General features: G+C 34.3%; 7 protein-coding genes and 2 long non-coding RNA genes across 17 annotated transcripts; 3 read left to right on the forward strand and 6 right to left on the reverse strand.

The window, feature by feature from the left end:
- Window positions 1–9333: 9333 nt before the first annotated feature.
- Window positions 9334–12118, reverse strand: LOC115706759 (UDP-glycosyltransferase 76F1). Its single transcript, XM_061103441.1, has 2 exons — window positions 11450–12118; window positions 9334–10415 (listed from the first exon to the last, which is right to left on the reverse strand). Exons 1-2 carry the CDS (start codon window positions 11949–11951, stop codon window positions 9514–9516), a joined length of 1404 nt encoding a protein of 467 aa, XP_060959424.1. The 5' UTR covers window positions 11952–12118; the 3' UTR covers window positions 9334–9513.
- On the forward strand, window positions 10639–11319 carry LOC133030640 (uncharacterized). The gene is made up of 2 exons (XR_009684214.1): window positions 10639–10778; window positions 11175–11319. It is a non-coding gene; the product is annotated as an uncharacterized LOC133030640 (long non-coding RNA).
- A 26886-nt stretch (window positions 12119–39004) lies between the features above and the next one.
- Window positions 39005–43645, forward strand: LOC133035162 (cell wall protein IFF6-like). The gene is made up of 6 exons (XM_061110994.1): window positions 39005–39096; window positions 39315–39463; window positions 42539–42662; window positions 42837–43038; window positions 43321–43349; window positions 43453–43645. Exons 1-6 carry the CDS (start codon window positions 39005–39007, stop codon window positions 43643–43645), a joined length of 789 nt encoding a protein of 262 aa, XP_060966977.1.
- A 4821-nt stretch (window positions 43646–48466) lies between these two features.
- On the reverse strand, window positions 48467–50572 carry LOC115706801 (7-deoxyloganetic acid glucosyl transferase-like). The gene is made up of 2 exons (XM_030629629.2): window positions 49789–50572; window positions 48467–49717 (listed from the first exon to the last, which is right to left on the reverse strand). The coding sequence occupies exons 1-2, from the start codon at window positions 50321–50323 to the stop codon at window positions 48771–48773; spliced, it is 1482 nt and encodes a 493-aa protein (XP_030485489.2). The 5' UTR covers window positions 50324–50572; the 3' UTR covers window positions 48467–48770.
- A 782-nt stretch (window positions 50573–51354) lies between these two features.
- Window positions 51355–54490, reverse strand: LOC115716963 (uncharacterized). Of its 5 annotated transcripts, none has more exons than XR_009684218.1 (7): window positions 53995–54490; window positions 53837–53926; window positions 53158–53251; window positions 53018–53059; window positions 52848–52904; window positions 52480–52672; window positions 51355–51807 (listed from the first exon to the last, which is right to left on the reverse strand). It is a non-coding gene; the product is annotated as an uncharacterized LOC115716963 (long non-coding RNA). The 5 variants fall into 5 exon arrangements; XR_009684216.1 differs by having other exon boundaries at window positions 53158–53670; XR_009684215.1 differs by lacking the exon at window positions 53837–53926 and having other exon boundaries at window positions 51355–51651; window positions 51741–51807; window positions 53995–54489.
- A 28402-nt stretch (window positions 54491–82892) lies between these two features.
- On the reverse strand, window positions 82893–92913 carry LOC115704205 (7-deoxyloganetic acid glucosyltransferase). Its single transcript, XM_030631422.2, has 2 exons — window positions 92268–92913; window positions 82893–84031 (listed from the first exon to the last, which is right to left on the reverse strand). The coding sequence occupies exons 1-2, from the start codon at window positions 92788–92790 to the stop codon at window positions 83106–83108; spliced, it is 1449 nt and encodes a 482-aa protein (XP_030487282.2). The 5' UTR covers window positions 92791–92913; the 3' UTR covers window positions 82893–83105.
- Window positions 92914–103268: 10355 nt separating this feature from the next.
- Window positions 103269–109731, reverse strand: LOC115720207 (uncharacterized). 5 transcript variants are annotated; one of them, XM_061103477.1, is made up of 6 exons: window positions 109585–109731; window positions 104915–105727; window positions 104259–104783; window positions 103874–104161; window positions 103476–103776; window positions 103269–103405 (listed from the first exon to the last, which is right to left on the reverse strand). In XM_061103477.1, the coding sequence occupies exons 2-5, from the start codon at window positions 104963–104965 to the stop codon at window positions 103564–103566; spliced, it is 1077 nt and encodes a 358-aa protein (XP_060959460.1). In that variant the 5' UTR covers window positions 104966–105727; window positions 109585–109731; the 3' UTR covers window positions 103269–103405; window positions 103476–103563. The 5 variants fall into 5 exon arrangements, with proteins under 5 accessions (XP_060959460.1, XP_060959457.1, XP_060959453.1 ...); XM_061103474.1 differs by lacking the exon at window positions 109585–109731 and adding an exon at window positions 105820–108269; XM_061103470.1 differs by lacking the exons at window positions 103269–103405; window positions 103476–103776; window positions 103874–104161; window positions 104259–104783; window positions 109585–109731 and adding exons at window positions 105820–106504; window positions 106582–108288 and having other exon boundaries at window positions 105270–105727.
- An 8968-nt stretch (window positions 109732–118699) lies between these two features.
- On the forward strand, window positions 118700–119528 carry LOC115702178 (18.1 kDa class I heat shock protein-like). Its single transcript, XM_030629628.2, has one exon. It carries the CDS (start codon window positions 118820–118822, stop codon window positions 119294–119296), a length of 477 nt encoding a protein of 158 aa, XP_030485488.2. The 5' UTR covers window positions 118700–118819; the 3' UTR covers window positions 119297–119528.
- A 2306-nt stretch (window positions 119529–121834) lies between these two features.
- LOC115702183 (uncharacterized) lies at window positions 121835–124724 on the reverse strand. The gene is made up of 3 exons (XM_030629634.2): window positions 124050–124724; window positions 123581–123946; window positions 121835–122668 (listed from the first exon to the last, which is right to left on the reverse strand). Exons 1-3 carry the CDS (start codon window positions 124332–124334, stop codon window positions 122003–122005), a joined length of 1317 nt encoding a protein of 438 aa, XP_030485494.2. The 5' UTR covers window positions 124335–124724; the 3' UTR covers window positions 121835–122002.
- Between the last annotated feature and the right edge of the window lie 19455 nt (window positions 124725–144179).

Below are 144179 nucleotides of genomic sequence, written 5' to 3' on the forward strand. Positions count from 1 at the left end.
AGACCATTATTATAATAAATTATTGACATAGACCGTTATTATTTAGATCTTAGTTAATCTTTATTAACATGCCCTTTTATTTTTGATCAATAAATAGAAGTAGTTACTTATGCATTCTCAAGATATATGTATTAATAAAGGCCAAAAATAAAATCAAAGCAAAATAAAAATTTAATAAGGTGTCGAAGAAAATAATTAATTTGTCTAATTCCATTTGCAGCTAGGGTATGTAATTTTTTACAATATAAAATTTGTTTTATATTGTTCAAGTAAATTTCATAGAATTGTTTAAAGGCACGAATATATAAAATATTGTTTTATATATTGTTAGGAATGTGTCTTCTATAAGTGTGTTTAGCAATGACAGTGACTACAAAATACTGTTAATTTTAGTGACAACTTTTTAGTCACAACATAAATTTTTTGGGACTAAATGTGACTTTTAGTCACAACAAAAAGTTACTTGTGACTAAAACATAGTATTTAGTTACAAGTTGTCAATAATTTAGTTTTAATCACAATAAAAATTATGACTAAAAATACATTTAGTCACAACAAATTGTAATTTTTGTAACTAATACTTTTAGTTATGGACTTTTTAGCCACAACACAATAATGATATTTTATAATTAGCCACAACTCTTTTATCTTTAGTTACAAATTTTGTTGTGACTAAAAATAAAATTTTTTGGAGTGAGTTTATTTATTAATTTAATCTCTTTTTATATTGCTACTATAAAATTGGACTTTAGAGACGGTTTTTAAGGCCTTTCAGCGTCAGTTTTGGCAAAACTCGCTACTGACGTTGTTCCAGGTGATGCTAAAAGGATTAAAAACAATCGACACTATGGAGATCATATGGCGTCGATTATTATGAAAAAACTGTCTCTGAGGGGTTTCCTATAAATTTTTTTCAGCTTCAAAATTTTGTGTTTTAACATTTTTTTTATTTTTATTAAAAATCTAATTTTATTTTTTCATATATATTATTATTTTATTATTAATATAATTAAATTAAGTATAAATTATATATAATAAGTATAAATAAAAATTAAATTAAAAAGTTAAATAAGTACACATTTACATTACTTTAAGTGTTTGTATATAAGTTTTTTTTATTAAACTTTTTTATTTTATAATATGTGTTTGTATTTTTTTAGTATCTTTTTTATAATTTTTTAAAGTTATGTTATGTATAATAATTAGTATATTGAATAATAAATAATGTGTAATATTTTAATTTTTATATAATTTAATATATTTTTGTACATTTAAATTTTATAATATGAGTTTGTATTTTTTTTCTAGTATATTAATATCATTTTTATAATTCTTTAAATTATGTTTTGTATAATAATTAGTATTTTGAATAATAATAATGTGTAATATTTTAATTTGTTGTTTTACTTAAAATAAATTAATAGAATTCTTCTGTTAAGTATACTAAATATAATTTGTAACTAACTAGTAACTAATTTTACTCAAAATTACTAACTATATAATAACCGGTACACGTATCCATGATTTATCTAGAATAAAAATTAACAAAAAATCCTAACAACCAAGTTTACGAGAAACTCATATCAAATAATTTTATCCTATAACTACTGAAATTTTGACAACTTAAGGGCTATAATTTAACATTCCCAAAAATTTAAAGTTATTAATAACAACAAAAAATAATCTAAAACATGTGATGATGACTTAGATTATTTGATCTAATTATCATTGTATTTCCCATTAATATTTTAATTCGAGTTTTATGAGTCAAGTGTTTTCTTGGATAATAGAATAATTTAGGGTTCTAGTTCTAGAAACATAATTATCTTTACTTTAGTTTAAGTTTTATGATACATTATTGGTATGTTTAAATTAATTTTATGTGACATTTTATTCATCCTTAGGTATTCTAAAATATTATTCAATATAATTTGTGAGACTTACGCGTCAAACCCTAACAACCAAGAAAGCATACCTTATACCAAAAATTATGCACTTGACTTCCGATAAAGTCACTTCCGATAAAATTCTAACAACCAAGTTTAAGAGAAACTAAAATCAAATATTATCCTAATTCTACTAAAATTTTTGCAGCATAATGACTATAATTGAACGTTTCTAAAAAATTCAAACATATTAATAACAACAAAACACAATTTAAAATAATATAAAATAATCACAACAACATTTAGCAATATAAAAGTTTACCACCTATCCGACTACAGTACATGTATTCACAGAACCTACTTCACTACGGGTGAATATTTAAGATATTCAAACTCATCTAACATGCATATTATTCCACCCATCGATCCGGCGCAGTACAATATATTGCAGAACCTACTTTACTACAGATAAATATTTAAGATATTCAAACTCTACTAAGCATTCACAATTAATTTGTTAATAAAAGTTAGTAAATGTATACCTCGAGCTATCTAGAAACCAATTAACACCAAATAAGTCGGATCCTTACAAATTGACCTCACAACCTACAACATAAAGAAAAACTATAAAATTACGAATTTCTTTATTTAGCTACTTACTAGTTACATAATTTATGAGTAACTATAGTTACTAACTAGTTACTAATGAGTAACTAGTTAATAATAAAAATACATGAATATGAATAAAATTAGTAACTTGTTAAGTAATTGTAACTAACTATTTACTAGCTACTAAAAAAATAAAAACACATGAATAAAAATAAAAATAGAAAAAAAAATTGATATACAAAATAGAGTTAATTTCTAAACTTTTGTTTCTAAACTAATTTTTTAGAAATTAATTTCTGTACTTTTATTTTAATGCTTCCTTATCTCATTCTCATTCACAATATTTAACAAAACTATTAGTTTAAAATACTCAATATATACATATACAATATATAATATACTCTCCTATATCACATTTCTCATTCACAATATATATACACACAATGCATATTCAATACAACACAAAATACATACATATATACTCTCCTATATCACATTTCTCATTCACAATATATATACACATAATACATATTCAATACAGCACAATACATATTTAATAATATAAAAACCCCTAAAAAAATTAATAATATAAAAAATAAAGCAATGTACATTACTAAAATTAGTAGAAATTAGATTTATATACCTTAATAGAGGTTGAGATACAATATTTTGTGTCAAGATATATATATTTTGATTGTGGTATATAAGTTGGTTAGTGTATATATATATATATATTAGTAATATATATTTTTATTAGGGATATTGACGGCTAAACCACCTGAATTTTACGGTTTAAATTTCGGCGGCTAAACTACCTAAATCCTGGTTCCGTTTTGCTCTGCACACCTCCGTCCAAAAATCACAGTTAAGTGTCACGGTGCGCTGTCCACGTGTACACACTTGTACACGTGGCAAGTTTTTAGTGGTCCACGTAATATTAATTTTAAAAAATAATTATAAATATTTAAAAAAATGAATAAAAAATCAGAATTTTTTTTAATAATTTATGTTTTTAAAAAATATTTAAAAAATAGAAAACAAATTAATATTTTTTTCTTCTTCTTCTTCTTTTTGCCTTTCTTTTTCTTCTTCATCTTTTGTTGCCTTTCTTTTTCTTCTTCATCTTTCTTCTTATGCCTCTTCTTCTTCGTTTTTTTTCCAAAAATCAACTACCAAACGACAAAGGAAGTTGGGGAACATTAATTCATCAACAAGGTACAAGAATCGTGAAAGAGCTGCTCACGGGGACAAATCTGGAGCTTTTAATGTCGTACTTATTTTTACAGATTGGATGTTAATTTATACTTAATTTATCAAAAAGAATAATATGAATATAACATCATGGCATGGAGAAAGATCATGAGATCTCTCTTTCTCTCACAGCTTAATTGATCTTACCTCTCCTTCAAATTTTTCATAGAAGCAGCATTTATTTATCAAATCTCACAGATGGATAGATAGAGAGAGAGAGAGAGAGAGAGAGAGAGAGAGAGAGAGAGAGAGAGAGAGAGAGAGAGAGAGAGAGAGAGAGAGAGAGAGAGAGAGAGAGAGAGAGAGAGAGAGAGAGAGAGAGAGAGAGAGAGAGAGAGAGAGAGAGAGAGAGAGAGAGAGAGAGAGAGTGTAAAGCCCGCTTAGTTAATTTGGAAATTAGCAGTGTTTATGATGGAATTCAGAAATGCATGGTTATGTCATCCAGTAGTTTTCATATTTTGCATTTCCGGTGCCCGGTATTTTGGAACTCGGTGTTTGGCTCAGTAGAAATCACAACTTAGTATGTTAGTAGTTTGGGGCGGTTTATTAGACATTGGGAATGTCGGGAATGGCCGGGAATTTAGAATTTCCCAAAAATACCCCTTTAGTATGATTTATGTGATTTTAGTGTGGAGGGGCAAAATGGTCATTTTGCCCCAATGACTTTTGTCTTTTAGTGACTTGATTAAATTGAAAAATAAATGTTTATTTGATTATTTGTTGGCTGAAATAAGTTGATAAGTGGCTTTTATTTTCATTTCTTCTTTTTACAAAAATAGCACAAGTTAGAAAAAATAGAATTTTCAAAGAAACTCTCTCAAGCTCTCTCTCTCTTTTTCGGCCAAGGCTTGGCTGCAAAGGGCTGGATTTTTCTGTGGTGATTCAAGCTTGGTTTGCAAAAACTCTAGTGATTTCTTGATTGTTGTAGGTGATTTCTAGCTTCTTCTCTTATTTTTCTTAGGAAAAGTTTGATAAATTGATGATGCATGCATGAGTTTGGTTGTTGTTGCTGCTGTATTTTGTGGTTATTTTCTGAGATTAAAAGCATGATTTTTAGTTGTTAATTAAGCTACTTGTGAAGTATGATTCCTAGGTTGAGCATGCTAGAGTTTTATTATGCAAAAGTTTGGTTTTCAACATGAAAATTGTGTAATCTGTTGCTGTATGGTTGTTAATGTTTTTGTTTGTTTTCAGAAGCTTAGTCTTGCATATTTAAGTAGAATTAACCAGGTTTGAATGCATGTTAGAGGGATTTGCTCAAGTTTGAGTTTAGAACTCAAAGCTTGAGCTTTAATGGCAAATTTTGTATCTGTGGTTTCTGGGTTGTTTTTATGCCTTGGAAATGTTCTTTGGGGTATTTAGAGCAGGTCTGGAAGGTTTGGTATGAATTGGGTTTGTTTTGGTTGAGTTAGGAATTTTTGAAAAATTCCTGCGAGGAATCGGAATTCCGGATGAGGGTCCAGTAATTCCCAGAACCGGAATTTCGGTTGGGCAACCGGTCTGCCGGTTGGGGAATTTTCAGAACCCGTGTTTTTCCTCGTTTTTATGTTTTAGGGGGTATTGCCATGCTTTTTATCGATAGGGAAACTTTTAGTTCCTAGTTTAAGTCCCCGGGAAGTGATTTAGCGTGTCACTTATAGTGTTGTGATTTTTATGGTTTAGGAGCCTGTAATCCGCCGCTCAGCTAAAGTTCCAGTCAGGTTGACCGGCACACCTGAATTCGGAATCCAGGTAAGACTAGTATAACAGTATGCATATGTAGATTACATGTTTAGCGTGAGGAAAAATATACATTCTCGTGATTTGTATCCAAGAGTCAATTACAAATTGAAAAATTGGATTGTGGAATTACGAAACATAATTTTAAAAAATTGGGAAGCCTGTTAGATTACATTAGTTATGTATGTTGGCTTCGAACCATCCAACCCTGTCACGTCGGTACAGGCTGGAGTATGACCAGCAGCCGGAGTATGACCGGTTTGACCGATCAGGCTGACACTTGGTTGGTGGTTCCGTACTATTGACGTATCCCGTCGGTACAGGCTGGAGTATGACCAAGCGGCGGAGTATGACCGGTTCGACCGATCGGGAGGATATAGTAACACGTCGGTACGAGTGGAGTATGACCGGCGGCGGAGTATGACCGGTTCGACCGATCAGCCGTTACGTGTCAATAGTACCGTCCCTATGAACGTTCGTAACTCGGTACCATGTTGGACATGGCGGTAGTGGCTCGATGCGTGTTGGACACGGCAGTAGCGGGACTCAGTATCGTGTTGGACACGGCAGTTAGGGTTATGATCAGGGGTATGGGCGTCTGATCATAACCGAGATTATGTATGAGTATTATTATGCTTTTCTTACTGAGTCTGTCGACTCACAGTTCTACGTTTATGTGTAGGTAAAGGCAAGGCTAAAGCTGATGGACCGTGAGCGAGCTTGAGAAGATTGTACATGTCGGGGCGGTTAGGCCTGGAGCGTACAATCATCGGGACAGCGAGGCTGATTTTTGTAACTGGTCGTTAGACGACTTTTATTTTATGTATCAGTTAAGCAGTTAAATCTTTTTGTAAATGATTTTATAATCGGGATCCCGAGTCTTTTTGTAATATTGTTTTATAAGTTTAATTAAAAAGCAAAATTTTAATTAATCACGTTTTTCCATAAACCTCGTTGATTAGCAACGAGCTGCACAGTATGTTTAAAAATCACGTAATACGCCTATGTTAGTTAGGGTGTTACAAAGAGAGAAAGAGAGAGAGAGAGAGAGAGAGAGAGAGAGAGAGAGAGAGAGAGAGAGAGAGAGAGAGAGAGAGAGAGAGAGCAACTTAACTTATTCTTTGTTTTGAGTCTTTTGGTATACACTTTTGCCCCTTCATATCAAATACTCAAAAAGGGAAAAACCCAGAAATTAGATCTGGGTTGACTGAGCTTGAAGCACTCTCCTGTTGACGGTATCGACGTTTGCAGAGGAGAGACGGAGAAGAGAGGACGGTTGGGGTTGGTCGACGTCGCACAAGGGGCACAAGGGGCTCTGTGAGGGCTGAGAGCTCTGTAGGAAAAGAAGAACAAAGAAGAAGAAAAAAAAAAGAAAAAAAAAGTAAAAAAAATAAATAATTTTTTTTTCTGATTTTTTAATTTTTTTTAATATTTATAATTAATTTTTAAATTAATATTACGAGGACCACTAAAAACTTGTCACGTGTACAAGTGTGTACACGTGGACAGTCCACCGTAGCATTTTACAGTGATTTTTGGACGGAGGTGTGCAGAGCAAAACGAAACCAGGGTTTAGGTAGTTTAGCCGCCAAAATTCAATTTTTGTGATTAAGTGTTACAAAGGTTCGGCCGCCAATATCCCCTTTTATTATTAATAGTATATATATATATATATATTTTTTTTTTTTTGTGAATGGTATATGTATTTTTCTGTTATATGGTATATTATTTTTTTAAATAATATTTAAATTCTATTTTCTATTGTACTTTTGTTGACATGATATATAATTTTATTAGTATTCTATATATTTTTATTTTTATTTGTTGTTATTATATATATATATATCGATTGTAACGTATATATGTTTTGTTATATGGTATATAAATTTTATTGTATAGTGTATCATTTTATTTTAGATCATGCATGTTTAATTTTTATGTTATTATATATAAAGGTGATATATAACTTTGTATGTATGATATAATTATTTTATGGTTATATATAATTTTATTAATATGATATATACAATTTTTTATAATAATATTGTATTATTCTAATTTATTTTTTATTGTAGGTATATATATTTTGCTGTATGGTTATATAATTTTTGTTGTCTATAATAAATCAATTATTTAAGATAATATTTAGTTTTTTATTTTATTATATATAAATTTTTTTGTATGTATACATATTTTAATAGTGGCATGTATATAATTTTTTTTTTCATAATATATATTTTTGAGTATTAATTTAATATTGTTATAATTTTTTTGTAGTATATAATTTTATTATTACGGTATATTAATTTTCTGTGATACGATATATAAAATACTGCTGTATATATTTAATGAACTAATATATTTATTCGTTTTTATTACAATATAATAATATACAATACTAACTTAGTTTCTAAATTAGCATTTCAACCCTTTAGCTTTTTTTTTTTATTTTTTTTTATTTTTCTTCCTTTTGCATCGTTTATAAATTGATGCTAATTGTTAGTGTCGATTATAAATCAATGCTAATAGCTCTTTCTATTAAACAGTCACTCAATTTTATTACTGTCGATCACGAAAAAACTGATATTTTGATCAACACGAATGCCCAATTTTTTAGTATTGTCATTGGACCCCCTTTTCCCCTAAACCCACTCCATCTAACCCTGTCTTTTTCCAGCAGTTTCCATCATTCTCCATTAGTGTTCAAACTATTCTTCTTCAATTAATAAAGATTGAATGACAATCTAAACATTTATAAGCCAAAAATTTCATACAATTTCCTTCAACATTTAAAACCTAAATTTCATAATAAACATCAAGTTAAAAATTTCAACCTACAATTACCAATTTAGAAATTCCTCCCTTATAATACATATTGGACAAAAAAAAAATCACAACCTTTGATCTTTCTTAGGGGTATTCGACATAGTACAGATCGTCGTAAAGCCTTTTTCTTCTCACGATCCTATCGTTTCTACTTCACCGAAATATTTTGATTTGGCTTTAGCTGCTGCATTTAGAGAATCACATCATTCAAATGATGCTAATGCAGACATTTTCTTTGTGTTTGCCTTGGGAACAATTTTTCTCTTAAGAGCATCTCCAATGGTAGCATTTTTTGAAGATGCTCTATATCTCCACATCATCCAAAATATAATATTTTATTTTATTTTTCTTTCACATTATTTTTGGCACCTTTACTTTTAAAAATACTTCAATGGTATAATACCTTTTAAAAATATTATAATTATTATTTCACACATTATTATATGTATATAATTTTTTCTTTATTAAACTATTATATATATATTACACTTTTAATTTTTTATTGTATAAAAAAGACATAGCATCAATGCCATGGTGTGGCATTAATGCAAATTTCAAGAATAGCATTCTTTTATCTCTAATGGTATAGTATCTTTATATGTTGCCATATAAGCTTTCCACCTCATAAAACATTCTCCAAAATATTACCATTAGAGATGCTCTAATTGTGCAGAAATTTTGACTAAGCACGTGCGTCCAAACACTCACGCCTATAGGATGGTGCTGCCCCCAATAAGAAGTTTGTACCCCAACAAAAGGAGAGAGATGCTATTTTTATTTAATTAAAGAAAAGTACATTTTATATATTGTGTTGTCAAATATTAAATTTATTTTAAAATATTTTTTGAATAAAAAATAAAAAGTATTAAGACCTAATAATATGTTGACACACATATATCTTATGTAAAAGAATTAATTGACTTAATTACACTTAACAACTAAAATGTACAACTGCAACAAAATTGTAACAAATGTATTATCATCACAATTTTTGTTGCGGTCATGGGTAACAAATCAAAAAGTGAAGGGAGCTTCACCATAATTTACCTTAACAATGTTACACTATCTTGCATATTTTAGGTGGACCTTGAAAAAACACTCCAAAAATCAACAAATATACTTATAAGAAAACAACAAAAGAATTCCAAATCATAGAAAATAATGAAAGGGAAGAGAACATAATTGTCGAAGATCAATATCAACGTATATAAGCAGTTATAAACTAAAGAGGATTCAAATGAGCTAATGAATGAATGTGGTTAACTAAGCTATCTAAATATTTGTAGGAAGTACCACCATGTTTCAAGCAACTTATTGCCATGTCCTTCAGTTTTGATACTCTGCATCTTATCTCCTCTCCTTCTTTCTCCCTCATCAATTTTGTAATCATTCTCTCTATATCTCCTCTTTCCAAAATCCCATTCTCCAACTTAACTCCCACTTTCCATACATGGCTCACATATCTTGAATTCACATTTTGATCAATGAAACTTGGCTTACAGATCATTGGAACCCCTTCACAAATACTCTCCATCGTTGAATTCCACCCACTGTGAGTCCAAAATGCTCCAACGGCCAAGTGAGCCAGCACTTGTTGTTGTGGAGCCCATTTCACTATGTGCCCACGTCCCCTTAAACTCTCTAAAAACCCATTTGGTAATAGTTCGAGCCACTCCGAGCCATGGATCGACCTGGGTCTAACCACCCACAAGAAGGGCAGATTACTATTGGCTAGACCCCAAGCTATCTCCAAGAACTCAGTCTCACTCAATACTGCAACACTCCCAAAGCTCACATAGATGACTGAATTCGGTGGCTGAGTGTTGAGCCATGAGATGGAGCTTTGGTCTTCTACTAAGAAGCTACTTGAAGAATAGGCTAAGTTGTATTTGTGAAATGGGCCGATTGGGAACATTGGAATCGAGAGCTGGTTAGCTATTGAGTCTAGCGCAGACTGTTCAAGCTCTTCAAATGTGTTCCAAATGATCCCTGAGGAGGCCTTAGTCTCACTCACCACTCTACTTATTAGTTCATAGAATTTTTCTGGGTATTGCGTTTCTATCACCGGTAGGTCTTTAACTTTAAGAGGTGGAAATTCTACCACTGGCTCCTCTAGTCGGGAATCTAATATAAGTACACCAAGATCAAACCACAGTTGTCATGCATCACATAAAATGAAGATAAACAGTAAGCAAAGTCATTTTCTCTTATATACGAATAATTTGAAAATATAACTAACATGGTTTCTTTTAGAATTGCAAGAAACAAAAACAAAATACATTGTCAATTTGGAAAATGAACATGCGTTTGCTAAATTAGCTCTCTCTTTGGAAAATAAGCATGTTTGGTAGTCTGGTATTGCTGATTATTATTCTTCATTTTAAATAGGTAGTAGTAGATAGTGAACCTTGTATATAGAGATAATCTTCTCAAGTTCAAGGTAAGATCAACCTAAAAACTCAAATCCTTAAGCCATTAAAATTTAGGGTAATTAGAATTTTTGTCTCCCGAACTTTGACGTGTACCAAATTATGCCCCTGAACTTTTAAGGTCCTTAAAAATGGTTCCTGAATTATTGAGATTGTTGGCTTTAAGGACTTTTATACAATTTTACCCAAAAAAGTCTAACATGGATGAAATTTCAGGGTATATGATTTAGTACATATCAAAGTTCAAGGACATGTTTTGGTAGGTATTAAAATCTAGGAAGTATGGTTTAGTACATAAACAATCACTGAAATAGTAAAATTGAATGAAATTAGACAAAAGTCCTTAAATCTAACAATCTCAATAGTTCAGGAAGAATTTTTTATAGCCATAAAAGTTCATGGGACATGATTTAATACATGTGAAAATTTAGGGGGCAAAAATCTAACATTTAAGTTATACCATATTATATGGGTTGCATTTGATATTCGTATCCCCACTAAATCTAGTCCTCATACCAAACATCCGTAAAACAAAAGGGACCTTGTGAGATGACCTATTTGAAACAAAAATTTGTAATGAAATTTAGAACTGTGACAAAGAAAGAAAACTTTTATTCCTCTAGATTACTCTATATATAATTAATACCAAAAAAATTTGCTATCCTAATTATTTAATTTACAACAACAGCAACAACAAAACTTGTAAAAAAAGTGTAGTAGATGAAGCACCTTGTACTGGGAGATAACCCTTTTGAAGCAAAAGTGGAAACGCAGGAAAAACGTTGAAAGAAGTGGCACTTGTTGTTCTTAGAACGAGCCTGGGCAGCTTAAGGCTGTCAGCCACAGCTCGAGTGAAGTGGAACATGGCATCAGAGATTAAGCAAGCAACGGGCTCATCATCATCCAAAGCATTGGAGGTCAAACACTCCCTAAAGGGTTCAACAGTGGTGATGTTGAGATGGGTAATAATAGAAATGACATCTTTGGTGCCACTTCCGGTGGTGGGCTTGAGCATGTGGTCTGGTAATCCATGGGGGATGGAGTGGAAAGTGAAGTGAGGATGATTAGAGGGGTTGGGGGAGTTGAAGTTGATGTGGATGATTGTGATAGAGAATCCTTTGGAGTGCAAAATAGTGGCCAATTCAAGCATTGGGTTTATATGCCCTTGTGCTGGTAGAGGGAAGAGTACCAATCTCAGCCTTTTTCTTTCTTTTTGTTGTTGTTGTTCCATTATTTCCTTACACAAAACACAACCTTTCTTTCTGCGATGTTTTACCCAGATTGTACTTTATTCCTTCTCTTCTCCTTTATGGTCATAAAGGGGATATTTAATTATTTATTTTTATTGGGAATTTCATATAAAATTAACACGCTCCAATTTGATGACAGATGGGATGAATACAATGGTTGAACATGAAGTCAGACCCTATCTATATGAGTATTGCTATTGAGTACACTAATGCCTAGTAGTTCTACACATGGCGCATTGAGATTCAAGCGATATTCTCTCAAAATTATTACATTAAACTATAGAGAAATGCTAAAGGGTATCAGTGGTGCCTAGCACCCTCCTATGTGTCAATATCGTTATAGGTCCAACTAAGTATCGAGTCTCATTTAATTTAATATAATAGTTTTTAGGGAGTATCGCTAGCCAATCACAACGCGACATGTGGAGAAGGTGCTAGGCACCACTAGTGCCTAATAGCTATGCTCTAGACTATATGAGACATGACACTTAATTAGACCAATAACAATATTAACACATAAGGGGTTCTAGGCACCACTGGTACTTTTTAATATTTCTCTATCATATATATATAAAAAAAAAAATACTAAAAGATACTACTATGGTGCCTAACACTCTCCTCAGTATTATACTTTTATTAGTATAAATAAGTATCAGGCCTTATATAACCTAATAAAATAGTTTTTTTTTAAAAGAATACCACTAATTAATTATAGGACATAACTTATAAAAAGCATTGGGCACTGGTGTACCCAATAACAAAGCTCATAACAAGAAAAAGAATTGTTGTGGGTAAGGAGTAACATCCTATGTCCTATTAGGTGTCATGCAAGTTACAAGTTTTCACAACTTTTCTTTTTGTTATTATTTTGTTACAAATAAATAAATAATATGAACCATACATAATGTCTAGTAAAGTATGGATTAATATATTAGGATATTTTTACCGTGCACTCTCTTAAAAATGATTCACTAATGTATCTACAATAGATGATTTATACAAAAGGGCAGAGAAGTACATCCATGTAGAGGAGACTAACAAAGTCTTGGGAACATATACAAGTGAGTATTTTCTACGAAGTTCGTTAGACCCTTACAAAGTCTGCTAAGTAGGTATGGCAAAAAGATCTATTTATTCGAGTTGGGTCGGTGATCTGATCTGACGGATCATTACTGATCTGAAATATTCGGATACTCATTGAATCTTAGATCAAATTCGCTCTGCCCGCTTTTTTTTTTTTTTTGCAGATCGGATCTGACCCAACCCGTTTTGAATATATATATTTTTTGAAAATCGTTTTCAACATATTTTAAAAATATTATAATTATAATCTCACCTGTACATTTAACATATCTTTCTAAAAACTAACCCCATTTCCTTATTTTTTTAATTTAATATCAATATAAATATATAAAGGAAAGTTAAAAGAGAGGTGATGTGGCATCTTATGTGAATTTTCTTTGCGTTTCTTTTTTTTTTTTTTTCATTTTTTACATGTTTTAATATTTTTATGCTTTTGGTAATATGAGAGTCATGTTAAAAAAAAGTCCCACATGAGGTTAGGTCATGTTAGTGAGAGAGAGGTCTTTATGAATTGGAGAAACAGGGCATTCTCAAAGGCAAACTTGGAAAGAAATTGGGGTTCTGTGAAGAGTGTGTGTATGGCAAGTGCAGTAGAGTGAAATTCACTCCAGGATTATACACAAACAAGGGTAAGTTGGATTATGTGCACTCCGATCTCTGGGGTGCTTCAAGGACTAAGACCATTGGGTGTGCTAGTTATTTCATGAGTATTATTGATGACTACACCAGAAGGGTTTGGGTATTTCTACTCAAGACAAAAGATGAAGCCTTCAAAACTTTTGTTAACTGGAAGAAATTGATAGAACATCAAACTGGTAGGAGGATTATGAAGCTAAGAACAGACAATGGACTAGAGTTTTGCTCAGATCAGTTCACAAAGTTTTGCAAAGACAATGGCATAGCAAGACATAAGACAGTGATCAAAACACCACAACAAAATGGAATAGCAGAAAGAAAGAATAGAACCTTGCTGGAAAGGGTGAGATGTATGCTGAGAGGTGCTGGCCTAGACAAGAAATTTTGGGGAGAAGCTTTGCAAACTGCAAGCTATCTCATAAATAGATGTCCATCAACAACTTTCAAATTTAAAACTCCTCAGGAGTTTTGGACAGGGGAAGTACCAAGGTATGATCATCTGAAAGTTTTTGGCTACACAGCTTTTGCTCACATTAGACAAGATAAATTGGAAACTAGAGCCATCAAATGCTTGTTCTTGGGATATCTTGATGGTGTCAAGGGGTATACACTGTGGTGCTTAGAAGATGGATACAAGAAATATATCATCAGTAGGGATGTGGTGTTTAAGGAGCATGAAATGGCAATGAAAGCTACCAATACTGATACTGATCATGGGAAACAAAGTGTTGAAATTCAAACAGGAAAGGAGGATGTAGAAATTGCAGATCAGGTGGATACACCTGCAGCACACAGTGAGCATAGTTCAGATGAAGAACAAGGACAAGAACAAATACCTTCAGGGCTGCAGGACTATCAACTTGTCAGAGACAGAGTTAGGAGAGATGTGAGACCACCTGAGAGGCTAGGGTATGCTGACTGCATTTCTTTTGCACTTGCAGTAGCTAAAGAAATTGAAAATGGTGAGCCTACTACTTATGTAGAAGTTGTTGCTGGGAAGAATAGAAAGAAATGGCTTGGAGCCATTAATGATGAAATGGGTTCACTTGAGAAAAATAAAACATCGATTAGAGTACCTAAACCTAGAGACCAAAGGATCATAGGCTGCAAATGGATTTTCAAACACAAAGAAGGGATACATGGTGAAGAAGTGAGGTACAAAGCAAGATTGGTTGCTAAGGGGTTGAATCAGAGAGGGGGTATTGACTACAATGATATCTTCTCTCCTGTGGTGAAACAGACTTCTATTAGAATCGTGATGGCAAAGGTAGCAATGTTTGATCTTGAAATGGATCAAATGGATGTAAAGACTGCATTTTTGCATGGGAAACTTGAAGAGAAGATCTACATGGAAGAACCTGAGGGATTCAAAAGAAAGGGGATTGAACAAGTGTGTTTGCTTCAAAAGTGACTATATGGCCTCAAGCAGGCACCAAGACAATGGAACTTAAGGTTCCATAAATTCATGTTGCGAACAGGTTACTCAAGGAGTGAGTATGACCCCTGTGTATACCACAATGGCACACCCATCTGGTTACTACTCTATGTGGATGATATTCTAATCATTGGAAAGGACAGAGGCCATTAACATGCTAAAGGATCAACTAAGCTCTGAATTTGAAATGAAGAACCTTGGTGAAGCTAAAAGAATACTGGGGATAGACATTAAGAGACAAAGACCAGGCTCTGTCATAAGAAGAGTACATTCAGAAGATAATAAACAAGTTTTGCATGAGTGAGGCCAAGACAATCACTACCCCTCTTGCCTCACACTTCAAACTAGCTTCTTTTATTGGGAGCTTAATGTATTGTACGGTCTACACTAGGCCAGATTTGGCCTATGAATTAAGCATGGTGAGCAGATTTATTTCTGATCCAAGGAAGGTACATTGGGATGCAGTGAAGTGGATTTTAAGGTACCTCAAAGGGACAGCAAGAGTACGATTGTTGTACAAGAACAATGCAATGTTTGACACTGAAATGTAGGGTTTGTTGATTCAGATTATGCTGGGAGTATAGACACTAGAAGGTCTATTACAGGGTATGCCTTCACAGTCTTTGGTGGATGCATAAGTTGGAAATCAAATTTGCAAAAGGTGGTAGCTCTATCTACCACAGAGACAAAATATATGGTTGCAACTGAAGCCATTAAGGAGGAAATCTGGTTAAAGGGTTTCTCAGAGGAACTTGGATTCAAAGCAAAAGATATCACAGTGCATTGTGATAATCAAAGTGACATACACTTAATGAAGAATCCAATGTACCATGAAAGGTCTAAACACATAAATATCAAGCTACACTTTATCAGAGAAGTCATTACAAGGAAAGAAATACAAGTCAAGAAGATTGGAACTAAAGAGAATCCTGCAGACATGTTAACTCCGTATGTTCCACAAGCTAAGTTCAGACTTTGTTTGAACTTACTATGCATTCTCACTTGCTAAGAATGTCAAGACCAGAATAGCTACAACCAATTTTGATGGTATTATTTTTGATATATGGCCAAGGTGGATAATTGTTGAAGTGTTGGCCAAATATCAAAGTCCCTAAACTACCCCTACTGTGCATAACAGAATTAACCAATTGTCAATTATGACAGTTGGTAAACGAGCCTTACACACTAGCTCCAACATTACTATTTAAGGCTCAATTGCATTAAACATTGGCGGCTGATCTTAAAAAAAAAATAGATTGAGAGAGAGAGAGAGAGTTGTTTATGAACTAATTTTGCTTAGAGAGAGACAGATGAGTTGCCCTTGAGTTTTGTAATGGAGTGATACATTGTTTGTCATCACTACCACTAGTTTGTTCAGTTGCAGAAATCAAGCTTCTCACGTTATGTAATTGAACTGTTGTAATCTCTCATTGAAGATCAGTTAATAAAGATTCTCTAAGGCCATTATTGTAGTTTTTTTCTGGCCGGAGATATAGGCAAGGTGATTCACTATTACATTGTTCGAACCTCGTTCGTTTTGGTGTTCTTTATAATTGTTTAACGTTCTTGTTGCTGGTTTAAGATTGCTGTCATATTAGTGTTATATATTGAATTAGTTTCATTCATCATTGTCTTGTTTATTTTGTTCTTGCCGAAGTGTTGTTTCACAACAATATAAATATAACTTATAAAAATATTTATCAACAACAAAACTTTTATATAATATAAATATGTTGACTTTTTTAATCTCCACATATTTTATATTTTTTCTATTAACTCATAATATACAGTTTAAAATATAATAATAAATTCATAATTTTTAACTATAATAATAACTTTAAAAAATAAAAATTATAATTAATTCATTTCTTAACATACAATGCATTTATATTTTTTGGCTCTAACTATTCATGTATACACGTAAAAATAATTGAGTTTTCATTAATCTGGTTATTTAAATAATTTTTAAAAGTTAATAAATTTAGATAGTACAATTATTTTTTTTTTAAAAGAATTAGAGGGCAAAATACTTATTTTTTTATACACATTGGGAATAGGAATGGGAATGGGCTGGGGAATGGGAATGGGAATAGGAGTGGGTCGGGGAATGGGAATGGGAATGCAAAGGGAATGGGCCAGGGAATGGGAATAGGGATGGGAATGGGAATGGGATTCGGAATGGGGATGGGAATGGGAATTGGAATGGGAATGGGTCAGGGAAGGGGAATATGAATAGCAATGAGAATGGGAATGGGAATAGAAATTGGAATGGGCTACGGAATGGGAATTGGAATGGGAATGGGAATGGAAATGTGAATGTGAATGGGAATGGGAATAGGAATGTGAATGCAAATGGGACTGGGAACGACACTGGGAATGGGAATCGGAATATGAATGGGAATGGGAATGGGCTGGGGAATGGGAATGGGAACAGGACTGGGTCGGAGAATGGGAATGGGAATGCGAAGGGAATGGAAATGGCAATGGAATTGGGAATGGAGATGGGGATGGGAATGGGAATGGGAATAAGAATGAGAATTGGAATGGGAATGGGAGTGGGAATGCGTCGAGGAATGGGAATGGGAATGGGAATTGGGTTTTGGGGTTTGGGGTTTAAGGTTTGGGGTTTGGGGTTTAGGGTTTGGGGTTTAGGTTTAGTGTTTAGGGTTTATGGTTTAGGGTTGTTGTTGGGTTTGGGGTTTGGGGGTTAGAGGTTAATGTTTAGGGTAGGGGTAGGGTAGGGGTTTGGGATCAAGTTTTCAGGGGTTAGGGTTCTGGGTTCAGGGTTTAGGGTTTAGGGGAATGGGAATGAGAATTGAATAAAATAAAATTTAAAATGCATAAATAAATTGATAAAAATCATAAATTTTTTTATCATGTTACATGATAATTGTTGTTCCTTCCATCATGAAATAGAATATTCATTCCACCAAAATGGTGGAAAAGGCATTGTATTGGGATGACATTCTAATACTTTAAAAAGAAACTAAACAAAAGAATGGAATGAAAATTATTTCTTTTCCATTCCATTTCATTACCTCTAACAAAATGCCACCTAAGGGTCTGTGTTCATGCATTAGGGTTCAGGGTGTTGGGGTTAGGGTTTGGGGTTTGGGTTTTGGCGTTTAGGATTTAGGGTTTAGTGTTTTACGGTTTAAGGGTTTAAGGGTTTAGGGTACAGGGTTCATGGTTCAGGGAATGGGAATAGGAATGAAAATAATATAAAATTTCAAATGCATAAGTTATTGATAAAAATCATTAAATGTTTTCTCATGTTAGTCTAGAATGGTATTTCCTTCTATTACCTTGAAATCTGGCTGGCACTATAGAGGATGACGCATGTTAACCTTAGAGAATACGTATCAACGAATGTAATGGCAGATATTAATTTGTACTATAAGACTTGAATATGAAGATTGGTTTCGTGTTAAATTTTGTTAAAATGGCCCCCTAATTCAAAAATTGAAAATATTCTTCTTTACAGGGTAAATTTCAACAAGTTCTTTCTTTACTCTTACACTGTTTAGTGTTCTGTTAAAATCTCACCATACACATCTCAAAAATTGTGAAATTTTACGAGGAAGAAGCCAAGAATGTTGTGCATCAATTTTCTGATGGACACGTTGCGATATAAAGTAGTTTTCATGCACATAATAATTTTAAACAAAATAGTGAAAATCACACATTTCTGATAGTGGTACCTGTTATAGTGAGATTTCTCTCACCTAGAAACTCGAGACCAGGCTCCTACTTAAAGGACACGTGTATTCAGATTTCCAATGAAAGCTGAAATGTCCGTGAGAGACTTCTCGAAGTTTAGACCTCGCCCAGGATAAAACCAGCGAGATACTGCGAGTACGACCTAAGTCGAACCACGTAACCGTAATTCACATTATGCAGGATAGATCCAACTCGCATGTATCAGGACATATGCGAGTATCCCCTCTATATTTCTGCGAAAGCATAGAGACCAACTCTCTATTTGGTCCCAACGACCCAATAGCCCTGACAAACCGATATAAATTCGCATGTCTAGGTTCTACCAGCTCAACATGCGATGTCTACAAGAGGCGATTACCTAAGGGCACAGACGTTCCAAACGTACTGATGACCCTGCGAGCTCAACAAACGGGACATGAACAGTCAACTCGCAGATGCAGAAGACGCATACGTTGATGGACTTAGTAACTGTCACGCATTTATTAATGTTAACGTTGTTTGGGTTTAATTATTGCAATTCAATATGTAAATAATGGATTAACAATGAATGTGATCCTTATGTAACCGATTGGACACCTACTTTGTATATAAAGGGGTGATCCACCATGAAAATGGCACCTACGAATCCTTTGCTACAGTGGACTAAGCAGATCACAATCTGACTGAACCACTATAATTCTTTGTCTTATTGATATTTTCCAGCCTTGTTGATTGTTCTTGCATTCCCAGTCGAGTACTCGCCATTCTAGGTCGAATACTCGCACTTGTCATTTCCTTGAAAATTCTCCTTTATATTAATTAAATAATACATTTTGGTGTTGCGAAATTCACTCAACAACATTTGGCGCCGTCTGTGGGAATCGACTAAAAGATTTCATTCACTTCAAAGAACACTATTCATCATGGCTGGAAATCACGCTAACGGAGCTAACAACGGGTCCATCAATATTGGAATGATGAGTGTACCACTGCCTGGAGCTGGAGTGCCACCTGTGGACGTCATCAACGGCGGAGTAGGGAGGAGCAATATCAGACCTCTCAACCTATTCCCAGAAACGACAGGCCCTCAAGTCGGGAACACGTCCACACCACCAGCAACCATGCATTTTCCCCCCGTCACTCCGGCGGTAGTATCCGAGGGAATGGTCCAGCTCACCACTGATCAATATGCTACAATTCAGGATCAACTGCGGGCACTACAAGCCGAGGTAGATGGACAGAGTTGAGCTCGATGCCCTCCTCGAGTTCCCGCCATTCGCAACGATAACCCTCAGGTAACAACTTCTAGACGTCATACTAACCGTGTACGCAGGGAACGAAGAACTGACCCTGAAGCTCTGGACTTGAATAACCCGATGTCAAGAGATCAATCGGCAAGGTTTCCTAACCAGAGCGCACAAATTGACGAAGATCCTCAGCGCCGTCATCCTCGCAGTCGTCCATCGAGAGACAACGACGCAGAGTCAGCCTCTTCGTCATCGTATGGACGCACTCCGAGCAGGTATACAAGGTCCGGCTCTGTACAGACACAACAGGGAGGACGTTATCAATTACACCGAGGTGATCTACGTGATCATCTCAACGCAGTTTTCAGGGCACGCTCCCGCGGCCCACATAATACTGAGACACTCCGTGATCCCCAGGCGGGCAATCAGGGTGTCAACGCAGGTAATAACCCGCCTATCGCGCCGATCGCGACTACTGGGATTAATATCCCAGCAAACCTTGCCGCAGTAGTTGCGAGCCCCGCAGTCGCAGCGACTCCAGCCCCTGTGACAGGAGGAATCGACCAAAGCATGCTTCTGCAAGCTTTAAAGATGCTCGAGCAGCAGCGCAAGCCTTTATACAAGCTGCATGGCACCTCGCCTTTTACTGCAGAGGTGCGGCAAGCTCAACTTCCGAAAGGGTTTCGTTTATCCGAATCCCTCAAGTATAAAGGTACTTCTAACCCGATAGACTATTTAGAAAAATTCAATACTATAATGGAAGTAGACCAGGTACCACAACTCGCGAAGTGCCGCATTCTTGCGGCAACACTCGAGGAAAATGCTCATGATTGGTTCACCCAATTACCTGAGGCATCAATATCGACGTGGGAAACCTTCGTCGACTTATTCCTCACGCATTTCCAGGCCACGATGACGTATAGACCACCCTATACGACTTTGGCCAACATCAAACAAGAACCTGGTGAGTCTTTACAAGACTATTTCAAGCGTTTTAACGCAGAAGTAACAAAGGTCGAGAAGGCCCCCGAGTCTTCGCTTGTTTGTATGTTGATAACAGGTATCTTGCCGAGGACCGACTTTTGGAAGGAACTACAAGCTCGAAGGCCAGAGTCCTTGGTAGAATTCTTCGCCATGGCCGAACCTCACAAAAGAATCGAGAACTCTTTGGCGGAGTTAGAGAAGGGGAAAGACAAACGTTGGTCACCCATACCGCGGTCACGATCTCGCAGTCCGCGAGGGAAGAACTCCAGGGGCCGAAGCCCGAGAAGACGTAGCCCGCGCAGACAGCGAAGTCCGAAGCTGGCTAAATCACCCCCAAAGAAGGAGTCCTCGCCAAAAAGGAAGGGAGGACCTCGCTTCGTCAACTATACTGAACTTGCCGTACCTCGAGACCATATCTATGCGATTGAAGAAAGGAACGGAGTCTTCAAGAAGCCGCCCCCCATCAAGGGGAATCGCGACCGGAGGGATCCTAAAGAATTCTGTAAGTACCACAAGGACATTGGTCACACTACTCTAGAATGTTGGGTCTTACAGGATGAGATAGAGGAGCTGATCCAGAGAAGGAAGTTCGACAAGTATAAAAGGAGCGAGGAAAGTCATCCCCAAGCGGATGGCAAAGGAGAAACCCAGAACGCGAGTGGCTCCAGAACACCTCGCAATATCTTAACTATAATCGGAGGACCACACATCGCAGGCGACTCTCGCAAATCACAAGAACGGTATGCCAGAGAAGCCAAGGAGAAGCCGCTTACCAATGTGAATAATCTCAGTGAACGGCCTGAGAAGCTCTTTAAGAAAGAATGCGACGACATCATCTTTATGGAGAGCGATGCGAGATGGGTCCATCACCCGCATTCTGATGCACTAGTAATAGTCGCCAATATTGGTGGGGACAATGTCCATCGAATACTGGTTGACAATGGGAGTTCAGTGAATTTGCTGAATTTCCAAGCCTTCAAGCAAATGGGGTTGCAAGAGAAGGATTTGCGACCTATGACATCAAGCATCTATGGCTTTTCGGGAGATGTTATAGCAATTAAAGGAATGATCAAGCTCCCAATCACTTTGGGAACTGCCCCAGTAACAGCCAAGTCGATGGCCGACTTCGTAGTAATCGACCAATACTCAGCGTATAACGCCGTAATTGGTCGACCAATCCTGAAGGAGATGAAGATCATAACCTCGATCTATCATCTGACGATGAAGTTCCCTACTCCCGCTGGAGTAGGTTCGGTGCGAGGAGTCCAATCCGACTCACGAGAATGTTATAACGCAGCCGTTAAACTCGCAGAAAAAAAGAAGGTAAATGTTATCTACCTTTTGGATGCACCACCGCCTCGCCAGGAGATCCTCAGGATCGAGGAGGTGCCACACGTGGACGAACCAAACTTGGATCCAAGAATCCTCGATCACACCGCTGTAGCCCAAGCCGCGGAAGACACAATCGAGGTACCTATAGATCCTATAGATAATAACAAGGTTTTAAAAATTGGTTCTAAATTAAATATACAGTTGCGAGAACAATTAACGACCTTTCTAAAGCAAAATCTTGATATTTTTGCCTGGAAACATTCAGATATGGTCGGGATATCTCCGCAGGTCATGTGTCATCGCTTGAACATTGACCCCGAAGTGCGAGGTGTCCGACAAAAGCGCCGCAAAATGGACCCCGCGAGGTACCAAGCGCTGAAAGAAAAAGTCGACTGCCTCCTTGCCTGCGGCTTTATACGGGAGTCATTTTACCCCAACTGGTTAGCAAACCCCGTACTTGTGCAAAAGCCTAATGGCTCATGGCGCACATGCGTTGACTTTACGGATCTAAACAAAGCCTGCCCAAAGACAGCTTTCCTCTTCCTAGCATTGACCAGCTTGTCGATGCCACTGCAGGTCACGCGCTTTTGAGCTTCATGGATGCGTACTCGGGATACAATCAAATCCCGATGTATGAACCAGACCAAGAACATACCTCGTTCATTACTGATCGAGGATTATACTGTTACAAAGTAATGCCTTTTGGTTTAATAAACGCAGGTGCGACTTATCAAAGGCTAGTGAATATGATGTTCGCAGATCTCATTGGAAAGACAATGGAGGTATATGTTGACGATATGCTAGTAAAATTGCAACATGCGAAGGATCATATTACCCACTTGCAGGCCATGTTCGACATATTGCGGCGATACAAGATGCGTCTAAATCCGTTGAAATGCGTCTTTGGGGTGGGCTCTGGGAATTTCCTTGGTTTTATGGTAAATCAGCGAGGAATAGAAGCCAATCCTGCGAAGATCAGGGCATTAGTGGAGATGCCATCACCGACCAAGCCAAAGGAGGTTCAAAGCCTAACAGGTAAAGTCGCAGCTTTAAACCGCTTTATATCCAGATCTTCTGATAAGTGTAAGGAGTTTTTTCAGACTTTGAAAGGCAACAAAAGGTTTCATTGGAACGAAAAATGCGAGCAGGCCTTTCAAGCTTTAAAAACGCATTTGGGGCAGCCTCCTCTCTTATCGAAGCCGTTGTCCGGAGAAGTTTTGTCTATCTATTTGGCCGTCTCCGAATATGCGATTAGTTCAGTACTAATACGCGAGGACCAAGGACGCCAATACCTGGTGTATTACGTCAGTAAGTGATTACTAGACGCCGAGACGCGTTATCCTCAAATGGAGAAATTGGCTTTCGCCTTGATAATATCCTCAAGAAAATTGCGACCTTACTTCCAGACTCACAGCATTGAAGTTTTGACAAACTTCCCCTTAAGACAAGTTTTAGCGAAACCAGAAGCATCAGGGAGATTGTTAAAGTGGGCGATGGAGTTGAGTCAGTTCGACATCAAGTATAAACCGAGAACTGCGATCAAGGGGCAAGCCTTGGCAGATTTTATACTTGAATTCCTAAGCACCGAGGTGGCAGTTGTAGAGGATAGAAATGATATTGTCATAACAGGCAAAGAAGCATGGACATTGTACGTCGATGGAGCCTCAAATAACGAAGGTTCTGGCAGTGGGATCTTGTTAATCAGTCCCAATAATTTCAAGGTACACGCTGCTTTACGTTTTGAATTTTCTGCATCTAACAATGAAGCCGAGTATGAGGCTTTAATCGCAGGATTGAAACTGGCCCTCGAGATGAAAGTCGAGTATCTACAGGCTTTTAGCGACTCTCAAATCGTGGTATGCCAGGTGAATGGAGAATACCTAGCAAGAGGCGGAAGATTGGTTAAATACTTAGCCATCGTTCACGAAATAATGCAGAAGTTCAAAAATGTAGTTGTATCTCGAGTACCGCGTGCTCAAAATGCCCACGCAGACGCATTGGCCCGTTTGGCCTCAACTAGAGAAGCCGAATTACTCGATGTGATTCCGGTAGACGTATTGGCTCACCCAACCATAGATCGAGAAGCAATCATGGAGATAGATGGTATTCAGGAGATTACCTGGATAACTCCTATCCTCGCATATCTTGAAAAGGGGCTCCTACCCGATGATAAAGTAGAAGCGAAAAAGTTGCGACAGCGAGCAGCCCGTTATGTGATATATGACCAAAGGTTGTATCGCAGAAGTTTTAGTCAACCGCTTCTCAAATGTATCAGTGGAGAAGACTGCGGTTACATACTTCGTGAAGTACACGAGGGGATTTGTGGCAATCATACCGGAGGTAATTCCCTTGCTTTAAAAATTATGCGGCAAGGGTATTACTGGCCAACCTTGCGACAAGATGCTCTCGCGTTTGCAAAAAGGTGTGATAGATGTCAGCGAATAGCCACTTACACACACCAGCCTTCGAGTAACCTCCATTCTATCACAAGTCTCTGGCCCTTCGCAATATGGGGAATCGATTTAATCGGCGAGTTACCCAAGGGAAAAGGCGGAGTCAAATATGCTGTAGTCGCAGTTGATTACTTCACAAAGTGGGCTGAAGCCAAAGCACTCGCAACCATCACTGCAACAAAATTGCGCGAGTTTGTCTATACCTCCATCATTTGTCGTTTTGGCATTCCGCATAAACTCATTTCAGACAATGGAAAACAGTTTGACTGTAAAGAGACGCGACAGCTATGCGACGATTTGGGGATTAAGAAGGGTTTTTCCGCAATTGCTTACCCGCAGAGTAACAGACAAACTGAAGCCGTTAATAAAATAATCAAACACACCATAAAGGGAAAACTAGAAGATCGCCAAGGGGCTTGGCCAGACGAGTTATCGCAAGTCCTATGGTCTTATAATACGACCCCTCGATCTACAACTGGCGAAACACCCTTCTCACTTTCTTACGGGTGAGAGGCCATGTTGCCAGTTGAAGTTGGGGCAGGTTCCCTACGCAGGGATATTTTCAACATCTCGCAAAACAACGAGAATCAGCTATTCTGCCTTGATCTTTTGGAGGAAAAGCGTGATGAAGCGCACCTAAAAAATGTGGCTTACCAACAGCGAACTGCAAGATACTTTAACTCCAAAGTAAAAGTAAAAGCCCTGCGAGCAGGAGACTTGGTCCTTAGAAGAGTAATGCCAAACACCAAAATCCCGTCGCACGAGGTCTTCGGGGATAATTGGGAAGGACCATACCTCATCGCAGATAAAATTGGTGACGCAACTTATCGACTCGCAACACTCGATGGAACTGCGATTCCACGAGCATGGAATAGCGAGAGCTTGAAATTTTATTATCAATAGTATTCGCATTATTCGATTATGTTCATTCTTGTACTTATACTTAGATATTTTTCATTCAACAGGGAAAAATCCTAAGTATAGGGGGATATATATGCCCGAATGTACTATTGATTGATTATATGAATGAAATTACTTGTTAAATTTTCATAAATTTTACCAGCTTTGTAAATATTCCTACTTATTACACCAAGCTGTAATTGAAGTCGCAAATATATATATAAAAAACGCGAGTACCCGTGTACTGCGTAAATGTTAAAGGATAGCTATCCTCGCGAGGATATAAATTTGTCCAAAACAAAAAGAAAATTTGTCCAAGTACAAAAGCGCGAGTACCCTTGTACCGCATATATAAAAAAAAAAGAGAAGTAAAATTAAAAAACAACATAAATTAGAGGATAACTAAGCATCTGGAGCAGCAGGAGTAGTCTCATCCGGAGCAGTCTCATCCGCAACTTTGCTGATGACCTCGTTCTCGACTTCTTCAGCTTGTGCGCCCTCGACCTCGTCAAGAAGGTTCCCTCCCCCACCTTGAGTCTGAGTAGGCGACATGGCACGAAAAGCCTCAGCCATCTCAGCGGCTTCTGTTCCGAGAAGAGAAAAGTCGAAGTCTGGAACTTTGGAAAGAGTGGTATAGATATAATCAGACACTGCCTGATCATACTGCTTCTTCCCATTCTCTTTCTCAGTCTCCAAATCGCGGGCCATCTCCACAATCGTCGCCTGTGATTTCTTGACTTCCAGCTCTGCCTGTTCCTTCGCCTTGCCGAGTTCTTCGAGCTCCTTCTCCTTGGCCTTGCTGAGTTCCTCGAGCTCTTTCTCCATCCTCGCCACTTCCTGCTTCAGCTTTTTTATGTTCTCCTGAAAATGAGCGTTCTGCCTCTTCAGCGAGTCGGCTTCCTTCGAAGGAGTAGCAGCATCTTTTATGAACAGAGTCATCGACTGCGCGGCCAGTTCAGCAGATCGCGTAACAAGATCCTCATAAGGAATCTTAGCCAAGAACTTCTCTTGCATGGCTAGGAAGTCGCGAGCTCGAACAGGTGGATCAATTACGACCTTTTTCCCCTTGTCCTGTGTGGTCTTGGCCAGCTTCTTGGCAGAGTCTGCGACAAGTGTAGCCATCGCATCGCTCTTCCTCTTTTGGGCGACAACCGGCGAGGTCGTCGTTGTTCCACCCTTCGGTTTGATCTTCAGGACAGGGGCAGACTTCAGAAAAGTTATATCTGCGAACATAAATGAAAGATAAGTATAAGTCAAACCCTACCTGACAGTTTACAACAAGAGATGAATTACCTGAAATTTGTCGAGGAGTTTTCTTAGAAAGACGCTTGTCTATTCTCTCTTGCTGCTTCTCAGATGGTTCTTTGTATACTGGCTCCCTTTGAAGACTTGCGTTCTCAGGAATCAGCTGATGTTCTCGCAACTTCGCAGTTGTACACAGTAATCGCCAGTCGCGATCTTGTACTGGAAGGCTCCCGAGGATTTCAGCTGTCTCCTTGCTAGTCGCGTCAAGGGTCGGTCGAGCTGGTCTATCTGCGATAACAACAAAGAGCGAGTAAGCAAAAGATTTCAAAAGTAATGCAAAAAATGTCTAAGTCAAGAAATACGCGACATTCTAGGTCTGCGATTAAAGTCAGTCCTAATCCCAGGAACCTTAAAGACATAAAACCACTTCGATTTCCAATCCCCCATGTTCGACACCATTCCTTCAACTCCGTTGATTTCAGAAGTCGCCCATTTGCTAAAGCAGTAGAAGCCATTATGAAGACCTACGCTTTTTATGTCGTAGAAATAGCTGAACTCTTCTACTGAGGGAGCCCTATGGACATATTCCATGTACATCGCATAGAAGGCTAGGGCAGTGCGGTAACTGTTTGGAGTTAGCTGAAAGGGCGATACATCATATCGCCTGAGAATAGCTGCGATGAAGGGGTGAAAGGGGACCGATACCCCACACCGAAGAATGGGTATTGAAACTACCACATCCTCTGTGGGAATGATCGCAAGGTTAGTAAATGGAAGGTGCGCTCTCTGAGATGGTTTAGGTCGTTGAAACGCGAGTCGCAACAAATTTAACCTCACAAAGGTAGTGAAGTCTGATTAAAAAATCCTCGAGACTAAATCCTCACACGCGAAGGGCTCGTTCAGCTGGGAATCGTCGACCGAATCTGTCCCACTCCCTTCCGCCTCCTCCTCTTCCCCACCTGACTCGCGAACTGGAGTCGTCCATTCCTCGTCCATCTCCTCGACCTCGATGTCAGGAGCATGCCTCGAATGTATAAGGTAGTCGCGTGCCGACACTGTGGACTCGCTGTCTCGAATATCGATGGTCCCAGGTTCTGCGAGTTCTTGCACCATCTTCTCGATGTCCGCAGAAGACATCGGACCTAGCTCTATTGGAGCGGCCTCCTCTTCGGAAAGCAAAGTGGGGAGAAAACTATCCTCCTCCTGATCAGCTTCGCCGTCGAATGCGCGGCCTCCAGAGCCGAGCTGTTGGCTATCCGATAAATCGCTCATCTGAAAGATAGAAGATCTTTTCAGCGTGATGGAGGTGTGAAAAGCAAAGTAAGTGATCTCACCCGCATTAGATTATAAAGTCGCACTCGACAGAATGGTCAGCCTCCTTGCGAATACTGACCATCCCTTCAATATGCGAGAAGAGATAAAACTATCTTGGGCAAGTAATTCACACATCCTCGGTCAAGCGGTATACCTCCAGAAACAGCTGGGAGTTTCCCAGTGACTCAAGGGGTGTGTGTTTTCGAGCATAACCCTGAAGTTACTGGGAGACCCCCACCGTTCCGAGACTACCTATCAGCCAAAAAGTACGATCATTTGAGTATCATCGCCTATTACAAATGGCTGGGTGTACCTCAGTATCTCAAGGGGCATATAATCACATATATGACCATTAGAATACTGAGATACACCCACCATTTGGAACAGCGATTGATACCCTCGCAACTCAGCCCGCGACATATAAAAATCCTAAAAGATCTAGCTAACACTCAAATGGAAGTAAATCTTGGCAATATGTGAGTATTCAAGCTGTTCATCTGAACACCCGCGAATATTCAAGTTGTTCATCCGAATATCCGCGAGTATTCAAGACGTGAAACAGTGCCTATGAATTGTGTGCGGTTATGTCAGTTTACAGGTCATATTCTATGAATTTACCCAGGTTTACTTACCTAAAACACATAGCCTCATAAACACCCACTAGCATACATTCCTAAAAAAGCCTTTAAATTACCCGAACCCAGAAAGTAAAGCATATTTTCTCCAAACAGAAAACGAAAAAAGTAATGACTTGAAAACTAACCTTTAGTTCTGATTTCTGCGATTGCTCTCGATCACTTCTGAGATTGAGAATGTTGTGGAAAAGTGGTAGAAAATCTGGGAATGGATTTTTTGAAGTGTCTGTAATGGAGGGAAAGAAGAAGTTAAGAGCAAGAGGGAAAAATGGGAGTTTTTGATTCGTATCAAAGTATTTAAATACCCATATCCCTTATTAATTGGGATTGCGACACGTGGCAGCCAGAATGCCTAAGGTCGCCCAATCTAACGGCCAACGATGGCCACGCCTGCACAAAAACTGAGGAGTTTTGTGACGTGGCACCATAAATGTAATAAAAACTAATAATTACAGCCGTCATTTTTCGAAACCCTCGATGGGACAACCAAAAGGTCACCTCCTCGTGACAACCTTTCACCTGTCTCTCGAGTAATAGTTTCCCTCAGTGACCGCTCCTGTCACATCGCGAAACTAGGGGCATGTGTTATAGTGAGATTTCTCTCACCTAGAAACTCGAGACCAGGCTCCTACTTAAAGGACACGTGTATTCAGATTTCTAATGAAAGCTGAAATGTCCGTGAGAGACTTCTCGAAGTTTAGACCTCGCCCAGGATAAAACCAGCGAGATACTGCGAGTACGACCTAAGTCGAACCACGTAACCGTAATTCACATTATGCAGGATAGATCCAACTCGCATGTATCAGGACATATGCGAGTATCCCCTCTATATTTCTGCGAAAGCATAGAGACCAACTCTCTATTTGGTCCCAACGACCCAATAGCCCTGACAAACCGATATAAATTCGCATGTCTAGGTTCTACCAGCTCAACATGCGATGTCTACAAGAGGCGATTACCTAAGGGCGGAGACGTTCCAAACGTACTGATGACCCTGCGAGCTCAACAAACGGGACATGAACAGTCAACTCGCAGATGCAGAAGACGCATACGTTGATGGACTTAGTAACTGTCACGCATTTATTAATGTTAACGTTGTTTGGGTTTAATTATTGCAATTCAATATGTAAATAATGGATTAACAATGAATGTGATCCTTATGTAACCGATTGGACACCTACTTTGTATATAAAGGGGTGATCCACCATGAAAATGGCACCTACGAATCCTTTGCTACAGTGGACTAAGCAGATCACAATCTGACTGAACCACTATAATTCTTTGTCTTATTGATATTTTCCAGCCTTGTTGATTGTTCTTCCATTCCCAGTCGAGTACTCGCCATTCTAGGTCGAATACTCGCACTTGTCATTTCCCTGAAAATTCTCCTTTATATTAATTAAATAATACATTTTGGTGTTGCAAAATTCACTCGAAAACAGTACCCCTTTGTGAAATGTGGCCTGGACCAATTGTAGAATATTGTTTGCCACTAGTGACAAGAATTTGTAATACTAAGACATGAATATGAAGATTGTATTCGAGTTAAATTTTTTTAAAATGGCACCCTAATAAAAAAAATTGAAATTATTCTTCTTTTCAAGGTATATTTTAACAAGTTTTTTTCCATCATCTTACACTTGTTAGTGTTTTGCTAAAATCTCACCCTACACATCTCGAAAAATCGTGAAACTTTTCAAGGACGAAACAAAGACTGTTGTGCATCACTTTTCTATTGCACACTTTGAGATATAAACTAGTTTTCATGCAATGACAATCATTTTAATCGAAATAGTAGTGAAAATCTCATATTTTTTATAGTGGTACCCCTTTGAAATATGACCAGACCCCATCTCAAACTATTTTTTCCCACTAGTCACAATGAATTCTTACTATTAAGACGTGAATATGAAAATTGGATTCGCGTTAAATTTGGTCTAAATGGCCCCTTAATTTTTAATTTAAAATATTCTTCTTTTTAGGGTGAATGTTAACAAGTTTTTTCGTTACTCTTACACTCGTTAGTGTTCTGTTAAAATCTCACCCTACACATCTAAAAAAATCATGAAATTTTAGAAGGATGAAGCCAATACCGTTGTGCATCACTTTTCTATGGGACACGCTGAGAGACAAAGTAGTTTTCATGAACTAACAATCATTTTAATAAAAATAGTGAAAATCTCACATTTTTTATAGTGGTACCCCTTTGTGAAATGTGGCCCAGACCCATCTCGGAATATTTTTTGCCACTAGTCACAATGAATTCGCACTACTAAGTCATGAATATAAAGATTGGATTCGCATTAAATTTTGTTAAAACATCCCCCTAATTAAAAAAATTGAATATATCCTTCATTTAAAAGTATTTCTTTACTCTTGCACTCGCTAGTTTTCTCTTAAAATCTCACCCTACACATCTCAAAAAATAATGAAATTTCACAAGCACAAAGCCAAGACCATAGTGCATCACTTTTATGTTTGTTATATTAAGAGAAAGAGTAATTTTCAGACACTAATTATCATTCCAAATGAAATAGTTAAAATTTTACATTTCTAATAGTGGTACCCCTTTGTGAAATGTGGCCCGAACCCATCTCGAAATATTTTTCCCCACTAGTCGCAAAGAATTTTTACTACTAACACGTGAATATGAAGATTGGGTTAAAGTTAAATTTTGTTAAAATTACTCCTATTTCAAAAATTGAAATATTCTTTTGTTTAAGATAAATTTCAACAAGTTTTTTCCTTCCTCTTACTGTCGTTAGTGTTCTTTCAAAATCTCACCCTAGACATCTTAAAAAATTGTGAAATTTCATACGGACGAAGCCAAGACCGTTGTTAATAACTTTTCTATTGGGGTCTTGGTTTGGGGTTTGGGGGTTTACAATTTGGGGTTTTGGATTCAAGGTTTGAGGGTTTTGGGTTTAGGATTTGGGGTTTGTGGTTTGGGGTTTTTGGGTTTGGGGGTTTGGGGTTAAGTTGTTTTACATTAGGTGTTTGGGGTTTGGGTTTGAGTTTGGGGTTTTGAGTTTGGGGTTTTGGGTTTTTAGGTTCGGGATTTAGGGTTCTGGGGTTTGGGGTTTGTGTTTAGAGTCTTTGGCTTTTTGGTTTTTTGGGTTTGAGGTTTAGGGTTTGGGGTTTTATGACTAGGGTCTAGAGTTTAGGATCTTGGACCTAGTGTTTGGGGTATGAGGTTTTAAGTCTGGGGTTTGGTGTTTGGGTTTTAGGGTATGGGGTTTTAGTGTTTGGGTTTGGGGTTTGGAATTTGGGGTATGGTGTTTTTGTGTTTGGGGTTTTTAGGTTTGCTGTTTTCTGGATTAGGGTTTGGGGTTTAGGGTTTGATGTTTGGGATTTTGAGGTTTTACGGTTTAGGGTTTTGGGGTTTGGGGTTTCGGGTTTGGGATTTGGGTTTTAGGGTTTGGGGTTTGGGGTTTTGCAGTATTGGTGTTTGGGGTTTTGGGGTTTGGGAATCGTTATGGGAATGTGCTGGGGAATGTAAATGGGAATAGGAATGGAAATTGGAATGGGAATGGGCATGGGTCAGGGAATGGGAATGGGGATTGGGAATGGGAATGGGTCAGGGAAAGGGAATGGGAATGAGAATTGAAATGGGAATGGGCCGGGGAATGGGAATGCGAATGGGCCGGGTAATGGAACTGGGAATGGGCTAGGGAATTAGAATGCGAATGGGAATGCGAATGCAAATAGGAAAAGGAATTTGAATGGTAATGGAAATGGGTTGGGGAATGGGAATGGCAATGCTAATTGGAATGGGATTGAGAATGGGGATGGGAATGGGAATTGGAATGGGAATGGGAATGGGAATGGGCCAGGGAATGGGAATGGGAATAAGAATGTGAATAGCAATGAGAATGGGAATGGGAATGGGAATGGGGATATAAATGGAAATGGGCTAGGGAATGAGAATGGGAATGGGAATGGAAAGGTGAATTGGAATGGGAATTGGAATGGGAATAGGAATGCGAATGCAAATGGGAATAGGAATGGGAATGGGCTGGGGAATGAGAATGGGAATAGGAGTGGGTTGGGGAATGGGAATGCAAAGGGAAAGGGAATGGGAATGGGCCAGGGAATGGGAATGGGGATGGGAATGGGAATGGGATTTGGAATGGGGATGGGAATGGGAATTGGAATGGGAATGGGAATGGGAATGGGAATGTGAATAGCAATAAGAATGGGAATGGGAATGGAAATGTGAATGGGAATGGGAATGGGAATAGGAATGCGAATGCAAATGGGAATGGGAATAGGAATATGAATGGGAATGGGAATGGGCTGCGAAATGGAAATGGGAATAGGACTGGGCCGGGGAATGGGAATGGGAATGTGAAGGGAATGGGAATGGGAATGGGAATGGCAATGGGAATGGAGATGGGGATGGGAATGGGAATGGGAATGGGAATAAGAATGGGAATTGGAATTGGAATGGGAGTCGGAATGCGTCGAGGAATGGGAATGGGAATGGGAATGGGAATTGGGTTTTGGGTTTTGGGGTTTGGGGTTTAGGGTTTGGGGTTTGAAGTTTAGGGTTTGCGGTTTAGGTTTAGGGTTTAGGGTTTATTGTTTAGGGTTGCTATTGGGGTTGGGGTTTTGGGGTTAGAGGTTAGAGGTTAGGGTTTGGGGTAGGGGTAGGGTAGGGGTTTGGGATCAGGGGTTCAGGGGTTAGGGTTCTGGGTTCAGGGTTTAGGGTTTAGGGGAATGGGAATGAGAATTGAATAAAATGAAATTTAAAATGCATAAAAAAGTTGATAAAAATCATTAAACTTTTTCTCATGTTACATGATAATTGTTGTTCCTTCCATTATGAAATAGAATATTCATTCCACCAAAATGGTGGAAAGGGCATTCTATTGGGATGACATTCTAATACTTTAAAAAGAAACTAAACAAAAGAATAGAATGAAACTTATTTCTTTTTCATTCCATTTTCTTACCTCTAACAAAATGCCACCTAAGGGTCTGTGTTCAGGCATTAGGGTTCAGGGTGTTGGGGTTAGGATTTGGGGTTTGGGTTTTGGCGTTTAGGATTTAGGGTTTAGTGTTTTGCGGTTTAAGGGTTTGAGGGTTTACGGGTTTAGGGGTTTTTTGTTTAGGGTACAGGGTTCATGGTTCAGGGAATGGGAATTGGAATGAAAATAATATTAAATTTCAAATGCATAAGTTATTGATAAAAATCATTAAATGTTTTCTCATGTTAGTCTGGAATGGTATTTCCTTCTATTATACCTTCAAATTCGGCTGGCACTATAGAGGATGACGCATGTTAACCTTAGAGAATACGTATCAACGAATGTAATGGCAGATATTAATTTTACTCTAAGACTTGAATATGAAGATTGGTTTCGTGTTAAATTTTGTTAAAAATGGCCCCCTAATTCAAAAATTGAAAATATTCTTCTATACAGGGTAAATTTCAACAAGTTCTTTCTTTACTCTTACACTCGTTAGTGTTCTGTTAAAATCTCACCATACACATCTCAAAAATTGTGAAATTTTACGAGGAAGAAGCCAAGAATATTGTGCATCAATTTTCTGATGGACAAGTTGCGATATAAAGTAGTTTTCATGCACTAATAATAATTTTAAACAAAATAGTGAAAATCACACATTTCTTATAGTGGTACCCCTTTGTGAAATGTGGCCCGGACCCATCGTAGAATATTTTTTGCCACTAGTGACAAGAATTTGTACTACTAAGACATGAATATGAACATTGGATTCGAGTTAAATTTTGTTAAAATGGCACCCTAATTAAACAATTGAAATTATTCTTCTTTTCAAGGTATATTATAACAAGTTTTTTCCATCATCTTACACCTGTTAGTGTTCTTCCAAAATCTCACCCTACACATCTCGAAAAATCGTGAAACTTTTCAAGGACGAAACAAAGACTGTTGTGCATCACTTTTCTATTGGACACTTTGAGATATAAACTAGTTTTCATGCACTGACAATCATTTTAATCGAAATAGTAGTGAAAATCTCACATTTTTTATAGTGGTACCCCTTTGAAATATGATCAGACCCCATCTCAAACTATTTTTCCCCACTAGTCACAATGAATTCTTACTATTAAGACGTGAATATGAAAATTTGATTCGCGTTAAATTTGGTTGAAATGGCCCCTTAATTTAAAAATTTAAAATATTCTTCTTTTTAGGGTGAATTTTAACAAGTTTTTTCGTTTCTCTTACACTCGTTAGTGTTCTATTAAAATCTCACCCTACACATCTCAAAAAATCATGAAATTTCACAAGGATGAAGCCAAGACCGTTGTGCATCACTTTTCTATGGTTCACGTTGAGAGACAAAGTTGTTTTCATGAACTAACAATCATTTTTATTAAAATAGTGAAAATCTCACATTTTTTATACTGGTACTCCTTTGTGAAATGTGGCCCAGACCCATCTCGGAATATTTTTCGCCACTAGTCACAATGAATTCACACTACTAAGTCATGAATATAAAGATTGGATTCGCATTAAATTTTGTTAAAATATCCCCCTAATTAAAAAAATTGAATCTATCTTTCTTTTAAAAGTTTTTCTTTACTCTTGGACTCGTTAGTCTTCTCTTAAAATCTCACCCTACACATCTCAAAAAATCATGAAATTTCACAAGCACAAAGCCAAGACCATAGTGCATCACTTTTTTGTTAGTTATATTAAGAGAAAAAGTAGTTTTCAAGCACTAATAATCATTCTAAATGAAATAGTTAAAATTTTACATTTCTAATAGTGGTACCCCTTTGTGAAATGTGGCCCGAACCCATCTCGAAATATTTTTCCCCACTAGTCACAAAGAATTCGTACTACTAACATGTGAATATGAAGATTGGCTTAAAGTTAAATTTTGTTAAAATAACTCCTATTTCAAAAATTGAAATATTGTTTTGTTTAGGATAAATTTCAACAATTTTTTCCTTCCTAGACATCTTAAAAAATTGTGAAATTTCATAGGGACGAAGCCAAGACCGTTGTCAATAACTTTTCTATTAGGGTCTGGGTTTGGGGTTTGGGGTTTGGGGGTTTACAATTTGGGGTTTTATATTCAAGGTTTGGGGGTTTTGGGTTTAGGATTTGGGGTTTTTGGTTTGGGGTTTTTGGGTTTGCGGGTTTGGGGTTAAGTTGTTATACATTAGGTGTTTGGGATTTGGGTTTTCATTTGGTGTTTTGAGTTTTGGGTTTTGGGTTTTTAGATTTGGGATTTAGGGTTTTTTGGGTTTGAGGTTTAGGGTTTGGGGTTTTATGACTAGGGTCTAGAGTTTAGGATCTTGGACCTAGTATTTGGGGTATGAGGTTTTAAGTCTGGGGTTTGGGGTTTGGGTTTTAGGGTATGGGGTTTTAGGGTTTGGGTTTGGGGTTTGGGATTTGGGCTATGGTGTTTTTGTGTTTGGATTTTTTAGGTTTGCTGTTTTTTGGATTAGGGTTTGGGGTTTAAGGTTTGATCTTTGGGATTTTGAGGTTTTACGGTTTAGGTGTTTTGGGGTTTGGGGTTTGGGATTTGCGTTTTAGGGTTTAGGGTTTGAGGTTCTGCAATATTGGCGTTTGGGGTTTTTGGGTTTTGGAATCGTTACAGGAATGGGCTGGGGAATGGAAATGGGAATAGGAATGGAAATTGGAATGGGAATAGGCATGGACATGGGTCAGGGAATGGGAATGGGGATTGGGAATGGGAATAGGAATGGGAATGGGCAAGGGAATGGGAATGGGAATGAGAATGGAAATGGGAATGGGCCGGGGAATGGGAATGGGAATGGGTCGGGGAATGGAAATGGGAATGGGCTAGGGAATTAGAATTGGAATGGGAATGCGAATGCAAATAGGAGAAGGAATGTGAATGGGAATGGGAATGGGAATGGGTTGGGGAATGGGAACGGCAATGCTAATGGGAATGGGATTGAGAATGGTGTTGGGTTTTATGCCTTAAATAAAACTCATTTCAATATAATCTGATTTACTTATTAATAAAGATCAGAAATAACATTTTATGTTGCATGGTTCACATGATTTATTATATGATTATATATATAATGTATGAATTCTTTTTAAGTCCAGAACATATGAATTTGTTAATGATTATAGTGTTGTCAGCACAGTGGAATATAATCTTAATTATATGTTCGAAAGTTTATTCCCTGATTCGTCAATTCACATTAGACTGGCATGGTATAATCAGCGATAGGTATTCTTACACCTTGGATAAGTGTTATGTCCTTTCCAGGGCATTGGCAAAGTTTACCAATATCGGATGTATGGAGTATACATCGGAAGGGACCGATATTGAACTTTGATTAGATATATTAAAATTTACCGTAATATCTATTCAATGCAATATCACCTGTTGATCCTAGATCAAATGATCTTAATCCTGATATGGTTAGGTTCGATCTCAAGAGTATTATACATGTTCTTTGATTTGTTAGTTAAGCCTACTTTTGTCAGGGTGATACGTCCATTTTGGGAACATGATAGTATAATTGAGTGGGAGTGCTAACATAAATATGGAGTCTCTAACTTCTATAGGAATTTAGAAGTGAAACGATGATATCCTTCGAGCTTGGCTAAACAGAGATAAATGGTTGAGATCTCATTTCACTTCGCTGAAATATCATTTATATGGAGCTAAGTGTTTTAAGGATAAAATACATTGAAGGTGTAAGGGTAATTTAGTGCCTATTCAATGTAGATCATCTATTAAAGGGTCATTCATCAAATTAGGATTATAACAAAGGATAACTAATAGCGTATCTATATCGTGGAACATATAGAGCGTTCTATATAACTGAGAGTGCAATTCTAAGTTCTAAGTGTGGATTCAATAAGGAATTAATAAGTTAGGGAATTTACTTGGTAAATTCAGTTCGACTTATTGGAAGCTCGTTTATGTAGGCCCATGGTCCCCATACTAGTTGAGACCATACTGCTTGTAAGACTCAGTTAATTGATTTTAATTAAACAATTATAATTCTAAAGTTAGACTATGTCTACTTTATGAATTTTCACTAAGCAATGGTGAAATTGTAAAGAAAAGAGATTCTAGGTTTATTTATTAATTAAGAGACTTTATATGTCTAAATTAATAAATATATTAAATGACAATATTATTTAATAATTAATTTTTTAGTTATTAAATAATTAGAATTGGCATTTAAATGGTTAAATTGGAAAATTGGAATTTTTGAGAAAATGGGATTGAAAAATGACAAAATGGCAAAATTGCAAAGTGAGGCCCATCATCCTTGTCATGGCCGGCCACTATGCAAGTAATTACCATTTATATTTTCATTATTTTAATGCCATACCATTCTAACCTAAACCTAGATGGCTTTCTATAAACAGAAAGTGATGGCTTCAGGAAACTATGAACTTGCATCTTATTCTTTTTCAGAGAAAACCTGAGCCTCCAAGCCGCCACCCTCTTCTTCTCTTTTCTTATCTTCAATTTCGAAATACCCTAGTGATAGAGTAGTGCCCACACACATAAAGTGGTATCTCAATCATAGTGTGGAAGATTGTGTAGAATCCAATCAACAAGAAGGAGAATCAGCATCGAATAAGGAGAGAAAGAGATCCAGGTTCATATCTTGATCATGTTCTGCTACAGAATGGAATCAAGGGCTAGAGATCTGAATGGAAGGAGTCATTATACTCCACTGCACCCAATGTAAGGTTTCCTAAACTTTATATGTGTTTATTTCATTGTATTAGAATTCATATTAGGATGTTAATGAAACATACATGGTAGTAAATCTAGATCCTGGTAAAATATTTCAAACAGAGGGGGATGGGAATGGGAATTGGAGTGGGAATGGGAATGGGAATGGGCCAGGGAATGGGAATGGGAATGGGAATGTGAATAGCAATTAGAATGGGAACGGGAATGGGAATAGAAATGAGAATGGGCTAGGGAATGGGAATGGGAATGGAAATGTGAATGGGAATGGGAATGGGAATAGGAATAGGAATGGGAACGGGAATAGGAATGGGAATGGGCTGGGGAATGGGAATGGGAATAGGAATGGGTCGGGGAATGGGAATGGGAATGGGAATGGGGATGGGAATGGGAATGGGATTGGGAATGGGGATGGGAATGGGAATTGGAATGGGAATGGGCCAGGTTATGGGAATGGGAATGGGAATGTGAATGGCAATGAGAATGGGAATGGGAATGGGAATAGAAATTGGAATGGGCTAGGGAATGGGAATGGGAATGGGAATAGGAATGGAAATGTGAATGGGAATGGGAATGGGAATGGAAATAGGAATGGGAATAGGAATGCGAATGTAAATGGGAAGGGGAATGGGAATGGGAAAAGGAATAGGAATGGGAATGGGCTGGGGAATGGGAATGGGAATAGGAGTGGGCCGGGGAATGGGAATGGGATTGCGAAGGGAATGGGAATGGCAATGGGAATGGAGATGGGGATGGGAATGGGAATGGGAAAGGGAATGGGAATGGGAATAAGAATGGGAATTGGAATGGGAATGGGAATGGGAGAGAGAATGCGTCGAGGAATAGGAATGGAAATGGGAATTGGGGTTTGGGGTTTGGGGTTTAGGGTTTGGGGTTTAGGTTTAGGGTTTAGGGTTTAGGGTTGTTGTTGGGGTTGGGGTTTGGGGGTTAGATGTTAGGGTTTTGGGTAGGGTTGGGGTAGGGGTAGGGGTAGGGGTAGGGGTTTGAGATCAAGGGTTCAGGGGTTAGGGTTTAGGGTTTAGGGTTTAGAGGAATGGGAATGAGAATTGAATAAAATAAAATTTAAAATGCATAAAAAGGTTGATAAAAATCATTAAATTTTTTCTCATGTTACGTGATAATTGTTGTTCCTTCCATTTCGAAATAGAATATTCATTCCACCAAAATGGTGGAAAGGGCATTCTATTTGGATTACATTCTATGACTTTAAAAAGAAACTAAACAAAAGAATGGAATGAAAATTATTTCTTTTCCATTCCATTTCATTACCTCTAACAAAATGCCACCTAAGGGTCTGTGTTCAGGGTGTTGGGTTTAGGGTTTAGGGTTTGGGGTTTGGGTTTTGGCGTTTAGGATTTAGGGTTTAGTATTTACGGTTTAAGGGTTTGAGGGTTTAGGGGTTTAGGATTTAGGATTTAGGGTTTAGTGTTTTGCGGTTTAAGGGTTTGAGGGTTTAGGGGTTTTGGGTTTAGGGTTTAGGGTTCAGGGTTCAAGGAATGGGAATAGGAATGAAAATAATATAAAATTTTAAATGCATAAATTATTGATAAAAATCATTAAATGTTTTCTCTTGTTAGTCTGGAATGGTATTTCCTTCTATTATACCTGAAATCCGACTGGCACGATAGAGGATGACGCGTGTTAACCTTAGAGAATACGTATCAACGAATGTAATGGCGTATATATATTTACTCTAAGACTTGAATATGAAGATTGGTTTCGCGTTAAATTTTCTTAAAATGGCCCCCTAATTCAAAAATTGAAAATATTCTTCTTTACAGGGTAAATTTCAACAAGTTATTTCTTTACTCTTACACTCGTTAGTGTTCTGTTATAATCTGACCCTACACATCTCAAAAATTGTGAAATTTTACGAGGAAGAAGCCAAGAATGTTGTGCATCAATTTTCTGATGGACACGTTGCGATATAAACTTATTTTCATGCACTAATGATAATTTTAATCAAAAGTGAAAATCACACATTTCAGATAGTGGTACCCCTTTGTGAAATGTGGCCCGGAGCCATCGGAGAATATTTTTCGCCACTACTGACAAGAATTTGTACTACTAAGACATGAATATGAAGATTGGATTCGAGTTAAATTTTGTTAAAATAGCCCCCTAATTAAAAAAATTTAAATTATTCTTCTTTTCAAGGTATATTTTAACAAGTTTTTTCCATCATCTTACACTTGTTAGTGTTCTGCGAAAATCTCACCCTACACATCTCGAAAAATCGTGAAACTTTTCAAGGACAAAACAAAGACTGTTGTGCATCACTTTTCTATTGCACACTTTGAGATATAAACTAGTTTCATGCACTAACAATCATTTTAATCGAAATATTTTTCTCCACTAGTCACAATGAATTCTAACTACTAAGACATGAATATGAAAATTGGATTCGCGTTAAATTTGGTTAAAATGGCCCCTTAATTTAAAAATTTTAAATATTCTTCTTTTTATGGTGAATTTTAACAAGTTTTTTCGTTACTCTTACACTCGTTAGTGTTCTGCTAAAATCTCACCTTACAAATCTCGAAAAATCATATAATTTTACAAGGATGAAGCCAAGACCGTTGTGCATCACTTTTCTATGGGACACGTTGAGAGATAAAGTAGTTTTCATGAACTAACAATCATTTTATTCAAAATAGGGAAAATCTCACATTTTTTATAGTGGTACCCCTTTGTGAAATGTGGCCTAGACCCATCTCGAAATATATTTTGCCACTAGTCACAATGAATTCGTACTGCTAAGTCATGAATATAAAGATTGGATTCGCATTAAATTTTGTTAAAATATCCCCCTAATTAAAAAAAATTGAATATATCCTTCTTTTAAAAGGTTTTCTTTACTCTTGCACTCGTTAGTTTTCTCTTAAAATCTCACCCTACACATCTCAAAAAATCATGAAATTTCACAAGCACGAAGCCAAGACCATAGTGCATCACTTTTCTGTTAGTTATATTAAGAGAAAAAGTAGTTTTCAAGCAGTAATAATCATTCTAAATGAAATAGTTAAAATTTTACATTTCTAATTGTGGTACCCCTTTGTGAAATGTGGCCCAAACCCATCTCGAAATATTTTTCCCCCCTAGTCACAATGAATTCGTACTACTAACACGTGAATATGAAGATTGGTTTAAAGTTAAATTTTGTTAAAATGACTCCTATTTCAAAAATTGAAATATTATTTTGTTTAGGATAAATTTCAACAAGTTTTTTCCTTCCTCTTACAGTCGTTAGTGTTCTTTCAAAATCTCACCCTAGACATCTTAAAAAATTGTGAAATTTCCTAGGGACGAAGCCAAGACCGTTGTCAATAAATTTTCTATTGGGGGTCTGGGTTTGGGGTTTGGGGTTTGAGGTTTTGGATTCAAGGTTTGAGGGATTTGGGTTTAGGATTTGGGGTTTGTGGTTTGGGGTTTTTTGGGTTTAGGGGTTTGGGGTTAAGTTGTTTTACATTAGGTGTTTGGGGTTTGGGTTTGGGTTTGGGGTTTTGAGTTTGGGGTTTTGGGTTTTTATGTTTGGGATTTAGGGTTCTGGGGTTTGGTGTTTAGTGTCTTTGGCTTTTGGGTTTTTTGGGCTTGAGGTTTAGGGTTTGGGGTTTTATGACTAGGGTCTAGAGTTTAGGATCTTGGACCTAGTATTTGGGGTATGAGGTTTTAAGAATGGGGTTTGGTGTTTGGGTTTTAGGGTATGGGGTTTTAGGGTTTGGGTTTGGGGTTTGGGATTTGGGGTATGGTGTTTTTGTGTTTGGGGTCTTAAGGTTTGCTATTTTTTGGATTACGGTTTAGGTTTCGGGTTTGATGTTTGGGATTTTTAGGTTTTACAGTTTAGGGGTTTTGGGGTTTGGGGTTTGGGGTTTGGGATTTGGGTTTTAGGGTTTAGGGTTTCAGGTTCTGCAATATTGGCGTTTGGGGTTTTGGGGTTTGGGAATCATTATGGGAATGGGTTGGGGAATGGAAATGGGAATAGGAATGGAAATTGGAATGGGAATGGGCATGGGTCAGGGAATGGGAATGGGAATGGGGATTGGGAATGGGAATAGGAATGGGAATGGGAATCGGAATGAGAATGGAAATGGGAATGGGTCGGGGAATGGGAATTGGAATAGGTTGGAAATGGAAATGGGAATGGGCTAGGGAATTAGAATGGGAATGGGAATGCGAATGCAAATAGGAAAAGGAATGGGAATGGCAATGCTAATGGGAATGGGATTGAGAATTGGGATGGGAATCAGAATTGGAATGGGAATGGGAATGGGCCAGGGAATGGGAATGGGAATGTGAATAGCAATGAGAATGGGAATTGGAATGGGAATAGAAATGGGAATGGGCTAGGGAATGGGAATGGGAATGGGAATCGGAATGGGAATAGAAATGTGAATGGGAATGGAATGGGAATGGGAATTGGAATGGGAATAGGAATGCGAATGGAAATGGGAATAAGAATGGGAATGGGAATAGGAATGGGAATCGACTGGGGAATGGGAATGGGAATAGGAGTGGGTCGGGGAATGGGAATGCAAAGGGAATGGGAATGGGAATGGGCCAAGGAATGGGAATGGGGATGGGAATGGGAATGGGAATGGGAATGGCAATGGGCCAATGTATGGGAATGGGAATGTGAATAGCAATGAGAATGGGAATGTGAATGGGAATAGAAATTGGAATGGGCTAGGGAATGGGAATGGTAATGGGAATGGGAATGGAAATGTTAATGGGAATGGGAATGGGAATAGGAATGGGAATAGGAATGCGAATGCAAATCGGAATGGGAATGGGAATTGGAATAGGAATGGGAATGGGAATGGGAATATGAGTGGGCTGGGGAATGGGAATGGGAATGTGAAGGGAATGGGAATTGGAATGGCAATGGCAATGGGAATGGAGATGGGGATGGGAATGGGAATGGGAATGGAAATTGGAATGGGAATGGGAGTGGGAATGCATCGAGGAATAGGAATGGGAATTGGAATTGGGGTTTAGGCTTTGGGGTTTAGGGTTTGGGTGTTGGGGTTTAGGTTTAGGGTTTAGGGTTGTTGTTGGGGTTGGGGTTTGGGGGTTAGAGATTAGGGTTTGGGGTAGGGTAGGGGTAGGGGTTTGGGATCAGGGGTTCAGGGGTTCAGGGTTCAGGGTTTAGGGTTTAGGGGAATGAGAATGAGAATTGAATAAAATAAAATTTAAAATGCATAAAAAATTTGATAAAAATCATTAAATTTTTTCTCATGTTACATGATATTTGTTGTTCCTTCCATTTCGAAATAGAATATTCATTCCACCAAAATGGTGGAAAGGGCATTCTATTTGGATTACATTCCAAGACTGTAAAAAGATACTAAACAAAAGAATGGAATGAAAATTATTTCTATCCATTCCATTTCATTAACTTTAATAAAATGCCACCTAAGGGTCTGTGTTCAGGGGTTAGGGTTTAGGGTGTTGGGGTTAGGGTTTGGGGTTCGGGTTTTGGCGTTTAGGATTTAGGGTTTAGTGTTTTACGGTTTAAGGGTTTGAGGGTTTAGGGGTTTAGGGGTTTTGGGTTTAGGGTTCAGTGTTCAGTGTTCAGGGAATGGGAATAGGAATGAAAATAATATAATATTTAAAATGCATAAATTATTGATAAAAAAATCATTAAATGTTTTCTCATGTTAGTCTGGAATGGTATTTTGCTTCTATTATACCTGAAATCCGACTGGCACTGTAAAGGATGACGCGTGTTAACCTTAGATAATACGTATCAACGAATGTAATGGTAGATATTAATTTGTACTCTAAGACTTGAATATGAAGATTGGTTTCGCGTTAAATTTTGTTAAAATGGCCCCTAATTCAAAAATTGAAAATATTCTTCTATACCGGGTAAATTTCAACAAGTTCTTTCTTTACTCTTACACTCGTTAGTGTTCTGTTAAAATCTCACCCTACACATCTCAAAAATTATGAAATTTTACGAGGAAGAAGCCCAGAATGTTGTGCATCAATTTTCTGATGGACACGTTGCGATATAAAAGTAGTTTTCATTCACTAACAATAAGTTTTATCGAAATAGTGAAAATCACACAATTCTGATAATGGTACCCCTTTGTGAAATTATCCCGGACCCATCGTAAAATATTTTTTGCCACTAGTCATAAGAATTTGTACTACTAAGACATGAATATGAAGATTGGGTTCGAGTTAAATTTCGTTAAAATGGCCCCCTAATTAAAAAAAATTGAAATTATTCTTCTTTTATGATTTTTATTGCATTTTTGTCTCTTTAATTTGTTTTGTTTCTTTTTTTTTTCTCTTTGATTTTAATTTCTGATTCTATTTGTTATATTTGATGCATATTGTATGCTTAAATCAACTCTAGTTTTTGAGCAAGCAAATAAAAAATTATATACCAAAATAAAGAATAAAGTTAGAAATTTAGTTATTATATTTATATAAAATTTATATGTTCGAAACTAGTTTTTTAATTTAGTATCGTTTGTAAAAGTTTAGTTATTAGACATTCCCTTTTAATGAAATAATTAGTTTTCTTAATATTGATGAAACTGGTTTTTAAAGTTAGTATCGTTTTTAAAATATTTTTTTTATTATTATCTTGTTGATAAAACTATTTTTTTTTTCTTTTAATAAAATTATTAGTTTTTTTTAATGTTGATGAGACTGATTTTTAAAGTTTGTATTATTTTTAAATTATAATTTTTTAGATTGTTTTATTTTTCAAGATGATGTTGATGAAATTGGTTTTTTTTCTACTTCTTTTAATGAAATAATTAGTTTTTAACCAAAAAACAAAATCAGTAATTTAAATAAAAAAACAGGTTCAATTTCTAAAAAAAAACAGCATCGACAATTGAGATCATTTTTTATTTATTTAGTGTTTTTTTTAAAAAAAAAAAAAAAAGAAAAGAAACACAAATTTAAAGTTTTTTATGGCATTCCTCATGACTTTTTTTCATATTTGTAAGTTTTTCTAAAATATACTAAATTTAATGAAATTAAGTATTTATGCCATATCTATCAAAATTTATCTTCATTTTCTAATATTTTTGTAAATACATGGTCTTTATATTCATTAATTATGGGATTATTTCACAAAAACATAAAAACAACAAAAAAATACAAAAATACGATTTTACAGAATTTTAAATATTTTTACGATTTTTTTATTTTATTTACATAAAATACGGTCTTTTATGTTAAAATCTTGTTTATTTGTTGTTAATTTTTTGTTATCTGTATGTTATTTTTTGTTGTTATTTTGATGTTATTTTCATGTTACTTTTATGTAGTTTTCTTGTTGATTTTATGTTGTTTTCGTGTTATTTTTTGGAAAACCGTTAAAATTTAAAAAAAAACATTCATTGAACGTAAAAATGTATATATTTTACAAAAAATGGTGCCTTATGTAATTATTCCATTAATTAATCACTTTGTGGACTTCTACAGGGAGTTAGGGTTATGGGCTCATTCAAAACAAAAGGCATAGCCTTCATTCATACATTGATAAGGTCTCAAAGAACATTATCCAAGCCCAAAGAATTGATTCAAAATAGGAACGTGGACCATTATCCACTTCTCCTAATGCAATTCTTTCGGCAGTCGAAAAACGCCCAGAAGCCACCACGTGTCCCAACTTTATACCACCTGACCTCTCATCAACCCCTCAATCAAATTAATGCAAAAAGAAAGTGGTCCATGTCTCACCATTTCATCAGTTTTTTTGTGCCATTTATCTCACTAATCACAAGTTTACTATACAATATTTAGAATCAAAATAAATTAATAGAGAAATGTAACGGAATAAATAAAAAATAATCGGAATCAATATTTGTAATATGTTGTTTACTAAAACTTTTTGGAGATGGAATAGTTGTGATTTATCTTGTTTACTTTATTAAGAAAAGTAATCGGAATGCTTAAATTGACTAAATTGCTCTTTTGAGTTAAACTATATTATATGTTAGTTATTTTGTAAGATATATTTCAAATGACAAAATTATCATTATCTATTTAATATTATAAAATAAAATAAAATTAATAAAAATCCGTTACCCTTAATGACATTCCTTACAAAATTGGTGGGAGAAGTTCTCCCTTTCTTTTCTCCCTTATTTAATCAAGTTATCCCTTTTCTAATTTTAATAATGTAAGTAAACAAAAGTAAGGAAATGATTACATTACCATTGATTCTCATTACTTATTAGTAAACATGCCAAAAATGATACACGAAAATACCATATTTGAGGAGCAAATTTGCACTATAAAAAGGAACCAAATACAATGAAAAAAATAATCAGTTTTTTAGAGTAGTAAAATTATACTCTCTTTATTATTTTCTTATTTCTCTCTTAGTTTTACTTATTTTACGAGATAAAAATGAGTGAGCTATTTTAGAAATATTGGTGAGGTTAGAGTGTAGCTATTGTATTTTTTATTCTTAATATTTATATTGATTCTTTTGTGCTTCATTTCCATATCTCATTTATGAAATTGTTCTTCATCTTCTAATCTTTCTTCCGAAGTTAATAGTATCTTTTATATAAGTCCATTCATGATTTTCTTGTGTAAGTTAGGCTATTAATATTTTAGTATATTAATTATATTTTATGTCGTTCATTGCATTCTGCCAATAGTGGTATTTTGTCGATTTATGATATATATATAATATGATATGTTGTCAAGTTAGAGGTGAAATTTAATTTATGCAAGATTAATTAATTAGTGCTTTTATTATATACATCTTCCAGTTGTAATTAATGGCGTAAAATTGCAATTGTGTTTTGAATTAATATCGGTATTAGAATAAGATTTTAATAACTACATTTCTACCTTACCAAACTCTTTATCTGATCAACTTTATCATCTCATCATTTTTATTATTTTTAGTTCATTCACATTTATATTATTTTTTATTTATATTAATTTTTAGGGGTAATTTACCTCCCTGTGGATACGATATAGCCCATTTACTACTGCGGCCGCAGTGTAACTAATTGGACGACATCAGGTAATTTGGTAGCTAAGGAGCTCTTTATGCCTTAGCAACTGACAAAGCAGGGAGCTTATTACGTGAAATGTGCTCTACTGGTAGGAGGTGGAGCAATGTTCTCATTTGGTTAGAGGTGCAATGTGTCAATGTGCTCTACTGGTAGGAGGTGCAATGTGCCAATATGTTCCACTAGTAGGTGGTGCAATGTGCTCCCTTGATAGCACTTCCATATCTAGAATAAAAATTCATGCATAATTATCATAAATTTTTTTGAGGAATAACCCTTGTTTTTCCTTTTGTTAAGAGAGAGGGATGAACAATAATTAACGCCATTAAGAAAAGAAAACAATAATTAACATAAACAATGTTCATCAACCATTATTAAAAAAGAAAAAAATGGAAGGCATACCATAATATAAGTTAAGGAATAGCCATTAAAATGAAGGATTCAATCAATTCTTTTTTGAATCCAATCCAATCCAATCAGTAATTGAATTTGAAAAATCCTCATCCAATCCAATCCAATTAGACCTCAAAATTCAATTCAATCTATTCCAATTACTAATTTGATTAATTTTTTTGATTGAATATCTAATTACACACCTAAATTTTAATATTTAACTTTAAAATATAAAGAAAAATACTAAAAACTAAGCATCACCTTTTATTTAAGTTTGATACTTCATAAATATATTTTCTTTACAAGTGTAATGTAGTCAAAAGTTTTAAATAATGAAAACAATCACATTTCTAAGTTATCAAATAGAACAAAGCATCATGAAAATAAATACACAAAACAACCAAATCTTACAAATTCAACACACTCACACAAAAAAATATAATAAAAATATATCATATTTTTTAATATTTTTTACTATATAAATAATTTTTTAAGATATATAAATGTAATTGCAGTGGATCGATTTTTCATTGGATTTTGATATTAACATCTAATAACCCATCCAATCTAATTAGAATCCAACTTTTAGCATCTAATCCAATGCAATTATAATTGAATATCCAACTTTTTAAAATTGAATTGGATACATTGGGTTAGATTGGATTGGATAATGCCTACCCCTAAATTTAGAATAAAATATCAAATAAAACTAGATACATCAATTAGAGCTAATTAATACTCATTGCCGGTTGCTGGACGGACCTTATGTCCTCTATCAATTGATCCAAATTACAGTAAGATGACCCACCTTCATCTATACTTATTTTTGCCAACCTAGCCATTTCAGCCGTACATCTCTGAAACTCCTCTCTTTTCTCAACCATTAGATCATTCACCATCTTTGCCACAATTTCCCTATCACATTTATGACCCTTCATGTCCATCCCAACTTTCCAAACTTCACCCACGTATCTACTATTTATCGTTTGATCAATAGCATTAGGCCAACAAATCATTGGCACCTCCGCCACAATACTTTCCAAAGTCGAATTCCACCCGCTGTGGGTCAAAAACCCACCCACTGACGGATGAGCCAGCACCTCTTCTTGCGGTGCCCACCCAACCAAACACCCTCTCTCCTTAGTGGCGGCCACCAACTCTGGCGGGATTTCACCGTCTTCTCCGGCCACCATGTCTTGCCGCATCACCCACAAGAACCGCTTGTTGCTATTCACCAGACCGTGCCAAAACTCCATTAGGGTATGTCTCGTCATAACAGTAAGACTTCCAAAGCTGATATAAATGACTGACTTTAAAGGCTGAGAATCAAGCCAAGCAATGCAGCTTCTGTCCTCTTCGAAAATACTTTTCGAAGATCGAGTAGTTGACAGCAACCTTTTGGTTAGTTTATGTTTGAGAAGGGCATGGAGCGGTCCAATGGTGTAGGTTTTGGGGCACTGAGTTCTTATGTGATTGAGTATGGGTCCTTCTAGATCCTCAAATGTGTTGAGTATGAGGGCATGGGCTCGAGCACTCTGTCTTGTTACTTCAACAATTCGATGAAGTTGGGGGTCCTCTACATCTCTAATTTGAGCAAAACTAGGTAGATCTCGACATCTTAGAATGGTTTCCATTCCAGGTACTCTCGTTATGATCCTATCCATATCCTCATCTCCTAATAATATAAAACCGTAAACAACAAAACCAAAAATATTAAAAACGAAAATAATATATTTAACTAAGTACCTCTGATTGGAAGCTCGCCGGCTTTTATGATATCAGGAATAGCAAAGAAAATCCAAAAGCAGCAAGCACTGATGGTACGAAAATGAATGACTGGAATATTGAGTTCGTCTCCTATTTCATTTGCAAGACCACCAAATATTCCATCGGCCATAATACAAGTAACGTAAGGGCTTCTATCTGAACCCAATACACCACCACTAAGCAACATATCTTTCAAAATTGGTTTTGTCGTCTTCAACATGGAATTAAGCACCCGAAGAATACTCTGTTCACCTGAACGAGGTTCATCTTTAGGCAAACCGTCAGGTATTGTTCGGAAGAGGAAACCAGAGTAGGCTGCATACTTGGCTTGTATGTGAGCTCGTTGTTGGAGTTGACCCTGGACATGATCGGTGTTGAGGAACGTTACGTCGATGTCGGCCATGGCTAGAAGCTCAGCCAAATGAAGCATGGCGTTTATATGTCCCTGAGCGGGTAACGGGAAGAAGAGAACTCGAGGAGGAAAGTTTGGCTTTCTATCTGTTTGGTGCTCCATATTAGTTCTGGAAAGATGCAGTCAAGTTGTGAATTGTGATTAGTCCTATCAAATTATATATTACAAAATATCCCTAACCTTTACAAAGCAAGGATGGTGCTACACACAATAATACATAATAGCAATGTGCTCTATTTTAAGGTAGGGACTTATAGTCACTCTGTTGCAGTAGATTGTGAGTTCACCTCTTACAATAGGTTGCTTAACCGACATGTTCAAATTACTGTATCAAGAGAAATAATTTTTTATCAAGTGCTTTTATTTATATAATTGACATTTGGCCTATAATGTATTGGGGTTTCTCTTACGTTATTATATGTATTAATAATTGCAACCATAGCCATTATTTTGCAGGCCCGCAGTCTACAAAGTCTACACTACTTTTGCTACCTACCATGGAAATTTTCTGCTACGAAGTTAATATCTGAGTAGTGGAGCCAGTTGCTTTTATTTTGCTGTAGCACATTTGCTGCAACACGTGTTGTTTCAATTTATGAAATCAGACACCGAATAATCCATTCTGAAAAAAGTAAATTAAGTGATTCACTACAAGAAAAAACATTTACGATAACACTGGAAAAATGTAATTAAATGTATTTTATAACATTTTAGCAACTGTTAAGACAGCCCATGTAATTAAAAGTATTGACATTTAATTACATTTTTTACATGTTATTAAATAGCATATTATAACATTATTTTGGTGTTATATATTATAAATAGTTAACATTAATTTAGTGTTATGCTTCATTATGTTACATTTATTAATAACATTTTCAAAATGTAATCGTATATGTTTTAATTACAATATTATTATGTTATATATGAAGATATATTACATTTTTATGTTGTTATAAATTTTTAATAATAACTATTTTTTAATGTTATCATTTCTCTTATATTATATTCATTTAATAACATTTTTAAAATGTGATCATATAATTTTTAATTACATTATTATTATGTTACATATTAAAAATGTTACATTTTAATATTGCTAATTTCTCAATAATAACACTTTGTCCAAATAATGAAATAACAATCTAATATATTTTGTATATTATCAAAATATCCAATACATGTATTCCAAGTAAACAATAACATGATCAAAGCTCATTTAATTTCTAATGAGTCACAAATCTATTTGTAACATTTAACATTTATGGTTGATATACTTAATATTATATGAGTCTGAAATGCGCATTTGCAGGTGCAGCCAAGTCTTTGCGGCAAAACCAAGTGACATAACCCTCTCGGCAAGCAACAAATTTAGGATTGACCTTGTATGAAACAATGGAAGAATCCCTGTGGTGAACCTGACGATCGCCCTGCAATCACTTATCGATGTGAAAAATAAGCTTAAATTGGGACAAACAAAACACTGAGATGTTAAAAATGGTTAAGAGTTTTTTCTTACCCCTTCAGCTGACACATAAAATTGCTCTGTCACATGCACCATCTTTGCTCAACTCCTCTGCTAGACCCTGTCATTAATATTATTACATAGATCAATATTTTGTTGGATGTATGTGATGTTATGTAATGAGATTTGGTTTATGACTTTTCTCCAATTGGCTCACAATAGAACTTTCCCTGATTTCATTCACTACTCTTTCAGTTTTCTTCTTTTCTTTTCTTAGCTATTAGAATATTAATATATTTATATATATATACATACATATATATATATATATATATATACTTATGAATCAAAATCAACTTTAGACTCATCAAATAACGCAAGCTCTTAAGGGAAGAACTTATAAAAACAAAACAACCAGTTCAAATAACACCAAGCCCAAGAAAAGTTATCTCAAATGGTGTATCTAAATAGCCATTGTTATAATTTCTTAATCCTAAAATTTTGTAGTATTTCAGGTATGCATTATAGCTAGACATTAAACTAATTCAATTTATATATATATATATTTAACATTAACCTCGTCCAAGAACAGAAACAACATTATTTCACAGACCACTCCCAAATCACTTACGATCACTTCAAAAATGAAAACCCTTAAAATATTAGAACATTATAATCTACTCAACAATAAAAATAAAAAAGAACAAATTGCCTTCAATACCTAAAGAAATTATTCTATTCATTCTCCAAACAAACCAAAGAGAAAGCAATAACAGGTGTTAGGAAGGTATACCTAGAATGGAAGGTTCGAGATCATGAGTTTAAGTCTAGTAATAATAACCTTGGTTTCTGTGGTAGTAATAGTAATAATGTTCTTGATCATGAGTATTATGTGTTAACGTGAAAGGCCAACTCTCATCCATCATTGTATGAAAAGCATCGTATCTGTCTCTGATTAAACCAACAGCTGCCATATCTTCAGCAACCTGAAATGTTAATGCCACACGTGAGTAGAATGAAATGTGAAGCACCAATGGCTGCCACCATCATGACAGCCAAAATGCATACTTATCAACTGTTTAATTTTTATGAGAGGCACAAAGACAACAAAACAAACCACCACCATGGTGGTATCAGTGTAAGTTACAACAAAACACACACCGTCTCCAATGAGCCAAGTTGCAACACCCCATCAGGGACAGGTACAAGCAAGACTGTCTGCATCAGAAAAAAAAAATAATATTTGAGTAAATAAGTATACATGTCTACTTTAAATAAGAATACAAAACTTATAAAAGAGCCACAGACATGATCTATTACAATCACTTTACCTTGACACCCAATGAAATCTAGAGAAGCCATTCCTCTGTCCACTGTCAATTGAAAGAATTGCATTTATTAGATACAAATTTCAGTACTTGAAGAACAAACTTGAACAGTTTGTAATTAATTATCATGATTAAAATCTTACTTCAGGAAGCAACTTGCTGTAGACATATCCGGTGGATAAATTGTTGAGGAAAACCCAAGCATGGCTCCCTGTGTACGCCACCTCACCAACCAACCTGATAATTATTTAAAAGTTCATGGTCAGCCACTTCTTATAGTTCAAAGAAATATAAGAATCTAATTAGTTGACTCACTGTTTAACAGTGTAGCTGCAGATTATCTACAAATCAGAGAGCTATGTTTTTTCACATTTTTAATTGGTGAAAACATTATCTAAACAAATCCCAAAATTTCCTGGGAATAAGGTATGTGAAAAGCCAAAGATTAAAAGCTCTACACTTCGCCTAAGGCATACTGAAGACATGATAAATTAGCCACTGCAAGTTCGATTGGACATCCCCTGGATCCAATATCACGCATGGTTATTTCAAAGCCTGAAAATGATAATGCCTTTGTTCCATTGAAATAACTGTCATCTGACTTCCTTTCTGCTGGTTTTGTAATATCACAATACCCATCCTCCCAAGTCAAAATTCTAAAGATTAAAACATCATTATACTTTTAATTCAATGGTTGAGAAAAGGAGAAACAATTCATGCTAAACTAATTTATGTCAACCAATATTTCTTTTTCTTTAAAAAAAAAAATTCGTATGCTTAATGAAAGACATTAAAGACCATAGCAGAGTTCAAGTATGATACCTCCTCTTCTATATCATCATCATCAATTCTAACATTCCCTAATTTCCTAGCAGCACTACTTCTGATTTTAGTCTTATTGGAATCCCCAATCTGTTCAGATATCACAACTTCATAATCCACATTCAAAATTAGAAAAGGAGTTGAAATAGAAAGTTCACCTCATTTCGTAGTCGCCTCTGCCTTCTTCATTACGCCAAGCCATTCCGAGAGAGTCTCGTTCGATCTTTGCGAGAGTATGGTTCCATCGTCATTCTTCACCGCATCCTCATCAATCTTCTCTTCCTCAGAATTAGAAAATTCCACTGTGTTGATCTCAAAGATCGCTGCCATAGATATCGTCTTTCTCAACAGTCTTCGACGACGGTCCCCTCTGTTTTTGAATCGCTGCATTCGTTCCATTTTTTTCGACCTTTGAGTCTTCCCGCCATAGCAACAGAAGTAATTTGAAAAATCTCCAAAACCCTAGCAGAGCACTATTCTGTACTTAGTCTTTTTTCTTTTTGAAATTTAACTCCCCAATGTTTAGAAATTTTATACTTTAAAATATATATTTATGTCTAAAGAAACTCAACGGGGTTATTGATTTAATTAATATAAGATGATAACGTTTTTTTAAAAATGTTATCCGTAAATGTAATTAAATGCTGGAATTCTTGTAGTGATTATAGACTAATTGGCAGTAAATTCCACTTATAATCAATCCCTTATACACATAAGTATCCACATCAGCAAATATACAAACAGAAACAATTAAAGGGACTCAATCCTAGGTGGCTTCGCCTCTAGTGGATTAAGACTTAGTAGTTAGTTACAACTGAAATTGTAACTAACTCCTAAGCCTTAATCAACCGACTCTACTACACTATAAAAGCATAAATCAAAGCAAATAACCCTAGATCTACAACACAGAATCAGATCAGAGAAGTGATAGAGAGAGAGAGAGAAGTAGTAAACCCTAGTTTGAGGCTTCAGCTCCAAGATCCAGAGAAGAGAAACTAGTTCTCATAATGAAGAGCTCGAAGAGAGAAGTACATGCACAAGAAAACAAGAAGAAGTTAGATCGAGAATAAATCAAGTGAAAACAACAAAAATATAAAGTGTAAAAGAGAGAAATAGAAGTTTACCTGATCAGATCTTGTGACAGGAAGCTCAAAACCATTGTATTTTGCCTTTGATCATAGGGGATATCAAGCTAATCTCTGAGACGAGCTTGACAGAGACGTAGCCCAAATTTTTGGGTGAACTCTGAAACAAATCTAGTGGTTTCTTTCCTTAATTCTTGTTTTTCATTTGTGTAAACCTAAATCTATGTGTGTGTGGGTTTGATTCTGGGTTTCTGGGTTGGAGTCGAGCAAGTTCTCAAAGAGAACTTGCTCTGCTAGGGTTTCGACTTGTGGGTTTGTGAGGCTGAGTGATTGAGTGTTAGGGTTTCTAGACCCTTCTTCAGAGTATTTAAACTCTGGGATCCAAACGACACAGGTTTTGGTGTCGTGTTGAATAAACGGCGCCGTTTTAGTCTATACTTAATAATAGACTAGGAAAGGTCGATTTTGACCTTGATACTGATATTAAAGTATCTTGTTGGTGTAGGGCAATGTGGTAAAATCCTACAGTGGTATCAGAGCCTGGTTTGGCTAAGGGAGATCAACAAGATTCAAGGGAAAATATCAGGAAGGAATTGGCAAATCTTGAAAGAAAGATTGACAAAAAGTACAACACTCAAGCAGCAAGAAAATCAAGATTCTGAATTAAAATTCAAAATTCTGAAACACAAACTGAGAAATTCTAAAACTCTATCTGTTTCTTTTTCAATTTTATTAATATGAGTAACATAAAGGTTGATATTGATAAATTTGATGGTACAGGGGATTACAGAATTTGGAGAAGGAAAATTAGGTCTCTTCTAGCTCAACAGAAATTACTAAGGGTGCTAGATGAACCGATTGAATGGCTAGAAGGAACTTCAAAAATACAACAAGAAGAATACCTAGAAACTGCTACTGGAATTCTGATCTTCAACCTATCAGATGCAATCATAAGATTGGTAGATAAAGAAGAGACTCCATCAAAGATCTGGAAAAAGTTAGAAGAGCAATTTCAACAGAAATCTTTGACAAACAAGATTTATCTCAAGGAAAGGATTTTTGGGTTCAAAATGAACCAATCCAAGTCCTTAGATCAAAATCTTGATGAGTTCTTGAGGATGCACATTGAGCTTGCAAACTCAGGGGAAAATGAGGCTCTTAGTGATGAAAATCAAGCCATCATCATACTTAACTCATTGCCAGAAACTTACAGAGAAGTTAAAATAGCAATTAAGTATGGAAGAACCTCAATCACTCTTGATGAGGTTATCTCTGCCTTAAAATCTAAGGACCTAGAGATGAAGTCAGAAAGAAATGGTGGCTCTAATGGTGAACTAAATCTGAGTAGAGGCAGATCTACTCAGAAGAAGCCTTGGCATGGAAAAGGGAGGAGTCAAAGTCATAGCAAGGGTCCAAACAGAGGACAGAACAAGGGTAGATCAAACTCTAAAAGACCACAAGACACAGAAGGATGTTACAACTGTGGGAAACCTGAACATTTCAAGAAAGACTGCTATTTCCTGAACAAGAACAGAAAGAACAAGTTTAATGGACAAAGAGCTGATTACAATTCAGAATCCAGAAACCCTAAGAATAAAACAGATCACCAAAATGCAAATTTTAGTGACTGTTATGAAAATGGGGAAGTTTATGTTGCAGGATCATCTTTCAAAGATGATTGGATACTTGACTCAGGCTGTACATTTCATATGACTAATAATAGGTCTATTTTGACTGATTTCAGGGATTCAACTAAAGGAAAAGTGATTCTAGGGAATGACCAAAGCTGTGAGATCAAAGGGACAGGAACAGTGGCATTTAAGATGCATGATGGGGTCACTAGATCACTAACTGGGGTAAGATTTGTGCCTGCTTTATCTAGAAACCTTATTTCACTAAGTGTGCTTGATGATTGGAAAATAGAAAGCAAAATCAAAGATGGGCAAATGAAAATTTGCAAAGGCTCTATGACTATCATCAAATGAGTTAAGAAAGAAGGCCTATACTACATGATAGGGGAACCTATAGCTAGAAGCAATAATACTGTTGGACAGAGCAACATTTTGCAAAGTCCTGAAGATGCTAAAGCTATACTTTGGCACAACAGACTTGGACACTTAGCAGAAAAAGGATTGCAGATTGTAAATGAACAACAATTACTAGGCAAAGACAAAATCAGCAAAGTGGAATTTTGTGAGCATTGCATACTTGGAAAACATCATAGGCTGAAGTTCAAAACAGGGACACATAAATCTAAAGGTATATTGGATTATATACATTCAGATTTATGGGGCCCTGAAAAGACAGCAACCCATGGAGGTAATACCTATTTTATGTCTATAGTTGATGATTTTTCTAGAAAAGTATGGATTTTCTTACTTAAAAATAAAAATGATGCTTTTCAAAGGCTTAAACATTGAAAAACACTTGTTGAAAATCTTACTAACAGAAAGGTTAAAAACCTAAGGACATACAATGGTCTGGAATTTCGCAACAATGAATTTGACATGTTTTGCAGAGAAACAGGTATTCAAAGGCACAGAACAGTTAGGCTAACACCACAACAAAATGGTGTTGCAGAAAGAATGAACAGAACCATTCTGAACAAAGCCAGATGTATGTTAATACAATCTGGTTTGTCCCATGGTTTCTGGGGAGAAGCTGTTATGACATCTGCTTATTTAATAAACAGATGTCCTTCAAGTGTCATTGAATTCAAAACACCTGAAGAGAGGTGGTCTGGTAAACCACCTGATCTCTCAAACTTAAGGGTTTTTGGTTGTAGTGCTTTTGTGCACCAGAGTATTGGTAAGCTTGAACCTAGAGCTATTAAAGGGGTTTTTCTAGGCTATCTTGAAGGAGTTAAGGGATACAGAATTTGGCTAAGAGAAAAAGGTGGATTCAAAACTATTATTAGCAGAGATGTTATTTTTAAAGAAAATGAATTTCCTTGTTTGCTTAATGCTAACCTTGCAGGTACAGTAGAAACTAACCATGCAGGTACCATACAGTTTGATCCTACCCTATGGAAGCTAGATGACCAAGAAGAACCTGATATAAATCAGGTGGAATTAGCTGGGAGTGAACCTGATCATGATTAGGTGGAACAGACAGAAAACTCTAATAGGGAAGGAACACAAGAAGAAGAGCAACAGGGAGATGAAACTAAAGTTGTTCAACCCACTGAAGCTCTAGATTACTACCAATTGACCAGAGACAGGGAGAAAAGGACACCTAAACCTAACCCTAAGTACAGTTTCAATATCTGGAATGAAGACATAGCCTATGCCTTCATGACAGCTATGAAATCTCTAAGTACTGAACCTCAAACCTATGAAGAAGCTATGACAGGGCCTAATGCTAAGAAGTGGTTTAAAGCTATGGATTCAGAGATGGTGTCTTTAAAGAAAAACAAGACCTGGATAATGGTTCTAAGGCCTAAAGGGAAAAGAATAATAACCTGCAAATGGGTTTACAAGCATAAAGAGGGGGTGATTGAAGGTGAACCTATAAGGTTTAAGGCTAGGTTAGTAGCCAAGTGATTTACACAGAAAGAGGGAGTTCACTACAATGAGATATTCTCACCAGTAGCCAAATACAAGACCATAAGAATAATGCTATCAATAGCAAATCAATTTGACATGGAAATTGATCAAATGGATGTCACTACATCTTTTCTACATGGAGACTTAGAGGAAGAGATCTATATGGAACAGCCTAAGGGATTTGAGATTAAGGGAAAGGAAAACATGGTCTGGAAGTTGGTTAAGTCCTTGTATGGACTCAAACAAGCTCCCAGACAATGGAACAGAAATTTTGATGCTTTTATGATAAAGCATGGATTCAACAGAAGCTACCATGACACTTGTCTATACTACAAGGGAGACTCTATAAAAGATGTCATCTACTTATTGCTTTATGTAGATGACATGATTATCATAAGTCAAGAAAGGTCTAGAGTTGATATGGTTAAGGCTCTACTCAAGACAGAATTTGAAATGAAGGACCTTGGAAATGCTACCAAGATCCTTGGGATTTCTATTCTAAGGGACAGGGATAAAGGAAAATTGATACTTAGGCAGGAAGACTACATTGAGAAAATCATAGAAAAGTTCTCTATGAGGGATGCTAAGGTTGTTAAGCAACCTATCACTAGTCAGTACACACTTTCTAAAGAACAATGCCCTAAAACAGAAAAGGAAATTGAATCTATGAAGGATGTACCCTATTCTAATGCTGTAGGGTCTGTAATGTACTTAATGGTAAGTACAAGACCTGACTTAGGGTATGCTATGAGTGTTCTTAGCAAATATATGGCTAATCCAGGAAAAGTTCACTGGTTAGCCATGAAATGGGTGTTCAGATATCTACTTGGGACAACTAAGGTTGGATTAACCTACAACAGACAGAAGGCTAATACTATAATTGAAGGCTACAGTGATTCAGAATATGCAGGGAATAGGGATAATAGGAGATCTACATCTGCCTATTTCTTTCTAATTGGAGGTAACTGTGTAAGCTGGAAAGTTCAGCTTCAACCTGTTGTGGCACTATCAACTACAGAAGCTGAGTATGTGGCCACAGCTGAAGTTATAAAGGAAGCAATATGGTTAAAAGGACTAATGAAAGAACTAAACCTACTTAAAGGAGTCCCTACTGTGTATTTAGACAGCCAGAGCTGCATATTCCTATGTAAGAATCCTATGTTCCATGACAGAACAAAACACATAGAAATCAAGTATCACTTTATCAGGGATAAAGTGACACAAGGTGAAATAGATATTGAGAAGGTGCCTACTGAGGATAACCCAGCAGACATGGGAACAAAAATTGTGATTCTTAACAAGTTCACACATTGTATGAACTTGTTAAGACTCGACTCAGGAGACTAAAAGTAGGACCTATCAAGCTAAGACTCTCAGAGATAGACAAATCAAGCATCAGGACTGGTTATAAGAGGAATTCAGGTGGAAATTGTTGAGTAAATTCCACTTATAACCAGTCCCTTATACACATAAGTATCCACATCAGCAAATATACAAACAGAAACAATTAAAGGGACTCAATCCTAGGTGGCTTCGCCTCTAGTGGATTAAGACTTAGTAGTTAGTTACAACTGAAATTGTAACTAACTCCTAAGCCTTAATCAACCGACTCTACTATACTATAAAAGCATAAATCAAAGCAAATAACCCTAGATCTACAACACAGAATCAGATCAGAGAAGTGATAGAGAGAGAGAGAGAGAGAGAGAGAGAGAGAGAGAGAGAGAGAGAAGTAGTAAACCCTAGTTTGAGGCTTCAGCTCCAAGATCTAGAGAAGAGAAACTAGTTCTCATGGTGAAGAGCTCGAAGAGAGAAGTACATGCACAAGAAAACAAGAAGAAGTTAGATCGAGAATAAATCAAGTGAAAACAACAAAAATATAAAGTGTAAAAGAGAGAAATAGAAGTTTACATGATCGGATCTTGTGACAGGAAGCTCAAAACCATTGTATTTTGCCTTTGATCATAGTGGATATCAAGCTAATCTCTGAGACGAGCTTGACAGAGATGTAGCCCAAATTTTTGGGTGAACTCTGAAACAAATATGGTGGTTTCTTTCCTTAATTCTTGTTTTTCATTTGTGTAAACCTAAATCTATGTGTGTGTGGGTTTGATTCTGGGTTTCTGGGTTGGAATCGAGCAAGTTCTCAAAGAGAACTTGCTCTGCTAGGGTTTCGACTTGTGGGTTTGTGAGGTTGAGTGATTGAGTGTTAGGGTTTCTAGACCCTTCTTCAGAGTACTTAAACTCTGGGATCCAAACGACACTGGTTTTGGTGTCGTGTTGGATAAACGGTGCCGTTTTAGTCTATACTTAATAATAGACTAGGAAAGGTCGATTTTGACCTTGATACTGATATTAAAGTATCTTGTTTGTGTAGGGCAATGTGGTAAAATCCTACATGGCATTTTTTGTTTTAAATTTTGATATGCTCTTAAAATTTTGACAGTTAAAATTCTTTCCACATTATTGAAATTATGGATTCAAGGAATCTGTTTAATTTTACTGAGAAGTGATTGTATATCTACTAAATTGTGCATCTTAATTTTAATAACCACCAAATCGCACTCTTTAATATTAATATGTATCCAATCATGTCCGACGAACTTTCATCCATGTCAAGTTTCTGTTAGTAAAATTGGACAAAAATTCTTTATGAATCTAACAATCTCAATAGTCTGCCAAATTTTTTAATTAACCTTTATATAAGGTGCTTCTACTGTGGGGAATTAAATAAAAACCCCATATATGAGGTATTTAATTGGAAGTATTAATTGGCCATGTGCATAATAATACAATGGTCATGAACACATCTTATAGAAAATTGATTGAATTTTTTTGTACTTAATGCATGTTCCCTCTCCTAGTCAACTCTCTTCCATTTTCCATTAGAAAAAAAACTCTCTTCAATTTGGCCTATAAATGATGATAGAGCTTTGTTGAAGGTAAACCAAAAATGGTGGTATTATTTTAGATTCCTCTTCCCCTTGTAACATCAGCACTCATCTTTTATTATCTTCGACTCCACTCAATCCTTAATATTTCCTCGTTTTCAACCATTAATGCATTGAGTAGAGGTTGTAATTACAAATTCTAGGAGATTAGTGAAGGAGCTTTCCTAAGCTTTTGGGGTTCACTACTACAATGTTAGCCTTTAGAGGCTGTTTTTTCACCCACATTTATAAAAAGAGAAGCTAAAGGGTGTGAAAATACCCGCTTTGTTCAAAATTGACATTTAGAGGCGGTTTTTTGATGAAAACCGTAGGTATAAAATTGCATTATACCATTTAAAGGCGGTTGAAAATTAAATATATTTTTTTTTTGCTTGACCCTATGGCGTCGGTTCCTTTATAGGAACCGACGGCATAGGGTACACGGTTTGCTGACACGTGTACCCTATGTCGTCGGTTCCTATAAAGGAAGCGACGCCATAGGGTCGTCCAGAGTATATCTTTCCCAGCTTCGTTTTCTTCCTTCCCACTTCACTCACCAAACCCAGCAAACCAGAGAGCAAAACGCAGCAAAACCCTCACCGAACCCACCTCCTCCCCACCATATCTCTTCCATTTCTCAACCATTTGAGTCCATTTTTTTTTTAAATCCTCCATTTTCGATACTTAATAACATACACCTAAAAAGTTTTTATTTTTTACCCTCTTTGAGTGTCATCCGAACCCAAATAGATAAGTTTGGGTTTAAAATCCGGCTACCCTTTTTTCTTGAGAAATCTTGAATCTCAACCTCGTTTAAGGTATAAATATTGTTTATATTCATTTTTATAATGTACATTGTTTTATTTTTAGTTTTTGTAAATTATTATTTGACTTTTTTTATTTTATTAGTAATATTATTGTGTTGTATGTATATAGTGCCGTGATTTTTTACGGTGGTCGTCGGATTGCGGTTATTAGGTAATAATTTAAACCTCAATATATAGTATATATATGTATTTGTATATTTTATTGAATATTTGTATATAATGTGTGTATATATTGTGTGTATATAGTGTGTGTATATTTTTTTATGGAAATAAATTTTATAATTGTATTTTATATATTCTTTGTAATATATATATACATATTTATTGTGATGAATAGAATCACATTGGACGGATTTAATTAGTTTAGAAATAAAAATTTTAAAATTGAATTAGTGTGTGATATGATTTTTTTTTTTTTTTTGAGATAATAGTGTGAGATATAATTGATTATATATATGTATGTATAATTTAGTAACTAAGTAACTTGTTATAACTAGTTATAAGTAATGAAATAATTAATTTTGCAATTTCGTTGTATTTCTTTATATTGTAGGTTCGACATAATTTTGTGTGTAGCGTATTTGAGCTTGCAATTATAGGTATATACTTTAACTAATTTTTTTGTTATTATATAATTAATTATCAATGTATGTTAGTTGAGTTTGAATATCTTAAATATTCATCCGTAGTGAAGTAGGTTCTGCGAATACCTGTATTGCGGTCGGATGGATGGATAAATTTTGTATTGTTTATGTTAATTTGCTTGTTCTGTATTGTTTATCAGTTTTGTTTGTTATTTTAGGCACTTGTAAAAATTTTGGGAACGTCCAATTACAGCCGTTATGCTACTGAAATTTCGATAGAATTAGGATAAATCTTACTAAAACAATATTAAAATTTACATAACACAAATAACTAGTTAATTATAACATAGTGATAAGAAGTTAGGTCACATAAAAAATAATTATATATACATTTATGTAAACTTTTCAATTTTACCAACATTCTAATCAACTAAACAACCTAATAACTTAAACTAAACTAAAACAAGAATTTGAGTAATTTATAAATTAATATGAATAAATTGTGAGAAACTTAGTTAGTTATATTGTGTAATTAGTAACTAGCTATAATTAGTTACTAAATACTGAATTTTTTTGGATAGGATTTTTGTTATGGATAAATCATGGATGCGTGAGGAGAGAGACACACTGCGATTTCAAGTAGGGTTCGATGCATTTTTAGAGTTTGCCTTAAAGAATTCTAAAAATCACGATCGTATTCATTATCTGTGTGTAGATCGTTGTAATGTATCTAAAGGAAATATTACAATGATTAAGGACCATGTGTATTTACGAGGTTTCAATAGAAGTTATACTAATTGGTATTACCATGGCGAACATTTACCTAATGATCCATATCCATTAGGAAAGCGGGGGGTAGATGATATCGAGGGTAATGATTTCGATGATTATCCATTGGACTTGCTTAACGAAGCACAGGAGGAATTTCTTAATGATCCTGAGAAATTCGATAATTTTCTTAGTGATGCTGATAAACCCCTGTTCGATGGTTGTAAAAAACTAAGATTACCAACAACGGTAAAGTTTTACAACATAAAAGCAAAAAATGGAGTGAGCGATAAATGTTTTACTCAATTTTTAGCTGCATTTAAAGATATCTTACCATTTGCCAACTGCTTCCCAGAATCTACTTATGAAGTGAAAAAAACGTTAAATTCTATAGGATTGAGGTATGAAAAAATTCATACATGTCTGAACGATTGCATTTTATATCGTAAGGAATATACAGACATGAATTATTGCCCAACTTGCGGTTTATCCCTCCATAAAGTAAACAAGAGTAAGGAGAATAGGAAACTTATCCCCTAAAAAGTGATGTGGTACATGTCTTTGATTCCGCGACTGGAACGATTATATCGTAGTGCAGAACATTCTAAAAATTTGATTTGGCATGAGACCAAGAGAGTGAAAGATGGAAAACTCAGACATCCTCCAGATTCCCAAGCTTGGAAAAAAGTAAACTACATAAATCCTGAATTCAAATCTGAACCAAGACACATTCGTCTCGGTCTTTCTGCGGATGGAGTAAATCCACATAGATCTCTAAGTAATCGTCATAGTTCATGGCCTGTCTTCCTAGTTATGTACAATCTTCCTCCCTGATTAGTGATGAAGAGGAAATTTAACATGCTTTCTTTAATGATATCAGGCCCGCAACAACCTGAACATAATATCGATGTATATTTGGAACCATTGATTGACGATTTAATAGAATTGTATGAGAACGGTGTTGAGGTCTATGATGGTTTTAAAAAAGAATTCTTTAATCTGAAAGCTGTGTTGTTGTGGACTGTCAGTGATTTCCCTGCTTATAGTAATTTAAATGATTGGGGTTTTTAATTTTATTTAGGAATATTTAATTTGATTTTAGTGATTTATTTTTTATTTGATTACACCCGTTGTGCTCAATCTAGAAAGAAAATATCACTCTTTATCATAACCTAAGTAAAATTTACAATCGAATTGAAATAGTGTTGGGTTTCTTTAATATTTAAGCTATCGTAGAAGAAACTAGGGTATCCGTTATGCTTAAAAATTGAGGTGAATAACCGATTTTAACGATGTGTAATTATTTTATTTTGCTATTCATGTTTGGGAGGATTAACTTTCACATTTTGAATGTAGACGGTTGTGCATTATTTTTTTTCTTTTTACTTTTCTTTAATTGGGTTTTGGACTCTGGCTTTTGTTGTTTTTGGGTTACTTTTTTTTTAATTTATTCTTATATGCGTAGGTGTGATGGATATCTAGAAAGAAGAGTTCACTCAATTAGATCGTGCATTGATTATCATTAAGGTTAATAGGACTGAGTTGCATCGTGAGTTGTAATTTATAAGACAATCAATGTTTCAACCCTGGTCTGAATGAGAAGAGGAACAATGACAAAGAGAGGTGTTTCTTTTGACATATTCAGAAAGCATGTTATGCATTGAAGAACGTTAATGTTGAAGTGGCAAAACCTGTAGATGAGCTTGATATTGAAAGGTGTATATTTGATGTTAGTAATCTGCGATTTAGTTTTGATTTGAATACATCTGTTAAGTTTTGCAATATTCTTATGTCTGAGTATGAAAATCCTACCACAAGTTTGTTGAATGGAGAGATAGAATGTGGTGTTGGTGTTGGTACTCTTAGTAATTACTCTAACACAAATATGGATGGTAAAATCAATGTGGATGGTATTTCAGTTAAGAAGTTAAAGTGTGAGTATTTTAACCCAAAGAATGTATTTGGGGTTAACAATGAAGGTGTTGAAGATGATTGTGTAGTTGAGTTTTGTAATGATTAGTTTACAAGTGATAATTTCGAGTCAAAAACATTTTAGTCCAATCAGAATGCAGATCGTGTAAATTTTCTAATGTATCCTGATAAGGGTTTTATTGATTTAACGAAATCTGAGAACCTACTGGAGAATGATAATGTTGTTCCTAATTCTTAGTTTGTGTCTTAGGGCGATTGTGATGTGAATAGTAATTTAATTGGAGGTGGGAAGTTTTTGTTGAGAATAAGTGGTTTACCAATAGTTGTTGGTGAATGTAGCAATTTTAATGATCCAGAATTTGTTGATGAGAATGTTGGTGTTGGTGAAGGCTTATGGGTTACATTTGCTGCAAATTTGATGCCACCTCATTTGATTCGGTCAAATAACAACGGTCTAATACAGTGGCACTTGGATCATGAGAGGAAGTTGGTGTCCAATTTTGGCGGGACTAGTCTTAATCTGGATTTATTTGACGTCGAACTATATGAACTCGGTGGAATAGGTAGAGCATTTGAGATGGTACAAGTAATATTATTTGTTAGTTTTTATGTTCTTACAATTTCGCTAGTGTAATTATTAATGTTAACTATTTTTTTTAATTAAAAAGAAAAGTCGATGGTACAAGTAATATATTTTTTTTTTGCGTTTACCCATGTTTTGTGCTATGTGGCAGTTGAAAGTTCTTTATGGGTTTTAACTGTTTTTCTTCAACTTTTTCCCAGTATTTTTCAGTTTTCTGTCAGTTTAATTAGCAGTTACCTTCACTTCCTTCATCTCTTTTTTTGTATTCTGCTACTTTCATCATCATAACTTAATACTCTTTCTTGTTTTCTACTCCCCTGTTCTTGTCTTTTCCTTCCTCTTCACTTTTTCTTTTAATTACAATGGATCCGCTAATCAATAAAATGAAAGCAAAAATCAACCTCACTGAAGATGAAGAATCGGTATTTGAGTTTCATGATACTGAAGCTGCCTCACCACTGATCTCGGTCGATACTGTGTTATATGCGAAAATCCACACCAAAAAGAAAGTATGGCTATCAACCTTACAAAATCAAATGGCTGAGCACTGGGATGGGAGATTCCCTATTAAAATTTCTGAAGCCATGGATATGTTTATGCTTACCTTCGGCTGTGAAGGGGATAAGATCCGTGTTTTGGATCGTGAGCCCTACCACTTTCAGAACCACCATATTATCTTATACACACCAGAGGTTGGGAAAAACTTTACCTCAGATGACCTTAAACTCACCCCCTTCTCGGTGCAAATTTACCGCCTTCCCTTTTTGAGTAAGACCAGAACATTGGCAATCGCACTTGGTAACATTATTGGGGAACACAAAGATGTCTTCGAAGATTCTTTAAATGAAGGTTGGGGACCATTCTTGCGTGTCCGAGTTCTTATGGATGTGTCGAAACCACTCAAAAGAGGCAGGATGATTTCTCTGAGTCATGTGATGGACAAGTTTTGGGTTGATTTTCACTATGAGAGGCTTCCTGAATATTGCATGGAATGTGGGGTTATTGGACACCCGTATAACAAGTGTACCATTTATCTTGAAAAATTGGACAGTGGAGAAGAACCAGCGTTGGAATATCAGCCTTTTATTAAGGGATCCGCCTTACCAACTTCTGGTTATGATCGTTATCGAACTGACTTCGCCAAGGGTGATGCTTGGCCATTGATCACTAGACTTGCAAAAAAGAGTTTCACCTCTGCAATCCCCCAACTTAATAGGCATGGTCAGCTACAACCGCGAATTCTGTATGCTGGCGAGTCCTCTAATATCAACAACATTGATGTTCCCAACATTAACATTGATCACAATGTTGCAGCAAGTAACATGGTTCCAAGGTCCTTAATTTCTAAACCTCCTTCTGTTGTCTTTAATCCCTCTGTCTTAAATACTTCTGCAATATCGACCTCATCATCTTTGGGACATGTTATTAGCAATGAGGCAAATGCATCAGTCACTGAAGACCCTCCCACTAATTTCACGGATTTGTCCTCAATATACATGCCTGCTTCTGTCCCTCATTCCTATAACATCTTTGCAACTTACCCTCCTCACAGCCAATCCATTGACATTCGCAACAAGAAACCATTGATCACTCCAGCAACAAATATTTTGATTGTTGGAATTTATTTTACCAGGATCTTAGATCTACTCACAAGTATGTTGTTTAACACCCTAAATATGAACTTTCTAAAACGATAAATAAACACATATAAAGTTAAGAAAACCTTACATTGATGGCAGCGGAATAATGTCTCCTTCCACTCAGATCTCTAACCCTAGTATCCTTTCTGTGGCAGAGTATTATCAAGATCTGAGCCCGAATGTCCTTCTCTTTGTGTGTGATCCTTCACAGTCTTCCAATCTATGATTGAGGTACCACTTGCTGTGTGTGGGCACTACTCTATCACTGAGGGTTTCGAAATTTAGAAGAGGGAAAGAGAGAGGGTAGGTTCGGCTATAGAAGAGAGAGGCAAGGCTCAGTTTTCTGAAAAAGTAATTTTCTGACAGAAAGCTTGTTGAAAACTTATGAAAACTTGTTATTTGACTGAGCCATCACTTTCTATCTATAGGAAACTACTAGGTTTAGGTTAGTAATTATTTGGCATTAAAATAATGAAAATATCAATTTGAAAAACCATCCTAAGTGGCCGGCCATAGGTGTTAATGGGCCTCACTTGGTTTTTGCAGTTTTCACAAATTTTATTTCTATTTTCTAAAAAACGCCAATTTTTCAATTCTAACCATTTAAATGCCAAAATTAATTATTTAATAACTAAAATAGATTATTAAATAATATTATCATTTAATTTAATTATTAATTAGACAAATAAAGTCTATTAATAAATTAATAAACCTAGAATCTCTTTTCTTTACAATTTCACCCCTGCTTAGTGAAAATTCACAAATTAGACATAGTCTAATTTTAGAATTATAATTGATTAATCATAAATCAATTATTGAGTCTTACAAGCAGTATAGTCTCAACTAGAATGGGGACCATGGATCTATATGCTGTGCTTCCAATAAGTGAACTGAATTTACTAGGTAAATTCCTACTTATTAATTCTTCGTTGAATCCACTCTTAGAACTTAGAATTGCACTCTGAGACTTATATAGAGCATATTATATGTTCCACGATATAGATATGCTATCTCATTTAACCATTGTTATAATCTTATTGTGATCAAAGATCCACTATATAGATGATTTACATCGAGATAGGATAATTTTACCGTTCTCACCCCTCAACGTATTTTGCCCCTTAAAACACTAGCTACCTGTAAATGATGTTTAGTGATCTAAGAATTAGTCACTTAAACAAGAGCTCATCCATTTACTTCTATTTAGCTAAGCTCGAAGGGAATCATCACTTAACTTCTATACACCAGTAGAAGCTATAGATTCCATATTTATGTTCAGCACTCCCACTCAATCATACTATCATGTTCCCAAAATATACGTATCAGCCTGACCCAAAATTAGGCTTAAATAATAAATCAAAGAACATGAATAGCACTCCTGGGTTGAACCTAAGCATATCAGGATTTAGATTCTTTTAATCTTAAGATCAACTACTGATATTGACTTGGAAAGATATGACGGTAAGTTTATAATATCTTAACTAAGTTGCAATATCGGTCCAGTCCAATGTATACTCCATACATTCGAAACTAGTATACTTTACCAATGTCCTGGAAAGAACATAACACTTACTCCAAGTGTAAGTACACATCATCGCTGATTATCACATTAGTGTAAATCCAAAACACTGATGAAACAGGGACTTAGTCTTTTGATTCATATGATCACAATCACATTCCACCGTGTTGACGATATTGTAATTGTGAATAAACATATGATCTGGACTTAACTGATTTTGTGTGTAAATGTAATAAACATATTAAACCATTAGCATGTAAAACTCTTGCAAACATAAATCACTTCAAATTTTTTATATTGATAACTAATCAGATTGTAAAGGGTTTTATTTAGGGCACAAAACCCAACAAACTCCCACTTGCACTAACATAAAACAAAGTGTGCAAATAAGTCAATCTGATGTCTTGATCTTCAGATCAAGTGTAGTATATTTGAATCCACCCAAACTTCTGGAAACTAGTTCATAAAATATTTATGAAACATCCTTTATTATATGCTTTACTCATCAAGGGATACTGAAATCCTTACTGTTTTAAAGTAAATCTGAATAAACAGAAGACATATCTCTCATATTTTAAAATATGGAATTGAGATAATACAGTGTAGACTTTTCTTCAATAATATAACTTTCTGGTAATTTTGAATTTACAAAGTTATTGAAATATTATGGAATAATTCCTCCACGCCCAGAGTAACCACCATCTCAAAAATGAGTTGGGGTAGATACTAGGATAACTGATATAAAGTTCCTTAATATCTAACATATAGATCACTTTCATAAATCTTTCTTGGATATCTTCTAGTGTTCCTTATTTGATTACATCTCAGATATCTCCCACTCAATAGCAGATGTCTGGTTAAATAATACTTTTAACCTCTTATTGTTTGGAGAGTTATCTAGTTGTGACTTATTGTATTAGTCTGAAACTTTAAGTTTCTTTTAAGACTAAATCATCAACATAGCAGACTAGTATTTGAAGTGAAAAATACTGCTAGAGATTAAGTAATCAAAATTAAGATACCATAAAATATTATGAGGATTAAGAATTCTTGGTTCAAGTCATTCGAATAGACTGAACTAGAGTTCTATTATCTTATTCTCATAATTCTGATAAGTTATATATCCACATGAATTGTTAGATTTGCTTTTCAGTAGTGTTCTTAAGTTCCTATCACAAGTGTCAACCTAATGAAGATGGGTAAAGAATTTTAAAAATCTCCCACTCAATTAAGGTAGTGTGAAACATTATCAAAGAACTTTTATAGGTATCATTATTTACTACAACAGTAAAACTAAATTGGAACATACAATCAAGATCAAGGATTTATACTGATAATAGCTAAATCATTATATTACTTCCATGTTTAAAGAAATATGTGTTACATAGGTTATTGTGGATAAACTCCACCCCTAAGTATATAGAGATTATGATCCACCCCTAAAGGTTGTAAAGATCATGATACTCTAAGTGTTATAAAGGTAATGTGGAGTTGAATACAATCCAGAGTTCATTAGATATAAAAGATCGTTGAACTACATAGTTTTCTTAACTTTTCTCTACCCCTATCAGATCAAAAGATCATTTTATTAAATAAATTCTTAATAATTGTATTAGAATTAACAACTATTAATAAACCCAGAATTAATTTCTAGTGTTTATTTAATATAACTCTATGAAGAGTTGTAAATATTATAGAATTTGCATCAATAATAAAAAACACTTACACATACAAACATATAAATATAATGTGGTAATTGTGTTGAAAGATAAAGTAAATCTCATAAATTGCAATTTGTTTGATTAGAAAATAAAATAAACTTTATAAATAATAAAAAAAAAAAATGTATTGCAACATTATGAGAAAAACGGGGATAAAACCCCTAACTAAAAGTCGAAATTCAAATTGTCTTTAAACTAAAACAATTAATTCAAAATTAGATAAATGAGCTTCATCTTCATCTTGGACGATCTTCACCCCTTGTCCAGCTTTCCGATCCAACTCATGAAGATAACATCTGAGTTGAAGTAGCTTGGCCTATAAGAAGAAGAAACAAATAAACAAAGTTAGTCCAGAATCAATAATCCAATTGGATAATAATTCACTAAAACTCTTAAAGTTTATAGAAAGAAATACCTTGTTTCTTTGCAAGAAGTTTAGGACATTGGGGTTTCCAATGACCTTTCTCATTGCAGTAGAAATACTTTCCTTTGAGTGCATCACCAGAAGTTGCAGCCTTTTTGTTTTTCATGGCTTTGGCACGCTTCTTGGTGTTTCTCCACTTCTTCTTAGACTTGGGTTTAGAAGCAGAGGCAACATTTGCCTCAGGTTTGACCGTCCCATTACCATTGCCAGAATTTTGAGGTTTACTCCCTTTCTTCTTGGGTCCTCCAATCAAATTTTCATATGTCTGAAGGTCATTGACTAACTCATGAAAGTCTATGTCCTTTTTATTCATGACATAATTTGATGTATAGGGCAGAAATGCTGGAGTCAGACTATTCAAGATAAGGCTTACTTGAGTAGTGTGATCCATTTCAGCACCATGATCCTGGGCTTCTTGGAAATAACTTGCCATGAGGAGAACATGATCACGCACGTTTTGATGGGGTTCCATCCGTGCATTGATGTATTTCTTAGTCGCGGCGAAGCGAGACTGAAGAGATGCCCTACCGAATAGCTCAGTTAACTTCGTCATAACTTCAGCGGCCTTTTCGGTTTTAGAAAACCGAGTTTTAAGGGTGTCAACCATGCTGGAAAGCATAAAGTATAGAGCTTTGTCATTTGCTTTCTGCCAACGCTCATACTTTTCTTTCACAGCTTTGGATGCATTGTCCCCCGGCACTTCTGGAGACGGCTCAGTTAACACAAACAAGGCACTTTCTCCTATGAGAGCAATATTAATGTTCTCATTCCATTTTGGAAAGTTAGATCCATTTAGCTTATTTTCGGTCAAGAGTGATAACATGAAATTCATCATGGTTATACAGGATACTACAAAATAATAAATAGAAATCAATAATGGTTTAACACAAAATCCAATTCAGAAATTATAAGCACATAGCATGTAGAAATGATAGGAGAAAATACTAAAAAAAATACAATTCTAAATAATTTCCAGGGTTTTTAGCAAACTGATATCAGTGTCCCGTTTAGGCGAGAGTCAAAGCTACCATCTATTGAATAGAGTTGTCAGCTCATCTAAAATGTTAAAGATTCTAGCAACCTTTTATTCGATCAAGATTGGAATCCAGCGTTGTCCCGTTTAGGCGAGAGTCAAGGCTATTCTATCTTATGAGCTTCTACCATTGTTTCATATTTTGCAAGTAAAATATAGTCGCCACCATTAGGGTGATCCATACCATATAAAACACTTACAAAGCTACTTATCTTTCGAGATTAAACGGTGCGAACTTGCTAATGAACGTTCCTCCATTAGGGAGGATTACTCACTAAAACAAACGCTATGTAAAACTAACAATGGAGATCGAATATAATAATAATAAAGCTCATTCTTTAAAATGTATTTTCTTTATTATTTTAATAAAATATATTCATTAAATATCGAATTTAGAATTAAAATTCTAAATAAGAATTTAATTTAATATTTATAAAATTATACTTAGATGGTGATTGAAATAAATTGAATTATTTCCATCTTAGTAATAATTTTGATATATAAATATTAAGAAAATTATTTAAGTTGTATTAATTTAAATTAATTTGCAACTTAAAATAAATTTTCATGAGAATATATTTATTGTATTTCGAAAAAGAAAGTATAAAACTATACTATTTTTCGAAAATACTTAAATAATAAATACTTAGAAAAAATACTTCAAGCAAAAATATCACCTATCTAGATTTTCCTCTTGACTAATTAATTCAATTTCTAATAATATACTTTAATTCATTTATTCTAAATTAATCTATAAATTAAAAAATCATTGATTTAAGTTGGTCCAAGAATTAATTAAAATAAATAATTAATTTATTTACAACTTAATCTATTTTTCAAGATAAATTCAAAATCATCTTGCATTATTAAATGCAATTTCGAAATTGATTAATAAAATAAAGAATATATTTTGAAAATTATTTAAATTTAAGTTGAAAAAATAAATTTCAACTTTAAAAAAAATAATTTTCTATTTAATTAAGTGTCATGAAAAAGAAATATTTAAGTATCATGATGAAAATCAACTTAGATATTTAATTTTTCAATTTAATTAAATGTATTAAATTCAAGAAATAAACAATTAAGTGTAGAGAAGGCTTAATTATTAATTTCTAGTTTAATACTAGGAAAAATATACTTAAATAAATTGTACCAAAATTAATTATTTAAATAATTAATTTTACAATGTATAATATTTTCCTACTTAATATTAGAAATAAAAAGTAGTCTAGAAATTACTATCTAGAAAATATCTTATTTCACTAAGTATCTTTTCCACAAAAATTTGAAAAATATCTAATTTAAGTTACAATAGAAAAATTCTAGAACTTAAGTATTTTCAAATTTAAATTTAATTAAATATCAAAAAATTAAGTTGTAACCACTTAATTTGAAAAATATTCCATTTTAAGTTTAAAAATAACTTAAAAAATATCTTAAGAATCTTTAATAACTAATGCCTAGAATTCCTCAACTTAATTTTAAATTTAAATAAAATATTCAAATTTAAGCTAGATAAGAAAAATCAGTTAATATAACTAATTTATAACTTAAATAGGAATATTTAATTAAATAAGCTCCAGAAAGAATCTAGTTAGTTAAAATTCTTTATTTAATTAAATACAAGAAAAATACAAATAGTTTGTCTAGAAATAATATATAAAACTAAGAGTGTTTTTCTTAAAATTAACTTTAAGATATGAAAATAAATTTCATATATTTTAAAAGTTAATTATGTTGCTAATCAATTTTATTAGGTTAAACTAATTTAATTAACCTAACACAGTTATTCAAATCAGGAAAATGGGCCTTCACAATTGGGGTAGTTCATGTGAGGGGGAGCTGGGTTCAGTATGTCGTACCCACTTCTAATGGCCCCAACTCTCACACAAGGCCTAAAAGAGAGGAATTTAACCTTAAAATAAATAACTGTTATTAATTGAGTAAGTCTTAAACCTAAATGGACCTAAATAAAATTTATCATGGTGTGACATTTTATTTAGCAACAACCTATATGCATCTATATAATAAAATAAACATATAGGCTCACACAGGCACACATTTGGATGGATCCTATCATGTTGCTAGGTCATACACAGATGAAAGAAGATTGTAAAATTTACCTGTTACAAATTATTTACTTGACCAATTGAACCATGGGTTAAAATTAGATTATTGGATCTGTCAACAAGTTAACCATGGCTATTTGCAATCAAGCAATAATAGGTTTTATAAAACTTACAAACAAGCTAAAACACATACTCCTACAACAAGGTTAGCTGGATAGTTGGATGTAGGATTTATTTAATTTTAAATAATTAAATTTCGAAAAATAATTAAATAATAAAAAAAATATTTATTTTTCGAATTAAAAAAAAATATATATTTTCGAAATTAATAAAAATAAAATAATATTTAAAATTAAACCTACAATTTTGAAAAATTAGGTTTCAACTAACCTAAATATCATTTCAAAATTTGCTAACTACTTTTAAAAAATTAATGTTATTTTATAAATTAAATATTCAATAAAAATTAAAAAAGATAAATAAATATCTTTTTCAGATCTTATGATTTAATTTAAATAAATAAAATAACAAAATTTAAAAGTTAACAAAATATCTTACTTCTGTTTAAAATATCATGATTATAGTTATCTTATTTTAAATTTAAATAAGGTCAAATTATTTAAAAAAAAATATTTAATTTAAAAAAAAAAATTAATATGTGACCTTAAATTTAAAAATAAGATAAGAATAATCAAATTTAAAAATACGATAGATAATTAAGCAAAAAGATAGATATTTACTATTTTCAAATTCAAATTACACTAATATTATGAATTAAATTAAAAAAAAAATAATTAATTTAATTATGATATTTAGAATTGAAATAGGAATAGTAAATGTCTAAATACAAAACTACACAAAAAATCGGAAGTTAAATCCATGAAATAGCATGAAAAATCGAAGAAAAACGAAAAAAATGCGAGCTGTACGGACAGTATGCTAAGCATACTGCCCGCACGCACAAATGGGAGTGCATGGCCGAGCAAGCTCGGCGCTGGGGAAGGGCTGCAGGATTTCCGCGCGCGCAGGGACAAGATTCAGATAGGAAGCTCGGTCGAGCACTGTCTGAACGCGCGCTGTCCGAGGGTGTCACCCTCGTCCGCGCGCGTGGCCTTGTTGCATGACCATGATTTTTTCCGAAACTTCAAAAAATCACAACTAATTCAAATTAAATCGAAATTGAGTTATGTAAAAAAGTAAATTGCTTAATTTTGTCCATACTATCCAATAAAATAATTCGAGAAACAGAACTTCAATTATTTTTTACGAAAATTCACAAACATCAATCAATCATCATATAACACATAACACAACATGAAACCATCCAAATCACAAACAATCGTTTTAAAGTCCAAATTACTTGCAAGCAAATCAATTACCATGGCTCTGAGGCCAGCTGTTGGAATTTATTTGACCAGAATCTTAGATCTACTCACAAGTATGTTGTTTAACACCCTAAATATGAACTTTCTAAAATAATAAATAAACACATATAAAGTTAAGAAAACCTTACATTGATGGCAGCGGAATAATGTCTCCTTCCACTCAGATCTCTAACTCTTGTATCCTTTCTGTGGCAGAGTATTATCAAGATCTGAGCCCGAATGTCCTTCTCTTTGTGTGTGATCCTTCACAGTCTTCCAATCTATGATTGAGGTACCACTTGCTGTGTGTGGGCACTACTCTATCACTGAGGGTTTCGAAATTTAGAAGAGGAAAAGAGAGAGTGTAGGTTCGGCTATAGAAGAGAGAGGGAAAGCTCAGTTTTCTGAAAAAGTAATTTTCTGACCAAAAGCTTGTTGAAAACTTATGAAAACTTGTTATTTGACTGAGACATCACTTTCTATTTATAGGCAACTACTAGGTTAAGGTTAGTAATTATTTGGCATTAAAATAATGAAAATATCAATTTAAAAAACCATCCCAAGTGGCCGGCCATAGGTGTTAATGGGCCTCACTTGGTTTTTGCAGTTTTCACAAATTTTATTTCTATTTTCTCAAAAACGCCAATTTTCCAATTCTAACAATTTAAATGTCAAAACTAATTATTTAATAACTAAAATAGATTAATAAATAATATTGTCATTTAATTTAATTATTAATTAGACATATAAAGTCTATTAATAAATAAATAAACCTAGAATCTCTTTTCTTTACAATTTCACCCCTGCTTAGTGAAAATTCACAAATTAGACATAGTCTAATTTTAGAACTATAATTGATTAATCACAAATCAATTATTGAGTCTTACAAGCAGTATAGTCTCAACTAGAATGGGGATCATGGATCTATATGCTGAGCTTCCAATAAGTGAACTGAATTTACTAGGTAAATCCCTACTTATTAATTCTTCGTTGAATCCACTCTTAGAACTTAGAATTGCACTCTCAGACTTATATAGAGCATATTATATGTTCCACGATATAGATATGCTATCTCATTTAACCATTGTTATAATCTTATTGTGATCAAAGATCCTCTATATAGATGATTTACATCGAGATGGGATAATTTTACCGTTCTCACCCCTCAACGTATTTTGCCCCTTAAAACACTTAGCTACCTGTAAATGATGTTCAGTGATCTAAGAATTAGTCACTTAAACAAGAGCTCATCCATTTACTTCTATTTAGCTAAGCTCGAAGGGAATCATCACTTAACTTCTATACACCAGTAGAAGCTATAGATTCCATATTTATGTTCAACACTCCCACTCAATCATACTATCATGTTCCCAAAATATACGTATCAGCCTGACCCAAAAGTAGGCTTAACTAATAAATCAAAGAACATGAATAACACTCCTGAGTTGAGCCTAAGCATATCAGGATTTAGATTCTTTTAATCTTAAGATCAACTACTGATATTGACTTGGAAAGATATGACGGTAAGTTTATAATATCTTAACTAAGTTGCAATATCGGTCCAGTCCAATATATACTCCATACATTCGAAACTAGTATACTTTACCAATGTCCTGGAAAGAACATAACACTTACTCCAAGTGTAAGTACACATCATCGCTGATTATCACATTAGTGTAAATCCAAAACACTGATGAAACAGGGACTTAGTCTTTTGATTCATATGATCACAATCACATTCCACTGTGTTGACGATACTGTAATTGTGAATAAACATATGATCTGGACTTAACTGATTTTGTGTGTAAATGTAATAAACATATTAAACCATTAGCATGTAAAACTCATGCAAACATAAATCACTTCAAATTTCTTATATTGATAACTAATCAGATTGTAAAGGGTTTTATTTAGGGCACAAAACCCAACATTGATGTCCCAAGCCGCACCTGCTACTACTACTGCTACTGTCGTGAATTGTGGGAAGGAAAATTCAAATCCAAATGTGCAAACCAAAAGACAAAATGAAGGGCCTTCACTGCGCCAAACTCTTAAGAGATGTAGAGGAACAATTACTAATGACTTACTTCCAACCTTGTCAGTTGGAGAGGAGGATCAACTCCATGTTTCCAATGATTTTATGGATTCTGTGGGTGAAAATGACAATTCAGCGGAGACTGCCTCGCAGTCCCGCCAGCAGCCATGAAAATTGTAAGCTGGAATGCTCACGGTTTGGGGAACCCGAGAACCATTCGCAAACTCCGTTTGCTTGTCAAAGAGCAAACCCCCGATGTACTTTTCATTATGGAGACTAAGTTAGCTTGTAATTCTATTTCTCGTATTAGAAATCTTTTACTTTTTAATCATGGACTTGAAGTCCCTAGAGTAGGTTTTAGTGGTGGTCTTATGTTACTTTGGAAGGAAGATGTCGATGTAACTTTGCAATATTTTAATATAAATGTCTTTGATGGTTATATGGCTGTCTCGAATGGTCCTAAATGGCACTTTATAGCTTTTTATGGGGATCCTACAGTTCAAAACCGACATATAACTTGGACCCTTTTAAAAAGAATAAAAGATGTTGCTCCTGTACTCCCTTGGATGGTTATTGGTGATTTTAATGAGATACTTTCAAATTAAGATAAACTTGTGGGAGGATTGCGAAATGAAAAACAATGGATGATTTTAGGGAGACTTTAGACACTTGCTCATTGCACCAGCAACCTTTTGAAGGTGATAGGATTACTTGGATTAAGGGTAGGCACAATGCTAATGCTCTTAGGGAGCGGTTGGACTGGTGCGTTACAAATGATCATTGGAATACCACCTTCAAACCTATGACTACGACACATTTGGATTACTACTCTTCGGATCATAGAGCCATAGCTGTTACTGTCAATTACCTTTCATCAAACCAGGAAAAACAAGCACAAAAAACCAGATTCAGATTTGAAAAAGTCTGGTTGAATGAACCAGACGTTGCCTCAATTATTCGTGCACATTGAACTGATACTTCTAGTGGTGCAATGGATGAATTTTTAACCAATTTGCAATCTTGTACTGATGCTTTACAGCAATGGCATGTTAGAAAGTTTGGAAATATGAAGAAAAACATTTCTAATATGCAGCAAGAGGTTTCTCAGCTTAATAATGCAGCTGCTAGATCAGATTCAACCATGGCTGACTTGAAAAATTTTGAAGCAATATTAGATGAAGTGCTTGAATAAGAAGAAACTTATTGGCATCAGCGTTCAAGAGTGGATTGGCTTCAATGTGGGGGCCAGAACACAAAATTCTTTCATGCTCATGCCTCATCCAGGAAATCAAAAAATGTTATCAAATCCTTGATTAACTCTCAAGGAATTTCAGTTACTTCCAACGCAGATATGACAAATGTGATTTGTGACTATTATACAAGCTTGTTTGCCTCTGATGGTGTTGATCCTCATACTTTGCAAGATATTCTTTCTGCTGATCCAGCCACCATTACACAAGACATGAACCGGTCTTTAACTGCTCCTTTTTCCAGCAATGATGTGTATGATGCTCTTAAATCAATGAGCCCTGACAAAAGCCCAGACTGTGATGGAATATTGTTGGTCCATCTGTTACTAACCTTGTTCTTGGTGTCCTTAATGAGGGCCATGACTTGACAGATCTCAACAAGTCAATCATCACTTTGATTCCCAAGGTGACCAATCCGGCTTCCATGAATGAATATCGTCCCATAAGTTTGTGCAATGTCATTTACAAACTTATTTCTAAGACCATTGTCATCAGATTCAAGAAAGTGCTTCCTTTCGTGATATCTGAAACACAATCAGCGCTTCTTTTGAATAGGCTTATTACTGATAACATCTTAATTGCTTTCGAGCTCTTAGATCATCTAACGCACAGACATCAAGGTAGGATTGGATACTCGGCCTTAAAGTTAGACATGAGTAAAGCATTTGACAGGGTTGAATGGAAATATCTAGAGGCAATTATGATTAAGATGAGGTTTGATTATCATTAGACTTCACTGATTATGAGGTGTATATCAACCAACTCTTTCTCATTCTCTCTTAATGGTGAGGCGGTTGGTCATGTTACACCTCATAGAGGTTTGCGTCAAGGTGATCCTCTATCTCCGTATTTGTTTCTTATATGCTCTAAGGGTCTTTCTAGACTTTTGCAAGCAGAAGAACAAGCTGGAATGCTGAAAGGACTTCGATTGACTCATAATTCACCCTCGGTATCTCACTTACTCTTTGTGGATGATAGTTTATTGTTCTGTCAAACTAATGAACAATCGGCCACATCAATTAAAAGGTCCCTTGATACATATCACAAAGCTTCAGGGCAAGTGCTTAATAATGATAAATCTGTCATGTCTTTCTCGCCCAACACTTCTCAAGCAGCCCAAGATTTTTTTGCTCAAACACTTCACATGCCCATTACAAAATGCCATGAACGATATATGGGATTACCCTCTTACTCAGGACGTGACAAGCAGGAACTTTTTAGCGACATAAAGGAAAAAGTTTGGAAGCTATTACATGCTTGGAATGAGAAAATATTTTTCAGTTGGAGGAAAAGAGGTGCTATTGAAAGCTGTGGTTCAATCCATTCTCACTTACGCATGAGTTGCTTCAAGCTTACTAAGAAGTTTTGTGATCAGTTAGAGAGTATGATGGCCAATTTTTGGTGGGGTAGTAATCAAAATGGCACAAAAATTCATTGGAAGACATGGAAATCTCTTTGCAAGTCAAAGTATGAAGGAGGTATGGGATTTCGTTCTTTTGTTCACTTCAATCAAGCACTTTTGGCTAAACAAGCATGGAGGATTTTTGATATGTCGGATACCTTGTTGAGTAGACGGCTCAAGCATAGGTATTTCTCAAATTGTTCTTTTCTTGATGCAAACATAGGTCACTCACCATCTTTAACTTAGCAAAGTATTTGTTGGGGTAAGGAATTACTACTAAAAGGACTTCGGTATAAAATTGGTGATGGAATTCATGTGGATTGTGGGAAGGATCCTTGGATACCAAGCCACAATGATTTCAAACCAGTTAGTTTTTTGGTTTCTAATTCAATGTCAATCTCTAGCTTCATCACTGAAGACCGTGTTTGGAATGTACAACTACTGAGTTGCTATTTTCAACAGATTGATATCGATCGCATCTTGTATATTCCTTTGTCTTACTTTGCTGGTCTTGATCGCCTAGTTTGGCATCACTCTCCTAATGGCATTTATAGTGTAAAATCAGGTTTTCATCTAGCTACTACTTTTGATGAACAACACTCTTCCTCTACTTCCAACAAACACTGCGATTGGTAGAAATTTTTTCGGAACCTGAAATTACCCCCCAAGATAAGAATCTTTGCCTGGAAAGTGTTTCAAAACATTCTCCCTACTCCTGCTGCATTATTTAAACGAAAGGTGTTAGACTCAGGGGAATGTTCTCTTTGCACTTCCAATTGGGAATCAATAGGCCATGCTCTCTTTGGTTTCAAGCATGCTAAGGATATTTGGAAACTTACAAAGTTTCATATTGATTACCGACACGCACACAGCATGTTTAATGGGGATTATTTGTACCATTTGTCTATTGCGCACCAGCAACATGAATTTGAGACTCTCCTATGTGTACTGTGGGGGATATGGACTGATAGGAACAAGATTGTTCATGGTGGGAAACCAAGATAATCGGCTGCTATCATTCAATATGCTACCAGATTCTATGAAGACTTCAATAAACTCAAAGCTCCGGTCCTACCTGATGCTGTTCCCAGCAACAATTAGTCTACACAATAGAGTTCTTTTATAAACCAGCGTGTTCAAAAATGGAGACCACCTCAGATTAATGAATTCAAACTAAATGTGGATGCCGCCACTAATTTGGAGCACAAAAAGTTGGGCATTGGTGCTATTCTTTGAGATCATAATGGTATAGTGGTGGTTGCACTCTCTAAAGCTGTACAAGGATGTTTTAGATCGGACGAGATGGAAGCAAAAGCGCTCTTTCATGCTGTTAACTGGGTTTCGCAATCACAATTTCCTCTTACTCATATCGAAACTGATGCTTCTCGAGTCTCAAATTCTTTAAATATATTAGATTCCGATTTATCATGCTTTTCTGATCTTATTATGGATATATTCGTTGTCTATTGTCCTTTTTCCCTCAGGTTTTAGTCACCCATGTGAAACGAAATGCTAATCAAGCAGCACATGGTTTAGCTAAATATACTTTAGGTTATTGGATGATGACTTTGTTTGGGTAGGAGAAATTCCCTATCCTATTTTCTCTAATGTTGTAAATGACTTTAATTTATAATACCAGTAAAATTTCTAAAAAAAAAAAAGGAAAATTATTTTTCCAAGTGTTGGTAGTTAATACTATATTTTAATTCTACTTTTTATTAGTTATTCTATTATGATGTATATATAGTTTGCCTCTTTTTTAAGAATATATACTTGATGTGTATTATGATGTATATATAGTTTGCCTCTTTTTTTAAGTATTAATTCCTATGATGTTATACAAACACCTTTTGTATGTATATAGTTTATGATTTTTAATATCATGTGGCATATGATATTGTTTTTATTTTTTTTTCAAGATTTTTTATATATAAAATTATTTCACTTTTATAGGTAATTTATTTTTAGTGAGGGATTTTAATATTTTTCGATGATAATGTGTTACTATTTTACCTTTTAGCTAATTAAAAAGAGTTGGAAGTAAAAATATAGTATGATAACTTTTTATATTATTCAAAGAAAAATTATATTAAAAATTAATAAGGTTAAAATTTGATTCAATATTATTATTTAGTTATCTTTAAATAAATAAAAGATATAATCTATTTTATATATATAATTTTTTTAAAAAAAAAATCACCGCAAAACGCGAGCTGTTAACTAGTTTTATATAATTCTATAAAAATAACAATAAAAAATAAAAATAACATAAAAAAAAAAAATAACAAAGAAATAGTACCAAAGAAAAAACAGAATAATATAAATATTTGTTAAAAAAATTAAAATTTATAAAAATATTTAAAAATTCGTACTATTAAATTTTTGTATTTCTGAAAGGAAGCAAGTCCTTATTAAAAATTTGAGAATACTATATATTGTTGATCTTAGCTAGAAAAGTTTCTACACACTCAAAAAAGTCATGGTTAGAAGATACATGAATAAAAAGGATACTTATCAAAATCAAATGGCTGCTCACTTTATAAGACTTGGCAATATTTTCACTTGGTCCCACACCTCATATCCTCTACCAACTTTTCCAAATTACAATAAGATGACCCACCTTCATTCACACACATTTTGGCTAATCTAGCCATCTCAGCCGTTGATTTAACAAACTCTTCCCTCCTCTCCACCATAAGATCATTCACCATCATCTCTACAACTTTCCTATCAGAAACATCCTTCATATCCAATCCAAGCTTCCACACTTCACTTACAAATCTACTATTGATTTGTTGATCAGCAAAATAAGGCCAACAAATCATCGGTACTCCAGCAACTATACTCTCCAATGTCGAGTTCCAACCGCTGTGGGTTAGAAACCCACCCACAGCGGAGTGAGAAAGAACCTGCTCTTGTGGAGCATAACTTACAATGAACCCTCTTTCTCTTGTTGCATCCTCTAACTCTGCGGGCACCGAACGGTCGCCATCTTCTGCCATTAACATGTCTGGCCGCATCACCCATAAGAAGCGTTGCTTGCTGTTCACTAAACCGTACCAAAGCTCGATTAGCTCGGACTTAGTCATGACAACAATACTACCGAAACTGACATAAATAACCGAGTTTGGAGGTTGAGAATCTAGCCAAGTGAGACAGCTTCGGTCTACGTCGTAAAGATTATTGGAGGATGGATATGTTGACGTTTTGGAGTTTTGGGCTTGCCTGTGATTTAGGTGGGCATGAAGAGGCCCGATTGTGTAGATATTGGGGCAAAACTCAGCTAAGCGATTGACAAATGAACCTTCGAGGTCATCAAATGTGTTTAGGATAAGTGCTCGGGCTCGCCGAGTTTGGTTGGTCACTTGAGAAATCATTTGGAAAGATTTGTTAGTTGTGTCGCTCACTCGGCACATACTAGGCAAATCTCGGAACCGTAGAAAACTTTCCATTCCTGGCACACTTGTTACAAGCCTGTCCATATCTTCATTTCGATGTAAGTAATTGATCAGTGTTCTACATCTTGTAAATTGTAATCATAAATGAGATGATATAATTATATAATACTTTCTCCTACATCATCTTATCCAATATAAGTTAGAAGGCAGAGATTTTAATGTAGCATGTGCTACTGTGCGTTTATAAGATTAGCTCAAACCATAATTGGACCAAAGGATCACAGCTTCTCAGCACTCAATAAATGTTTTATTACACTATGTATAAAAAGTTCTTTAAATTATAGAAGCTATATAAAATTATACTATGTATATTAGAATTTCTATTTAAGAATACTTTATTCAAGAATAACCTCTAATTTGTTATTAAAAAAATTAAGTCCCGATTCGGGCCCGTTATAAATAAAAATAATCTCTAAATTGTAATTAGTTATACATTTTTTAAGTTCCATATTAACAAAGTATATCTCTATAGAAGAATAATTACATCTTAATAAAATATATACATGTATTTTGTAAATTTATTTATGTAAAATTAATAATTTTATTTTAAATTATATAATACGTGTATGAAATTATATATACTCTAAAATATTTCTATTATAATATAGCATTAATGATTATTTATTGTTATTATTGTTACATTGATATTTTTTGGTTTTTTAATTTTTTTTTCTAGTGTAACTCTATTTAGTTATAATTTCTCAATTAGAATATAATTTACTTAGTCTCAAATGTATTCTTAAATAGAAATTCTACTCTCAAATGTATTCTTAAATAGAAATTCTACTGTACTTCTAAATTATTTCTTGATTTAAAAATTTATTGAAATTAAATGTACTTAACGGTGCAATAGATCGAGTCCTATTCCTATATAATTAATTATAGCAGGAGCTATGGCAAGGGATACATTTGGTTCTGTAGTAGATTGTCTTTGTAAGCCATTAATAGGTAGTTATTTTTTTGTCTTATTCGTGTGTTCAGTTATTGAACAAGTCCCACTCTATTACTTTTTTTTTTTTTTTTGGCAATTCTCGTTTGAGCTATTTAATGTTATTTTTGTTGTCTATTGCAAGTTGTTTTTCAAGTATTGTTGAAGCAGAATTTGTAGCTCTACTTATAGCATTGAAGTAGGTTCTTATTATTGGTCTTTATTTAAATTTTGTTAAATTAAATTGTTTAGCGGTTGTTAATGTTTTTTTAAGGGTTCTTTTTTTCTCAATAAGCTTATATCTTTGTTAAAAGATTTATTAGCAAGTTAATTTGATGTCTAGTTTTTCAAGAGTGTTCTTCAATGAACGGTGGTTGGTCAGTGAAGCTGCACATAGAGTTTTTCGCCACGCGCTCTTTGCTTTTATAGAAAACTCAAAACTTGATTTGGTTAGATGAGATCCCATCTTTTGTTAGGGATTCTTGTTCTATGAAGCTCAATGACATTATTATTTCTTGATCATCTATATTAATTTTATGTAATACTATTCATTAAAATTATTTTATTAAATTGTTTTTGGTTAACTTTTATTTTTATATATAATTATGGATATACATTGATATTATATATTTGAAATAAATTAAATATACTAAAAATTTGAAGAATATAAAATTTTTGTGATTTATTTTTATATATAATTATGGATATACATTGATATTATATATTTGAAATAAATTAAATATACTAAAAATTTGAAGAATATAAAATTTTTGTGAAATATTTTACATAAATTAGTATATAGTATAATGTAAAATTTAACGTAAAATATTAAAAAAAAAAAAATTTAGTGATGCATTTTAAATAATATAGTGCATAAGGTGTTACTAGATGTTTGTTTTGATCTATTAATAACTAATCTTGCTTTCTGTTATTTCTGTTAATTAGTTATTAGTTAGGTAGTTATTCTTTTCTGTTATGTCCACTTGCTGAGTAAAGACTTTGTAAAACTCTATATAAATAAAGTCTTGCTAATCATTTTGATTAGCTTTTGCCTTTCATTTCATTCTTTCTCTGTTTTTCCTTTTCCTCTGCTACTGTGATTCCATGGTATTGTTCTTACATGGTATCAATCGCTAGTTGACTACCGTCCATGGCATCTTCCACCACCGATCCTGCAACTGCACCAATGGCTTCTGCCCCGACTTCTGCTGCTACCTCATGGAATCCTTTCTCTCATTCACTCACCTCCTCTCTCACACTCAAACTTGACCGTCTTAATTTCCTTTCTTGGAAATCCCAGGTCGTGCCAACAGTGATTGGACACGATCTTGACGAAATTCTCTTCACCGGAGTACCACCACCAAAGAATCTTGTCAATGGTTCCTCAAATCCTGAATATGTTCAATGGAGGCGTAAAGACCAGCTCCTTCTTTCCTGGCTCAGATCTTCCATGACAGAGGCGGTTCTTGCATCCGTAGCTAACTATCAAAGTTCCTTCTCTGTGTGGCAAGCTTTAGAACAGAAATTCTCGAGCCAAACTAAAGCCCGTCGTCTTCAACTCAAATGCCAATTCTCCAATATCAAAAAGGGAAGTCTTTCTATCTCTGAATATGTTGACAAGATTCAATCTCTATCTGATGCACTCACTGTTGCTGGTTCACCAGTTGATGATCAAGACTTGATTTTACAACTTTTAAATGGTCTTGGACCAGATTTTGACTCTGTTGTAGCAGGGATAACATCAAGGAGTGAAAATCTGACCATTGAAGAAGTTCAAGCCTTACTCCTTTCTCATGAAAGCCGTTTAGAACATCATCAATCTATGTCCGATTTGGCTGTCAAAATGCAGGCCAATTTGACCTTTGGCAATGGACGTTCTGGTGGTGTTCGACCATTTGCCAACTCCAAGAACTTGACTGATAACACTCAATCTGCTTCTGGCCGTGGTCGTGGGTATCCTAGGTACACTCAGCAACGGGTTATATGTCAAGTTTGTCTCCGTTCTGGTCATACCGCACCTGTATGTCACTATCGGTTCGATAAAAACTGGGTTGTTCCAAGAAACAACCAACCTGCCCGTGCTAATCTTGCTGAGGTTGAGTTTGAATATGACCCTCAAGCCTACTCCACAACACTTGTTCAAGATTTTGGGGATGACTACAGTTGGTATGCCGACACAGGAGCCACGGCTCATGTCGCTTTTGATGCCACTCATCTTGAAAATTCACAGCCTTATCATGGCAATGAGACTCTTGCTGTAGGGGATGGTAAGAAACTTCCAATCTCGAGTGTTGGTCAGTCCTTTCTTCCCTCCTTTAATCCTTCCTGTCCTTTACAATTAAAATCGGTATTACAAGTTCCTCATATTACTAAGAATCTTGTCAGCATTTCTAAACTTGTTGATGATAATGATATATTTCTAGAATTTCATAGAAATTGCTGTTTTGTTAAGGACAAGCAAACCGGAGCTCCTCTCCTCAAAGGAAGGCGTAAAGAAGGGTTATACATGTTGAGTGAAGGTTCTGATTCATCTCAGCAACACCAACAATGTTATCTCACCACCAACTTGATTTCTCACAGTCAAGATTCTGCCTGTAATAATGATGATCAATTTTTTGATTGTAACAATCCTATGAGTACTACATCTTGTAATCAGTTACATATCAATAAAGATCAATCTCCTTTTTCTGCACACTCTGCCTTACATACATATTCTTCTAATGACATCAACACTTGGCATTGCAAATTGGGCCACCCTTCTACTTCTACCTTGTGCAAAATATTATCTCTTGTACCCCACACCGGTTCCTTAAAAACACTTAAATTTTGTCATGCTTGTCAACAAGGTAAAAGCCACAAATTACCCTTCCCAATTTCCACTTATAGAGCCACTAAACCACTTGAACTTGTTCATACCGACCTTTGGGGTCCTTCCCACATAAAATCCAAAGATGGATTCAAGTATTACATTCATTTTATTGATGACTTTAGTCGGTTCACTTGGATTTATCCCCTAGTTCTAAAATCTCAAGCTCTTGAGATGTTTCTTAAATTTAAAGGCATGGCAGAAAAACAATTTGGACTTCCTATTAAGGCTGTTCAAGCTGATGGTGGTGGTGAATACAAACCCTTTAAACGATTCCTCAGTGATCAAGGTATCTTATTTTCTCATCCTTGTCCTCACACACATGAACAACATGGAAGGGCTGAAAGAAAGCATCGACACATCGTGGAAACTGGTCTTACCTTGCTTGCTCAAAGTAAATTGGATTTTACTTACTGGTGGCATGCATTTCAATATGCCACATTCACTATTAATCGGCTGCCTACAGTTGTTCTCAACAACATTAGTCCTTTTGAGTGTCTCTTTGGCACACCACCCGATTATCATATAATGAAACCTTTTGGTTGTGAATGCTTTCCACATCTCAGGCCGTATCATTCTCATAAAATGGATTTCAGGTCTGAACAATGTCTCTTTATTGGCTATTCGTCCTATCACAAAGGTTTTCTATGTGAAAATGCTCAAGGTCGAATCTTTATAGCACGCAATGTGGTTTTCAATGAAAATTGCTATCCTGGAATTCTTTCTCAGCATGCATCAGATCAGGTACCACTTTCTTCTTATTCTCCTCCTACTGCTAGTTTTACTACTAATTGTCCATTACCTAATTCACCTACTGTGTCTGATGCTGCAATATCATCTGGTGCTGAGGCATTACCAACCAATTTACCCACTTTACAAGCCACTGAAACTACCATATCAGCTTCCCCTCCTCCTCATATTCCACCTGTTACTGCCTCTATTATTCCTACCACATCTGCTCCATTTCAATCTCATGTTACACCCTCACATCCCATCATTCCTTCCACCAACACCACAACCATAAACACTGCCCCTGTACCAGAAAATTTTGTGCCTACTGTCTCTGCACCAGAACCACATGCTGCATCTTTACCATGTGCAGGAACCACCATACCAGCAGCCTCTACTCGAACTCATGCCATGATCACAAGATCCCTCAATGGTATAGCCAAGCCGAAGTCATATTTGGCTACAAAGCATCCTCTTCCACAATCTCTACTTCCTACAGAACCGAGAACATTAAAAGAGGCTCTCATGAATCCCAAGTGGCTCGCATCTATGAACACTGAAATTGCAGCTCTAAAAAAGGCTGGCACATGGTCCTTGGTGCCTTACAAAGAGGGAATGCATGTCATTGATAATAAGTGGGTACATCGTCTCAAATTAAATGCTGATGGTTCATTAGATCGATTCAAATCGAGACTTGTGGCCAAAGGATTTTTACAAACTCCGGGTATCGACTATGCTGAAACTTTTTCACCAGTTGTTAAACCGGTTACAGTTCGCACAGTTTTGTCTCTTGCTGTCACCAAGAAGTGGGCTGTCAAACAACTTGATGTTAGCAATGCCTTTCTCAATGGCACTCTAACCGAAATCGTATACATGAAACAACCACCTGGCTTCCTAGATTCCAGCAAACCAGACCATGTATGTCTCTTACACAAGTCCATTTATGGACTTAAACAAGCCCCCCGTGCATGGAATGACAAGTTGAAAACCAGCCTTTTAAACTGGGGTTTTGTGGCATCCAAAGCCGATACATCATTGTTCATCTATCATTCTGCACAAGACTTTATCATCTTACTAGTTTACGTTGATGATATACTAGTTACAGGTCCAAGTAACTTTCTCATCAACAAACTTATCTCTGATCTAAATCATGACTTCTCTCTAAAGGATTTAGGTGAAATTCATTACTTTTTGGGTGTAGAAATTTTCAGAGATTCAACGGGCATGTATCTTTCTCAAACGAAATACATCACCGATCTACTTACAAGGCTGAATATGGAAGGAGCTAAAAGTATTCCTAATCCCTCTAGTGCTTCTACCAAATTGTTTCTCAATGATGGTGAACCCTTCTGTGATTCAACTTTGTACAGAAGCACCATTGGTGCATTACATTACCTGTCTTTAACAAGACCTGATATCGCCTATATTGTCAATAAACTTAGTCAGTTTATTAAGGCTCCCACCGTGTGTCACTGGAATGCTTGTAAGAGACTATTACGATATCTCAAAGGGACGGTCACTGAAGGTTTGGTGCTTCGACCAACATCAGATATGACACTTCACAGCTACTCTGATGCCGACTGGGCAAGTAGCATCGATGATCGAAAATCGACTGGAGGGTATGTTGTTTTTCTAGGGAATAATCTGATATCCTGGACTACAAAAAAACAGCAAGTTGTCGCACGCTCGAGCACGGAAAGTGAGTTCAGGGCCCTTGCCAATACGGCTGCTGAACTCAAATGGATAGTGTCACTGTTATCTGAACTTCATATTCCAATTCAACGTTGTCCGATTATATGGGTGGATAATCAAAGCGCAGCTGCCCTTGCAGCGAATCCGGTGTTTCATGCGCGTTCAAAACATATTGAACTTGATTTACATTTTGTCCGTGATCACATATTAGCTCATCAACTTGCTGTCCAATTTGTTCCCTCAGTTGATCAAGTGGCAGATCTCCTCACAAAGGCTTTGTCCACAGACAGATTTCACTACCTAAAATCCAAACTTAACATGGCTATATCCAAGTTCAGTTTGAGGGGGGATATTAATAACTAATCTTGCTTTCTGTTATTTCTGTTAATTAGTTATTAGTTAGGTAGTTATTCTTTTCTGTTATGTCCACTTGCTGAGTAAAGACTTTGTAAAACTCTATATAAATAAAGTCTTGCTAATCATTTTGATTAGCTTTTGCCTTTCATTTCATTCTTTCTCTGTTTTTCCTTTTCCTCTGCTACTGTGATTCCATGGTATTGTTCTTACATGATCTATGTTAAATTTTGGAAAAATCTTTAATATACCCTTTATAAAATTTATTTCGGTGTTCAAATAAGTTGTTTTCGTTTTTTGGTAAATTTTCTTTAATATAAGGATTAGTAGTATTTTAGATTTTGTATTCTACAAAAATTATTAATTAGCATGAAAAGTTACTTAATTATTCTTGTCATAATTTTTCAAGATGAAATTATTATTAAGTTTTATTTTAATAAAAAATTACATTAGGGTACTCTTTTATATTATTTTAAAAAATAAAAAGTTTAATTTATCATTTTAAAAAATATAAATTCTTATCAATAAATTTTACAAAAAATACAAGATTTAAGACCCAAATAAATATTTACTCCGATAAAAATAAAATTTAAATATTTTTTTTGTTATAACATCTTACGTAATCACAACAAAAATCTTGACAAAAAAGTTATCTAAAATACAAAAACAATCAGGAGCTATACAGAAGAATCTTTATACTATTTATCAAAAACAAAAATGCGAATGTATATGTTGAATGCTAATACACAACAAATAATTAATACATCACATTATGTATCTAGCTATTTGTTTATTTATTGAGAGTGAGGAAACGATCATCACATAAGTCTAAATAATTTTTAGTTAGAACAAAAATAAGAGCATTCTCAACATCTTCCCCACAATTCTTTAAAATGCATGCCCAAATTTTAATTTATTTATTTTATCTCAATTCTTTATATTACACTATAAATTATTTTATTTTATTTTTTACATTATTTAAATATTGTAGTTTTAATATGTTCTCATTAATTTTATAAAAATAAAATAAATAATATTACACACATTAAAAAATGAGATTTTTTTTTTTATTTTTCACTTAAAAACAATTTATTTTTTTTTTGCATTTTTATGGAATTTTATATAGAAACACATATTGCAACTAGTTCTGCAACTTAAATTGCAACAAAAAATCGTATAAAAACTTCTATTACAACTAGTACTGCAATCACTTTAGAAACTCAAACAGTAAATTTAAAAAAAAAAATTAAAAAATAGGAAATAGGATAATTCTCGTAAATTACAAAAATAATAAAATATATTGAGCTCATCAATTGAAATATCTCTACAGTAAACATTATTTATTGTGCTAAAAAATAAATAAAATAGCAGGTTTAAACTTAATTTTGTCATTATTTTTTTTTCTATAATTTAAAGATTCAACTGTTTTAGCGTAGCTTTATGTATAATCAATTACCTTTTCTTCTCTTTGATTTGTTTCATTTTGATTTTCTTTTCTATTTTGAAATTTTTATAACCTTGTAACAAGAGGTCCACTAGTAAATTTGCTATAAAAGTAAAATAAGAAAGAGAAATTACTTTATATATATATTTTTTTTTTAATTTTTTTATTAATTTACAGTTTGAGTTAATAAAATGGTTGCAGCACTAGTTGCAATTATACGATTTTTTATTACAATTTAGATCCACTTACCAGTGATAGGAATCTGGCCGGACTGAGCAAGAAGTGGAAAGAAAAAGTAAGACCAGAAGCAGCAAGAAGAGGTGGTCCGAAAATGAACACAAGGAATTCCAAGCTCCTCAGCAACATCTAAAGTAAACCCACCAAAGAGCCCATCCGTAATCATATAAGTAACATAAGGACTATCACCCGACCCAAGTTGGCCCGACACTAGCATCTCTCTCAAAACCGGTTTGGTCTTCTCATTCATACTAAAAATGATATCCCAAACCGATTCGCCAGTTCGAGGGTGATCCTCCTCGAGGCCGTCCCAGATGGTCCTGAAAAGAAATTCAGGGTACTTGGAAAATCGAGTTTCCATGTCGGTGTACTTTATGAGACGATTGTGGATGTGGTCGCTGTTCAGGAAGGTCACATGGAGGCCAGACATGGCAAGAAGCTCCGCCAGCTTCAGCATCGGGCTGACGTGTCCTTGAGCAGGCATGGGGAAGATAAGAACTCGGGGAATTGTTTGTGGCCTTTGATTCATCTCCATAAATTAATATCAAAATTATTTTGTTTTAGTAGTGGAACAAATGATGGCTTCTATCTTCATCTATATATAGAGTGATGAGAATGGAAAAAATATTAGCAAAATATTATTGGAAATCTAACTAGGTAGGCACCTATGTCACTCATTTTGACTAATTTCTTTGTTTTTCTAAATAATTTACTGTTACATTTTTTATCAAATTAAATTACCTATATTTTGTCAAAAAAAAAAAATGTTAAATTACCCATATGGACGTGGTGGTCAGGTGTCCTATTGACTATTGCACCATCAATTTAGTTGGAGCATTCTTATTAGGACTAGTACCCAACACTTTTGATGTGGTGTGTTTTGTGATTGTTCAGTAATATTTTTTAAAAATTATCTTTTTAAATTATATGATATCAGATACTTACTTATACTAATAGTATTGTAACACCAAAGAAAATATTAAGTACTAATAATATCTTTCAGTAATTCTCGTTTAGCTGAAAGCAACACATCATTCAATGCTCCCAACCAGAGTGATTTTCAATATAGTTGAAAGAAGAGATAATTGTGAGATGAAACAAAATATTTTCCTTTCATAATTTAAGGTTAGGTATTCACAAAAACACAAAGTGAGATATTTTTTTTTCTCTAAAAAATAATTATTAACAAATAGGCACACTAGTTCAATTCCATCTCAACAAAGAAAATAATCACATCTACTCACATCTACTCATGTTGGTCCCACAATTACTAACTCTAATCAATCTAAAAGCAATACATTTATGGGGGCTATTGGTGACTTTCAAGTTGCGGTGGCAGAGCTTCTGGCTGTTCGTCTGGGCCTTCTTTGGACTACAAGGTTAGGATATTCATTGGTGCGCGTGGAGACTGACTCTTCTGTTGTGAGTTCTTGGATTAATTGTCCGGATAATATTCTTATGTTTAAACCTATTGTTGAGGAGATTATTTCTCTTTTAGCTGCTGTTGGTAGTGGTTCTTGTTATGCCATTTCGCGTGATGCGAATGGTGTAGCCCACGCACTAGCTAAGTCTGTTACTAGTTCTATAGGGGTTCATTTGTGGACAGATGTGTGTCCTAGATTTATTAGTACTCCTGTAACAGTTGATTTGAGTTGATTTAATAACATACTTTCTTTTAAAAAAAAAAAAAAAACAATACATTTACAAAAGAAATGGGGTCTATATGTATGTACCTCTTAAGGGATATACTTTAGAATTTTTTTCATATCTATGTGTTGAAAATGCAACCACCCAATAAAACTTAAATTATATATTCTCCCCTAATAAAAAAGTTAATTTCAGAAAAAATATAACATTTATAAAACTAATTTTCGAATCAAAAAATGTGTACCATCTAGTAATAAAAACCAATTTAACCAAGTCATTACACTAGTAGCTACAGTTTAACTTTTTTGTCCTATTTAAGAAATGTGAAACCTTACAATGAAGTGAGGTTTTATATAAGACTTGTTATAAATATTAATAATTATGTGGATGTCCAAATCTTTTATTTATTACCATGAATTGTAATCAACATTCATTTTTTCCTTAGTTTCCATTTTTCTTAGTTTCTTAATATCTCACTCTTATATTTGTATAAATAGGGGTTCACCCCCATTAGAATAAACAACTCAGAAATTCTCATTCACTTTCTCTTTCTCTCTTCATCTTCTTCTTCTTTCTTCTCATCTACTTTATATTATTTATATTATTTTATATTATTTTATAACACGTTATCAGCACGAGTCTCTGCCCAAGCTTCAAGCATGAGTCTCTGCCTAAGACCCAATGTAAGTATTTTGTTAAAGTTCTTGAATTATTTCAAAGTCACGATACACTAAATATATATTTATATATGTACTCATCTGACTGAAACAATTTCAAGAATCATTTGGTTTCCTTTTTCTTTTTATCTATATATCTATATATTATATATGTATGTATATATTTTTATATATTTATTATTAATTTCATATATATATATATTATGTTCTTATCATTCATAATATTTACAATATATGTGTGTCTATGATATGATAGAGAAAATCTATATACATTATACATATATCCAAAAGATTGTGTATTATCGATAAAATATTGCATATATCCTAAAGATTATGCATCATCGATAAAATATTGCATATATTCTGAAGATTATGCATCATCGATAAAAAAAATTGTATATATCCTAAAGATTATGCATCCTCGATAAAATATTGCATATATCCTGATGATTATGCATCCTCAATAAAATCTTGCATATATCCTGAAGATTATGCAAACGTAATATTCATTATATAGTTGATGGATATATAATGAAAGAGATGAATACATATTTATATATATGTTCTTGTATTCTTTGAGGACAATGAAAAATAATCTAATATCGATATAGATTTTGACAAACATTTCCTGAAGTAAATGTTTTATATTTGTCAAAAAAAAATGATTGTATTTATGTGAATACAACTAAAGAATCATTAAAAATGATTATTATTGATGCAATTTTATAGTGGGTTTTAAATATCCAAAAAGAATGTTAAAAAAAAATTGCATTGAAACATCAAAGTATAAGAATAACAATGAGCATGACTAATGTTATTTAAATACATGAGGCATGTATTTATTGTTCATCATTCCCTACAGAGAATGATACGAATTGAAGTCAATTACTTTTAAAGATTCCTCGTATTAGTCATGTTATTATACATTGTTATTACTTGCAATGTTGGAAATTATTGAATCTGACATATATTAAAGATTAAATTTTGCATACATCTGCTTGGAGACTATGCAAAAATTGCATTCATATATTCTTTGAAATATCATAAAAGAAATTGTTGAATAATTTCTTATATTTTTATGGATGAACAAGTAATAAATTTTTAAGAAATTTATAATAATGTTCTACTTGTTCAACGTCATTCCCCGAAGTGAATGTAATGATTTTAAATAATCAATGACATTATTTACTACTCAAATATTTCCAGAAAAAAGTAGAAACAACCAAAAGATGAGATACCACACACAATCAAATTGCATGAAATCTATATACCATGTGTGGAATTGAATAATAGTGGTCGCGTACCTGTAGTACAGACACACTTATAATCAAGATAAAAGTATACTTGATTATTTAATAGAATGTGAATTGTACAAACTTATTGTACATTTAGAATATTTAAATATCATTACCTAAAGAGAATGAATAGGCATGAAATCCTATTTCAAAGAATATAGATTTCACATATATTGGTAATGCCAGAAGCAAATTATTATATACATATTTTATTATTTCTTGAAATCAATAGTTTCAAACTATTGTTGGTACATGATATGTAAATATATAGTTACCATATAATTCAGTTTGCATATTCCCAAAAGTGGATATATAATTTACTAATATTTGTTAGTGATTCAATATAATCAAAGTGATAAAGAATCACAAAATGATTAGTTGAAAAGCTTCCTGAAGAAGTCTTACATACAATTGCTACTTTGAGTAGTAAAATGTCTTTGTATGTACCTAGATGTGTAACTTTTATCTAGTTATGAAAGTGATAATAAATAACTTATTATATGTACTTGTTGTACATTTAAATATATAATATATCAAGTCATGTTAATTAGACTGATGAATAGTCTATTAATAAATTAGACGATTTGTTAAAAAGATATCAGGAAAAATGAATGATATGTTATGGTTATATCTATTTGACCATTACAATAACATGATGAAGTTGTCATGTATCTTTTAAATTATACACATCATTGAATTGATGATAGTGATTCCTGAAGAGTGTATATGTTTTGGAGAATAATATAATTATATTATTCGTGTATATAAAAATGAAACTTGTAATGATTATGTTGTAATGAATTTACATTACATTTTGAAAGTTTCATTGAAATACAAATTATAGTGAACCTGAAGTTCATGAATTTAATTATTTTGACATGATCAATCATATGCAATAAATTGTCAAAGAATTTGACTAAATTTTGTTGAAGAACCAGAAGATTCTTCTCATTGTTATTTATAAGGCTCAAAAGAAGAATGTGCATATATTTGCACATAGAAAATATTTAAATTATATTTTCTTAACAATCTTGAGCCATTGTTAGATTTTTATTGCATAGTTTCTTATCGATGTGATAAGATTATATAATCATGCATTTACAAAATGTGTAAATTTATGTATTTCTAATTATACACGTATGACTCATTCTTAGAAATGAATTAAGTTCATAAGGATTGAACTTGAAACTGAAGTTTATTGAACCTGAAGTTCAATGTCATATAGTATATATGAGTTTAAACAAATATTGATTTATTGTGATATACTGAAATCCCTACAGGTATATTAATATTATTAGATATCACAATTTTTAAAAATTCTCTCAATCAGGGGGAGAGAAGCAGTTGGGATCGATGATAATTTTTGAAAAATGATCCTTGCACAAAGTATATAAGAACAATATAGTTCAAAATGATATATACCAACTGCAAATCAATATTATTCAAAGTTGAGATAGAATGAGTTGAAAATGCCTGAAGCGTAAATGAACAATGTAGAAATTATTAATAAATGTTCATTTGATTTGCGCTGAAGTTGTTAAATCTAGAGGTACTCATGGAGATACCTTAATGTTATAAAGTATTAAAATGATAACCGTGATGAAAACGGTACTCGAAAAGACTCCCAAGAGAAGTTAGACATAACACATTTGATCATAATTGAATCCCTGAAGTGATTCTATATAGGTACCTATAAATGATAAACATATTTGAAAAATATGTAATTTAAAGAGATCTCTATAAGTTATGTCAATATGGGAGGAAATTATCATTTATTGAAATTTTTGTCGACAATAAATATTGAATGTTTGCATATGCAATAAACTAACATGAGATAGCAAGGATCATGGTATTAGATTTGTCGAGAATCATCGACATACATTTTGATTTTTGGCCAAAATATTATGACGCAATCCAGGCAAATTTACTCACATAAAGTGAAGTAAGACCTGTAGGGTGTGTAAATAAATATTTCTAATGAGAAATTTGCATATATGTATTTGTACATAATGAATTGTTGTACAAAGTTTCCATAGACATGAGATTGATTGAAGTAAGGCTTAAATATTGAGAAAATATAATCATGATTTGATTATAGCCTGGAATATATTTTATGAGGATTTATAAGCGTCACATAAATGTTGCAACAAAAGGTTATTTATTTGGAGCTCCTAATATAGTGAGAATTTGAAATAAGCCTTATCTAAAAATTCTAGAATAATTTAATACATGTCTTAAGTGATATAAATTCAAAGTCGCGCGCACTATATGACAAAGATCTTTGTATGAAATAAAGACATGTAAGTAAATTATTATTTGAAAAATACCTATGGTTGTCTATGCAATATAAATACGTAAATTATACGTTGTGATAGACTCTTGAAGAGTTTTTGATTAATTGAAGAACAAACTTTTATTTCTTTTGTATGTCGAGAAATATTAATGTATAAAGTTTGTTCATTAGTATTGAAGTCCTGAAGTACTTCATATGTATCAAGAATTATAGATATATGATCATTTGATATGGAAATTAAGATCATAAAACAAGATGGAATAAATATATGGTCTTGGAGTACCATCATTGTTACAAATAAAAATTTATAGTTACATTAATGTGTTATGTTCATATCTACTTGAAATTTTAAATTTTCGTATGAACAAAGTTGTGTACACACATGAATGATACAATTAGTTGGATAAAGACTAATGTTCCACGAACCCCTCATCTATAATTTAGAAGTCCATACATACTCTGGAAGAGTTATAGAAAATATATGATCAAAGATTATATATGGTGATATTTTAAAAGTGATAACAATAATCTTATGAGATATATTATCACCAAAAGAATTATGGATCATATGTGCATGAGGGGGAGACATATTCATGTTGCACTCTTTTTCCCTTAGTTCAGGTTTTGTCCCAATGGGTTTTCCTGGCAAGGTTTTTAACGAGGCAACTTGCAAATAATTATGAATATGAAATATACATTGTACTCTTTTCCCTAGCTCAGATTTTGTCCCACTGGGTTTTTATGGCAAGGTTTTTAACGAGGCAACTATAAATCATGTTAACATACTTGCATTTTATGAAGCAAGTAGAGAATGTGTGTGAGTGAGATCATTGACATAGCATATTCGGGAAACATATGGATTGCACTCAATAAAGAAGTATCAACCCAATCAATTCTCTATGGATAATACTGCTTGTATCGTTCAACTAAAAGGAGGTACATTGAAGGAGATAGAGTTAGAACACATTTCACGAAATTCTTCTTTATACGCTTCAAGAAAATGCATATTGGTGTTCAACATATTCAATCAAGTGTCAATCTTACAAACTTATTCACAAAGTTATTACCAACATCAACATTTGAGAAGACGGCAGACAAGATCGAAATTCGTCGATTAGAAGATCTCCACAAATGCCTAAATGAGGGGGAGTTAGTTTACACTATACTCTTTTTCCTTTGACCAAGTTTTCAGCAAGATTTTTAATAAGGCAGCTATTATGGACATCCAAGGGGGAGTGTTATAAATATTAATAATTATGTGGATGTCCAAATCTTTTATTTATTACCATGAATTGTAATCAACATTCCTCTTTTCCTTAGTTTCTCTTTTTCTTAGTTTCTTAATATCTCACTCTTATATTTGTATAAATAGGGGTTCACCCCATTGGAATAAACAACTCAGAAATTCTCATTCACTTTCTCTTTCTCTCTTCATCTTCTTCTTCTTTCTTCTCATCTACTTTATATTATTTATATTATTTTATATTATTTTATAACAAGACTCCTATTTTGAATATTGTGTGTATAATAAAAAATTTCGTTTAAAAATATTTAAGAAGACACGGTACTTAATACCACCTAAATTAAATTTATTGTGCTTAATATTCATTTAATTTAATAAAAAATTTAATAAATTTGAATTTAACTAGTTCAATAAAAATATACTACTTCCTCTCATAAAGTGACACTTTTTTTATGGTATTAGACTAAGGTGAACATAATAGTGATATTAGATAGTATAAAATTATTAATCTTCTATAATCTATAACTATAATAAAAGTGCCATCCTCCACCAATTAATTTACAAAAAAAACCCCTTAACTATTTTGAGAGAATTAGTGTCTTTCTCTCTCATTATATATATATATAGATATATATATATTTTATATTAAAGATTTTTTTTTAAAATAATCTATTTATAATAAATACATAAAACATATTTAATTTTATTTAACAACATAAAATAAATTTATTATGTGATTGCTTTTCTACTATAATAATACTATTGGTAAATAATTATTACTTAGATAAAAAAATATAACATTATATTCTCATTCTATCAAATTTATAATTAAAGCTAAAAAATAAACTTATGAAAAAAAAAATAAATAAACATACAACTCAAAAAATTATGAGAAATTAAATACACATAATAATAAAATAACACTATAATTAATTTAGGGAAATTTTATGTTCCACTTTCTAAAATTAAGTGTACCAAACACTCTTCGTAATAGTTTTAATCTTAATTATTTTATATGACAATGTATATCATAATTTTTTAAAACGTCTTGCAAATTTTCAATAAATTAAGGTGCCGTTTGGCAACACTTATGTTTTTTAATTTTTTAATCACAAAATGAAAGTAAAATTTTTGTTTTTAAAAAATTTATTTTTGAAAAACAAAAATGCGTTCTGTAACCACTTTTGTTTTTCAATTTTAAAAATAGAAAACAAAAGTGTGTTCTATAAAGTTCGTTTTTATTTTTATTTTTTGATTTTATTTAAGTCGGGTCTAGGTCCAGGGTCGGATTCGGGTTCAAGTCAAAAGTCGGGTTCAGCGCCAAGGCCATGGGGAGGGAATTTGGGTCCGGGTCTGGTCGTAATCAAAAGATTGATTAAGAAAAAAAAATTGTTTAAAAAAATATTGAAAGTGATTTTTTTTTTTGTTTTTAAAATTTTGATTTCTAATTATAAAATTAAAAAGTAAAAACAGTTTTATAGAACATGTTTTTGAAAAATATTTTTACTTTTCTACTTTTAAAAACAGAAAACTGATTAAAAAAGTGTTACCAAACGCCACCTAAACATTTCATCTGGAAACTTTGCAATGATTGGTTTCCTACCGCTAAGGTGTTGAATAAAAGAAAAACTAGAGATGGTGGTTGTTGCTGGTGTGAGATGAATGGGGATAAAGAGGATTGTTATCATGCTATATGGGGTTTTGGGAAGATCAAACAATTATTGAAAGATGGGGGGTTTAGAAAAGTTATAAAAGGAGAGCGGGAGGAGGATGTTATGGCCTTTCTCATGAGAATTACAGCAGGTTTGTCTAATGACAGAACAAATTTTTTTATGACTTTGGTCTGGCAGGCTTGGTTCCTTAGGAATTGCAAGCTCCATAAAAAGTTTGTTCTAGGAATTCAAGCCGCTTTGAATTGGATTGCTTCTAATCTACAAAAATTTTGGGATAAGAATGGCTCAAAGAAGCTTTCAAAGGAGAATGTTTGGGAGCCCCAAAGATGAAAACCACGTGAGACATCTTAGCTACTCATCAATGTTGATGCGACTGTTAGCTGATCGAATTATGGCTGCTGAAGTGTTGGAGCAGTTGTACGGGATCATTTGGGACATGTGAAGGCTATCGGGATGGGGGCAAGATTCACTACTACAAAAAGGGCTATTCCCAACAGTTTATAACTGTCTTTTATATGATTTCCCAACGGTTCCTAAAACCGTTGGCTATGTGGGTGTCATAAAAAATGCGGAATTTTAAATGACAGTTTATAACTGTGGCAAAAAGTTACTTTAAATGACGGTTAAGAAATGTTGGAAAAAGTCACTTTAAATGACGGTTTATAACCGTGGGGAAAGACTTCCGTGATGGAAAACATCTCTTTAAATGACGGTTTATAACTGTGGTAAAAAGTTACTTTAAATGACAGTTAAGAAATGTTGGAAAAGACTTTATTCAGACTATAACTAACAAAATACACTACTTAAAATGACGGTTATAAACCGTCAGACAATATGAAGTAAAGTATAAAATAGAAATATTAATTCAATTCTCCTCTTGTATTTTTATTATTTAGATTTCCAACAATGATGAAAAAACATAATAACAATAATAATATTTTTATAAGAAAATTCATACATTTAACACTCTTCAAAAGAATTAAAGCTTCATAAAAACCATAATATGCCATCAAAGTTTAGTAATGCAATACAAAAGAAGGAAATCCAATTAAGTTTTTACATTTTGCAATCTTTTGTAGAATATGTTCTGAACATTTAAAAATATGTATACTAAGAACAAAATAAGTCTCCAAGTAGTCACTTGGGACTTTAATCATATAGCTGGAAATCACTTCCTAAAAACTAAAAAAGCAAGACAATAGTAACTAAGATCGATGTCAAACCTATCAATCATTTTCTTAGATCACATGGGGATCGTCCATGAGCGATCATTGGTCATCATACTCTATGTTATTAGTCATTTGCATGCTGCTATCATCTGCATGACATACTTTGCCCATTCGTCACGTATTTTATTGATTTCTTTGTTAGTGTAAGAGGATGATATGTTCCTTTTAAACTGCAACAAACGAAACAAATCATTAATTTAATAGGTCATAATAAAAGTACTTAAAAACTTTAATATTTGTGAAAATAATTAGTGTCTTTACCTCTGCTTCCAATTTTCGTGTAGGATTATTTTCAGTCATGAATGATTTAATAAATCTCATGCTATAATACCCACACTGGTCGCCATCTGGTTGCTCTGGACATCTGTACTCAGTGAAGCTTATTGCTACTGACCGTCGGTTTCTTTTCTCAAGGTAGTACCTCTCAAGAGCACTACACATAAATAAAATAAAGTTAATACATACATTAATGGAAATTAGAGAAATATGTTTAGAGCTTTGAACTACTAGAACATACGTTTGAACACATCTTTTAATATCTTGACGAATGGTTTTGTTTCTGGAATCCAAAAATGCTACACTCTGCGATCCCGTTTGGATTAAGATAACCATCCAGTGTTCGCTAAACACAATCAAACAAACTAATAAGATTACTAATACCAATCATTATGTAATAGAGTAAGGTATGGATAAAACTTTTTTCACAACAACAACAATGTAGTAATAACAATGTACCAGGGGCAAACAACTTGCTTATTTTAAATTATCTTCCTAAATCTCATTATCTCACTCTATAGTCCATAGTCCATATCCAAACATAACTTTTCTCCTTCTCATTATTTGTGAAAGCAATATTAAAAGAAAAACTCAAAAATATGCAAAGTCTCATGGACCAACTTAAGCCATAGTAAGTACTTACTCATGGTACCAAGGGCAAACAAGGAATCGATCTGGTTGTATGTTGCTCAATCGCTGAAAAAGCAAAGCTACACGCTCGTTGTACCCTAAGCCATCAGTAGATGCCACAGATGCAGGATTCATAAATGCATATACACCGTTCAACTCATTTTTGTTTAGTTCACGCTGCATTATACTGGTAAACAATAAAAAATTAATAACAAAAACTGCAAAATATATATTAAGTTAATTATCAACTTTCATACCTGCACCACACAGACATTGGAACAGATCCGATCCATTTGAGATTGCAAATGTCAAGTATGTCGTTTTTTGATAAGTATGTTTTGTGCTCTACCCCGAACACATCCTCACCAATGTCAACTTCAAGGACATTCTTTCCTTTGGCCACTGCTCGACCATCATCTCTAGCAAACTCAATGTGACACTTTTCTCTGGCGGAGTATAACGAGCTATTGGAAGCTTATCTGGCCTTCGAGGGTGTTTCAAAGGTTGAGTCGGTGGACCAACCATATTACTGTCATAATCCCTCTTCTTGCCCTTCTCCTATACAATATATTTTACAAAGTTAAAAAGAAATTATATTTGTCAATAATTAGAAATCAAATCAAATACATAAGAAAATAAAAATGACCATATTTACCTGTGTCTGGTGTACACCATCAATCTTGACAAGTGGAATTGGCCAGGCTACATAGGAATTCACCACTTCGCCTACGGTGGTGAGGCTTTCTTGTGTGACAGGGCATGGGAGCCTTGCATTTTCGTAAAAAACTTCTTCAATGAAGACTCGACAAAAGCGCTTTGGGTCAAACTTTTCATTATGTAATTCCAAGGTGGTCACATTTTCTATCACCAAATACCCCTTTGCAACACACTTAGTACTATTTTTGGGTTGTTTGGTAACCAAGTACATCGAACACTTTGCTTTCTATATTTTGAAACCAAACAACAAACAATTATAATTAGTGTAATTTATTAAAACGAATAAGAACGATATAATAAAATAAATATGAAAATAGATTTACCTTCTCAGACATTGTTGTATCTGGTGGTGGTGTCGGTGGAGCAGAGACATTTGCAGGAAGTGGCACTGATGGTAGATTAGATACACTAAGTGGTGGTGCTACTGGTCGGGCAAAGACATTCGGTGGTGGCACTCGTGGTTGAGCAGAGACACTCTGCAGTGAAATATTCACTTGTTCATTTGATGCTCCTCCTATACCTGAACCAGATGCATGTGAAGTCCCAACCACGTTGCTATGTTGAGTGTTCAATTGTTGGAGAAGTTCCTTTAATTGTTGTTGAGTTTGGCGATACATTTCATCAGTCTCTTGAAGTCTCTTCTCCACCTCAGTCATTCGATTGTCATCAATTGTTGACTGTATCTTTTTGGTAGGGCGTGGGGTCTTAAAATATTGTGTCTGGGTGACGTTCCTCCCCATGCCTCTAACACGTCCACCGTGTTCATTTGTGCCAAGCGCAAGGGTCAGAATATCCTTAGAGCCTTCGAGTACTAGTGTTCCCTCTTCGACCTGCTTTTTAAGGTCATTCTACATACAAAAGTCAAGATTAAATTAGTTACACTTTGTGAAAAATCATTATAAATTTGAAATTTCGAAACAAATATAGATAGAACTTTCAATTTTATCCACGACTTTTTGTGTCTCGACATCAAACTCACCCTTCTTCTTCTTGTACATGTTGATCCACAAATCAGCTCGATCAACGTCATCTATCTGGTGACCCAATTCTTTCTCCATCTTCTCTCGGACCTTCCTAACACCACCTCGTCCAGTGCGGTGGTTGTATTTGTTTTGTTTCCTGCTGCTTTGTGCTGACTTTCGTTTTACAAGCCATTCTTCACTTAATCTATAGTCAACAAATGCTTTCCACTCTTCAGGGTCAATCACATTTTCATAAAGCTTTGGGGGCTTGTCTAAAAGTTGTGGATTGTCATCTTTGTGTGTGTAGATGAAGTTTGTTAGGTAGGATTTAAATTCCCTCCACCTATCACCACCAACTGACAACACATAGGATTTCGTCTTTGTGCCAGTTATAAACATACTCTGTAGAAATTAATGTAACACATCACCGGTTAAAGATAAACAAATGTAATTAATTTAATTTATTATAGTTGAATAAAAAATTACCAGCATTTCATTCCACAACTTATCTTTCACTTCTTTCGATATAAGTCGCCAATCATCCACAAGCAATGTAACGTGGTGGCGAACATATTTACCAATCTCACTATGAAGTTTGTTTGCACCATCACTAATAGCTTGACCCCATGAGTTGTACTCGACTTCCTTCTTCTTCCCGTCGCTCCTCATCTTTATCATCTCTCTACCAATATATTTACCACGTACACCGGGGCCTGATTCATTCCCCTCTTCTTCTTGGTGATCTTGTTGTACATCATCTTCGCTGTCATCAGCAACAAATTGACAGAAGAGGTCCAAATTCAAATTTGGATCATCCATAAAGAACGCACCTACGCAATAAAACAAAACAAATATTAAATAACAATATAAAAGTATGACAATTCAGCAAATTAAAATGATATACATAAAATATACAAAGTACCATTACATCGCGTATCAATGCGAATATCGATTATGGGTTAATATTGATATCAATCCATATCAACCCATAATCCTTCTCCATCCTCACGTGAAGATATGATGTCATCCCCAACAGTCACATCAACAGGCGGTGGATTGATTTCAAAAGTTTGGTCACTAAGCATGAGATCATCCCCACTAGACTCTTTTTTTTCATAGTCTTTCGGTTGTGTTGTGAGGACAACGGACCAGCGGTCATCTAATGGATCACTCATGTAAAACACTTGAATGGCTTGTGATGCCATTATAAACCTATCATTTTTGTGTCCTACTCGATTCAAGTCCACTAATTTGAATCCTAATTCATCATCTTTAACTCCATTGTCACTTCTTACCCAATCACAAAGTAAAACTGGGATTCGAAAACTAGTATAATCTAATTCCCAAATTTCTTGTATTACACCATAGAAGGTCATATCGCATTCAACAGGATTTTTATCTTTCGAACTAGCTATTTGGAAAGCCTTGGCAACAATCATAACACCGCTACTTTGTGTTTTTCTACATTTATCACGATCAATCGTGTTAAAATGAGTATTATTGATATAGTACGATTGATACTTTAGAACATTGCAGGAAGGGCCTCGTGATAAAGAAAACAGTGATTCAGACACTGTTTTTGTAGGGTCACTTTGATCTTGGGATACCTAGATCAAAAATAAACTTATTAACTATATACTTGCAAGAATAAATCAAAACAAAATAAACAACAAAATCATAGTACCTTTTTTTCAAACCATGTACTAAAAGTTCGATAATGTTCATCTTGTACCCATTTTTTATTTCTCGACTTACTCGGGTAAGTGATTTTGATCCAATTAAAATGTTCCCTTCAAAATTAGATAATTTATTAATTTAAGTTTCAATTACCATTTTTTAATTTTTTTAAATAAGTTTGTTAATAATTAATTATCTACCTCATCGATATTTTGTAAAACGAGTCGATGTGCTTCGTCTCTATCACCTCGACTCACCTCACAAATAACAAGACCCCCACCCCCTTTACTTATTTCATTATCAAATCGAGGAGGACACGATCCAATGCTGACAACATTTGCCAAATAATCTACACAAAATTCTATTGATTCTTCAACGATATATGATTCAACAATGGAACCCTCAGGCCTGTTTCTATTTCTTACGTAACCCTTTAAAATTTTCATGTATCGTTCAAATGGGTACATCCATCTCAAGTACACAGGCCCGCATAACTTTAGCTCTCTCACCAAATGAACAGTTAAGTGAACCATTATGTCAAAAAAGGAAGGTGGAAAATATTGTTCCAAGTAACACAATACTTCAGTGATTTCTAATCGGAGCTTCTCTAGCTTGGTCACGTCAACCACTTTACAACAAAGACACTTGAAGAATAAACATAACCTTGTGATAACATGTCGAACTTTTTTTGGCAAAACATTTCGAATGCTCACGGGTAAAATATGTTGAATCAGTGTATGATGATCGTGAGACTTCAGGCCGGTCAAAATAAGTTTCTCAATATTAACCAAACTTGAGATATTTGAAGAATATCCTTCAGGTACCTTCACCTGAGACAAAGAATTACACACAGAGCGTTTTTCTTCTTTAGTGAAGGCATAACATGCTGGTGGCAAATAAGTTTTTTTACCAACAACTTGTGGGTGTAAATTTGCTCGCATTCCTAAATCCTTCAAATCTAGACGAGACTTAATTCCATCTTTGGACCGACCAGGAACATTAAACAAGGTATTGATTAGGCTATCTGACACATTCTTCTCAATATGCATTACATCTAAATTATGACGTAAAACCAAATGCTTCCAGTACTCGAGCTCAAAAAATATTGATTTCTTTTTCCATGGTCCATCAGGTTGAGCTGTGACTTGCTCGCAATTGTCACGTTTTCCCTTTCTTTTCTTAGGGGTCACTTTTCGCTTTCCAAGCTTGAATTTGACATTACTCAACTTTACTACTAATTGTTCTCCAAGTAAAGGTGGCGGAGCCACTTCAAATTCTTGCTTCCCGTCGAATGCTTTTTTCCAAGTTCGAAATACATGGTTAGAAGGCAAAAATCTTCGATGTCCCATATAGCTAATCTTTCTCGAGTGTTTTAAATATTGAGAACAAGTTTTCTCCTCACATATAGGACATGCCTTATACCCTTTCACACTATAACCAGAAAGATTGCCAAAGGCAGGAAAATCATTAATTGTCCACATTAATATTGCTCTAAGATTGAAATTTTCATTCCTATGGGCATCATAAGCACTAACACCATCACACCACAGTTGACTTAGATCTTCAACAAGAGGAGCTAAGTAAACATCAATATTGTTACCAGGCTGTGAAGGGCCTGATATCAACAGTGTCAGCATAGTGAACTTCCTCTTCATTACCAACCAGGACGGCAAATTATACATTACAAACAAAACTGGCCAGCAACTGTACTTACTGCTAAGATTAGTATGTGGATTAATACCGTCTCGCGTAAAGACCAAGACGAATATTCCTAGGTTCATTGCCAAAGTCAGGCCATCTAGCATCAATTGCTTTCCAAGCAGGTGAATCGGCTGGATGTCTCATCATACCATCTTTCACCCTATCGTTGGCATGCCAGGTTAAGTTTTTAGAAATATCGACATTTTGAAAGAACCGAACCAAACGAGGTATGGGTGGTAAGTACCATAATACCTTTGCAGGTATACCAACCTTTACCTCATCAGAATTCTTCTTCTTTTGCCACCTAGACTCACCGCACGTCGAACACAACGTTTCATTTTCAAATCTATTTCGATAGAGGATGCAATCGTTAGGACATGCATGTATCTTTTCATATTGCATGCCTAATGAACACAATGTCTTCTTTGCCTCATAGAAAGACAAAGGCATTTCATTACCTTCAGGTAACAAATCTCCTAAAAAGGCTAGTAACTCCGTAAAACTCTTATCGCTCCACCCATATTTGGCTTTCAGATTGTACAATCTAATAAGTGACGATAACTTAGTAAACCTATTACAATTAGGGTAAATAGGTTTTTCAAAGATCTTCTAAAAGGGATTTAAATTTCACTGGATCAGCTGTATTGGATTCAAATTGTGCATCATCAATCATTTTTGCAATGTGATCATCTCCGTAATCCAAATTAACGCACTTCTCCTTCCTAGACTTGGAAGGTCCCTCATCTGAAGTTCTAATTTTTTCCCCATAGTGATACCAAATTTTATAGCTTTTGTCTATACCGTTCCTAAACAAATGTTCTTTAATCTTAAAAATTTTCATACGCTCCATGTTGCCACATTTCATGCACGGACAATGAACAAAATTAGGATTAGAAGCCTTCTTCTCAGCAAACTCCAAAAAAAGATCAACACCTTCCCTATATTTCATTGACAACCTATCTGCACTCATCCAATCTCTATCCATTCTGAAGTTTCTAAAAAAAAAACATTCACGTTTTAATCAATTTCATCTATGAGCCATCAAAGAAATTATAGTTGTTATCCTATTGAAATTTTGGCAGCATAACAACTATGATTTAACGTTCCCAAAATTTTTAAACTTACTATAAACAACAAAAAACCACTTACTATAAACAACAAAAAACAATTAAAAAATGATCACCCATCCGACCGCAGTATATAAATAATCGCAGAACCTACTTCACTACGGATGAATATCTAAGATATTCAAACTCTTCTAATATTAATAAAATATAAAATAAAAAATTTTAAAATTGTAGAATAATACCTAACTAATCCAACCAAGTTGCTTTGCGTTCTTCAAACACCAAAGATCAATCAAAACCAAAGTTGTAGTATACCTACAAAAATAAAATAAAGAGTATTACAATATTTCAATTGAATTAGATAACATAAAAGAGTACTTAGGACTCTTAATACAGTTAGTGCCACATGATTTCAATGCATTTTCCTAATAACATAAAAAAAAAAAACATATTATGGCATGTGATAAAAAATATGAATAATAAATAAAATTGTCATTTCTCTACATTGGTACACTTTTGGTACACAAAATGAGCTAAATTTTAATTTCATTAATTTGCATCTCCATTACATATGAGTATATATATGAGTACACAAAATGTGTTGGTTTTTTTCTGTATAGAAAATGATTGCTTTGCTTTTATAGAAATGATTTGTATAGATATGATCATAAATATATCTCTACCTATATAGAAGCTACTTCTGGACATTTCTGTAAGATTGTGAATATTTACTAATTGATGAAAATAAAATTAGTCGATATTGTTTTATAATTTTGATGAATTCAGTTGTAATATGAGGATTTTTTTCTTCATGTAATATTATATGGAAAATAAATAATTAAAATTACTGAAAGAAAGCGTTTGTTATAATGGTAATTATAGGAGAAGATGAGGTAGGAAATAGAGGGGTGATGGAGATTGTGAGTTTGTGGTTGAGATGGGGCTATGGAAGCTTTTGGGAAAGTTGTGGATAATTGTGTGTTGATTGAGTTTAGGTGGGTTAAGTGTTGGTAGAATGGGGTGGGCAGGAGTGGAATGGAATTCTATTATGGAAAGTATTGAGCAGGGGCTTTGTACTGTGAGTGGCTACAACAGTTTGATGGCTTAGATTGGTGATAGTTGATTTCCCAGTTCAATGAAGATAGTATAAAATGTGGCCCAAAAAAAAAAAGAAGATTTCAGTTTGGTGTGGGAACAAGAATGGCAGGATATTGTTAAAAGTTGGTGGAATGGAGAGACTATAAAGATTTCAGGGCACTGCCTCTATTTCTGCTAAACCTCTTCAACTTTATCAAAAGGTAATTATTATATATTTAAGTAATAATAGCAGAGGGGAAACCAAACCGGAAAAATTCTGGAATGCTTTGAAATACATCAAGTTGCCAATGTTAAACATTCTACAAATCAAGTTGCCAATGTTATTGCTAGACTATAGAATGCTTTTTATGAACTTCTCTCTGTCAATTTTTTTTGTTTATGAGATTGGGAGAGTCGAACTTAAAGCCTTCTAAGAAAAGTGTGTAACTAATAAAACCAATTTAAGCGGCTGCAGTTGGAATTTTATTTATAAAAAAACAATAAAACTTGTGTTTCTATTATCACTTTATTTTATAAAGATATGACTAAAAAAATTAGAATTGAAAAACAAACGACATAAAATTTGGAAATCATTGACATTTTCAGAATCAACAATATCAGTTATATTATATATCATATGCTAAGATAAACTACACCATCGAAGAAAACTATCAACACAAAAATAAAATTCTGAAACGACAACATGACAACAAGCACAAATGACAAGAAGCTTTTTATGGGTATGAATGAACTATCAAGATAATAAAACAAAACAAAAAACACCCACAAAATACATATTTTGCCTGGTCGTTTTTCTGTAAACACATCTAACACTATTCCATATTTAAGGACAATATTATTATTATTATTATTATTATTATTATTATTATTATATTTAATCAGAAGCAAGACAAGATTTGAGATTTCCATTCTCTTGACTCAAGAAAAAAAAAACAAGTAGTATCACAACAACAACAACGCGTCCCCTCCAAGATTTTTCAAACATTTAATAGTATTGAAATGATTCTTCAAATGTAATCTGACAGTATTGCAATAATATAATATATTTCAGTTTTAGAGAACCAACCTCCACAGTATCAAAACTAACATTTCAAGAATATGTTCTCTTTGCAATATGTCCGAGAGAGAGAGAGAGAGAGGTATACCTGAGGCCGTCGTTGACGCTGGTGGAGGAAGAGACGCGGAGGCCGCTGGTGGTGAGGAGCTCGTCGGACAGAGGCCGGTGGTCTGAAAATGAGGGTTAGAGACAAATGGTTGGATATTGATTTTGGGAATTTTGGTCTGAAATTGGGTATATTGGTCTGAAATTTTCAGCCTTTTTGGCTCCAAAATTTCAGTACAGAATTTTTTTTTTTTTAATAAATTATTAATTAGATATAAAATAAATCTTTTCCCAACAGTTAGTAAGTGTTGGGTATACTAACTATTCTCCACAGTTATAAACCGTTGCGTATTCTTACTATTCCCAACAGTTAAAAAACGTTGGGATAAACTATTTTTTTTTTTAAAAAAAATCTATTTAGTATTGCCAACGGTTATTCACTGTTGGCAATAACTATCCCAACAGTTTTTTTACTACAGTGCTAAAATGATGGGAAAAACTTCCACTTACTTTTTCCAACGGTTCCTATGGCCTTTCTCATGAGAATTACAGCAGGTTTGTCTAATGACAGAACAAATTTTTTTATGACTTTGGTCTGGCAGGCTTGGTTCCTTAGGAATTGCAAGCTCCATAAAAAGTTTGTTCTAGGAATTCAAGCCGCTTTGAATTGGATTGCTTCTAATCTACAAAAATTTTGGGATAAGAATGGCTCAAAGAAGCTTTCAAAGGAGAATGTTTGGGAGCCCCAAAGATGAAAACCACGTGAGACATCTTAGCTACTCATCAATGTTGATGCGACTGTTAGCTGATCGAATTATGGCTGCTGAAGTGTTGGAGCAGTTGTACGGGATCATTTGGGACATGTGAAGGCTATCGGGATGGGGGCAAGATTGGTAGTTGAGATGGGTCTTACAACTTGTTAGTTACTGTTGAGCCATATATAAGAACATGGGCTACTCCACTCATTGCCAATTGATTTTGAGATGAAACCCCATAATTCTCAACATGGTATCAGAGCCATATCCCTTGCGGGCAAGTGATCCTATCCGATCCGCACCTATACAGATAGTGACCATGTCCACTCTGATACGGTTCAAGATTGATGAGCAAAAAATAGCCATCATCTTGAGGGGGAATGTTGAGCCATATATAAGAACATGGGCTACTCCACTCATTGCCAATTGATTTTGAGATAGAACCTCATGATTCTCAACAGTTACACTCGGATTATGCTGAAACAATGGCTATATAGGGGAGACCACATGATATGAGTGGTGCTTTGGGATTACTGGTAGTTGCAGTGTCCCATGGTGTTTCGCATGCTGGAATTTCAGGGGTTCACTTCAATCCAAGAGCTACTAGCTCATGAAATTGCTAAGTATACTCTTCATAATAAGAGCGCTTGTTTTTGGGATAGGGGATTGCCCCAATGGCTCTCTCTTATGTAGTTGAGATTTGTTTTTCCCAATTTGATTTTTTCTTGTAATGTGACTTTCTTTCAAAAAGAAAATGTATATATCCTACTATATACTAAGAGGTGATATACCCTTTTGCTAAAAAAAATCGTCGAATGATTTTATTTTATACCATTCATATCCTTTATTTTGTGTTTGTCTTTTATGTACAATATCACCATTCTTTTGTCTCTTATAAGAAATGGGTTGTTTAGTTATTTTATTGCTAATAGCCTAATAATATTAACAATATGTTATTTAGTTTATATAATTAAATTTTTGGTCAATCTATTTAAAATAGTTTTAAGACAATTAAGTAAAATTTTGGCCTTCTTTTATTCAAAATGAAAATTCTTACTTCATATGATGATCAAACTAACAAATTCTTTACTTAAGAAATAATAATTCTAATTACACAAATTAAAATCAAAATAAAAATTACAATATAAAATTACACTAGTTTTTTTTCAAAAATATATAAATATATATATATATATATTATACAACGAGCAATCGATATTTCACGATCAAGGGTGTAGTACTATTTGTAGTAGCGGTCCTTATATATCGTATTAACAATCGAAAGATGGTCGAAAGAAAAAATCTCTATTTGACAGGGCTTCTTCCTATACCGATCAAGACTTTCAGCTGAGATATCAACCGAGAATTCTTCCTTGAACTAACAAACAATCTCATATAGTTTATCTTTTAACAATTAAGTACAGTATAGTTGAACACAAAATATTAATGTTCATAAATTTTAATGTTTTTTAATATTTATTATACTGTTTATGTAATTAACACTAATCTAAGTAGTTTTAGACTCCACAAGTTATTATTAAGCAAATAATATATGTATACTATTTAATTGGTATAAAACATAGGAAAATTCTATAATGCACCCCCTTTAAAAGGGATGCATCGATACATCTCTATTTGTTTTAGTAGTCAAAATAATTTTTTAGTTAAATTTTTTCTCATGGTCATGTAAATTATAGTTATTTAAGACATCATGCAAAATTTTAAGAAATTCGGATGAGTTTAACACACCCGTGACTATTTTATTTTATATGCGTATAAAATAGACTGTTTGAACATTGTTTTCTATATTGTAAATTATTCCAAATTTCTCAAAATTTTGTATGATATCTTAAATAGCTACAATGTATATGAAAATGAAAAAATATTAGACTAAAATTTTTTTCTGGATGCCGAAACAAGTAGAGGGTGCATCAGTACATCCAAAGTGTATTATAGAATCACCCTAAAACTTATAGTTTAAAAAAAATGAAGAAAAACACATATTATTTTTATTAATTGTATTAATTAATAGAAACTGATCAACTTAAATTTAGTATTTTGAATAAGTTGTTTTTAAAATTGATGAATATATATAGGTACATTTTAATTTTAGCTATATTTTTTTTTTGTTGTATATATAATTTAGGGAAATTCTACACTTCCTTAAAAGGAATATATCGTTACATCTCTATCTATTTTAGTATCTGAAATAATTTTTTAGTCAAATTTTTTCTCATGGTCATGTAAATTATAATTATTTAAGACATCCTGCAAAATTTTAAGAAATTCAAAAAAGTTTAACACGCCAAAAATTGTATTCAAGCAGTGAGTTGCACTCGTGATTATTTTGTTTTATACGCGTGTAAAATAGACTGTTTGAACATTATTTTCTATATTGTAAATTATTACGAATTTCTCAAAATTTTGTAGGATATCTTAAATAGATATAACGTACATGAATATGAAAAAAATTAGACTAATTTTTTTTTTCTAGATGCCGAAACAATTAGAGGGTGCATGAATACATCTCTTTTAAGGGGGTGCATTGTAAAATTACCTTATAATTTATATAGAGTTATTTGCGGCGTAAATACCTAAGTTTATCTTTTAGTTGCAGATTAATACCTAAGTAATTTTTTTGGCGGCAAAAATACATTCCGTCAATATTTTGTTGCAAATGAGATACCTCATGTTAACTTCTTAGTTAAATGCCAACTAGATAAATACTTGGCAACTTCTAGTTGGTCCAAGTCATTTAATTTGTTTTTATTTTTTTAAAAAAATTATTTTAAAATTTTATAATATAAAAAAAATATGATTTATTACAAAAATATTAAACTACATAATTAACATAATTGAAGAAAAAATTAAATCAAAATTTCAATATTTCCCCACCATCATCTCAAAACTAAAAAAATTCCTACTCAAAACCAAATTATTTTTTCTATAGTGAGAATATTTCCCCCCACCCTCAAACCCAGAAAATAACCCCAAGAAAATTTCCTCAACTAATATCAATACAATTTTCCATGCCCATATCGATACAGATGCATTAACATTGTAGATACAAATTTTTTTTTAAAAAAAAATTCTCAATCAACAAAGAAAACTGATAAAATTATACATCTAGTGAAAACTAAGAGCTTGTTTGGCTAAGTTTTCAGTTTTCAGTTTTTAAAAGTAAGAATAAAAAACAGTTTTTTGTCATTTTAAAATTTTAATAGTGTTTGGCACAAATTTTTAAAAACTGTTTTTAGATTTTTTCTCACAAAAAAAAAAATCAATATTTTAGCACCATCCAGGTCTAGGTTCAGGTATAGTTTCGAGTCTAGGATCCGAGTATGTGAGCAAAATATAAAATATAATATGTTAGACAAAGAAAAATTGTTTTTGAAAATTGAAAACAACATTTTGATGTTTGAAAAACCGTGTTTTTGCAAATGTCAGTTGTATATACGAAAATATAAAAACTGTAAGCGTTTGCAGCAGCAGAAAGTAATTTACAAAGAAACCGAACAGCGTAATATAAAATATTTGCAGAAAAATAAATAACTTGACACAAGAGATTTGTACGTGGTATCAGTGTTCTCCCGAACACTCCTAGTCCACGGGGCCACGCCCAGAGAATGAAATCAATTAATAAAGTATCAAAATTATAAAGACAATTGACTTAAACAAGTTTAGACTCCCTCTAAATTATTGCCGCAATCCTTTGTAATCCACTTTATGAATCTGACTTCTTGAAACACCTTCAAGCCCGAACTCCCTTCGTCTTTGAAGTGTGAGTGCTTACTTCCTCCCGAAGTAAGGCTTTAACAAGTCTTCTCCCGAAGACCAAGTGCTTACTTCCTCCCGAAGTAAGGCTTTATCAAGTCTTCTCCCGAAGACCAATCTCTTGTTCAGTCAAGTAGTTCTTCACAACCTCTAGGATAGAGTAAGAACAGAAATAGAACAACTAGAACCTAGGTGAACAACTAGGCTCTCACAAAACAAAGAAACAATCTCTTCTCTCAAAAGATAAATGTAAAAAATGAATAATGGAAGAGGTAATTCGAATGGTTGCTCTCTAGGCTCTATTTATAGATCATAGAAACCAAAGAGGCAACCACAATTTCGAATTAGCAGCTGTACAAAAACTTTCCAAAAACAAACACGATCTGCTACATCAGATTCGGATGCTGACGAAGCAGATACGCCGTAAACGGGAAACTTACTCAAATCGGGTCCGATCTTCTTTCGAAGCTTGATTCCTGCCAAAAACAGATTAGATATTCTGATTGTATCAAGATACAATCGAAATTAATAAGGAAAATGCAACAATCAAGGTTTCCCTAAAAAAGACAACTTTCCAAAAGAGAATTCCTTCTCTTTTGAGAAGTTTTCAACAAAAGAAAGTTCAGCTGAAAGTGCAACTTTCCAAACAAGAAAAATGGCAACTAATAACCGAATAAAAGAGGTAAGATTTCGAACATGAATGCAAAGCAATCTTACCATAAAAAGGAAAAATTATTTTGTCACCTAACTTGCCAAAAAAGGACTTTACAATGTTTTCTATTTTCTAGTTTTTTAAAACTCAATTTTTAAAAAACAGTTTTTAAAATTTTTTGCCAAACGACTCTTAATAGTTTTTAAAAACTGTTTTCAGTTTTAAAAAACAGAAAATAGTTTTTAAACTGTAAAGCCAAACAGCCTCTAAAAATTCTAAAAATGAAAATAGCAAGTATTAATTAAATATTCTGAAAATGACAAGAAAATTAAAGATCAAAAAAATATAATAAGAATATTGAAGATGAACCAATGTAATTTAGAATATCTGTATACAACAAACTAAGTTCCTCTAAAAAATGACAGATCTAAATATACCCCAAATCAAAATACATCAACCCTTTTTCTTTGATAAATAATTAAAAGAAAATCCAAACCCATTTTCTCTCTCTATCTCCACAGCCAGAAAATGAGGCCAAGTCAAAGTCCTCTGCCGCAATTTCTCCTCAACCTCCTCCATCGCCAAAGGCCAACTCCTTCGCCGTGATTTCTCCTCCGAATCGGTATGTCATTATCCTCGATACTATCGATGATCTCAGTCAGCCATTCTCCCTCCGCTGCCATTGTTGGTGTTGCTGCCGATGTCAGCGATACCAACACCAGATCTTGCTACCAACGCTGAAGAGAAAACAGAAATTCATCTGACACAACTCAAAAAATCTCGTGCCCGACAGAACCTTCGCAAAATGAAAAGGATGAAATGGTTTAGTTTATTTGTTCTGGATTGATCTGACCTGTAGAAGAAGAAAAGAAGAAGAAGGAAGAAAAGGAGGGATGGGTTAGTGAATCTGGGTTAACCATAGGGTTTGGTCATTTAGGTTTAGTTCATTTACTTTTCAAATTTTGATTTAGTTTTTAATCTTTTATTTTATTAATTAATGATTTTTATCTGTTTAAAAAATTATGTTTTTATTAATTTTAAGTTCTTAGCATTTTTATTAATCTTTAATTTTTTTATATAATTTTATATGAAATTTTAAAAAATAATAAAAATTAATGATGTGGACCAATAAGATACTGCCACGTGTGTAATGATCTGTCACTTAACGTTGAGGTACCTACGGAAGTTCCAAAACCCTAACAGAAGGTATTTTTACCGCCAAAATTTTTACTTAAGTATTGGTCTGCAACTGCAAGACAAACTTAAGTATTTATACCGCAAATTACTCATTTATATATAAACTATTCTAACATTCTGTTTCAAAAAAAAAAAAAAAAACTATTCTAACATTAACTATATTTTAGATGTATATATCCTACTGTAAAGCAAGCTAGATATATTGTGTTGATTATATTGCTTAATTTTATTTGCCTAATTAATATTTTTAAAAATAAAATTATGGTTGTAGCACATGTCTTACATGTGCTTCTCCAACTAGTATGTATAACATCCTAATCCAAGTAAATAATCACATTCCTCTAAAATTTAAGAGATTTTAACAAAAACATTCAATTTCGAGTTAAAATTTATAATTTTACTGCCACATTAAATATTTTACAAAAATATTATGTTTTTATAAAACAACCGTAAAACAATTAAAAATAACAGTTAGACAATTAATAAATAACATTTTACGGTAAAACTTAACTCAATAAACACCATAAAACTTATACAATATTTTTTTAAAAAAAAAAATTAGCCTCACAATAAAAATAATTGTTACTTTCCTGTAAAATAACTGAATTGCCATTTTGGTGACACGTAAAGAGTAGTGTAAAGACACGTACGCGCGATGCGTAGGAAAAGGAATGTGATAGAACGATAGCTGGAAACATCTTGAAACGGCAAGAAGTTCCCACAGGCACTCATCTCCATACTGCAAACCGTAGTATATATACACGTCTCATCCCATCCTCATTCATGTACTCATGTTATCATCACTAAACACCACACTCAGAAGTTAGAAAAAACAATCATAATCCTTGACACATCTTGTTGTCCGTTTCACAATTCCAATCAAATCGAAAACCGATACAATGGCTCTCAGTCTCTTCGGTGGCCGAAGAAGCAACGTTTACGATCCCTTCTCGCTCGACATTTGGGACCCTTTGGAGGGCTTCCCTTTTAATACCTCTGTTGCCGGTATTCCTTCCTCTGCCCGGGAAACTGTCGCCATTGCCAACACCCGAATTGACTGGCGGGAGACCCCTGAAGCTCATGTGTTTAAGGCTGACCTTCCTGGGATAAAGAAGGAAGAGGTGAAGGTTGAGGTGGAGGATGGAAGAGTGCTCCATATAAGTGGCGAAAGGAATCTAGAGAAAGAGGAGAAAAATGACACGTGGCACCGGGTCGAGAGGAGCAGTGGCAAGTTCTTGAGGAGGTTCAGGTTGCCTGAGAATGCCAAGGTGGACCAGGTCAAAGCTAGCATGGAGAATGGGGTTCTGACTGTGATTGTGCCCAAAGAAGAGGAGAAGAAGAAGACAGAGGCCAAGACCATTGAGATTTCTGGCTAGTTTCTCTTTCGGACTCTTGTCTTTTTGTTCCTCTACTCGTCTTTGTAGTGTGAAAGTACTAGTATATGGCTTTGTGTTTATTTTGTGTGGTTTTTTGTCTGCGTATATATTGTAATATGTAATATGTAGTATGTAAATATAACATGTAAAAATCAGGAGAGAACTTGGACTGGTCTTTGAATTCGGTGGTTTGTATGCATACATATAATATTACATAGACTTTCCTTTATTATATTGTTGATTGTCAGGGATTCATAAATTGAACCAATATGCAGTAAAGATACTAATAAAATTGCTAACACTTTTTCAAGATATTCAAAATATTTGTGTCAATATGAACACAAGCTAACATAGATGTGATTTTATCGAGAATGTCTAGCAATCAAATACCAATAGAGCTGAGGAAAACGCAAGCATTCTTTCCAGTGTGTTAGACAAGATGGTAACCGTGCAGATATATTGGCTGAAACGGTGGAATTTGTTTAAGCCAAAATTTTGATATCATTGTTCGACTAGACTAATGGTTACTCCTTTTACAGTCGCCTCAAACTGATCTCCCTCGGAAGAATGGTCAATTGCTAGCTAAAACTGAGAACCGATCTAGTAACTAACAAATGATTTGTAAAGAATTACAATTTCCTTGTAAGCAACCGTGTACTGATGAAGTGGAAATTTTCTTTGAAGCTCCTTCCTAGGTGTGTTTCACTTTTGTCACAATTTTTTAAATGGGCAAGTGAATTCAAGAGAACAGTTGTTTGAGCCAATATTTTGTTCATCAGCCACAATATTGGCTAAAAAGCACGATATTGGATGATGACGAAGAGAATTGTTGGGTAATATTTTACCGTTTTCAGGCTTTCGATCAACACTATCCATATAGTTAACCAATTGGGGTCAGACTTTAACCAAGATAAATATAAATGATGGAGTACATGTCTTAACTCATTTTTAGCTTGAAACAAAATTTCTCCAAACATGAACGGGCTTTCCATAGTGGTAGCATTAATTTCTTGTGTCTCCTTAGACAATGATTGAGAATGAGAAGGGTAATGTGCCTTTGATGTGCTAGCTTCTTTTGGTATTCTACCTCGAGCAAATAGACATTAGACTCTTTCCTTCTTGAGCTCTTTTTCTAATTGCAGCTCAAAGTCTCTGGAGTTTAAAGACCCTAGCCAAGAGAGATAACATTTCTCTACCATAATTTAATGGCTATTTGACTTCATCATAGGCCATCTGTAATGACAGTCAAAATAACGACTTGACTTTCTTTATCAACCTTGCTTGCAATGTAAGCCAGCTCCGTAATAATTTCATTGAACCTCTCACTATTATTATGTAAAGAATGTGAAGAGTCCATTCTGAAAACCATCTTTTGCAAAAAAGATTAATTTTACCGAAGATAGAAGGAAATATATATACACATATATATATATATATATATATACATATATAGCAGTAATGCATCTCGCACCCCTTCAGTTGTTTTATCAGTGCATTTTTTTTTTTGACAAGTACACAATGAATGTATGATAGGCTAGTTTTTCATGTCTTGTATTTCTTGTCATGAACTTTTAAGCAAGCTCCTTTGTGTCTATTACAACCTTAGCTATCATTTGATGCACTAAATTGCGTGCCCTTGAGACTCTCTCCAATGACTGGAAATAAGTGGTTCCATAGAATTTCTCTAATTCAAAATTTGCAGAAGTAGACATCCTGAATCTTGATATAATCATGTGAAGTAAGAGTCTTGATTGTGTTTCTTGGCACAATCAAAACTTCAAACCCTGCACTAAGCTTGTTGTAAGAGCAAATTTAAGTCTAACACATACACACAAGAAATTAAAGATGATAACAAATAAGTAAAGAATCAACACCCTCGAATTATCTTTGTTCAGGCATGTCAAGGCAGATAATAATATAGTTAACTAGAATACTTGTTCGTCTAACTGTATTTATGTCTGTTAGTGTAATTAATAGTGATGGTTAGAGTCTGTTACTACAGCTTCTTTTGTAACAACTTTGGTTGGTTATTAATCAGCTTTCTTTAGTCTCTTCTGTGTATATAAGCCACTGTTTTCAGTGCATCAGAATGTAGAACAATTCTTCCAGTTGAATGTGTCTAGTTAATCTACATCTCAGATAATCTTAAAGCTTTTGATATTGAGTGGACCAAAGAGCATAGAGTGACGTGATTTCGAATTAATCCTCATTGGGTGATGCTGTTGAGATGAGGACTCTTATTTTGTTGTTGTTAGTTACATGGTTTTGAATCAAGTTCTCTGTTTTAAAAACTAAATGGAGAAGCAGATGTTTAAAAGATTGAATTCCAAATTTGAAAAACAAAACAGAGAAATGAAATATGAAGACACCATCATGAAATGTTTCATAATTGATTTGTAAACTCTCTTATTGGTAAAAACCAAAATTGTCATTATCGCTTTACAACCATAACTTGTAACACTAAATTGATTGAGACTCAGGAGACCTTACAATTAAGAGATGGATTGTGAAGAAAGAGAAGAACAAAAAAGGCCAACAGAGCACAGATCACAAGTCGTGTTTCATTTTCATATGGTACAAAATATGACTAATTTATAAATGCTCATCTATTGCCAAAAACTTGTATAAATAATACAATGATGGAATGAAGGCTATTTTATATATGTGCTATGTACAAAAATTAGAAACCAACGAAACCAAAAGAATTTACACTGATTCATCTTCATCACTAGTACTAACAAAGTTCTCTTGATCATCATGATGATCATCATCTTCCTCATCCAAATCAATGGCGGCCACTTTAGATGCACTAATCCTAGAAGAAGCTGATCGAATTTTGAAGGGTAACTTTGGATTAGTACTACTAGTCACTAAACCACAACCTTCTTCCTCTTTCTTAAGATCACCAGGAGGCAAGAAACACTCCATTGAAAGTCCCTTTATGTTAAAATCAACTTCTTCAATCTCCCAAACCTCCTCCATTCTCGTCCTGGAATGGCCCGTCGAGTTTTCGCCGAATCTAAATAGGGAGACAGTGGTTTTGCCAGAGTGAGCGATGTTCACACCGTCGATGGTTCGGTAATCATGTATCAAAGACACCATTGTCGTTTCCCAGAATATGTTGTCGTTGTTTCCGGTGGCTTTGATTCTGAGGAGATGAGAGTCTTCGAGTTGTGCCAAGAGACCTGTTCTCTGGCTGAAGTAGCCCCATATAGTGTGTCGTATTATCTCGACATTGTTGCTGCTTCTTGCTTTTAGAGTTGATGAATCGGCTTCCAGTTTTAGGATGAAACAATCTTCGTCGTTTATTGCTTTTTCACCAACACAAACTGAGTTGGAGAACAAATTTGCTGTAGACCTTGGATCAAGACCCTGTTTCAATATAAAATTCAATTATTAATATACAATAATGTACCCAATATTTTTTTTCTTTTCTTTCTATATTAATATTATTAACCATTATTTGAGATGATAATAATAGCTGGCTTTGTTCTATATGTTGAGCTGCGCTTGATATTTCCAACAGCTAACTAGATTTCCTACTACTCCAGTCGAATGGAATAATTTATCCAAATCAATGAGACTATGGATAAATCTGTGAGTGTAATCTATTATGTATCTAACTAATTATACGTGTACCTAAGTATTATTTTTAATTGATTTTTGTAGCTGGAAAAGAAAAACATTCTCCACAATCGCTTTGTTATATTTTATTCTTTAGCTGTCTATTCACATCGAGAATGTTTGACTTTAAAATATACATATATTTCTAATTACTCCAAAAGTCTATAGAGTAGTTGTGGGATCCCTTGACCAAGTTAAGTGTGAATTGTGAAAGCACGTTTTTTTCTTTAGTAAAGAAAAAAAAAATACTGATTAGGCTGTGGGGCAGGCGTTGGTTAACCAAGATGAACAAACATGGAATTTAGAATTTGGTACTTTCCTATGTAAAGTCTACGAAATCTCCAAATGAAAACACTTTAGTTGTTGGGGTATTGGGTCCAGCTATATGTATTTCAACAAATTAAAGACCATGGCAAGCACCTAGAAAAGAAAAATAACTAATTTTAATGTGTCCCATCAACTTTCGTAATAAAGAAACGCCAAATTGTCATATTCATCAACAACAAGAACAACAACAACCGTAATCTAACCATTAATAACAAATTAGCTAATTAAAGACTAAAGCAGTAGATGTAAATAGAATTGTTATTATTTGATTTTATATTTTTTACTATTACGTAACAGTAGTAGAGAGAAAGAGAAACATTAAAGAAAAAGCACCTGAAGAAAACGTCGAAGGGGCCGAGGTGGGCCACGAGAAGCGTGAGAGTGGTGCCAAGGGGTCTGCCTCCAAGCGACTTTACCATCACTCCCGGCGCTGATCTTGCAGCCAGAAACCACCAACTCCAAACACCAGAGCTCCGGTCCTTTCTGCCACAGCACAAACCCTCCCATCTCTCCTCCTTGTAAAGAAGATCTCAAGTTCTTCACTTTCATGGCCTTTACATTCTTCTCTCCTGAGCAAAACTCCGAAGCCCCCATTCTCACTTTCCCCATTGCATACATACTCTCTATCGAATTCAAAGCCTTCTCTCCTCCAACCGCCGCCGTGTATTGCTTCACTATGTACTTCGCCATCGAAGCCTCCTATAATAATTAATTAAACATACACAAATTAATACTATAATCAGTAAGAATATAATTAAGGCTGGTGGTTATCCAAGTATATATATATATATGTGGTACTTACGATAGGATGGTCTTTGATGTTACGGCTTATGAGTTCGTGATCATAAGAGATTGCTATAGGAATGAGCGGAGCTCCCACAACTCCTAACAAGAGCTGGATCTCGGCGTTTCGGCCACCGAAAAGTGCGGTCATATTGGAAGGATGAGATGATGTCATCCAAGCCTTCATGTTCTGCCATGATATCATATTACTAGTCTTCGAAGCAAACATTTCTTCGGGGATTGGAACCTCGAGGACAGTATCGAGACCATCTTCGCGGTCGAAATTGGGACAGAGTTTCCTCATGACAACAAAATTAAGGAAAGATTTCTATGTTTTTTCGTAGGACTGAAGAGAAGATAGCAAGGATATTTTGGAGTGTTTCTGTTTGGTTTGGGAGAGAGAACAAGAATAATCTTAAGAGAGTATAGTAAGGCCGTAATAGTAGTAGTAAGATAAGAAAGAGAGAGTTTTGGACTCAAAGGGATGAAGATAGAAGGAGAGAGAGGGTGTGAAGGCTTCAGTTAGAGGACATTACCAACCGACCAAGAGGCCTTCCTCTAACGTGGTTCGCTTTGTCTATGTCGTGTTTGCACGCTCTCTTATTTTCTCTCTTTCAGAAAAATTTTGTTTGGACTTTGTTTTTTATTTGATATATGATATAAGAGAGAGGGTGAGTGAGACGTACCTAAGTGAATCTCATTTGATTTGGTTTTATTTTAAGTATTTATATTATAATTTTTTTTTAAGGGATTTATTATATTATTAGTTTATTATTAGAAAAGGGTTAAGTTTAAGGCTTTTTAGTTTTCAAGCAAAGAGTTCCTCTTCTTGTGTTAGTGGGGACTTTAATTGTTTACAATCTAATCTACTGAATAATATCAGGACCATATTTGTTTGGCTATTACAAATGAATTTTAAATTAATTTACTAAAACTAATTATTCTTGTTAGTTTCTAATTTTGCAGCATTACCACATCGCATCATTTTATTAAATTTTGAGAGTAATTATTATTATTTATATCACGTGAAGTACTTATTAGTTTGCCATGAATTATAGTGCTAATAAAATTAGACCATTTAAATTATATATAGATAAGTTATAATTGCAATATATATTTATGAAATGAGTGTAATAAGAGAAATTTAGTCCTTCAGTAGGAAGCATGTCCATTTTATTACTTGTAAATTGTTTAGTTAACTTGCCTTCATCATAAATCTTTCATATATATAGTCAACCTCACAATAATAATAATAACAACAATTGCCAAGTTGAACCCAAACATACTTATTAGGCAGCAAGTCACATATTTACAAGTTACAACTACTCAGATAAGTTTCACCACAACAAACAAATCCCCTTCATCATACGCCAAAAAAAATAAAAACAAATAAATTTTTTACAAAGAAAAAAATTATAAATAAAGCAAATAAAAGATAGATATAAAAGAGAAATAATGTAATATTGTTATTACAAACAAAGGCAGTTGATGTCCCCATGGGGTATGGCAGTTTTTGCTGCCTTAGATAAACAGCAGCTTTCATACATATTACATACATGTATATGTATGTGTATATGAGTATATCCAATGGCAAAATACATTTCACATTGTATTAGCAAATCCAACGAATAAGGAACAAAGATGATAATCGCCGCCTTTGATTATGATACAAAATGTCGGCGATACGATGTCGGATGCCGGAGCATGCGGCCGACATTTTTAATTGTGATTTCAATTAATAATAATGGTAGTTAGGAAACTAGTCACACACTCAATCTAATTTTGTTCTACTTATTATTATTTTTATTCCCAGGACAAGGCCCAATACAAATTAGGAGATAGGATACCATAACTACATACCTGTATTTGTTTTTATTCAATTAATTTTTCTAATTTTGTTAAGGGGAGAATAATCGAATATAATCAGGGGTATTTTTTTATTATTAATTATCATTTTTTGTTTAAAATACTAAACATATAAATAAGAAAAAAATATCTCAATTTTTTTTTTGTAAGATGTACATATTATATTTATATTTATGACAATAGATTAATGTTTGATTTGTCTATTAAGTTAATGTAAGAGTTTATGCAATCGTGACACGTAAGGCCAAAGAAAGGAAAGTCAGGAGCCTTAGAGACGATCGTGATTTGCACGTTCTCATGATATTAAAACAAATAAATTGCATGTTTATTTATTTATTATTTTTTTTTCTTAACGAAAATTGCATGTTTTAGGTTAAATTTTCGGATCCAAAGCAATTGGCAAGGTAAATATGGTATTTTTTTTTTTTCGTTTTTACACCATATAGTAAAATTTTCCACTTTTTTTTTTATTATAGGGTAGATTTTTTTTTTCTAAAATACTATATTTTTTAGGGTAAATACTATTTTAGACCTTTTATTTTGTAAAAGTTACAGATTAGACCATCTGTTTTGTTAAATGACAAAATAGACCTTGTATTTCTTAAAATAGCAAAAATAGAACCATGAGCTTAATTTTCGATAATTTTTTAATATAACCAACTTGAATACAATTCTTAACATGAACACATACAAAAAATATAAATAGTTTTATCATAACACATTTAGATTTGATTATTATTAAATTATATTTTAACAAAAAATCAATTCAGGGTTCTATTTGTACTATTTTGAAAAATACATGATCCCATTTTTCATTTAAGGAAACAGATGGTCCAATTAATAACTTTTGCAAGACACATGGTTCAAAATGGTATTTACCCTATTTTTTTAAAAAAATGCTGTGTATTTTTTTTATACTATGTGATTTGTTAAGTTTTTACTATTATTCTACGATTATCTTTTAGTTGTTCCATCGTTATTTTTAGTTGTTCTATTTTGTTGTTATACAGTTATTTTATAAAAGATATATTATTTTTGTAAAAAAATTCGTGTGACAGTACAAGTATAAACTTTGCCCAAAATTTAATAATTTTCTAAAAATCCCATTTTTTTACATAATAATAATAATAATATGAGAAACATTAAAAAAATAAAAAATAATAAAGTATCCTATCTTTATGTCTGTACATATTAGAGTGTTATCTAATATTTATTTAAAAAAAATATATTATAAGTATAGTGATTAATTATTGCTGGTGAAAAGGAACTCATGGAGTCCTTCAAAATAGAAACATTTATACTTGAACACATTTACTGAAATGTGTATTCTAATTTCTATATATGTGGCTAGTCTTTTTCCTCCATGCATAGTATTTTGGAAAAGGATTTTCTTCTGGATTTCAATTCAATGTTAATAAAGCGTATTTTAGAAAGAAAAAGAATATATATGGGAATATTTGTAGTATAAATATGGGTAAATACTATTTTGGACCCTATATTTTGCAAAAGTTACTAATTAGACTTTCTGTTTTGTTAAATAATAAAATGGACCTTATATTTTCTAAAATAGTACAAATAAGACCCTGAACTGATTTTTTGTCTAAATAAAATTTAATAACAATCTGATTTAAAGGTGTTATATATGACAAATGGATCTTCGCCCTCCGACTAAAAAGTTACCATTTTCCGCTTACAATGAATGCTGGCCGAATACTTGGACAAGAAATCCATCCAAAATATGATATTAAATTCGGCTAATTCCAACTTTACTAGGTCAGCACTCAACTCTTTATCTTCGACCCTAACTGGCATAGACCTAATTTGCCTATTGGAGATAACCAACTCCCCGCTAAACAGAAGGGTTCCAAACCCTCTTTCAATAGAATCACAAGGCCTACCCAATTGATTAATTATCCGTGTTGCCGCATAAGAATGTGTAGCCCCAGAGTCAAATAACACTGTAAAATAAGAGTTGTTGACAAGAAGCTGACCTGTCACCACAGAATGACTGGCTGCAGCATCAGCTTGAGTGATAGCAAAAACCCGAGCAGGTACGGGATTTGCCCTTGGCTTCTGCTCTTCTTTCTTTGCCTGAGGGAAATCCTTCTTGAGCTCTTCTTTCTTTGCCTGAGGGAAATCCTTCTTGAAATGCCCAACCATGCCACACAGAAAGCATGTCTTCCGATTGCACTCTTCTGGGTGATGTTTCTTACAATGTGGGCATTCAAGGTAAGAATAACCTTGGCATCCACCTCTGCCTCGGTTCCCACAAAACTGCTTGCTCTGTCCCGAACCACCAAATGCCAGGGTAGCCTTTCTTTTTTGATCAGCGGTGGAATCACCACTATTCCTACCATATACAAGAGTAGGAAGAGTGGGGGTCCCACCAACACCTGGAGTCACTCGGGGCTCCTGAATGAGCTTTACCGCACCTTTGGCTCGCAGAGCCTTATCAACAATTTCTACATATGATGTCGCTTCATTCGTAGTAATCACCAAGTCGTGTCTAATTTTTCCATTTAGACCTGCCAGATATTTCTCCTTCTTACTGAAGTTCGTAGGCACAATACCCGAAGCCAACTTGGCCAGACGATCAAATTTTGTTGTGTATTCTATTACTCACATACCCTCACTCTTCACCAGCTCGGTAAATTCTTTTTGCTTAGCACTGCGGACTGCCTCGTTGTAATACTTTGCATTGAATAAATCTCGAAACTCTTCCCAGATCATAATAGTGACATCTCAAGTGAGGGACACTAATTCCCACCACATGAGCGCGTCTTCTTGGAACTGAAAAGTAGCATAGGTCACCCTATTATTTCCAACGACTCCCATGAAATTCAGAATTCCCTATATCACTGTGAGCCACTGCTCAACCTTCATTACATCAAGACCTCCTAGAAAAACTAGAGGTGCCTGCTCGCGAAACCTCTCGTACAGTGGTTCCATACGGTTGCCAGCAACAGGTTATTCTGCCGCCACCGTAGGAATTAAAGTAGCCTGAACTTGTGGTGGAGGCGCTGTAGGAGGACCCTGCTGCCTCAACCTCAGAATTTCTTCATCGTGTTGTCGAATACGGTCTTGCATTTTTGTGTATCTTTGCTTTTAGTCCAGAGGAGCTTTGAGGTGGGTTTTCATGTCGACCACCCTGAAACCTTCCACAACATCTGCTGCATCCACGGGGATTCTGGGAATTTGATTTCCCTTACCGCCTCCAGTCTCGACCCTATTACCCTAACTCCTTATATTTCGTTAGGTGTCCATTTAGTAGGACTTAGCCTGCAAACCCATAAGTCAGGTAGGTCAGACAACGATCACAAAAGCTTAATACCGCTCTTTATGGATTTTAAGGAAACACATTAAAATAAACAATCATAAACTACTATACTTCCTTATAACATGCTTTACCAATTACGTGCAATACTAAACAAGTAAGGCTTATAGAACTGTGAGCCGAGCTTTTCTCTGATGATGATTGTACATGGCGTGGCGATTTTTGGTAAACAAACCCAACGGCTCTGATACCAAAATTGTAACGCCCTGATACTTAGGCGCGCTACAGTGCCATCTTTGCTAATCAAAGAAATTTTCTTTAAAATTGTGTCAAATTTAAATTTTAGATTTAATTATTAAACTTTATAAACTTTTATATATTTATTTACAAAAGTCAGGATCCTGTATTTAAACTTTTACAAAATATTCAAAATACATTTAGTCAGGTCGCACAGAAACTACAAAATAAAACCCCAATGTCTTGAGACCGAACACTCCAGGTCACGCTGCCATGACATGTACAACATCATCCTAGCTCGAAGCTCACTCCTATTCAGCCTTCGCCTTTCCTTTACCTACACATGAAAGCAGAACTGTGAGTCGTCAGACTCAGTAAGTAAAGCGTATAACAAATCATATAATATCGACTTGTATTTAGGCGCTCATACACCTATTTAAAAGGCTTAATAAATGAGTAAGAATGTTCTTTACTAGGGTACATCCACTTTACCATATACAATGCGTACCGACATTGTACGAGTGTTGGTAGGGTTTGTTTCGTACCCTGAGTACGACTAAGTGTTGTACCAAACACACTGTACTTTCCCACACTTGTGCTGGTAACACCGTAAGTACTCTTAAACATTGTACATTATACCAATGCACTCTGTACCACTTCCATACAAGTGTTGGTATTGTACTAAGCATAACATACATGCATATATATATTTCATACATACATACATACATTCGTATATATATATCATATGTTCTATGCTATTCTTACCTCATTTCCGAATTCAAGTGAGTTGGCCAATCTGAACGAAAAACCTCATGCTGGATGGATGCCCTAATCACAAAACATAAATGAGTAAACGACATGCCCAAAACCCTAATCCAAGAAACCCTAACCTTCAACTAAAGGTTCCGCCATAGACAATTGAAACCTAAGTAACAAGGAATTACCCAACCATGGCTCTAAAATGGACACGAATCGACGAAATGGATTGTTCGGGAAACCTGTCCCAGATCCGTTTAACTGGTTTTACAAGACTTGGCAAACTGGTTAACCGGTTCACACCAGCTTTCTCCAAACAATCCAAAACCTGCTCAAACCATGTCCAAACCTCACTAAAGCTTCCAGAACACCTATATTGACCTCCCACAACATATTCAAAGCAATAGAATTCAGAAATTCATACAGAATTAAAACATGCCATGGATGAACTAAGCTTGAGTTTTCAAACTCAAACTTGTGCATCCATCACACCAAACTCAAAAACCAGTTGCAAGAACCCATTTCTAACTTAAATTGAATATAAAAATCGAACTTTAAGTCATTCAAACTCTAACAGCCCCTATACTTTAAAATTACATGCCAAAACCAACTAAAACTTAAGGAGTTCATAAATTAAGATTTTCTAGGGCTTAACTTCCACTAATTACTCCTTAAATCCTTGTTAAAATTCCAAAAAAGAGGTGAATTCAAGTTTCTCATGCTAGTTGTGTGGTGGTCGAGCACAAGAGAGAGAGGAAGGGTGATGAGTTCTTGATTTCTTTTTTATTTTCTCTATTTTCTCTAAAAGGATAAAACTCAATAATTCATTTACTTGGCTAAAATAAAACATTGTGGCCAGCTGCCACTCTCCCAAGCAGCCACCTAATCCCCATCGCCAAATGACCAAAATGCCCTTAAAGCTTAAACGTAAGCTAATGCAAGCCTCGGGGTAAAATGGTCAAAATCCATAACCCCACTCAAACATGTTATTCTATCTATCTCAAATATTTATCACACTAAGAAAAAAATTCTAGACTTACCCATGTGACTCAAATGGCCATCCATCGCATTTTTCGTCATCGCCGAGCAAAAATGATAAAAATAGCACAATTCATATCTAACACAAATAATACCCATAGAGTTTAATAATATCCCTGGAATGGAAAAATTATAACTCTAGTGCCCACTTTTAATAATGGGACCCAAAATTAAATAAATTCATGAATAATTATAAAAAAAAATTAATAATTAACGCTAATTGCCTAAAGGCGATCATTACAATGTATTAGCCTAAAGGCTTTTAATGTATTATAATGAAGTCTTACAAGTTGAAGAATCCTAATATATCACTATAGCTGTTTCCCTTACTTTGCGAAGAAGAAATTCTAAAGAAAATATACCTAGAGTTTCCCCATCCCCATTTTCTTGTAGGTAAAAAGAGGTAATTATAAGCTAAGATCAAGATCTGGGCATACCCGTGACCTGTTATGGTTATTGTAAAAACTATGCCCACTATTGGGATAAATATATGAAATACATTACTTGAGGCCCACTGCATGATTCTAGCTCGTGGGGCGAAGGTGTCTGTACAGATGGGGCCCACGCGTTCTGGACAGGTGTCACACGCGAGTACTTCCACAGCAGACAAAAATTTTAGATAAGCATCATTGGACAAAGAGGATGTATTCCTTTTGGTAGTGTACGCATTATCATGTTCGGATATAGGAGACAAAGTCTGAATTGGTGGGATTGGGAGTCAGAGGGCAGCCACGGCACCCCTCAAAGGGCTTCTAGAGGCACCTCTTGGAATTCCTCTCCAAGTGCATCACAATGTTCATGCAGAGGGTTTCGCTTATTCCGTCTTTCGAAAAGCAAGAAGCCTTCTAGATTCAGGTAAGTCTCATCCTTGGAGGCGATGCTTTTAGGCTTCAAATGGGCTCGAGCCCACCTCCCGTCTAGAGGAGGCCTTCTTATGTGGAAGGGCCTTGGCCCAGGCAATTCGTGGTTGATAATTCTCTAGAAATCCACGTGTCATCCTTCCGAAAACACGAATGACACCAGTTTTAGCTTTTAGCTATAGCTCCTCCATAATTTCTTCAATAAACTGTTTTTTTATAGCGTACCAAACTTTTTTTTATCATATATAACTTTTTTAAAAAGTAACTTTTAGCTTTTTTAAAAGTTGTGCCAAACGGATCCATTATACCTGATTAGATATATAAACTCTGACAACAAAAACTCATGAAATCGATTCCAACTGAATCTAAATGCAAAAATTAAGATATCCATGTATGTTTCATACATCAAAAACACCTAAAATATCGACTTTAATTTCACAAAACTTTTCGGCTATAAACGTCTTTATAAGAAAGTATTTTAGATTTTCAAGGTTTTTCAAACCGTTACTATTATAGATCAAATGAAAAATGAATATGGAAAGAGATTAATCATGTTTTTAATCTAAATGAACACGTATAAAACCATTTTGGATTATCGAAACTCTCGGCCATGAACACGTACTATAATTTTAGCCCAACCAGAAACATCTTGTTCAATATCAAAATGAATGGGCTTTTGCTTAGATTAGTTTATAATGTATAGGTAAAGAGATTTCTAACATTTGTATGCATAAAAAATATAGAAATCATGATTAAATTTACCAAAAACTTTCATACTTTAACGTGGTCTTCATACTAAAATCATGATTCGAAACCACTTTTAAATTTATAACCGAAAAGTGTGTATAAGTGTTAGTTTATAACCAACACAAAAGGATCTTTTTTAGTGGCGATTATGAACAGACACTTATACTTAATTTGTATGTATATTTATTTTTTAGCGTTTTTCAATCTCGGTTATTGTTTCAGTGATAGACTAGTAACTGGCACTTAAAGTCATTATAGGTGTTCGTTATGAATCGACACCTTAGAGTTCAGGTGGTCTCTAGTATCAGTTTTTTCTAAAAGAAAAAATAGTTCCTCGAACTGACATCAAAAATCTATTTTATACTAGTGATTGAAGAATGAATATGAGCAACTAATACCCTATATTTATATAGATGAGACTTCCATTAAAATTTGTGTCATATTAGTTGTCAAATTATTTTGACAATTAATTTAAAAAATTAAATTAGGTAACTAAAATATTTGTTAATTAAATCTAAATATAAATAAAATATTTTAATTAATTATTAAAATGATTAGTCATATTTCATAAATCAAATAATTCATTTATTTTTATATAAATAATATTCTAAGATATATCTTTATATATTAAAAGTGCCTATCTAACGACATTTCTTGGTTTAACATTCTTGGTTTAACAGAATATACTTAAAAATAAAAGAATATTCTGTTAAATTTAACGATTAGGTTTGATCTCCTGTTAAAAAATAAACCCAATAATTAAACCAAAAAATTAAACAATATCTAGAAAAGATAATATAAAAGAAGATTGATTGTGTTGGCTTAGAGATTTTTGGGCTTGGGCTTAAAAAAATAATTTAAAAAAAAAAGATGAAATGGGCTGTAATTAGTATTTACCTTATATGTTTGTGCTTATTTTTAGTTTTATTTTTAATTTTACCACCAAGAGGAGAAGGTTGAAAAATATTAGAATATGAAAATATTATTGGTGCTTATTAGTAATTTGCAAAGAATGTGAAAGTCTATCAATATATAGTTGTGTAGCTATTATTAGATATGAAATGAGATAATAGAACTTTTTTCAATTAGAATATTAATGTACATTTTACTATTAATAACATACATTATTATAACACAACTATGTTTTACTTACTAAATATACTAACACATATTTTATTTTTATAAAACAAATTGTTCAAATAATTATACTATTTTAATTATTAATTAAAATAAAAAACTAAAATATTAAATAAAACTAACACTACGTGACTTGTCACGTAACAATCACCTAGTATATCACAAATATTCATATAAATGTATAGTATCTTGGACATTATTAATTATTTAAATTTGGAGTAATTTAAAAATCAAGCTTTCAAAATGTCTAAAGCGTATTACGCTACTGCTGGGAGTTGAAAATGAATACAAACAGGTACTCAAAAATCAACACCAAAGAAATCCACAAACAGATAATATATAGGACTGTGACTTGTTTGAAATTTTAATTGACGGACGAAACGGATCCCTATTTCATCAAAATTCAGAACATTAATATGTATATATGTGCTTTATTTTTCATATTCTAGTAATCTTTTGACTTTGTTTAATGATGATTATGCAATCTACGGCGTCTCCATTATTATTATTAAATCATATCATATGTTCTCTTTTTATACTAGTAAACATACTAAAATCTCAAGTTTACATGATTCACCTGCACTTATAGTGGCGTTTGGTAACACTTTTTTAATTAATTTTCTGTTTTTAAAAGTAGAAAAGTGAAAATATTTTTCAAAAATATGTTCTATAAAACTGTTTTTACTTTTCAATTTTATAATTAGAAATCAAAATTTTAAAAACAAAAAAAAATCACTTTCAATATTTTTTTAAACAGTTTTTTTTTCTTAATCAATCTTTTGGATTACGACCAGACTCGGACCCAAATCTCCTTCCCACGGCCCTGGCGCTGAACCCGGCTTTTGACTTGAACCCAAATCTGACCCCGGACCTAGACCATACTTAAATAAATCAAAAAATAAAAATAAAAATGAACTTTACAGAACACACTTTTGTTTTCTGTTTTTAAAATTGAAAAACAAAAGTGGTTACAGAACGCATTTTTGTTTTTCAAAAATAAATTTTTTAAAAACAAAAATTTTACTTTCATTTTGTGATTAAAAAATTAAAAAACAAAAATATTACCAAACGGCATAATTTAATATATTATGTCTTATTTATTTTAATTTAATAAAAATTTTAAAAAATTACTAACTAATTATAAAATTCATCTCAAAGTGATACTACATAATTTAGTGCACATAACAATGCACTTCACGTATTTAATTTTATTATTTTGGCAACACATATAATGGCAAAAATGTATGATCTTGGAAACTGTGGAGTTAAATACATAATAATAATTTGGAGTTAACATCACATCCATGTTCCAATTATAATAATTAAAATTAATTACTAATAATATTAATAAACAAAAATATTGTCAATTTTCCTTTAAGATTCCATTAGCATTATATATTTTTTATATATATACATATTTATATATCAGGCGCCACCACTCGTGCAAGGATTGCAAATACATGAGTTTATATATATAAAAGAATCTCTAATTAATACTAAGTGTATACATACATTAGTTATAATAAATATTGGGGTCCAAAGTTGAAACTACAATGAGTGATCTCCCACCCACTTAGTGTAGGAATAATTAGAATTAAGAAACGGAAAGAAATGTAATCATCACCGTCATCATCATTAGATGAAAATTATATTTAATAAATAGACAATAAGTGACAGAGGTAGTGTAATTATGTTTATTATATATAATTAAGAAAGTAGTAGTCATTTGAAATTATATATATAGATGTATGGGATTAAAAGGTTATTAAGAGAAATTAAAGGTAGTGAGTTCCCACCACGAGGAATGTGTTGTTTGGTGTAATTAATATATAATGAGATATTGAGATTGCGATGATCGTCAATCACGCCATGTTCTTCGCAGCAACTCCTGCATTTGACCCATTCTGACCCTATCCAGCCTCTTGTCTCTCTTTTAAATTTTGTTATATATATATTTTTTGGGTTTATATAAAATGGGAATTTGTTGTCTTCATTATCACCGATTCTTGTATTTTTGGACCAACAAACACCCATGTGTTGTGGCTTATGGCTGCCTTTTGTCGTTTTATACCGATCAGATATTAGATTAGATCGATTAGATGTGGATCAAACACAGTTCACAGGAGAAGAATGTTGGGAGTTACTTTAATTTTGACGTTGTGTTTTGAGTTTTAGGATCAAATCATTTTACTTTTAATTTGATTTTTAGCAAGGTGCATACACGAAAGTTTGTCTATTTGCTACAGCACCTAAAATGACTTATAATGCAATAATCGGTGGGTTTCCGAGTTCATTCAAAAGAAACATGTATATACATTGGATCAATTGTTATGGGCATCTTTGTACCAGTCTCAAATCTTATACATTTTAATTTAATAAATAATATAGATGTTATTGAGTCATTTATAATATCCATTGTAAAATTATCACTACCAATAATAAAACTAGACATCATTATTAAAAATAAATGAGGATCATTATGTTATATTATTTATTATAATATAAATTAAATTAAATATTTAAATATAACATATTACATATTATAATATGAGATTAATATATATTATGTGTTGAAAGTTATATTATATCATATATAGTATAATAATACACATCAAAATTGTAACATATAAGGAGTAAGGATCACAATTGATATTATATAATTAAGTGAGTTATTACATATGACAGTTATAAAATCAATGAGATAAGTTTCTAGTTGTTAGAAACTGTTACAATACTCAATTATATCATTTAAATGGGTAGTGAGACATTGAAGAGAGATTTGACTCAGAAAGGAGAGTTACAAAAACTAAATATTGAGTTTTCTGAAAAACAGTAATTTTATGGTTATTATTATGTTATTTTATAGTTGTTTTTTGAACACTTAAAATCAATTTTTTGAAAATATCCATAAATGTACATATATTAATTGAACATGTTTCCAGCTCTCTAGTCCAACGTTTTTATCTCATTAAACACCACTTAAAGTGCTGGTAACAACCATGTGGTGAAAAGATTTTGATTTCCATATGTGATCTTCAAAACACTATAAATAGAGATCTTGGGTTCATTTTGTAAGACAACAAGTTTCTATCAAGAAAGCACATTGCTGGAAATACTTTAGGCTTGATAAATCTAAAAAGTTATTTTCATTATTTTCTTTTCCCTAAGTGCTTGTTGTAGGGAGAAATAAGCTTTCGGACAAAGGTGTAAGACCTTATTCAAGTTTGGTAATTTTTCTATTATACACTTGTGGTGTATGTGATGTTAAGATTGCTCTCACATCTCTTTTATATATATATATATGCTATTTATATATATTGTGTTATATGTGTAGCTTATTGCTTTGAGTTGTAATTCTTCTCTCTTTATCTCTACTGTAATACCCGAAATTAAAAAATGGATTAGGAAAACCCTAACTAGATGATTATGTATAATGGAGGAATTATATTATTATATAGTTCAATATATGTGATTTATATGAATTTTAATATATTAAAGACCCCGTTGGTGAGCCAGGGGCATTTTGGTAATTATGACTCGAGAAGGGTAAAAAGATTGTTTGATCTCTAGGTAAGAATTCTAGGGTTTTCTCTTACCTTGAACTCAGGTTATTGTTGGTAATTATGGTTGAAAAATTGATGGAGTTGTTGGGTTTGAATCTCTTGTTCAAGAGCTTGAATTTTACAAGTTTGGAACATGATTTTTTTATACTTTTGGGCAATCTGAATTTTGAGTTTAATATGTGATTTTGATGCATAAGTATGTGTTTAAGACCCTATAATATTTGCTAGCTTCTGTAAGTGGATTGATTGAGAATTTGGTTGTGAAAAGCAAGCTTGAGTTCATGGAACTCAAGCTTGGTGCTTTAATGGCACTTTTTGATTTTTAGTGCAATTGTTGGGTTTGAGTTGTGGAATATGTTTATTATGACATATATTGATGCTCTGGAAAGTTTGGGAATGTTTGGGGATGATTTGAGTGAGTTTTGGGGGTTTAAAGATTGAGAAATTTCGTGTTCTCTGCCCAGACAACCGGAATTCCGGTTGGTTCATCCGGAATTCCGGTTGGAGTTCATCGAGAAACGCTGAATTTTGTTTCGGCCATAACTTTTGACTCGGGACTCCGTTTGGGACGTTCTTTATACCGTTGGAAAGCTCTTTTCGAGCTCTATGTGATTATCTGTATTTGAAATGCCATGAATTTATTTTATGAATATGAAATCAGGGGTTAACCCTATTTGTGAAAAATCCCGGATTGTATGACTAGGATTACCGGCACCTGGTCAAGAGCACCCGGGGATTCGGAATCTCTGCCTTTGCGGGACAACAGGTAAGACAGTAGTTGCACGTAGAGATATGCACGGTGGTGCTGATATTGAATATTATATTGGTGATAATTAGAAACCGAGATTAGGGTTATTACCCTAAAGTGAGCGGTTTAATGGCCTAGGGTTATTACCCTAGTAATTATTAATGTGTAAATGCTATGCAATGCTAAATATATTGTAATAAAGAATTATGTGCACAGGGCATAATTAAGTTAGACTCGGTAAATTAGTACCTTGAGTTTGATAGTAATGCGGTCTAGGGTTATTACCCTAGAATTTATGTGAAGGTAAGAAAGTCATGATGTACAATAATATTACTAATCAAGTGAAAGCATGAATTAGGGTTATTAATCTCTATAAGTGATATTTTGAGCATGTAATGATATGTTATATGAGAGACTATTTGGTATGTAATTTAGGGTTATTACCCTAAGATTCTATATGTGTTTTGATATCTATTGAATACATGCATATATTTCAAGAGTTATGTGCATAAGACATAACTTGGTTAGACCTAGTATATTACTAGGATAAACCATTGAAAGAACGTAATGTATGGATTACGTAAATATATATGAATAGGGTTATGCGAGCAAGGCATAACCAGGTTAGACTCGGTAATTATAATCGAGATAAACCTTACTAAGGCCTTATTGTAAATAGACGTGTGAGCGTAACACGTAGGTCTATGCTACATAGACATATATAGACGTGTGGGAGCAACACGTAGGTCTATGCTACATAGACATATATAGGCGTGTGAGCGTAACACGCAGGTCTATAGCAAATAGACAAATAGTGCAGTGGCACCAATAATTATGTGATAAATATAATGTTGAGACTAAGGGTTATGCGTTCAAGGCATAACCAGGTTGGACTCGGTAACAAGAACCGAGATGAACTGATCTAAGGCCTTATTGTAAATAGACGTGTGAGCGCAACACGTGGGTCTACGCCACGTAGACATAAATAGACGTGTGAGCGCAACACGTAGGTCTACGCCACGTAGACATAAATAGGCATGTGAGCGTAACATGCAGGTCTGTGTCACACAGACAAATTTGAATAGCATTGTTGTTTATATTGTATGATGAGCATATTATTGATATGTTTTATACTGTCTTGCTGGGCTTGGCTCACGGGTGCTCTACTGTGCAGGAAAGGGTAAGTCAGTGGCTGATCAACCATGAGTTTGAGGAGCAAGATGAAGAATGTACATGTTCAAGCCATATCAGACCAAGCGGGTTAAGGGTCTATCAGTGATGAACTTTTGAATTCTATTTTGCCGTTTAGGACGGCTAGAAATAAATGACTTGTAATAGCGTTTGTAAATATTTTTGGGATCCCAACTATTTTAAAAGTTTTAAATATATTACAAGTTTATTTTTCTTCTATTTAATATAAAAGTTTAAATTCTGCGCTATTTTGATTAGTAATCTCGTTTAGGGGATTAGGGTTTCATAAGTATTTTGGGTAGCGTGCCAAATTATTTAGGGCGTTACAATTTGGTATCAGAGCGCCAAGGTTTTTAAACTTCCTGTAGACCGGCCGAACATGTACATTCGTCGTTAGAGATAAGCTCGACTCATGGTGCAGTAAGTATTGAGAGTAAATACTTGACTGTATGTGTGATCATTTGTTTACCGCTTTCCATTTTAGGCAGTATGCAAGCATCTAGAGTATGTATGTGTTATGTGATGCCATGCTATAAATTCTAATTGTAAATATGTATGAGGTAAATAGATGAGTTAGGGTTTAAGGCATTAAGTGCGTAAGTGTGGTATTGGTGCTTAATTCGCTGGGGTTGTTGATCACACGGGTACTAGTAGTGGACCTTCTTTAATCATCTAGACTATAGGGCGAGTTAGTAGAGCTTGGTGTAGACCAAACCAATTCATCGCACTTTCCCCACCTCCGCGGAATCTGGGGAATTAATGCGGAGGTTGGCAATGCTAATCCTCCTACTGAATGGCAGCAAATGTTTCAAGAAATGCGAAGTGTCATACTTTGTCAAGAAGAAGAGTTGCGACGATTAAGGTAACCGTCTGCCCCTGTTGATCAAGTGTTACCACCAGCACCTGTGCCAGTGATGGGTAACCAGGGATTTGTTATGCCGCATTGAGACTCGGTGTTTGAGCGGTTCGTGAAGCTGCAACCTCCGACTTTTCTAGGAGGTATTGACATAATTAAGGCCAAGCAGTGGATGAAGAGAGGACTGAATGCCACAATCAGTCGGGACTTGAAGGTTACCACTTCATATGACACTTTGTACAAGAAAGTGATAGAGCTAGCCTTAATTGTTGAGGAGGCTGAATAATCTGTAATAAATGAGCAGACCGCAAAGGATGCCGTCATGACATCGAATCCGCCTGCTAGTGGTAACGTCAGTAAGGGGACCGACAGTGGCAACCCTGATTACAAACGGAAGGCTGAGGCTTTCAAAGTATCAGGGAGTAATAGAAAGTATCGGGGAAATTGAGGTGACCGTCAAGGTCACGAATCCTCTTTCAAGTCATATCTTGAATGTCCGAAATGTAAGAATCATCATCAGGTTGAAAGATGGGCCAAAGCTACGTAGTATACTTGATATAGATTATATGAATCGGGTGTTCCAAGATTACCTGATTAGATGTGTGATCGTGTTTATCGATGACATCTTGGTGTAATCTGAAACAGATAAAGAACATGAGTTGCATCTCAGATCAGTTTCACAATGATTACGGGACAATAAGCTGTATGCTAAATTTAAGAAGTGTGAGTTTTGGTTATCCCGTGTCTCATTTTTGGGGCACATAGTGGATAAAGGTGGGATCATAGTGGATTCGACAATAATTGAAGCTGTTCGGGATTGGCCAGTACCGAAGTCAGCTACAGAGGTCAGAAGTTTTCTGGGTTTGGCTGGTTATTATCGTCGGTTCATTGAGGGTTTTTCAAAGATTGTTGTACCCTTAACGGAGCTGACCCGAAAGAATCAGAAGTTTATTTGGACTGATCGGTGTGAGAAAAGTTTCCTGGAGTTAAAGCAACGCTTGATTACCGCTCCTGTATTAACTCTTCCTTCAGATAAGGAAAAGTTGTTGGTATATTGTGACGCCTCGAGACAGGGTCTCGGCTGTGTGCTTATGCAGGCTGGGAGGGTAATAGCTTATGCTTCTCGGCAGTTAAAGGAGTATGAGCAGAGGTACCCTACTCACGATTTAGAACTCGTAGCAGTGGTATTTGCGCTGAAGATTTGGCAGCATTACCCTTATGGCGAGAAATGTGAGATATACACTGATCATAAAAGTCTGAAATACTTCTTCACCCAGAAGGACTTGAATATGAGACAAAGACGTTGGCTAGAATTGGTGAAGGATTATGATTGTGAGATCCTTTATCATCCTGGTAAGGCCAATGTGGTTGCTGACGCTTTGAGTAGAAAAGGTCAGAGTCAGTTGAATACTATGAAGCAAATCTCCCGACAGTTAGCAAATGAAATGACTCGAGCTCAGATTGAGTTGGTTGTAGGGCAACTAGCTAATATTACCCTGCAATCCACTCTTTTAGAGAGAATTAAAGAAGCACAAAAGCAAGATTCGGAGTTGACAAAAACCCGAGCTAGGGTTTCGGCTGGGAAGGCTAGTGATTTCTCAGTAGAGGAAACAGGAATGTTGAGATTTGGAAGTCGAGTTTGTGTGCCTATGGATGAGAACATCAAGAAAGAGATCATGTATGAGTCTCACACGACTCCTTATTCAGTTCATCCAGGGATGACAAAGATGTTCCAAGACCTGAAAGCCATGTTTTGGTGGCCAGACATGAAGAATGACATCGCTGAGTATGTTGCTAAGTGCCTTACGTGTCAGCAAGTGAAAGCTGAGCACCAGCGACCTGCAGGGTTGCTACAACCGCTGAAAATACCAGAATGGAAATGGGAAGATATATCTCTGGACTTCGTTGTAGGTATGCCAAGAACCACGGGACAATTTGACTCTATGTGGGTCATAGGGGACAGGTTTACAAAGTCTGCTCACTTTTTACCTGTTTGGACGAATTTCTCCATTGATCAGTATGCTGAGTTATATGTTAGAGAAATTGTTCGTCTTCATGGTGTCCCAAAGTCCATTGTGTCGGATAGAGATCCGAAGTTTACATCGAGATTCTGGGAGAGTCTACATCGAGCTATGGGTACTCAGTTAAAGTTCAGCACAGCTTTTCATCCTCAAATGGATGGACAATCCGAGAGGACCATTCAAATTTTAGAGGACATGCTACGGGCATGTGTGCTTGACTTTGAGGGATCATGGGTAAAGTACCTTCCCCTGATCGAGTTTTCTTATAATAACAGCTATCAGGCAACAATCGGGATGGCTCCTTATTAACTTTTATATGGAAGAAAGTGTAGATCGCCCATTCACTGGGATGAAGTGGGTGAAAGAAAGTTCTTGGGTCCCGAAGCTGTTTTAAAAAAAAAAACAACAAGTGAGGCAGTTGATAAGATTAGAGCACGAATGCTCGCGGCTCAGAGTAGGCAGAAGAGTTATGCCGATCCAAAGCGCAGAGATATTAATTTTCAGGTCGGGGACATGGTATTTCTCCGAATATCTCCGATGAAAGGCATAAAACGCTTTGGGAAGAAAGGAAAGCTTAGCCCGAGGTTCATTGGACCTTTTGAAATCCTTGAGAGGATAGGGCAAGTAGCGTACAGGTTGGCTATGCCCCCAGCGCTGGCAGCTGTACATAATGTGTTTCATGTTTCAATGCTTCGGAAATATGTCTCAGACTCGTCCCATGTTCTGAGTTATGAAGCATTGGAACTTCAGCCGGACTTGTCATACGAGGAATAACCAGTGCAGATACTTGATAGAAGAGAGAAAGTCTTGAGAAGCAAGACAGTGGCACTGGTGAAAGTACTGTGGAAGAACAGTAAGGTAGAAGAGGCAACCTGGGAACTCGAGACGGATATGCAGCAGAAATATCCGGAGTTGTTCAGGTAAATTTCGGGACGAAATTTCTATAAGGAGGGGGTAATTGTAATACCCGGAATTAAGAAATGGATTAGCAAAACCCTAACTAGATAATTATGTATAATGGAGGAATTATATTATTATATAGTTCAATATATGTGATTTATATGAATTTTAATATATGAAAGCCCCCGTTGGTGAGCCAGGGGTATTTTGGTAATTATGACCCGAGAAGGGTAAAATGATTGTTTGATCTCTAGGTAAGAATTCTAGGGTTTTCTCTTACCTTGAACTCAGGTTATTGTTGGTAATTATGGTTGAAAAATTGATGGAGTTGTTGGGTTTGAATCTCTTGTTCAAGAGCTTGAATTTTACAAGTTTGGAACTTGATTTTTTTATACTTTTGGGCAATCTGAATTTTGAGTTTATTATGTGATTTTGATGCATAAGTATGTGTTTAAGACCCTATAATATTTGCTAGCTTCTGTAAGTGGATTGATTGAGAATTTGGTTGTGAAAAGCAAGCTTGAGTTCATGGAACTCAAGCTTGGTGCTTTAATGGCACTTTTTGATTTTTAGTGCAATTGTTGGGTTTAAGTTGTGGAATATGTTTATTATGACATATATTGATGCTCTGGAAAGTTTGGGAATGTTTGGGGATGATTTGAGTGAGTTTTGGGGGTTTAAAGATTGAGAAATTTCGTGTTCTCTGCCCAGACAACCGGAATTCCGGTTGGTTCATCCGGAATTCCGGTTGGAGTTCATCGGGAAATGCTGAATTTTGTTTCGGCCATAACTTTTGACTCGGGACTCCGTTTGGGACGTTCTTTATACCGTTGGAAAGCTCTTTTCGAGCTCTATGTGATTATCTGTATTTGAAATGCCATGAATTTATTTTATGAATATGAAATCAGGGGTTAACCCTATTTGTGAAAAATCCCGGATTGTGTGACTAGGA

This window comes from Cannabis sativa, chromosome 1, assembly GCF_029168945.1.
Source record: "Cannabis sativa cultivar Pink pepper isolate KNU-18-1 chromosome 1, ASM2916894v1, whole genome shotgun sequence".
NCBI lineage: Eukaryota > Viridiplantae > Streptophyta > Magnoliopsida > Rosales > Cannabaceae > Cannabis > Cannabis sativa.

Excerpts from the sequence above, each read along its gene's own strand:
- LOC115706759 (XM_061103441.1), bottom strand. The coding sequence starts at position 11,951 with ATGGAACAACAACAACAAAAAGAAAGAAAAAGGCTGAGATTGGTACTC. Across the intron at positions 10,416-11,449 it reads GGGTTATCTCCCAGTACAAG|ATTCCCGACTAGAGGAGCCA; the intron begins GTGCTTCATCTA and ends TACTTATATTAG.
- LOC115702183 (XM_030629634.2), bottom strand. The coding sequence starts at position 124,334 with ATGAGGAAACTCTGTCCCAATTTCGACCGCGAAGATGGTCTCGATACT. Across the intron at positions 123,947-124,049 it reads ACATCAAAGACCATCCTATC|GAGGCTTCGATGGCGAAGTA; the intron begins GTAAGTACCACA and ends TAATTATTATAG. Across the intron at positions 122,669-123,580 it reads CCCTTCGACGTTTTCTTCAG|GGTCTTGATCCAAGGTCTAC; the intron begins GTGCTTTTTCTT and ends ATATTGAAACAG.
- LOC115720207 (XM_061103470.1), bottom strand. The coding sequence starts at position 108,256 with ATGTATAATTTGCCGTCCTGGTTGGTAATGAAGAGGAAGTTCACTATG.
- LOC115706801 (XM_030629629.2), bottom strand. The coding sequence starts at position 50,323 with ATGGAGCACCAAACAGATAGAAAGCCAAACTTTCCTCCTCGAGTTCTC. Across the intron at positions 49,718-49,788 it reads CGGCGAGCTTCCAATCAGAG|GAGATGAGGATATGGATAGG; the intron begins GTACTTAGTTAA and ends TTATATTATTAG.
- LOC133035162 (XM_061110994.1), top strand. The coding sequence starts at position 39,005 with ATGGGGATGGGAATGGGAATGGGATTGGGAATGGGGATGGGAATGGGA. Across the intron at positions 39,097-39,314 it reads ATGGGAATGGGAATGGGAAT|GAGTGGGCCGGGGAATGGGA; the intron begins GTGAATGGCAAT and ends GAATGGGAATAG. Across the intron at positions 42,663-42,836 it reads TGGAATGGGAATGGGCATGG|GAAAAGGAATGGGAATGGCA; the intron begins GTCAGGGAATGG and ends GAATGCAAATAG.
- LOC115702178 (XM_030629628.2), top strand. The coding sequence starts at position 118,820 with ATGGCTCTCAGTCTCTTCGGTGGCCGAAGAAGCAACGTTTACGATCCC.
- LOC115704205 (XM_030631422.2), bottom strand. The coding sequence starts at position 92,790 with ATGGAGATGAATCAAAGGCCACAAACAATTCCCCGAGTTCTTATCTTC. Across the intron at positions 84,032-92,267 it reads CGGCCAGATTCCTATCACTG|ATATGGACAGGCTTGTAACA; the intron begins GTAAGTGGATCT and ends ATCGAAATGAAG.